The 118509-nt window shown below is 55.9% G+C and overlaps 6 protein-coding genes across 12 annotated transcripts; 4 read left to right on the top strand and 2 right to left on the bottom strand.

Annotated features, from left to right (window-relative positions):
- The first annotated feature begins 4042 nt into the window (after positions 1-4042).
- DNAJB1 (DnaJ heat shock protein family (Hsp40) member B1) lies at positions 4043-9150 on the top strand. Its single transcript, XM_037818108.1, has 3 exons — positions 4043-4312; positions 5248-5828; positions 6124-9150. Exons 1-3 carry the CDS (start codon positions 4102-4104, stop codon positions 6352-6354), a joined length of 1023 nt encoding a protein of 340 aa, XP_037674036.1. The 5' UTR covers positions 4043-4101; the 3' UTR covers positions 6355-9150.
- Positions 9151-14510: 5360 nt separating this feature from the next.
- GIPC1 (GIPC PDZ domain containing family member 1) lies at positions 14511-26024 on the top strand. Of its 2 annotated transcripts, none has more exons than XM_037818522.1 (9): positions 14511-14847; positions 18269-18323; positions 19736-19822; positions 21531-21853; positions 23578-23763; positions 23860-24040; positions 24683-24795; positions 25024-25105; positions 25228-26024. In XM_037818522.1, exons 4-9 carry the CDS (start codon positions 21566-21568, stop codon positions 25377-25379), a joined length of 1002 nt encoding a protein of 333 aa, XP_037674450.1. In that variant the 5' UTR covers positions 14511-14847; positions 18269-18323; positions 19736-19822; positions 21531-21565; the 3' UTR covers positions 25380-26024. The 2 variants fall into 2 exon arrangements, with proteins under 2 accessions (XP_037674450.1, XP_037674449.1); XM_037818521.1 differs by lacking the exon at positions 14511-14847 and adding an exon at positions 15658-16135.
- A 2180-nt stretch (positions 26025-28204) lies between these two features.
- PTGER1 (prostaglandin E receptor 1) lies at positions 28205-31299 on the top strand. Its single transcript, XM_037818291.1, has 3 exons — positions 28205-28271; positions 29357-30330; positions 30904-31299. Exons 2-3 carry the CDS (start codon positions 29374-29376, stop codon positions 31168-31170), a joined length of 1224 nt encoding a protein of 407 aa, XP_037674219.1. The 5' UTR covers positions 28205-28271; positions 29357-29373; the 3' UTR covers positions 31171-31299.
- Positions 31300-31750: 451 nt separating this feature from the next.
- Positions 31751-57655, bottom strand: PKN1 (protein kinase N1). Of its 3 annotated transcripts, none has more exons than XM_037818290.1 (22): positions 57498-57655; positions 51593-51896; positions 49647-49798; positions 47735-47870; positions 45323-45468; positions 44437-44650; positions 43567-43752; positions 41502-41611; positions 41266-41409; positions 38750-38825; positions 38513-38654; positions 38337-38424; positions 36337-36416; positions 36179-36254; positions 36001-36092; positions 34678-34854; positions 33535-33597; positions 33362-33438; positions 32992-33134; positions 32581-32688; positions 32406-32486; positions 31751-32034 (listed from the first exon to the last, which is right to left on the bottom strand). In XM_037818290.1, exons 1-22 carry the CDS (start codon positions 57516-57518, stop codon positions 31831-31833), a joined length of 2820 nt encoding a protein of 939 aa, XP_037674218.1. In that variant the 5' UTR covers positions 57519-57655; the 3' UTR covers positions 31751-31830. The 3 variants fall into 3 exon arrangements, with proteins under 3 accessions (XP_037674218.1, XP_037674215.1, XP_037674217.1); XM_037818287.1 differs by having other exon boundaries at positions 57411-57641; XM_037818289.1 differs by lacking the exon at positions 57498-57655 and adding an exon at positions 52728-52852.
- Positions 57656-66824: 9169 nt separating this feature from the next.
- Positions 66825-74104, top strand: DDX39A (DExD-box helicase 39A). 2 transcript variants are annotated; one of them, XM_037818065.1, is made up of 11 exons: positions 66825-66919; positions 70464-70675; positions 70747-70874; positions 71608-71700; positions 72001-72184; positions 72774-72892; positions 73092-73223; positions 73313-73422; positions 73500-73644; positions 73727-73874; positions 73953-74104. In XM_037818065.1, the coding sequence occupies exons 2-11, from the start codon at positions 70468-70470 to the stop codon at positions 73967-73969; spliced, it is 1284 nt and encodes a 427-aa protein (XP_037673993.1). In that variant the 5' UTR covers positions 66825-66919; positions 70464-70467; the 3' UTR covers positions 73970-74104. The 2 variants fall into 2 exon arrangements, with proteins under 2 accessions (XP_037673993.1, XP_037673992.1); XM_037818064.1 differs by lacking the exon at positions 66825-66919 and having other exon boundaries at positions 70309-70675.
- Positions 74075-90857, bottom strand: ADGRE5 (adhesion G protein-coupled receptor E5). 3 transcript variants are annotated; one of them, XM_037818062.1, is made up of 22 exons: positions 90587-90857; positions 90497-90556; positions 87025-87072; positions 86727-86846; positions 86078-86233; positions 83515-83646; positions 82877-83023; positions 82408-82554; positions 81835-81981; positions 81095-81141; positions 80914-80991; positions 79105-79282; positions 78921-79028; positions 78311-78534; positions 77124-77303; positions 76290-76481; positions 75633-75859; positions 75481-75547; positions 75293-75384; positions 75007-75175; positions 74827-74925; positions 74075-74734 (listed from the first exon to the last, which is right to left on the bottom strand). In XM_037818062.1, exons 1-22 carry the CDS (start codon positions 90840-90842, stop codon positions 74705-74707), a joined length of 2904 nt encoding a protein of 967 aa, XP_037673990.1. In that variant the 5' UTR covers positions 90843-90857; the 3' UTR covers positions 74075-74704. The 3 variants fall into 3 exon arrangements, with proteins under 3 accessions (XP_037673990.1, XP_037673989.1, XP_037673991.1); XM_037818061.1 differs by having other exon boundaries at positions 90497-90857; XM_037818063.1 differs by lacking the exon at positions 83515-83646 and having other exon boundaries at positions 90497-90857.
- Between the last annotated feature and the right edge of the window lie 27652 nt (positions 90858-118509).

The following is a 118509-nucleotide window of genomic DNA, read 5'->3' as shown; positions in this document are numbered from 1 at the left end:
TCCCTGTGTTTGACCATCACTGCAGGCTGGGGCCCCCTTGTTCTCCTCACTGGTTTCCAGTAACCAGGCTGTCTGCAGATATCAGACCCAGCCACTGAACTGGGGCTGGATGCTTTGTTCAAGCCAGCTGTACAGCGTCCGGTGGCTATATGGTAACTCTGATAGTGCCTGTGTGTAGGGACAGCTGCTTCTATGTCCTCAGCAATATGGATCAATACATTTAGTGGTTGGCAAGCCCCATAAAGCCGTTTCTAAAGGCGAGATTCCAGAGGAGGCCTGCACTGGGGAAGTTCTGAAGATTGAGCAGCACCAACCCGCCATCATTTGGATATCAAAGCGCTGATGGGTTTGTTAGTGTGTGTGCCTCACAAGTTCCTTTTGTATTTCCCAAGTGTTGGTAAAGTAGGATTTTTGATTTTCCTAAAACTCGGCGTGGCTTATGTCTGGGGTGTGTGATCCTGCTGGCTCAAAGCTGTATGAAGAAGATGAGACCTGACAAGCCAGGGCTAGTCAGCAGCTTTCTGCTGTGTCAGGAACCTGGGAGAGAGCTTTCCAAGGCCCTCTCCGTGTCTCGCCTTGTTTTTTAAGTCCATAGGATATTTGTTTTTCCCTCTCTTCCTTTTTTTTTTTTTAATTGTTTATTAGGGTAACACATATATAACACAAATTTTCCCAGTTGAACCGTTTTTAAGAGTACAATTCAGTTGCATTTATTACATTCACAAAATTGTGCTACCATCACCACTATCCATTACCAAAACCATCAGCCCAAATAAGAACTCTGCACCTATTAAACAATAACCACCACCTCCCATTTCCCATCTCCCCCAGCCTCTGCTAACTTTTCATCTACTTTGTCTCTCTACAAATCGGCTTATTCTAGAAATTTCCTGTAAGCAAAATCATATAATACCTGTCCTTTTATGTCTGGCTTATTTCACTGAATGTGACGTGTTAAAGATTTATCCCTGTCACTACATGTATCAGAACTTCATTTCTTTTAACGGCCGAACAATATCCTGTCGTATGTATACACCACATTTTGTTTATCCGTTCATCTGCAATGGACACTCGGGTTGCTTCCAGCTCTGGGCTATTATGAATAATGTTTCTTTGGTTTTTTATTGAGGTATAATTTATATACAGTAAAATTCACCACATATATAGTTGCATAACTACCACCACAACCAAGATATAGAAGAACATTTCCACCACCCCAAAGGCACCCCAATGTCCCTGTGTACACAACCCCAGCTCTGGCAAGCACTGACCTGCTTTCTGTCCCTACGGATTTGCCTTTTCCAGAAGGCCCTGTGAATGGAATCACACATTAACAGTCTTTTGAGTCTGGCTTCTTTCGTTTAACACAATGCATTTGAGGTTTGTCTGCGTTGTTTTGTGTAGCAGTAGCTGGTTCATTTTTATGGCCGCGTAGTATTCCGTTGTACAGACAGATCACATTCCGTTTATCCACTGACCCGTCGGAGGACATTCCGGTTATTTCCAGCGTTTGGTCATTACCGAGAAAGCCATGGTGAACACCCACAGAAGGTGTTTATGTGAACATAGATTTTATTTCACTCACATGTTTCTCAGCAGTGGGATTACCAGATCGTATGGCCTACTTGTTCTGAAAGTCTTTTGGATGAACCGGCGAACAGTTGACACGTGTAGCAGTGCAATTTTTTTTTATTATAGCTTTATCGTCACCTGCATCACATCCCACATGATCCGAGTGTGTTAAGCATTCTACACTTCAGCATCTTACTCACTGGGTGACCTTGGGCAAGTCATGTGACCACCTAGGGCCTCAGTTTCCCCACCTGTGAAATGGGGGCAACACTAGTCCCACCTCAGAGGGCTATTCTGAGGATTAAATCAGTTAATACAAGTCGCGCACTTAGGACAGGCCTGGCACATAGTGCAGGCATGTCAGCATCAACTGTCATTAAAATGTGTGTCAGCCAGCCAATCTCAGGTTGTCCCCTGGGAGGGACCATCCACCCTTATCCCCATTTTACAGAGGAGTAACCTGAAGCACCGAGAGATCAAGCAGGTTCTGCAAGATCATGCAGGCTGTAAGTAAGTATAAACAATAGGTCTAGGATTTGCAGAGGCAGGCTAACTCCAGACCCGCCCTCGTAGCTCCTCCAAATCAAGAGCCCAAGATTGGCGGAGGTTTCTGCAGAGTCCACTTTTCCAGTAATATTCTGACATGCCCACTCATTTGCCCAGGTCAAGGGAGGGCTTTGTTTTTTTTCTCTAAACAGTTAAAAATCTTCTGGAACATGAGTCTGGCTTACTTGAGAAGGAAGGGGGAGTTCCCAGCTTTAAGGGAGACACAAGGACACCCCTGGCCCCATGTTTTCTTGCCCTCCGGTATGACAAGAAGTGTTTGTAAAACCAGAGCCACGTTAAGACTTTTGAAGCCCAAAACATCAGCAAAAAGATGTTGCCACCATATTTGAACTCCCAATTAAATTCACACTAACAATCCTAGAGTGTAAGTGTGAGGAAGTCCACAAAGCTCTGTTTTTGTTCCCCCATGATGATGACTCGCCTGCTATTATGCTATTATTTATTTACGTAACTTTTTAAGTACAAAATTCTCTCTCCCCCACAACTGGTTCAGGACCCCTGTCACGTCCTAGTCCAAAGTTCTTGCTGACATGATTTTCCTGAGGTCAGTGAGTGGGCAGGGGAGGTCAGGCCAGCAAGGGAAGGCCACTGGACTTCTTTCTCTGGGGTCTCCGCCTGCACAAGGGTGGGTAGTCAGTCACCAGAAGTTTCGCTGTGGTGCCAATGGGGAGGGGGTGGCTCAGCAGCCCACCACTGAACAAAACAGTGACTCACCCTTCTCACAGCTTCCCTTGTGCCAGGCCTGCCCTCTGCACTTTACAAATGTCAACTTTCGTAAACTTCAAAATCCTAAAAGGAAGATACAACTGCTTTCCCCATTGTTCAGATGGGGAAACCGAGGCTGGGAACCGTCATGGAACCAGCCCAAAGTCACACAGCCGGGAAGTGCTGGAACCAGGAATCAAACCCCACCGTCTGGCTCTTGAGCCAACATCATGGGGCCCTGGCCTCCTGGGCTGCCTTCCAGGACGCCCATCCCCCTGCCCCTTCTTCCCTCTGCCCCTTTCCACATCTCCTTCCCCCATCAGACCCATCCCTGATCACGAGCACCCCAAACTCAGAGCCTCTCACAAATAAGGGAGCGGAAGCACGGAGAGCTGTGTCCATCCCCCAGATCAAAAAGGTAGTGGGGAGAGAAAAAGAGGCAGGTGCATCAAAGCAACCAGGAATATTTATGAAACGTGCCCGGCGTTCCAAACCTTGTCCCAGGCCCTGGAGACCCAGCGGGGACAGGATGGGGTCCTACAGAGGTCACGGCCTGAGGGTGTGGGGGAAGTCAGGGTGAAAACCAAGGGGCAAGATAATTTCAGATTTCAGTGGCAGGTGCTCTTAAGAAGTTGTGTAAAGTAAAAGGCACGAGCGGAGGGACTGGGAGACGTCTCCCGAGAGGTGTGCTTTGCACCTGAGAATACTGCAGTGCACGCTGCTACACACACACACGCACTCACTCAGAGGAGCAGGTCTGGGGCTTCCGACTGCATCCTCCTCACCGCCCGGAGGAACGGCCGCGTGGGTATTTCTATGCCCGTGTTACAGAAGGGGGACCTGGGGGCGGGGCGGGGCAGCCCGGGGGCGGGGCCACCTCCAGCCCCGCCCCTCCCCAGGCGGCGAGGCGCGTCGTGGCCTGCGGAGACACGCAGGGGGCGGGGCAACAGCAGGCCCCGATTGGCTCTCCCCAGGGAAAGGGTGGGCGGGGCCGCTGCGAGGCGTTGCAGAGCTCCGCGCGGAAGGGGCGGGGCCGCGCGCGGGCGGCCGTTGGCGGCGCGGCCCCGCCCCGGACGTCGCGCGTCGCGGGGCGGGCGGCGGCGATTGGCCGGCGCGGCGCGGGGGGCGGGGCGGAAGGTTCTGGAGGGGGCTGGCGGGCTCTGGAAGCTTCCGCCGGGCGGGTATATAGAGTCCGGGAGCGGGAGGCGGCGAGCCCGGGCGCGGCAGGAGCGGGGCGGCGGGCCGCAGACGGGGGCCATGGGCAAGGACTACTACCAGACGCTGGGCTTGTCCCGCGGCGCGTCGGACGAGGAGATCAAGCGGGCCTACCGCCGCCAGGCGCTGCGCTACCACCCGGACAAGAACAAGGAGCCCGGCGCCGAGGAGAAGTTCAAGGAGATCGCCGAGGCCTACGACGTGCTCAGCGACCCGCGCAAGCGCGACATCTTCGACCGCTACGGGGAGGAAGGTGAGTGTGCGCGTGCGCGCGGGGACGGGGCGCGCCCCCGCCGTTTGACAGGCGGGGAAACCGAGGCCCGACGGACGCCCCCGGCCAGCCCGGGGAGGCGCTGCCGCCCGCCCGCCGGGCCCCCGCCCTGGGGGGAGGAGCCCTGGCCGCGCCGCTCGCCCAGAAGCTTCCAGCAAGCCGGGGCGGCGCCTCCCTGGGCGCTGCCGCCCACGGCCCCGGAGGCCCCCGGCGCACCTGGGCGCACCTGGGCTTGCAGGTCTGGGGCGGCTGTGGGCACGATCCGCGTGGAGGGGGCGCCCGTCGCCGCCCGTGGGGCCTTGCGGTGCCGGAGCGAGGTCATCTTCCCGGTGCTGCCCGGTCCGGCACGTAGGGAGAGGCGGCCGGGGTGACCCTCTTCGGGGCGGGGAGAGAGGGAGAGGCGTTCTTGCCGTCCACTTGCCTGTTGATGACTCAGTCTGGTTTCTGGGCTCAAGAAACGAGCAGACTTGATGTGAGATGGTGGCACCTCATGCCCGCGCGGGGGTGGTGGCAACTGGAAAATCGCTTTCTTTTTTGCTTGCTTCTCTGCTTTTCCCACACATGCTCTTATCCCTGAGATTTCGAAAGTAAACAGGGAAGATCTACTTCGGATGGTCCTTTGTATCTGATCTCTGGTAAATTTTTGTAACACTGTGGGGAGTGTGGGCCAGCCAAAAGGTGGCCCAGAGCCTCAGTGTCCCCAAGAAATGCCTGCCCCAGGGCTTGGGCATGTCACTACTGTCATGTTGCCTGGAAGTGTCTGGAAAGTCCGTCTCTGCTGCTGCAGGAGTTTAGTGTTCTTCCCAGCAGGCCCTGTGGAATTCCTCCCTGGAGGGTTTCTGCGCTCTTTTCCCTCTTGCAAATCTCCTAGAGAAGTTCCAGCCAGCTGTCTGATGCCTTCTGGTTTTGCTTTTCAGGCCTGAAGGGCAGTGGTCCCAGTAGCGGGAGCAGCAGTGGTGCCAACGGGACCTCTTTTAGCTATACATTCCATGGAGACCCCCACGCCATGTTTGCCGAGTTTTTCGGTGGTCGCAATCCCTTTGATAACTTTTTCGGGCAGCGGAACGGAGAAGAAGGCATGGACATCGACGACCCGTTCTATGGCTTCCCCGGGAGCATGGGGGGCTTCACCAACGTGAACTTCGGCCGCTCCCGCCCTTCCCAGGAGCCTGCCCGGAAGAAGCAGGATCCCCCCGTCACCCATGATCTCCGGGTCTCACTCGAAGAGATCTACAGCGGCTGCACCAAGAAGATGAAAATCTCCCACAAGCGACTGAACCCGGACGGAAAGAGCATTCGCAACGAAGACAAGATCTTGACCATCGAAGTGAAGAGAGGGTGGAAGGAAGGGACCAAAATCACCTTCCCCAAGGAAGGAGACCAGACCTCCAACAACATTCCAGCCGACATTGTCTTTGTTTTAAAGGACAAGCCACACAACATCTTTAAGAGAGATGGCTCTGATGTCATCTACCCAGCCAGGATCAGCCTTCGGGAGGTAAGGCGCTGGGCAGCATGGTGTCTGAGGAGGACAGGGCTGCTTTCTGAAGCAGGCAGTGTTTGCTCAACAAATGCTTGGGAGGGCTTGGTGTGAGCTAGGCTGAGGGGTATGTAGCGGCAAACAGGACTGTCCAGGGCTCTGTCAGTGCTTTGTCCTGGTGACTTGGTAGATTTGGGGGCAGGGTCTCAGCTCCAGGGGCCCAATGGCTCTCACCTCTCACCAAACCACCTCTTGGCGGTAGTAGTGCTTCTTAAGGCATTCTTTGTCTAACGTCATCCCTTTGCTTTCCAAGGCTCTGTGTGGCTGTACAGTGAACGTCCCCACTTTGGATGGCAGGACCATACCCGTCGTTTTCAAAGACGTCATCAGGCCCGGCATGAGGCGAAAAGTTCCCGGAGAAGGCCTCCCCCTCCCCAAAACACCTGAGAAACGCGGGGACCTCATTATTGAGTTTGAAGTGATCTTTCCCGAAAGGATTCCCCAGACGTCAAAAACCGTACTCGAGCAGGTTCTTCCAATATAGTCACCTGCACTCCCCAAGGACTGACCAGGGACCTTTCCAGAGCGTGAGGATTTCTGGACCGTTTCACCAGTTGTGGGCCCAGGGAGGGCTTTCGTACTGCTGAATGTTTTCCAGAGAATATATTACAATCTTTCAAAGTCGCGCACTAGACTTAAGTGGTTTTTCAAGCGATAGGGTGGCAGGAGGTGAGGAGTGCAGGAGAAAGTGCCCAGTCTGCCCCACTGGGTCCTGTGGTCCTTCCAGGGTGGACCGCACCCCTCCTCAGCCTCCCCCCAGGGTGAGAAGCAGGCCTACAGCTGGACTTGACCCTCTAGTCCCTCATCCTCCAGCTGCTAGGGGGGCCTAACCTGCCACCTTAGTTACCAGCCCCATACATGCCTCCCCTTCCATTACGTGATAAGTCCATGTTTTATTCTGTATTTGTCTTTGATGTTTTGCTCTTCCTCTGGAGACTCCCGTCTTCCATTTTGCCATCTCAAATTGAGAACCCAGACTATCTCTGCAGAACTGCCTGGCCGGTGCCCACAAGCAATACCTCCTTCAAGCGGGACCAAGGGAGCCGGCCTCAGTGAGTGAGTCATGCAGCAGCCTCTCCTGCTGAGGCCTGGGAGCCCAGCTGGAGCAGGGAGGGGCCCTGGGACCCTGGCTCTGGGGAAGCTGAGAGTGCTTGCTGATGGCTCTCTCCGTTTCCTTTCCTGTCAGGCAATCTCCTGGCACACCTGCAGCGTTAACAGAAATCCTGGTTGGTTTTTTTGTTCCCTTCTGAACTAACGGACTCTAGACTCTTTCAAAGGGATCTGATCCTTTTGAATTTTGCACAGCCCTAACTATAATCCCTTTTGATAAAAGGGTCTTTGCTTCTGATTACAGGAGCACTGTGGATCGCCTGTAAATATGTTTTTATAATTCCGTGTAAAGTTGGCATGCACGCAAACGAAGCCAGTCCCCGACGGCTCCGGCTCTGTATAGGGCCAGGTTGGAATTCAGAAGAAAACTTGGGGAAAAGGGGCATTGGAACGAGTGTCCGTCCCCCGGAGGCCAGTCTGGTGCTCAGCCCTTCAGACTCATTAAGTTGCCACTGCCAACACAAGACCAAAAGGTGTGACCTGTCAATGCGCGGCGCGTCGGCATTAAAGACTGATGCTAACTCGGGAGCAGTCCTGCGACTCTGTTTGAGGGCTCTGCTGGCTTGGTGGGGGGGGGGGGTTGTCTCTGCATGGGCGTAAGTCTCCTGGGCCTGGGGTGAGAAGAAAAACCCACCCAGACTCCAGAACCAGACATCTAAAGAGACCCAAGTGCAGTGGATTCAGAGTTGCCTCTTTGTGTTTTGTTTGTTTGTTTGTTTTTTAATAAATGTTGGGGGAAGAGGGGCTGGCTCCTACTTCTGTCTTCCAGGTGCCCTGACTTCCTCCCTCTGGGGATGGTCTGGGGCCGAGGGATGGTGTGCGGTCTGCCTGCTGAGTTCCAGTCTGTTCCTTTCTTGCCAGGACAGGCTGGGTGTCAGGCAGGCCTGGCCAGACCAGAACCAGAATTCCAGCAGCCAGGGAGTCGGCCCAGGCCCCACCCCAGAGCAGATCTACTTCCTGCCCTCGCTTTATTTGCAGGCCACTGAAGGTACTTGTTCTTTGTAGCTTTATTTGATGAACTGGTTTTATTATAAAGTAAGCAGCTACCCAGACTTCAAACAGTATTGCTGCTTTGGTACAAAACGTCTCGAAGTCAACACCTAATTGGAGTAGGGATTACTTTGCCTTCCAATTGAAGCAGTTGGATCTCTGAAAACAGTCCAGGGGCACTGCTGTCCAGTAGTTTTTCTGCATTGGTGGGAATGGTTAACTATTTTATTTAAACTTCTTTAAAATTCAGTAAAACTAAAAATTGTGTTCTTTGGCTGTGCTAGCCACTGGTGGCCGGTGGCTCCTCCTGGACCGCCCAGGTCTAGGGGGATCTTTGCCCAAATACAATTCCTTAGTCTCTTAAAAAAAAAAAAAAAAGTGGCCAAGCCAGGAGGAGTCGTCTGGTCCAAAGGTGTTCCCTGGGATAGCAGAGCCAAGCGAGACCTTACTGTAAAATCTTTTATTGAGCAACCTTGGGCCTCGGTCACGTTCACGTAGAGCTGGCCTTGGCCTCAGTTGCTTCCCAGGTCCCCAGGGCTGCCATCCTACCCAGTCCCTTTCATTGCAGAGTGGGTCCCTGTGTATTTTATGTCAAAGCGCCTCTGCGAGAAAGCACAGAGCCTGAAGGTACACAGGGTCCTGGATGTTGCCACACAGCTGGCCTGGGGTGCCAGTGAAGGGGATAGGTGTATGGTACTTTGTGAAGAAAGTTCATGGTAGAAAAAACAAAACCAGCATGAAGAGAGGCTGTTCTCTGAGAAGGTTTTCTACAGGGCCAGTGGGTGTGTTTGCAGAGGTACCTTGTGCTTATGCAAGAAACCTTTTCTGTCGCTGGCTTGGCCTTCTTTTCATGTATTTTGTCTTTTCCCACGCCGCCCTCGAAGCTGGGCTCTGAACTCCTTGCATGTCAGTACACGTGGAGCTTCCTCATTCTTCAGGGACCCACCTGCAGAATAATCCTCTGTACTCAGCATTTCATCTGTACACGATCTGCACACAGTGCCGAACTAAAACTGCGTGTGCATCGAACAGGGTGGGAACGTCAGCCCCCCTTGTTGTCTCCCCCAGACCTGCAGTATTATAAGTTAAAATATAGTATTTTACATAAAATGCAGCTGAAAATACAGCCGTGTATTTTAACTTAAAAAAAAAAAAAATGGCCTTCGAGAGGAAGAGTCTGCTTACATAAGCATAACTTCTAAATTTGCAATTTCATTTTTTTGGATGTGTGATCACAGTATGAAACAAAAGGTTGCATAAAGTGAAAAATCCCCCTCATGACTCCGTTCAACAACCAGTGAGTTCTCGTCTCTCCTGTGCCTTTCCTGAGCTGCTGGACGATGCACACATTCTTCCCTGCTGGACCACTGCCCCTTTTTCTTTTCCTCCCACATGGTAATATGTTGGGGGAAGTAAAGTGCTTCCCGCGTGCTGTTAAGGCCACGCCTTTATTGTGCCCAGCCTGGGGGGTGGTGAGGATCCAGTTCAGAGTTTGGTGCCCCTGCTCCTTCCATGGCCGTTGTTCCTAATTCCAAATTCATGTCCCAACTCGGCCAATTTTACCTGTGCAACCTTAGGCAGATGACTTAACCTCCGTGTGCCTCAGTTTCTTCAGCTGTAAAATGGTCATAGTAACTGCACCTCTCTTAGAACATAGGGATTTAAAGATATGGAACTGGGCCTGGCATAGAACAAGTACTGTGTGTCACTTCTTGTCATCATCGTCACACCCCATCCTGGGTGGGGTGTGGGGACGGTGGGCACTTCTTTCTGAAGTTTAGAGAAGGCTTCTTAGCCCACAGCTTGTATGTGGGGTGGGGGCCTCTTGGATCAGTGCTCTCAGCTGAGTTCCAGGAATGGCCTTCCCAGGTGAGCTGCTGGACCCTCTGCTACCCACAGTGCCAACCCTGGCCCTCCCTCACCTGGCCTGAGGAAGCTGTACCTGAAGCAGGCTCATGCCCATGTCCGCTTTTAACGTCCTGCTCATCAGCAAGGCAGTGCTTCCTTCCGGCTGCAGAGCTGGCAGGCCTGGCTTTGAATCCTGGCTCTGCCATTCCACTGCTGGGTGCTTTTGGGCAAGTGGCTTCACCTCTCTGAGCCTCAGCAGCCTCCTTTGAAAAACAAGAAAAATGAAGGCACAGATATTGTAGCAGTGTTGCAGGAACAGGGTGAGGTCGTGCAGCAGGGAGGCAAAAGGACATGGTGGAAAAGAACTCAGCTTCCAGAGGGCGATGGTCCCGGGTTCAGGTCCTGCTCACTGCATTCCCTTGAGCGAGTAACAAACTCTTCCAACCTCAGTTTCCTCCTGTGTAAAATGGGACTGATGACAGCAGCTCTCACATCCCCAACCTTCCAGAGCTAGAGTTCAACCAGCTAGCCCGTGAGGAGAGCTTCATGCACACCCAGCACAGAGCCAGTGTACAGTAAACTGAGCTGTTATTTCCAAAGCACTTCACCAAAAACCTGCTCTCTTAAACTGTGAGCTCTTGTTTTTGTTGTTAACACACTCAGCACAGGGCCTGACACGTAATAAGCACTCATTCATTCAGTAGAAGTTTGAGCACGTACTGTGTACCTGGCCGTGTTCTAAAGGCCGGGGACATAAAGTGAACAAAACTGGCAAAAATCCCTGCCTTCGTGGAGTGATGGTCAAGTGGGGGAGAAAAGAAAGAATTGAGAATAAATATGTAAAATGCTAGATGGTGATTAAGAATGACGGAAAGATGAAAACGGGAGTGGGGAGGGTTGGGTGCAGTATTTAACACCCCAGCAGATGCCTCACTGAGGTGACATCCGAGCAGACTCAAGGAAGGTAAGAAGCTATCGATGCCAACATCCGAGAGAAGAGTGTTCCAGGCACACACACGGCCCAGCTTGTGCAAAGGTCCTGGGGCAGGAGCATGCCTGAGTGGCTTAAAGAACAGCAAAGAAGACTATGAGGCTGTAATGGAATGAGCAAGGGGGATAGTGAGGACAGGAAGGGACAGGGGTAGATAGTGCAGAGGCCGGTGGACAGCAAAGAGGACTTTGGCTTTTCCTCTGAGGGGAGGTGGGAGCTTGGGAGGGTTTTCAGGTTTTATTTTTATCTTCCTTTAGAGGAAGAGGGTGTTCACTGTATTGTCTGATAAAGTTCCCGAGATATTTCATCACTCTTTTTGTGAAATCTCAAAGCCCCAACCTTCTGTCTCAAAATAGCACAAAACACAATATTTTCTACTAAAACCCGGGCCTTAAAGGGCACACAGCTCAGAGAACGCTTGTGTGATCTACTGATTCCACCCAGGGCTGGCCTGATCCGCTGTGTCCATAATTATTAAGACACTTTTTTTTTTTTTGGAGTGGGGAGGAGAAAACCCCAGGGAAATACTCCAGAAGTCCCTACTTTGGAGTGACCCCAGGTTCCCTTGCAGTCACCAACCAAGTCCTTATAATTGTGTCACCACTCGCAGTATGGCACTCGTTCCAGAACTGGCCCTCTGAACGTTTGTCGAATGAATGGACAGATGGGCGAATGAATGAATCAGTAGTTAAATGACCAAGTGATTCAGATGAGAGGAACTGCAGCATCTGTCCTGTGGCCACTTGAATGTGTGGAGGGAGGACAACCGGCCCTGGGGTCTGCTGATAGCCTTCCCGGAAGGGGCCTCCCCTCACCCCAGGTCATCCAGCCCCTGGTAGAGAGAAGCAAATGTTCACCCTGGCCGCAGGAGAACCCCTCTCTCTCAGGGTGGAGGTGGGGAGCTGTTCCTACGTCACTATCCATGTATTTAGTGATTGAGCACCATTGCTAGAGACAAGATCTGGAAAGGGGAAACATGTCAGGCCCGTGGCACCTCCTCAACTCCCCGTCTCTTGGGAGAGACAGACTGGGGTGTCTGAGCTTCCTGGGGCTACTGTAACCAATGACCACAAACCGGGTGACTTAGACAACAGAGATGTGTTCTCTCCCCATGCAGGAAGCAAGATGTTCAAAGTCAAGGTGTGGGCAGGGTCAGATCCTTCTGGAAGCTCCTAGGGGGACAGTGGTAGGAGGTGGGGGTGCAAGTGGTACAGGGTGCGCCAGTTTGGATGTATTATGTCCCTCAAAACGCCATATTCTTTGATGCAATCTTGTGAGGGCAAACGTATTAGTGTTGATTAGGTTGGAACTTTTTCATTGTTTCCATGGAGATGTGACCCACCCAATGATGAGTGACATTTTTGATTAGCGTGTGACCTCTTGATTGAATATTTCCATGGAAATGCCCCACCCATTCAGCGTGGGTCTTGATTTAATCACTGGAGTCCTATATAAGAGCTCAGAGAGAAGGATTTTGCTGCTGCAGCTCAGAGAGACATTTTGGAGACGGCCATTGAAAGCAGACTTCTGCTGACACCTTAGAGATACTAGCCCAGAGTTGGCTCCGTAGAAGCTAAGAGAGGACAAAATGCCCAAGTGCACAGGAGCTGAGAGGGGAGCTGGGACACAACGCAGGACCAGCAGACAGCGGCTTCACACCTTCCCAGCTGGCAGAGGTGTTCTGGACGCCATCGTCACTCTTCCGTGAGGGTACTTTCTTGTTGCCTTAGTTTGGACGCTTTATGGCCTTAATGTAACCAAATAAACCTCCTTTATAACAACCAGTCCATTTCTGGTATTTTGCATAACGGCAGCATTAGCAAACCAGAACACGGGGCCTGGTGGCCCTCCCCTCCCTAAGTCTCTGTGACTTCTTTTCTCTTATAAGGACAACTGCCGTTGGATTTAGGGCTCAGATTCTTAGCTTAATTACACCTGCAGAGGCTCTTATCCCAAATAATTACAGTGTGAGTTTCTGGGTGGACATATTGTTTTTTTGGGGGGTAAGGTGGAGGGCAACCCTTCAAGCCAGTACCTGGGGCAAGTCAAGGAACAGGGATGGAGGCACCTGACAGGCCCCACATGCGTCAGGGCCTCGAGGCCCGGTGTGGCCGGGACCAGGGAGGGCAGGGTGGGGCTGGAGACGAGCCGAGCCGGAGCGTCTGGGGCCCGCTGGGACAGGCCGGGTGCTCTAGGCAGAGGAGAAGCTGGTTCAAAGGAGGGTCCCCATACAATTACACTTTCACCCAGGAGTCGGAGCTGGGCCCTGGGGACGGGGTGCGGGCTTGTGTCCGTGGGAGCCGGGCTTAGGGAAGATGAGGCCTGTTTCCAGAAGCAACGCCCTGGCTCTCAGGGAACAGTTCTCCTGGGGAGGGTCCTTGGGAGAGGAGGGACTACAGGTCCCCCTGGGGGGAGCAGATGTGGGGGGCTAAGGTGAGAGTCTGGAGACCAGGGTGGAGGCTACCACACTGGTCCAGGTGGGAGAGGACGGGGCCAAACCAAGACTGGCAGCGGAAGAGGTAGGAAACAATTCAAGACGTGTTTTGAAAGTAGAACTGATAGGATTTGCTGACAGATAAGAGGCGGGGTGGTAAGGGAAAGCCGGGTGTTATAGGTTGAACTGTATCCCCTAAAAAGACATTTTCGAGTCCTAACCACCACCACCACCCCCACCACCACCCCCAGTACCCGTGAATGTGGCCTCATTGGAAATAGGTTCATTGCAGATGGACGTGGTTAAGTTAAAATGAGGACAGGCCCTTAATCCAATACAAAGAAGAGACGTGACACAGAAATACAGAAAATACAGCCGTGGGGAGATGGAGACAGTTTGGAGGGATGGATCTACAAGCCAAGGAAAGCCAGAATGGCTGGGCAAACCCCAGGGGCCGGAAGAGGCCCGGAAGGGTTTTGGAGACGGCATGGGCCTGCAAATCCCTTGATTTCAGACTGTGGCCTCCAGAACAGTGAGAGAATAAATGGCTGGTGTTTTAAGCCCCGGTTCCCCCTCTCCACCCCCGCCCCAAGTTCATGGGCCTTTGTTACAGCCGCTACAAGAAACTATGACACCAGGCATCAGGGCTGATTCCACATTTGGGTTTGGGGCCCCGAAGGATGGAACTGCCATCGCCAAGATGGGAAAAGCAGGGCGAATGGCAGGTCTAGGGCACAGATCAGGATCTCGATTCCAGACGTGTTTGGTTTGAGGCACCACGAGACGTCCTGGTGGAAAAATCAAGTTAGAAACACCCCTCAGGGGTTTCAGGGAGAGATCCAACATGTGCCAGGGCTTTCAAGAGACCTCTGCGAGCTGCCAAAGTAATTTAAAAAAAAAAAAACTTTTATGGCAGTTAACGTTACATATACATGATGTAAAACTTCCCATTTTAACCACTTTGAAGTATACAATTCAGTGGGACTGATTACATTCGCAGTATTGTGCCACCATCACCACCATCACCCCAAAGAGAAACTCTACCCATTAAGCAGGGTGTCCCCATTCCCCCGCCCAGGCATGCTTCTTGATCTGTAAAACCGGGTGGGCGCTAGCTAACTCGTTAGTTAACAGGTAGCCTCACCCCACCCAGCCCTCTCCAGATGTGCAGGGAGCAGCTGAGATGCCAGCCTCGAGCAGGGTCGTGGGTACACGCCCACAGCGCGGGTGGCACAGGTCAGCCGAGCAGGAAGGGAGGGACAATAGCTGCGCCCCGTTGCCTGGGCAGCCCGCGTGTTTGCCAGCCGGGTGGGGCCAGCAACGCAGCCCGATGCCGCTGAGCTCAGACGGGCTCTCCCCTTTCATTCCTGCCTCCCCGGCAGGCCCCGGCAACTGGGTCCTGCAGCAGCTCACCCCGCGGGCTGCACAGACTGTCACTCAACCAGGCGCGAGCAGGATCACCGCAGCCGGAAAGCTCTAGGAACTACAATTCCCAGAATTCGCTGCGAACTATTGATCCAGCTCCAGCGGCCCAAGGAGCCAGCTTTGAACTAAAACCAGGAACTCTCACCGGGCCTGGGAACCACGCGTCCCGCGTCTGCCAGGTGCTCTGTGTGTGTGTGTGTGTGTGTGTGTGTGTGTGTGCGTGTGCGTGTGTGTCTTTGTTTCTTGGATCTGGGAAATCCCGGTCACAAACCAAACCTGGAGAGGGTGAGATTCTCTCCTCGTAAACGTTAACACAGGTTTGCCGAGATGCTGTTCTGTTCTGCCTTCAAGGAACGCAGTCAGATGGAAGAGGCAGGCCCGCCAAAGGTCACCTCCCTGAGGGCAGAGGCTTGGGCTGATTGCATTATTGTAGAAAACAGGCGCTCAATAAATACTGGCCAAGCAAGCCCACTGCAAGTCGACCGTCTCACTCGTGTCACCGTCCCGTTGCAGCTCTTCGCGCTGCTTTCCTAGCCCCTGAGTTGTTGCACTCATCCTTAAAATGTGCTCTGTAACCGGGATTTCTCTCGGCCACACCTCCGGGCCTTTGCACGGACTGGTTCCTTCCATCAGGAGCACAGTCAGTCTATCCGGTGCAGAGGTAGGGCAGCGCCTGCCACGCAGCAGGGGCATATTAAATATTTGAGGAGTGAACGAATGAATGAATGAATGCCTTGTCCATTGTAAACTTCTAGGACGCAGAGACACTCGGGGCACAACCCCCCTCCCCGACCCCATTCATCTCGCCACGCCTCCCCACCCGCTGGCTTGGAATGAATGCATCTTTTGATCCACCCCGAGGATGGCAGGGCTGGGGCTGGGGCTGGGCAGGCCGGGCGGGTGACCGGGTTGGGGGGCTGCTCTCGGCCTCCTCCCAGGCCTCCTCAGGGGCTCGCTTTTCTGGACGTCGGAAGTTCGCATCTTCTCCCCGAAATGCACCCTCGGTCACCTGACTCCCATGGCCAACACCCCTCCATGTCTGCCCCGTATCCCCCCACCCCCAGGGCACCCCAGACAGACACTCGGCGAACAGCGCGTGGTCCAGGGCCCCAGCCTCCCGTTGACCTCTTGCGTCCTTCCTCCCGCGCTGGGCCGGCCTAAGCGCGGCTTCCCCCTCCGCCGCCCTGCGGTGGTACAGCCCGCCGCGGCCCAGGCCGAGAGGAACGGTCCACTGAGCTGCGGCGCGGGGGTCGGGAAGAACCGCTCGGGGCGGAGGGATCCCTCTGGAACGTCTGAGTCGGCTCCACGGGGCGCGGGGCGGCGCGGATTGGCCGCGAGCCCCGGACGGCCGCCGCTGATTGGCCGGGCGCCGGCCCCGCCCCTCCTGGCCGTGGCTGCGGGAGCGGCCGGGGCCGGAGCCTGCGGAGGGCCGAGCCGGGGGCTCGCGAGGCGGCGGTGGCTGCGCAGGTGAGTGTCCCCCGCGGCCGGGCGCGCACGCTCGAGCTCTGTCGCGGGCACGCGGGGACCCGGCCGGTCGGGCAGCGCGCGGGGTGGGGCCGAGCCGGGTCGCGGCTAGAGGTCCGCGCTGGGCGCGGGGATGCCGGTGGCCCCTTCCCACGACCGCACCTCGCCTCCCGCTGGCGGCAGGGGGACAGCTCTCTGCGCCGCCGGGCGGGGGTCTTCGGACGCGCCTCCTGCCCCACCTTGCACAGCCCCCATCTGGGCGGGGATGGGCGCGCGTCCGGTATTTCTGCCCCCTGCCCGGGCACCTCCCCGGAGCTGGCCGCGTCTGAGCCTGTCAGGGGTTGGGGGTCTCCCGGGAGAACCGAGGTCCCGAGAATGGTAATGAAAAAGTCGAACCGGCTAGGATTCGAGTGCTTCCGTGTCAGGCAATTACCTTGCATATCACTCCCTCTAAAACACCTCGTGGGAACTGCTGATACTTCTTTTAGAGGTGAGGCTGCAGACCCAGAGAGGTGGAGCGACTTGCCCAAGGTCACACAGCTGATAAGTGGCTCCACTGAGACTCGAACCCGTGTCTCGGAGCCCAGAACCACTCGACTCCATGTCCAGAAGCTCCGCGGTTCTACCAGTTACCCCTGCCCCCCCCCCACTCTACCTTGACATCATTGGGGCCACACCTCTTGGGCTCTGCATTCTCTCTACCCTGAGGTCACCAGACACCAGCTGCTCAAACAGGAAACTGCCCCCATGTTCCTTCTCCTGTAAGCTGGAAAGGCAAAGCTCAGGGTCCTGAGAAAAGAATGACATGGGGGGAGTAGGGGGGTGGGCAGGGAGCAAGGACCCTGGGGTCCTGTGCCCACTGGTTTCCCCAGATACCCAAGGCGGTCTGGGTCAAGCCCCAGGCGGTAGGCGTTCTCCCTGGAAACACCCAGGAGCCGGTTTTTCAGGACTGAATCAGAGGCCTCCTGCCCTCCTTCTTGCCAACGCGCTACCCTGCTGGAAGGGGGAGTCTGGGCGTGGTACCCAGTCCCAGCCTTGTGTGAGCTCCCAGGAACCCCCTTGCCTACTTCCTGCTTGCCCTGCTCCTTTTCTGTGTGGCTCTGGGGTTGCTAAGTTTCAGGCCCTTCCTAGGGACGCAAAGGGTGGGGATGTGGAATCCCAGCTTTGTGGCAGAGACTGAAGCTCACCTTCTCCGTCCCTATGTTCGGGTTTGAGGGGAGACTGGGAAGGCAGGGAGCGGTGGCAGTTTCACAACCCCATATCAAGCTAATGGGGGGGTGGCTGTTGCAAGGATAAGGGTCTCAGGGCAGTCAGAACGAGGACATGAGACCATCTTTCATTCATTCCACAAATATTTATTGACCAACTACTAAGTGCCAGCCACTGTTTTTGGCACAGAGAATACAGCAGCGAACAAGGTGCAAAAATCCCTGCTCTCCGGGAGCTGACTTTCCACTGGAGGAAAGCAGGCAACACAGAAGTTAACAACTGAACAAAGAAGATAACTGCAGATGGTGACAAGTGCAATGTATAAAGGCGTGGCATGGTACAGCGTAAAGAGAAAGAAAGGCTCTCCGGAGCCCAGGCCTGAATGACAAAAAAGGAGCCAGCCCAGCAAAAATCGCAGAGGGCACAGCCCTGGGGCTGGACCGAGCTCTGATCAGTGTGCCGGGGGCACAAGATGAGTTCAGAGCAGCAATTCTGCAGCAGCCTATGGGTTGCAGTAAGGAAATGGGAGTTTTTCCTCCGTAAGGTGGGGAACAGTTGAAAGGTTGGAAGCAGGGAGTGGTGCAATCTGGTTGACATTTTAAAATAGAGACACAGAGTTAAACAGCAGCCTGAGGATGGAAGACAAAAGTTCTGTCAGTGTAGCATGTAATTAAGTGCATGGGCCGGAGTCTCTGGACCACAGGGGTGGTTCCAGCAGCCTGGAGCAAGCCAGGGAGGCTGCCTGGAGGAGGTGGCATGGAGTTAGCCTTGTCAGACCGAGAGGACTGTTCCTGGACTGGACAGGGGAGGGGAAACCAATAATAATGGGGACAATAAAAACAGCTTCCTGGATTGTACGTCAGAGCGCAAAGTTGGTTATGTGCATAATCTCCCTAAGAGATCGGAATTCTCCTGCCCGTTTTTCAGATGAGGAAACTGAGGCCCTGTGAAATGAAGTGACCTGCCCACGGCCACACAGCTGGTAAGTGGCAGGGGTGGGATTCGAACCCAGGCCATACTGCCTCTCTGGGCCTGGAAGGCAAATTCATTAAGCATCCATCCGCCTCACTACCATTATTCCCAGTTAGGTGAGGACACGGAAGCCGGCCTGAACCAAAGTGGGGTGCAGGGGTGTTGGGGAGGGAGAAAGTACTCAGAGAGGTTAAGACACCTGCTCAAGGTCACACAGCTAGTAAGTAATGAAGCCGGGTTCCAGACCCATTTTCTTAGCATCCTATCTTCTGGTAGATAGTGTGGGGCAAAGGAGAGTTAGAGGAGAAATTAGGTTTTTCTTTTTAGCATCACTGAATGTGATGAAATAACTTGAGGGAGTAGAACTGATTTATTCATTCAGAATTATTTCATGTCAGGTATTCTTTGAGTGCCTATGTGTGCCAGATCCTGTGATAGGTGCTGCGGATAGAGAGGTGAGAGAACAGATAAAAGGCTCATATCCACAATATATAAAGAGTTCCCACAAATCAATAAGAAAACAACAAAATAGACCATGCAGTTAAAAAACAGGTAAAATCAGAGGAGTCGGACTTCCTACATGATACCTCAAGGCTCTGGAATGAGTCTTCCAGGATGCAGGTCAGAGGCTGCATGATTTTTTGTGATCTAGCCTTGGAAGTCATGTAGCATTGCTTCTGCTATAGTCTATTGGTCAAAGCAGTCCAAGCGGACATAGAATCAAGGGGAGGGGACACAGACCTCTCCTTTCAAGGGGAACCTTCTCCAAGTATTTTCAGCTGTTTTTTTTTTTTGAAGAAAAAAAAAGCAAAAGGGCATTACGACAGGGCAAATCTAAATGATAAATATTTAATAAATATCTCAAAAGGTGTCCGGCATCATCGACTTCAGGAAAGTGAAAAACGGAAAGATGAAGCAGATGCTCTGCCTACCCTCAAGGAGCTGCCTGGCTAGAAAAAGCACCTACTGTGTGCCCGGCATGTTGCTGGGAAGTGAGGAGAAGGAGCAGAGAAGTGAGGCTTTGGCTTTTGTAAGGGAAACAAGACCCTCTTGAGGACAGGGGCCACACCATGTGCCCCTCTGTCTTCCCAGAGCAGGGCACAGGCACTCATTCAACAAGTATTTACTGAGCACCTACTAGGTGCTGGCACTCTTCTATGCAATAAGGATATAGGGACAGATGTGACAAATAATAAGATAGGCCTGTGGCTATCAGTGGGAACAGCACGTGCAAAGGCCCCGAGGCTGCAGCATGCCTGGGGTGTTGAACAGCGAGGAGATGAGTGGGAGAAGGTAAAGGGGTAGGTCGTAGAGGGCCCTGAGGGCCACAGGGAGGGCACTGGCTTTTCTTTCTAGTGAAGGGGTTTCCTTGGGAGCCATCAGAGCAGAGGGTGGATGCAACATTTGACTTATGTTTTATAGGATCACTCTGGCTGCTGTGCTGACAAGAGACCGTGGGGGGCAACGACAGGAGCTGGTGACCAAGAGGAAGTGACGGCATCAGTCTCGGTGAGTGATGATGGGATCAGGCCAGGATGGTATCAGAGGAGTTGCTGGGGAATGAATGAATTCATGCCTGCGTGAAGACGGGCGGTCTGAAGGAAGGGAGCAGGAAGTCCCGATCGCAGAGAAAGATAGAACTTGATGTGATTTCATCTTCACCACAAGTCTTTGCAGACCGGACAACTGAGGCCCAGGGAGAGTGAGTTGCTTAGGGGACAGATTTGGGGTTTTGAAATCGGACTTGGGAGTTGGACAGACCTGGGGCATGTGACTTAAAAATGAAAACCCAAACTCTTCACCCCAATGTATAAGGCCCCCGCACAACCTGCCCTCGCCTCCTTCCACTTGCTCCCCGGCTCGCTCTGCTCCAGCCACACTGGCCAACCTCACTGTTCCTCAAACATGCCAAGGATGGTGCCACCTCGGGGCCTTGGATTGGCTGTTCCCTCTTCCCAGAACACACTCGCCCCAGGTCCTTGCACGATTGTTTCTTCCTGTCATTCAGGTGTCAGGTCCAGCTCCAGATCCTCAGAGAGGCCCTCCCTGACCTGTTCAGCTAAAGAACTTACCTTGTCTTATTGTCTTCAGAGCACTAGTAGAAATTATGTTAGACACTTACACTTTAGCCTCTTCATTGCATGTCTCCCACTCTGGACTATACGCTTCCGGAGAGCATGGATAGAGCCCCAGCTAGCACCTGTACAGTAAACTAGAAAAAGGCACCCTTCCTCCTGGCAGACACATCCCCACCCCAGGGTGAGGCTGAATTTTGGTTCCACTTGCCGCCTTGGACTGGTGCTTTTGCACAGTGAACTACCTGTGCAGCTGCACATGGTGGCCCTAGGTAGGGACCTTGCTTGTCTTATCAAAGGCAGTATTCCCAGCATCTAAATGGTGTTTTGAATATAATAAGTGCTTAATAAATGATTGTTTGGAAGGAGGGAGGGAGAAAGAGAGAGAAAGAAAAAGGGGCCAAAGAAGGAGGAAGGAAAAAACAGAGGAAAGAAAGTGTATCAGTCAACACAGGTTTTGCTGCAGTAACAAACAACCCCAAAATCTTAGTGGCTGAGCATAACAAAGGTTTGTTGTTTTTTTCTCATTCCTGCTACATGAACATTGCAGCTCGACAGGAGATTCCATTTGTCATAGTCACTGCTCCATAGCCTAACAAATGTGGCTGGTCGCCCTGCCTGGGAAAAATAGAGTTCTCAAAGCCATTGCACCAACAATTAAATGCTTCAGCCTCGTGTCACTTCCTCTCACAATTCGTTAGCCAGAAGTAGTCATGTGCCTACCCAGGTCAAGGGGTCAGCAAATGCCATCTGCCCACAGGCTTAGAAGGAGGAGAGCCAGAAACACTGGGGAAAAAGCACAGATGACTGCAACTGACAGAAAGAAAAAGAGAAACCTCTTAACCTCTTTGAGCCTCCATTTCCTCATCTGTAAAATGGGCATAACCATGGCCCCCCATGACCTGATATGGTCCCGACATGATGTTTTGTGGAATGAGGATTACAAAAGCTAACGGAGCAGTTAACATGGGGTGGTGATAAACATCAGCTGCTGTTAGGTGGCTGTGAGTGCTGGGGTGGCGATTTGAACCAAGGCCAGTCTGCTTACCCAGCACTTCCTGGGGCTTGTCCGGAGCTGGTAGCAGGGGAGGGGAGGCCCAATGGCACTGCCTGGGTCCTGAACCCACCTTCCTGCCCCACAGATCTTCCTGGGTGCGCCCCCCGCTTCTCACTGCTAATGCCGCTGGGACTGGGGCGGCGGAAAAAGGCGCCGCCTTTGGTGGAAAATGAGGAGGCTGAGCCGGGCCGTGGTGGGCTGGGCGTGGGGGAGCCGGGGCCCCTGGGTGGGGGTGGGGCAGGGGCACCCCAAAGGGGCCTGCCCCCCCCTCCCCCGGCCCTGCGGCCTCGCCTCGTGTTCCACACCCAGCTGGCCCACGGCAGCCCCACCGGCCGCATCGAGGGCTTCACCAACGTCAAGGAGCTGTACGGCAAGATCGCCGAGGCCTTCCGCCTGCCGGCTGCCGAGGTAACCCCTGGGGAGCCTGGAGGGGGGCCGGCTACAGGCCTGGGCCTGTGTCCTGCTCTTGAGTCAGGGCGGGATGCTGAGTTCCCATCAGGCATTGGGAGCCTGAGCCCTAGTGGATTGTGGGGGGTTAATGACCGGACTGGATGCTGAGTTCCCATCAGGCATTGGAGGCTTGAGCCCCAGAGGACTGTGGGAGTTGGTAGCCACACCTGGATGCTGAATTCCCATCAGTTATTGGGAAGCCTGGACCCCAGTGGATTGTGGGAGTGGCTGGCCACAGATGGCTGCTGAGTTCCCATCAGGCACCGGGAGGCCTGGACCCCAGTGGACTGTGGGAGTTGGTAGCCACAGATGGCTGCTGAGTTCCCATCATGCACCGGGAGGCCTGGACCCCAGTGAATTGTGGGAGTGGCTGGCCACAGATGGCTGCTGAGTTCCCATCAGGCACCGGGAGGCCTGGACCCCAGTGGACTGTGGGAGTTGGTAGCCACAGATGGCTGCTGAGTTCCCATCATGCACCGGGAGGCCTGGACCCCAGTGAATTGTGGGAGTGGCTGGCCACAGATGGCTGCTGAGTTCCCATCAGGCACCGGGAGGCCTGGACCCCAGTGGACTGTGGGAGTTGGTAGCCACAGATGGCTGCTGAGTTCCCATCAGGCACTGTGAGGCCTGGGTCCCAGTAGACTGTGGGGAGTTGATGACCAGGACTGGATGCTGAGTTCCCATCAGGCATTGGAGGCCTGAGCCCCAGAGGACTATGGAAGTTGGTGGCCACAGCTGGGTGCTAAGTTCCTGTCAAACATTGGGAGACCTGAGCCCCAGTGGATTGTGGGGGGTTGATGACCAGGACTGGATGCTGAGTTCCTGTCAGGTGTTGGAGGCCTGAGCCCCAGAGGACTGTGGGAGTTGGTAGCCACAGCTGGATGCTGAATTCCCATCAGTAATTGGGAAGCCTGGACCCCAGTGAATTGTGGGAGTGGGTGGCCACAGGTGGCTGCTGAGGTCCCATCAGGCACCGGGAGGCCTGTACCCCAGTGGACTGTGGGAGTTGGTAGCCACAGATGGCTGCTGAGTTCCCATCAGGCACTGTGAGGCCTGGGTCCCAGTAGACTGTGGGGAGTTGATGACCAGGACTGGATCCTGAGTTCCCATCAGGCACTGGGAGGCCTGGACGCCAGTGGATTGTGGGAGTTGGTAGCCACAGCTGGGCACCGAATTCCCATCAGTAATTGGGAAGCCTGGACCCCAGTGAATTGTGGGAGTGGGTGGCCACAGATGGCTGCTGAGCTCCCATCCGGCCCTGGGAGGCCTGGACCCCAGTGGACTGGGGCGGGGGGGTGGTTGATGACCAGGGCTGGCTGCTCAGTTCCCATCCGGCCCTGGGAGGCCTGAGCCGCAGTGGGCTCTTGGATGGAGGTCAGCTGTGAGCTGCACCACTCCACAATGCACTGGGAGAGCTGACCCCAGGGTTTGGGGGTGATGAAGGGAGCCGCCAGGAGGGAGAGAGGGCATGCACAGGAAGTAGAAGCAGGAGCCTCTAGAGGCAGGCTGGGAATCTGCGCCCCGAATTTATTGACCAGAGCTGACCTCCTGGTGGGGCCCCTGACCCCCCGCCCCCGCCCCCGCAGGGCTTTCCCAACTCTCCCCACCCACACCAGGAGCCGGTTAGCAGAGGGGCCCCCGAGGGAGGGAGGCGAGGGCTGAGCGTGCCCCACCCCCTGCAGGTGATGTTCTGCACCCTCAACACCCACAAAGTGGACATGGACAAGCTCCTGGGGGGCCAGATCGGGCTGGAGGACTTCATCTTCGCCCACGTCAAGGGCCAGCGCAAGGAGGTGGAGGTGTTCAAGTCCGAGGAGGCGCTGGGGCTCACCATCACGGACAACGGGGCGGGCTACGCCTTCATCAAGGTGGCGCCCGCAGCGGTGCGGAGGAGGGGGCGCCCGGGGGTGCTGCGGGGGGCGGGGCCGCAGGGGCTGACCGCGCCCCCCCCCCCCCCGCCCCAGCGCATCAAGGAGGGCAGCGTGATCGACCACCTGCAGGTCGTCAGCGTGGGCGACATGATCGAGGCCATCAACGGGCAGAGCCTGCTGGGCTGCCGGCACTACGAGGTGGCCCGGCTGCTCAAGGAGCTGCCCCGCGGCCGCGCCTTCACGCTGAAGCTCACGGAGCCCCGCAAGGCCTTCGGTGAGGGGCCGCGGCGCCGGGAGCCGCCAGCGGGTGGCGCCAGAGAGCGGCCCGGGCGGGGGGGGGGTGCTGGCTCCCGGCCCAGCCTGAGGGGGGGGCGCAAGGAGGAAGCTGCCCCCGCACCCACCTCCCAGGAGCCATCAGCCCAGCCAAGCGCCCCCAACCCTGGCTGGCCCTGAGGAGCCAGGCTTGGCTGCCCTGTGCCAGCCCCCCGCTTTTCAGTCTGGCCTCACTAACTCTCAGGAATGGGCCCGAGGCCACTGCGGTGGGGGTGGGGGACTTGCAAGCACTCCCCCCTACCACCCTGGCAGCCACTGTACCCCCCCCTCCATTGCTATACCACCCCCACGCTATACCCCCCTTCAGCTAGGGACTCAGGCCCCGCCCCGAAGCGGCCCCCTCCTGCCTCCCCTGCAGCCCTTTCCATCCCCAGACCCTGGCGGCCATGCCCACACCCATGCCAAGCCCAACTTAGGAATCCTGACCTCCTGGGGTCACCTTGGCCCCCCTCCTGCCCTTGGGGGTGTGGGAGCCCGCAGGAACCCAGAGAAGGGAAGGCAGGGGAGTGGGAGCCCAGGACCCCGGAAGTGGGCTTTCCTGGCCCTTACTTACCCCACCTCCCTGCCTCCCCACTCCCCCCAGACATGATCAGCCAGCGCTCCGGGGGTGGCCGCCCTGGCTCCGGCCCCCAGCTGGGCACCGGCCGAGGGACACTGCGTCTCCGCTCCCGGGGCCCGGCCACAGTGGAGGACCTGGTGAGTGTGCCAGCCGGGCCCCAGCCTCACCTGTCGGATAGCTCTGTAACCTAGGACAAGCGGGCCTCAGTTTCCCCATCTGCAAAATGGGGTGGTTGTGCCCATCTTTTCCACTCAGGGTTTGCGGAAGATAAAACATTGGTTAAAAAGAGCCTCTGACACCAGGTAAATATAATTACTATCTTATTCATGTTTGATACGACATCACCCCTCTCCACCTTCCCCCAGCCCTCGGCCTTTGAAGAGAAGGCGATTGAGAAGGTGGACGACCTGCTGGAGAGTTACATGGGCATCAGGGACACAGAGCTGGGTGAGTGGGGGATGAGTGGGGGGCACCCGGTGGGGCTGGGGTCTGGACCCCGTGGAGGCTGGGTCTCTGCTGAGCCCCTCTGTCCCTCGGGCCATCTATGCCTCCATTCTGCCCACCCCCAGCGGCCACCATGGTGGAGTTAGGAAAAGACAAAAGGAACCCAGACGAGCTGGCGGAGGCCCTGGACGAAGGGCTCGGCGACTTTGCCTTCCCGGACGAGTTTGTCTTTGACGTCTGGGGTGCCATTGGCGATGCGAAGGTCGGCCGCTACTAGGCATCCTGCCGAGCCCGCAAGGACCAGCGCGTGGCCTGGTGGGGGGGGGGGGACCCTCCAGAGGGGGCCCCAAGCCCTGGACCCCAGCATCCGGCTTGGGCCTGGCCAGGCAGCCCGAGGGCCACGCGGAGTGGAGGTGGGCCGGGCCCTGCCCTTCTCCGATCGGTACCACCCCCTCCCCGTTTCTCAGCCTGGCTGGGATCCCCAGGCCCCCCCACATCCCACTCCCCACCTACCTCAGCCGGGTCAGGCATGGGGAGGAACCAGCCAAATTGGACGCCCCACCCCCACCCCCGCCCCCAACACTTTCCACATCAGCTGCCAAACTGGTCCCTCTGTCTCCCTGGGGCCTCGGGTTCTGTTTGGGGGTTGTGACCTCCTTAATTTCCTGCTGCAGGGAATGCAGAAGGGGGGTGTCTCCCTTTAGCAAATGCAATAATACCTTCTCCCCGTCCCCCAAAGAACCCCCCCTGGAGTCTGTTACCTCCACATTTGAAACAAATCTGCTGTGAAGCCCCCCACCCTCCCCGGCCTCTCCCTCTGCCCAGCCCCCCCGACGGACTGGAGCGGGAGGGACAATGGCGGGGTGGGTGGGGACTTTTGTATCTGAATTTGCCGTCTTGAACATAAAGAATCTATCTGCTATTGGCCGTGTGTGGCTTCAGGGTGGGAGAGGGGGAGCGCCGGGGCCGGGAAAGAATGCAGCAGCTGAAATCCATCCGCTGCGGGCTCCAAATTGAATTAGGAGCCGGCCAGGCCGCCCGCCCCCTCCCACCGTTCCGCCCCACGAGGCTCCTGGCTGCGGGCCTGGAGGCTTCCAGGCAAGGCGGGAGCTCCCTCGGCCGACTGAGGGTTCAAATCCTGCTCTCCCTCCAACAAGCCTTCCCGCAGCCCTGAGCCCGATGGGAATGCTGTGCAGGAAGCTGTCGTCTACACCCGCGATCACTCAGGACCGAGGAGGCCTGGCTCAGGAGAAGGAAGAGTGATGGATATGTTGGAGCTTTCAGGCTTGCCTGGGCCAGTGCAGACAGGAAGGAGCCCCCTGCTGGGGGGGGGACCCGGCTCATGATGCTGTCCCCACCCACACCCCCATTCCAGGGTCTGTGGCGCCAGATGCTTTGTGCTGGACGCAAACCGGCCTTGGCCTGCCTGTTTTGACGACCCCCCAGGATTGAGGGGAAATAAATGAATGGAAAGGGGGGTGGGACCCCGGCCAGACCTGTCGGGGGGGAAGGGTGAGGACTGAAAAAAGGGGTCCAGGCCAGAGGTCTCTGCTGGAATGTCTGGGGGCGAGGCCAGAGGTCGCTCCCCACTTTCACCAGGGTAGTGGGCTGCCTCCGTAAAGGGGTGCAGGGGGGGCAAGGGAGCTGGGCTGTGGGTCCCTCCACAGGCCTGCAAGTGTGGGGAGGTGCAGGGGGCCCCATTATGTTGGTCTAGCTAGACGCCTCAGGGCCGGGGGTGTGGCTGTGTGTCTCGGGAGTGTCTCTCTTTGTGGCTGTGACGGGGTGTCCCAGGGCATTCGGGGTGATCGACCGAGTATTTGGAGATACGGACTGGCAGTGCGGGCTGCATCCTGTGGTTTCTGGGGTGTTGCGGATGGCAGTTGCTGTTTCCGGGGAGCAGGTGTGACTGGCAGGGTTCAGGGCTGTGTCTGTCGTGTCTTGGGGTGTGCCTGGGGGCCGTCTTGGATGGCTAAGGAGTGCCTCCGGGAGCAGGGAGTGTGACCAGGCGGCTCTCAGTGTTAAGGGGCACACTTGTGTGTCGTGGGGTGCTGGGTGAGACTTTCCCAGCGCCAAGAGGCATGACGATTGCGGTCTCGGCGGGCTGTGTTTCAAGGTGTGGAGGGAAGCAGAGTAGCCAAGTCTTAAGTATGCCTGCATTTTGGGTGCTGGGGGTGAGACTGTTGGGGTGCCTCCAGGGGCTTCACCCCAAGGCACTGGGGAGTGTGGCTGCAGATGCACTGGGGCCAGGCGTGACTGTGGCCAAAACTTGGGCTGCTAAGGGGAATGTGTGTGTGTGTCTTAGGGTGCGCGACCCCCCTGCTCGGGGTAGGAGATGAGGTTGCAGCTGTAGCTCCAGGAGCTGGTGGCTGGGGGCTTAGGACCCTTTGTCCCAGGAGTTGTCAACACATCCTAAAGCCGCCCGAGGTGCTAGGGGAAGAGTCCCCAGTAGCCAGGCCTCCTGGTTCCTGCCCCCTCCGGCCTCCCTCCGTCCCTCCCTCCCTCCTGGGTATGACTCGCCTGGCCCTGGCCTGGGCTTAAGCCCCTGTATAAATACTGGGCGGATCCCCTGGGCCTGACCCAAGCCTGCCCCCCGCCTCCCACCAGGGCGCTGCCCACCACCACCCACCCAGACATCCATGGAGTCTCCAGCAGGGCGGGGGGCGCTGCAGTCTCTGCACAGGGTGAGCCCCCCGACCCCGCAGCCCGATGGGGGCAGCGGCACCCCTGCAGCCGCCCTGGACCGCCCCGGGGCGACGCTCACATTTTCCAGTGTTTAGATTTTATCCGCTTTATTAATGAGGCAGGCGAGAAGCCCGGACCGGGGAGGGGGAAGGGGGCTGCTCCCGCCCCGCTTTGAGGGGGAGAGGGTCACAGGGGGCTCAGGACAACACCCCTTGGCCTCCTTCCCTATGGCGGGGGGGAGGGAGCTGGGGCCCAGAGCGGCCCCCACCCACCGCCAGGAATGGGGAGATGGGGTCTCCCGCCACCCCGATCCCCCGGCGGGCGTGTGGGTTGGAGCGGTCCCTGGAGGCCGGCGGGGGCGGGCGGGAGGAGCCGGGGAGCCGCCCCTGGAGGAGGGAGGGGAGCGGCCTGCCGGAGAGCCGGGGCGCCGCGGGCAGCAGGGGCTGAGCGGCGGGCAATGGGGACCTGGGAACCCGGGCGGCACTGGGTAAGAAGGCCGGGGCGCGAGGGTCTCCGGGTTGGGGTGGGGAGCAGAAGGATGGGCTGTCACTACCCGTCTGCCCATCCTGGGTTTCTGGGCTCTCAGCCTTATCTGTCTGTCCCCGTGGCTCTTACCATCTGTCCCTCCTCCCTTTCCACCTGACGCAGCGGGCGGCTTTCCCCTCTCAGCCCCCAGTGCCAGGATAGGGGGCAACAGACAGTCCTGGGACAGCTTTGGGGCCTCCAAGGCCGGCACCTGGGGAGGGCAGGAATGGGGCCGTGGGGCTGTGGGGGACTGGGGGTTCCCGGGTGAGACAGCAGTGGTCAGGGGTAGAGCCCGGGTGACGGAGCAATGGAGCTCAGAGAGGGGGCCGTGGGGACAAGGATGGGGCTGTGGGGAACAGGACAGGGCCATGGAGGACAGGATGGGGCCATGGTAGGGGCAGGACGGGGCTGTGAGGGACAGGAAGGTGCCATGGGGGACAGGGATGAAGCTGGAGGTGACAGAGATGGGGTCAACTGGGGACAGGACGAAGCCATGAGAGACAGGACAAGGGCACGGGGAGAGGGATGAAGTTGAAGTTGATGGAGATGAGGTCATGGGGGACAGGACAGGGTCATGGGGGACAGAGGTGGGGTCATGGGGGACAGGACAGGGTCATGGACAAAAGGGATGGGGCAGTGAGGACAGAGGTCATGGGGACAGACAGGACTGTGGGGGGCAGAAAGAAGGGCACAGGGGACACAGAGAGAGAGTCATGGGGGATAGGGACCGACCATGAAAACTGAGATAGAGCCCTGAGGACAGACAAGGCTGTGGGTGTGGACAGGGGCCCTTGGGGACAGGGATGGGGCCACGGAGAGCCACCTGCCGACAGTGGCAGAGATGGGGCCGGCAGGTCTCCTGGGCCTCTGGAATGAGAAATGGGTCTGTGGGTGTCAGATGGGGCCAGCCGGCCGGGGATTTAACTGTGCTGTAAAAACCAAGAGTGGTGAGAGGAGGAGAGAGGGGTTACATGTGTCCCGCTGGGCAGGAACAGAGCCTCTGAGTGTCCCCCGCCAGCCTCACCCTGTGCTCCCCTCCTCTCCCAGCCTCCGCAGCTCCCGACATGAACCCCTACGGGCCCCTCAACGGGAGCCTGGCCAGCGAGGCCACCACGTGCGCGGCCTGCGCGGCCCCCAACGCGTCGGCCGGGGCCGCGGCAGGGGGGTCGCCGGCGCTGCCCATCTTCTCCATGACGCTGGGCGCCGCGTCCAACGTGCTGGCGCTGGCGCTGCTGGCGCAGGCCGCGGGCCGTCTGCGGCGCCGCCGCTCGGCCGCCACCTTCCTGCTGTTCGCCGCGAGCCTCCTGGGCACCGACCTGGCGGGCCACGTGATCCCGGGCGCGCTGGTGCTGCGCCTCTACGCGGCGGGGCGCGCGCCGGCCGGCGGGGCCTGCAGCTTCCTGGGGGGCTGCATGGTCTTCTTCGGCCTGTGCCCGCTGCTGCTGGGCTGCGGCATGGCCGTGGAGCGCTGCGTGGGCGTCACGCGGCCGCTGCTGCACGCGGCGCGCGTCTCGGCGGCCCGTGCGCGCCTGGCGCTGGGCGCGCTGACCGCCGTGGCCCTGGCCGTGGCGCTGCTGCCGCTGGCGCGCGTGGGCCGCTACGAGCTGCAGTACCCGGGCACCTGGTGCTTCATCGGCCTGGGCCCGGCGGGCGGCTGGCGCCAGGCCCTGCTCGCCGGCCTCTTCGCCGGCCTCGGCCTGGCCGCGCTGCTCGCCGCGCTCGTGTGCAACACGCTCAGCGGCCTGGCCCTGCTGCGCGCCCGCTGGCGGCGGCGCTCCCTCCGGCGCCCTCCGGCCCTGGGCACCGACAGCCGCCGAGGACGCCGCCGCGGCCGCGGGAGCGCCACCTCGGCTTCCGCTTCTTCCGCCTCGTCCCTGGCTTCGGCCGTCGCAGCTCCGGGCGGGTTCCCCGGCGGCGGCGGTGGCGGCTCGGTGCGCAGAACCCGCACCCACGACGTGGAGATGGTGGGCCAGCTGGTGGGCATCATGGCGGTGTCGTGCGTCTGCTGGAGCCCGCTGCTGGTGAGCGGGAGGGACCAGCGTGCGGCCGCAGACCCCGGCACCCGCGAGGTTCATCCGAGCCACGCGCTTTCCCGCATCCTCCCTGGCCCCACCCCCTTGCCAGCGTCGCACTCTCCTTCCTGGGATCCCAGGGGCCTCTCCCCGACCCGGCAAGGGCCCCGCATCCTCCAGGACGCACTCTTCCTTCCGGGGAGCCCGCCCTTTGCTCTCTCCCTCTGAAGTCCCGCTCCTCACAATCTCCTTCCTGGGGTCCTCGGGGCCCACCCCGACCCCCACCCTCCATCCACTTCCCTCTAGACACGAGTTCACCTTCCTCCCCCAGGTAACGGGAAACTCTCCCACTATCCCAGCTGCCCCGACTCAACCCCCTCAGCGGCCCTGCCCCCTTCTTTCATAGCTCCTGGCCACAGAGACCCCCATTCACGGCCCTATAGCACCCCTGCCCCGCACTCCCCCCTCACTGCTTAACCTTCCAACCACGCGCTCTCACAGCTAACTTCCCCCAGCAGCTCCCCATCCTCTCTCACGCCCGCCCCCCCCCCCAGCCTCGCCCTCACACCTGCTTCTCTGTAGGTGTTGGTGGTGCTGGCTGTGGGCGGCTGGGGCTCCAGCTCGCTGCAGCGGCCGCTGTTTCTGGCCGTGCGCCTCGCCTCCTGGAACCAGATACTGGACCCCTGGGTGTACATCCTGCTGCGCCAAGCCGTGCTGCGCCAGCTGCTTCGTTTCCTGCCCCCGAGGGCCGGCGCCAAGGGCGGCCCCGCCGGGCTGGGCCTGACCCCGAGTGTCTGGGAGGCCAGCTCCTTGCGCAGCTCCCGGCACAGTGGCCTAGGACACTTCTAGGAGCGCCCGGAGGCCCAGCAGCTAAGCCAGACATCCCGGGCTGGGCCCGGGTCCGCGGCGCGGAGCTTTTGGGGGATAAAGCCACTTTACGGATCAACCCAGGGCGGGGTGTCATTCGGGGCCGCCGCGACGACTGCGCCCTCGCGGGGGCCTGCGTGCGCCGTCGGGGCGGCTGCAGCTCCGGAACTGGCCAGGCGAGGGCGCCGGGACAGCAGGTGCTCGGGCTTCAGGGGGCGCGTGCCCCTCCCGCAGAGCCCGAGCCACAGGAGCATGCGCACAGCGCCGCCGCCCCGGGGACCTGCCCTTCCCCGACACCGCCCGACGCCTTACTCCCAAGTCCTGCCCATCACAGACTCGAAACCCCAGTGTCCCCCCCACACAGCTCCGAGCCCCCTCCCATCGCGGCCTCCCCACGCCTGCCACCACGGACCCCTCCCTAGCCCCATCAGAACCCAGGGCGCCTCCACCTCACCCCCTACACCCCCTCGCCCACTGGATTGGCGCACCCCCTTCCCAACTCCCCCCAGCTCCGTGCATACCTCCCCCCACCCCCGTTACTGCGCGCAAGAAGAGGCATGGATGCGTGGACCGGGCCAAACCCCGAAGGCCTTTTTAAAAACTAAGAGCTCGGTGGGCGGCAGGGGTGGGGCGGGGAGGGGGCTAGCAGCCCCGGGCCACGAAGTCGAAGTCCCGGAAGGCCGCCTGCTCCGTGGCGGTGAGAGGCCGCGCGTCACGGGGCGGGCTCAGCGTGGGGGCCTCCCCGGTGAACTCCTCGTCGAAGTTGCTGACATCCGTGCGGCCCGACAGCGTGGGCACGAAGGGAGGTGGAAGGCGCCGGGCCAGCAGGGCGTCCCAGCCCAGCGACTGCGGGGAGTGCGGGGCAGGAGGGGTCATTATGGGGCGCGCGATCGGCCACCCCCTAGCCCCTTCCTCCGGCCCTCAGTGTGTGGGACACCATGACGGATCACAAGATGGACGGAAAGATGGACTCCTCCACTGGGCAGTACTCCCACTAGGGCGCCTGGGGTCGGTGTGGGTGTAGGAGGGTAAGCGGGGAAGGGGCTGGACAAGGAGAGAGGGGAAGGAAATGGGCGCACCAAGGGAAAGTGACAATATTAGGAATGACAAGGCGGGGGTGGGGGGTGGGCTTGGCATGAAGCAACCAGCCTCTTGGAGAAGACATGACCAGGTCCTTGGGGGGTGGGGGGTGCCCAGGTCCGTGGGGGAGACCTCACCCTGAAGAAGGGCTGTTTTTTCACATCCTCTGCGTCCCTCTCGCTGGACCCCAGTCTCCGTTCGGGATTACGCCGTAGCAGCTGGGGAAGAAAGCAGTGTCTTGGCGTCTGCCCCCCTCCCAGGCCCCAGAGCCCCTCCGCAGGGCTGCACCCCCATGTTGGAGGGAGTCCTCACCCTGCGCATGATGCCGATGGCTTCGGCTGACAGAAAGCGGGGATAGCGGACCTCGTCGTTGACGATGCTGTCGAACACCTCCTCCTCGTCGTCTCCTGGGAAGGGGGACTGGGGACAGGGAGGGCCGAGGTAGAATCAGGCCCCCTCCTGGGGTCCCACGAAGCCCGGCCCCACCCCCAGCCCTCTGGCAGGCGGTGCCCCTCGGCACTTTGACGTGGGTGGGCTGGCTTGCATGGGAGGGGAAGTACCCCCATTTTACAGATCCAGAAACTGAGGTCAGAAAAGCCAAGCCACCTGCCTCCAATGGCACAGCACATCGGCGGAGGCAGATTTTGACCCTCACCCAGCCGGGGGCACACAGGGGTCCCAGAGCCACGCGCCAGGACGGAGGGGAGCAGCCCAAGGCCTCACCTCCCCAACCAGCATCTCGTAGAGGAGCACGCCCAGCCCCCACCAGTCCACCGCGCGCGTGTAGGACGTGTCCGTCAGCACCTCAGGCGCCAGGAACTCGGGGGTCCCGCAGAACGTGCTGGTCCGGTCCCCATAGCCCATCCCTGGGGACGGCAGAGCCATGTAAGGTTATGCGGGAGAGTCTCATCTCTAGCCTAGCCTAGAAGAGGGAGTCCAGAGCCAAGCACGGTCGGGGGCTGGGGTGAGGTAGCTGCAAGACTTCAACGGGTCCTTCCCCGCTTTGTCTAACCCCCAAGCCCCTGGGATCCCAGTCCCTGCTGGACACATCAGGTCGGGTTCCCACCCCTCCTCCAGCCTCCCGCCCCCTCACCCTCCTTGCAGAGGCCAAAGTCCGCGATCTTGACGTAGCCCTCGGTGTCCAGGAGCAAATTGTCTAATTTCAGGTCCCTGTGGAGGGATAGGGAGTGGTGGAAGGAGAGCTGAATGGGGGGGGGGGGGGGGGCTGGGAACCCCAGTGGGCACTGGGCACGCGCGCACACACACCTGTAGACAATCTTGTGTTCATGGAGAAACTGCAGGCCCAGCACCACACAAGCCGAATAAAAGCTGCCGAGAGAGGCTGAGGTGAGGGGGCCAGGCCGCCTGGCAAGGAGCGGGGCATGGGATCCTGGCCCCCCCATCTTCCAAAGTTCCCCCAGTCCCCCAAACTCTAGGACGAGGCCGGCGCCGGGGGTGCGCCAGGGCTGAAGCCTGGGCGGGGCGGGCAGGGGACGGGGAGTGGGCGGGGCCGGGCCAGGAACGGGGGCGGGGCCAGGGCTGAAGCCTGGGCGGGGCGGGGCAGGGGGCGGGGCGTGGGCGGGGCCGGGCCAGGAACGGGGGCGGGGCCAGGGGTGAAGCCTGGGCGGGGCGTGGGCGGGGGCCTGACCAGGAACGGGGGCGGGGCCAGGGCTGAAGCCTGGGCGGCGCGGGCAGGGGGCGTGGCGTGGGCGGGGCCGGGCCAGGGCTGAAGCCTGGGCGGGGCAGGGGGGCGGGGAGTGGGCGGGGCAGGGCCAGGAACAGGGGCGGGGCCAGGGCTGAAGCCTGGGCGGCGCGGGCAGGGGGCGTGGCGTGGGCGGGGCCGGGCCAGGGCTGAAGCCTGGGCGGCGCGGGCGGGGCCGGACCAGGAACGGGGGCGGGGCCAGGGCTGAAGCCTGGGCGGTGCGGGCAGGGGGCGTGGCGTGGGCGGGGCCGGGCCAGGGCTGAAGCCTGGGCGGCGCGGGCAGGGGGCGGGGAGTGGGCGGGGCCGGGCCAGGAACGGGGGCGGGGCCAGGGCTGAAGCCTGGGCGGCGCGGGCAGGGGGCGGGGAGTGGGCGGGACCGGACCAGGAACGGGGGCGGGGCCAGGGCCGAAGCCTGGGCGGTGTGGGCAGGGGGCGGGGAGTGGGCGGGGCCGGACCAAGAACGGGGGCGGGGCCAGGGCTGAAGCCTGGGCGGTGCGGACAGGGGGCGGGGAATGGGCGGGGGCCGGACAAAGAAAGGGGGCGGGGCCAGGGCTGAAGCCTTGCGGGGGCGGGGAGTGGGCGGGGCCAGACCAGGAACGGGGGCGGGGCCAGGGCTGACGCTTGGGCGGTGCTGGCAGGGGGCGGGGAGTGGGCGGGGCCGGACCAGGAACGGGGGCGGGGCAGGCAGGGGGCGGGGCCTGGCTCACATGGCGCGCGGCTCCGAGAAGACGTCGCTGTGGATGTGCAGCATGAGGTCCCCGCCCGCCGAGTATTCCATCACGAAGCACACGTGCTCGGGCGTCTGGAAACAGCCGAACAGATTGACCAGGAAGGGGTGCCCGGCGCTGGTCACCGCCGCCAGGATCCGCTTCTCACACATCAGGCTGGGCGGGGTGGGGGGCCGGGGTCAGAGGCCGCACGGCCGCCCCCTACCCGCGGCCCCTACACGCTGCAGAGTTGAGAGCCCCCCTGGTTCTGCGTTCGGATCTCACTTTGCTGCCCAGCGCTGGCCAGTTGCTTAATATCTCAATGTCAGCAGCCTCCCTTGCCAAATGGGCACCCAGAATCCATCCCTACTCCTGCTAGGGCCCCCCCCCCCCCAACATCCAGCTGGGGTACTACCAGGAGTGAACACAAGGTACAGACAGATCAGAGCACCCCATCTCTCTGGCCAAGGATTGACTCTGGGATGGACAAGCCAAGCCAACGGGGCTCAATCCCAGGATTTCCGCTGGAATTTTTGAGGAAGAAGAGCTAAAGTTGGTGGGATGAGCCTGAAGCTGCTGGGGTGGGGTAGAGTCCCCAGGAGGGGGTTGCAAGCAAAGCCACCCACACAGTGAAAAGCAGAACAGAGAGGCAACTTCATCTGAGCACCTGGATACAGCCATGCCTGAAGGCTTCCCATCCCTGGACTTTCCCAGTTCATACCAATAAATTCCTTTATTTGTTTAAGCGTGTTTGAGTCAGGTTCCTGATTAATAAAAGGATGTCGGGAGGACTGGGTATAATCTCAGCGTCTCTACCCAGTGCTTTACAGGTCCCAATGCTTTAGATGCATCCTGACATTTGATCTACCTGACAATCCTGCAAAGAGGCATAATTGCTCCCCTTTTCCAGATTGGGAAGCTGAGGCTCAGAGGGTGAAGTGATTTCCCAGTATCCCCGAGCACGCTGTTGGCAGAGGTGGGACTCCAACCCAGCCCCCCTGACCCCAAAGCAGAGGCAGTTCAGGCCCTGCTGCCTACTGGCTGTGGGATCCTGGACAAATTCCTCAACCTCTCTGTGCCATTAGCAGAAAGGGGGACAAGGACAGCATGTTTCTTATAGGGCTGCTGTGGGGAATAAGTTACTGAAAGTAATGCATTCAGAGGGCGCTTTAGAAGAGTGGTCATTATTTTAAAGACTAGCTTGATAAGGAGAGTCGATTGTTACGAGTCAGTCTCACGGCAGCTCCAAAGAGGGGGCTGTTCTGTCCCCATCTCCCACAAGAGAAGACCAAGGGCCCCAGAGGGCCTGGGCAGGGTCCCCACCTCTCCACCTCATCTCGGGCCACGATATCCCCTTTCTTCAACGCCTTGATGGCGAACAGCTCCCCGCTGGGCCGGAATTCAGAGAGCAGAACCTGGAATCACAGTGGGTAAAGTGGCCTTACCAGCCAGCCCAGGGGCCCAGGGCTCTGGACTGTCAGCCCCCCAACCCCCAGCTCACCTTCCCAAAGTGACCCCGGCCCAGCACCGCCAGGAACTTGAAGTCCTCGAGGGTCAGGGGCGACTTCCTCAGAGGGCTGTGGAGAGAGGACACTGGTGGGGACAGGGGGCAGAGGACGGGGGCTGTGGGCAGGGGAGGGCTGGGGCAGGGGGCATCACCTGCACAAGGCAGGGCCTGGGGTCTCCTGGGTCTCTGAAGACGGCTCGGGAGTGATGGGAGGTTCCCGGATCGGGGAACTCTGCAGAGAGGAAAGAAGGTCAGAGGGAGGGAAGCAAGAGGGGTGCCCTAAACACAATGTCCCCCCCCGCCAAGGCCCTGCATGAACTCCCCTGTCACCTCTCGGTCCTCAGATCTCCCCTACTCACCCCCTCACTCGCTGCCCTTCAGCTATTCTGTTCCCCTCACTGTTCCCTTGAACACACCAGGCACAGTCCTACCCCAGGGCCTTTGCAAAGGCCATTCCCGCTGCCTACAACTCTTTTCCCAGATGCACACAAGGCTCCACCCTCATCTCCCAAGGCAAGTCAGCTGGCCACCTTATTAATAACACAACTCTCTGCACACTCTCATCCCCATCCCCACTTGATTTTTCCCACGTTCTAAATATTTCCATATTCTAAATACATTTTATCATCTACCTACTTATTTTGTTAATTGGCATGTAGTACTTAATTCTCTGTAGTGCACGCATGTATAACTGAAAAGCACCAAACTATTTTTTATTGCCCGTAATTTTATTATGCGGCACACCTTATATTATTTTACAAGCCAATGTCCTTTTAAAGTAGGCTGGATGCTGGCAGGAAATGATGATATACAATTTCTTCTAAGGTGCAAACTAATCTTTCAAGTGGAAAAGAAATTACTCATTGGCCCATCTCCCTCCTCCTACAAGAAGGTACTAGAGAGAAAAAGTCAATCCAGGCAAACAGATGGGAAGCCAATCACCCTCCCCAAAGCCATTAGAGATTTTGTGGATATCTTTCTAGATTCATTTCTATATTCACATGAGCAAAAATGCTGGTACAGGCTCCATTTTTTTTCCCACCCACTATTGACGATATTCTAATCTTGCATTTCTCATATGACAGTTTATCTTGGAAATCCTTCTACACCAGCACACAAAGATCTGCTTGGTTTTTAACAGCTGTGAATTCTTCCATATTGTCATTTATTTAGCACCAGCTCCTATTGAGGGACCCTGAGAATGCTTCCACTCTTTCAGCCACACCGAGCCACTACAGTGAACATCCAGAATACATGTATTTGCACATGTGTGCAAATGTCTAGGAGAGGAATTGCTGGATCAAGAGAATGTTCACTCTTAACTCAGTCCCCATCACCAAATCACCTCTCAAGGGGATGCACTGATTCACGCACTTCTGCCAAAGTGCCTGTTTCCCCACATCTTCCCCAGCACTGGGTGTTATTAAACTTTTGATTTTTTTTTTTTTTTTTGTCAATCTCAAAGACACCTCATTTCATTTAATCCCCCAAAGCATATGTTATTATTATTTCCTTTTTTTTTTCTCAAATGGGGCATAAAATACCTTCAGCGCAGTGTGCAAGGGGGCAAGCTCTCATATATCTGTCCCCTCAGTAACCGTCAGCTAGACCAGCAGTTGGCCAATTCTAGCTCGCCGACTGTTTTTGTGCAGCTAAGAATGGGTTTTCCACTTTCCAATGGTTAAAAAGAATCACAAGGAAAACCATACTGCCCGGCACATGAAAATTTAAATGAAATTCAAACTTTGGGTATCTATCAGTAAAGTTTTGCTGGAACCCAGCCACACCCCAATTGCCAGTGGTTGCTTCTGTGCAGCAGTAGCAGAGATGGCAAGTGGGGACACAGAACCTCCTGACTGGCCAAGTTGAAAATATTGACTCTGTCTTACTTTACGGAAAACGTCTGCTGCCCCGTGACCCGGGCAGGCTCCCCTGGGCCCTATGCCATCAATATCCTCCGCTCAGAGGTTACTGCTCTCTTGACTTCTATCATTGACAGGAGTTTTCAACCAGGAGCCCGATGGACAGAGCGGCAAGGCTCTTTGCTACAGGTCACGCAAGGAGGTGGCAGTGCAGGCCGCCTGGCTCCTGAGGGCACATTTTTAACCAAGGTCAAGAGCTGGAGCCAGGGGAGAAGAAGGGGGATGCTCACCAGGCTCAACGGGCTGGAGAGAAGACCTGGGGGGCTCTTCTGGGGTGAGCTGTCGGCCCCAAGGTTCAGCTTTTCCACAGAGATGTCACTGCCAGAGGGGAAGAGGGCATGCCTGGGGAGCGATGCAGCGGTGGGGGGCGCGGCTGAGGACCCCAGGGCCCTCCCTCCCTCCTCACCCTGTGGGCCGGGTCTCGGGTCCCGGAGACACCCCGGGACTGAAGCTGCCCACGGCCGTGGCGTTGGGAATGAGCCTCCGAAGCAGCCGCACCCACGTGGCGACGTCAATGTTCATCTGCCTGGCACGCTGGAACGCCTTCCCTGGGGGCACGGGGTGGGGTGGGGAGCAGGCGTCACCCTCCGTGACCCCGACCAGGAACCCCTGGCCTCACCCCAGGCCTGGCCCACCCCCTCACCCTGCTGCTTGGAGAAGATTTTCTTCTGCCGTTGGAGCCGGGGGATTCTCTCAATGACTGGGTTCCGGAAGGTGACCTGGGGAGGGGAGAGAAAGTAAGGACCCTTTGCCTGCCTCTGGGCAGCTTGGCATGGAAGTGTTGGAAGCATAAGGGTGCATGCCCCAATATTTGGGGGTTCAGATTCCTCTGCAACGTATCTGACCCTAGAATACTATGGGATGTTATGCAAAGGTCATGAAACCAATGCATTGCTAATGGAACCGGCTTCTGGAGCGTCATCTTGGAAAGGCAAGAAGCAGGCAACCAGCCCCTCCTCCATGGGGTAGGGAGGGTGTGCTGGTTTGGATGTACTATGTCCCCCAAAACACCATTATCTTTGATGCAGTTCTTGTGTGGGCAGGAAACGTATTTGTGTTGATTGGATTGGAGACTTTTGATTGGATGTTTCCATGGAGATGTGATCACTCAGCTGTGGGTGGGATCTTTCATTGGATGGTTTCCATGGAGGTGTGGCCCCGCCCATTCAGCATGGGCCTTGATTAGTTCACTGGAGCCCTATATAAGCTCAGACAGAAGGAGCGAGCTTGCAACAGCCAAGAGGGACACTGAAGAATGCACAGGAGCTGAGAGAGGAGCTGCAGCTGAGAGACAGTTTGAGGACGGCCTTTGAAAGCAGACTTGCTCCGGAGAAGCTAAGAGAGGACAAACGTCCCAAGAGCAACTGACAGTGACATTTTAAAGAGGATCTGTGGCTTAGAGAGGAATGTTCAGGGAGAAAGCCATTTTGAAACACAACCTGGGAGCAAGCAGACGCCAGCCATGTGCCTTCCCAGCTAAGAGAGGTTTTCTGGACACCATTGGCCATCCTTCAGTGAAGGCACCCAACTGTCGATGCACTACCTTGGACACTTCATGGCCTTAAGACTGTAACTGTGTAACCAAATAAACCCCCTTTATAAAAGCCCATCCATTTCTGGTGTTTTGCAATCTGGCAGCATCAGCAAACTAAAACAGAGGGGATCTCTGATCCGTCAAGGTTTATATCCAAATCTAGCAAATGGTCCTACGTTATCTAGTGCTCTGCTTCTCCAAGTGCAGTCCCAGACCAGCATCAGCTGGGAACTTGTGGGAAATGCAGATTCTCAGGCCCCACCTCTACCCACCGAATCAGAAACGCAGGGGTTCAGGACCCAGTCCTCTGCTTCAACAAGCCCTCCAGGAGGGGTGCTAGTGCCACCCACAATTGGAAACCACTGGTCTACTCTAATTCTCGCAACTCAAATGCATCTTCCAGAAGGCGTGAAAGTTACAGAAAAGCAGTCTGAGGTGGTCGCCACTAGCCACACACGGTGACTTAAAATTAAATCAAGTAACATTAGGGAAAATTCGAACTTCGGTTTCCCAGTCCTCGCCACACTCACACACCTCGTGGCTACCATATTGGATGGCGCAGCCACAGACAGCACTCATCCACTGTAGGTTCATCCACAACAGAAACATAGAAGGTTCCGTGGGATGACGATTTGTGGAAGGCAAAAGAATAAAACAGAAGGCTGGAAGTAAACCTTGTGGGTAGGTGAGCAGGAATAATTCAGAATTTGCCCCCCTGCCCCGGGCCACCCACCACCACCCACTGCCAGCCACCACTTGGTTTTGGATAGTTTTCCTAACGGATCTCACCACCCCATCATTTGAAGTTAGCCCTTCTCTCTGCTTCTTTCTTCCTGGGATTCTTGATTATCAGATCATGTAAGAATTTCTGCATGGGGATAGGGGCATGAGGAGATATATATATATATACAAAACGGGGCACGTGTGTACATTAGGGCCAAATTTAAAGAACTGTGAAAGAGAATTTTGTTTAAAAGAGGAGGCTGGTCACTTTCTTGGTGCCTCAGTTTCCTTCTCTGTCAAAGATGACGAATAACAGGCCCTGCTTCACTGGGCTGCTGTGAGAATTGGTGAGTTGAAGTCCGTAAAGCATTTAGGACAGGTCCTGGCTGGTACAGAGGCTGACTGGGGTTCTCAACCAGGGGACGTGCGGCAACGTCTGGAGACATTTTTGGTCCTCATGACTGGGGGTGGGGAGGCCACGGATTCTGCTGAACACCCTACAGTGCACACAACAGCCCCCTCAGGGAGTGAGCCAGCCCTGAAGGTCTGTATCACCATGTGTGGGAGACCCTGACTTTGGCCTTGGCCCTGATGCCACTGCAGAAGGAACCCATCCCTCCTCAACTGTTGCTCCCACAGCAACCTCTCTGACAGGACACCCAGTTTTGCTTTCTTTTCCTTTTTCTGGTATGATAAAATTTTGTGATTTTTTTTTTTTTTTTTAATATCCTGCCTCGGAACAAAACTAATCCCAGCCTAAATTGTGTCACTGATATGGTTGATGATATTGTATTTTTCTATCAAGGTTCAGAGACCAATGAAAAAACCTATTCTAGAAAATTGAGGATGAGGGAGGCAGGACTCCTTTCTCGGGGGTCAGAGGTCAGGGGTCAGGGCCGTACCTCGGCCACCAGGCAGCCCTGGGGTTCCATGTCCAGCTGTACTTCATGCCTCTCATTGTCCAAGAAATCCTCTAACTTCAGGAATTTCAGGGCGCACAGGCCCCGCTGATCCCTCCAGAACACGGCCAGCTCCAGTTCTCGAGCCTCGAGGGAGCGGAAGGGGGACATCACTTGGGGTGCCTAAGACCCAGAACCCCCTCCCCCTCCAAGCCCCATCGTGCCCCGACCCAGCTCACCCTCTCCAGCTCCAGAGTGAAGCTCTGCTCCCAAGCGTTGGGGCCACACGGCTTCCAGGACGTCTGTCCCACCACTGTGTTATCCAGCTTGAGTACAGTGCTCACCTCACCTGGGATGGGGGAGAGATACGGAGGACAGTCAGAAATTGGGGGGGGGGGGCTGCCTCTGGTTTCTAGTTAAAGAAATCCTCCCCTAGCCACTGTGCTGGTTTGAACATATTATGTCCCCCCGAACGCCATTATCTTTGATGTAATCTTGTGTGGGCAGACGAATCAGTGTTGATCAGATTGTAATTCATTGAGTGTTTCCGTGGAGATGCGCCCCACCCAACTGTGGGTGATGACTCTGATCGGATAATTTCCATGGAGATGTTACCCCACCCATTTAGGGTGGGTCTAAAATAAATCACTGGAGCCATATAAATGAGCTGACAAACAGAAGGAATTAAGTGCAGCTGAGAGTGGCATTTTGAAGAGGAGCTACAGCCAAGAGGGACACTTTGAAGAATGCACAGAAGCTGAGAGAGTAGCTGCAGATGAGAGACAGTTTGAAGACGGCCATAGAAGGCAGGATCTTGCTCCAGAGAAGCTAAGAGAGGACAAACACCCCAAGAGCAACTGAGAGTGACATTTTTGAGGAACTGCAGCCTAGAGAGGAACGTCTTGGAAGAAAGCCATTTTGAACCCAGAACTTTGGAGCAGACGCCAGCCACGTGTCTTCCCAGCTAACAGAGGTTTTCCGTACACCACTGGCCATCCTCCAGTGAAGGCACCCGATTGCTGATGTGTTACCTTGGACACTTTATGGCCTTAAGACTGTAACCGTGTAACCAAATAAACCCCCTTTATAAAAGCCAATCCATTTCTGGTGTTTTGCATTCTGGCAGCATTAGCAAACTAGAATACCCACCCTCTCCACAAAAACATCCAGCTAGGCTATTGTGTCAAAGCTTGTTTTGCCCAATCCACCACCAAATGATTGTGTATGGTGTGAGATAAGGATTGAAATTCACTTATATTCCATATGGAAATCTCGGTAATGCACTAAGTATTTACTCTAGAAAAACATATGTAGGTGTGTATCAGAAGACACACACATGAAGCATACATAATAGCCCCAAATTAGAAAAATCCCATGTCCATTAACAGAACTCATCTATTCATTTGTGACATTGTCTTATTAGGCTGGACTATGAAATTGCAGATAATCAACTATTTTTTACCTAAAAAAAAAAACTGGCAATTTGATATGGCTTAATCTAATACAGTAGACTATTAAACCATAATGAAAATGAATGACTAGGCAAATTCATAGAGACAGAAAGCAGATTGGAGGTTATCAGCAGCCAGCAGGGAGGGGAACAGGGAGTTATTACTTAACGGGTGAGAGAATTCTCTGAGGGGTGATGCAAAAGTTTTTGAAATAGTGGCGATGGTTGCACAACAATGTGAATTTAAGTAATGCCACTCAAAAACAATTAAAACTGCAGATTTTGTGTTATATATATTCTACCACCCTACATTTTTTTAAAATGAATGAATGATATTGCTTAAGCTGATGACATGGATGACTGTCACAAACAGAGTTGAATGGAAGAAGCTAGTATCATGAAATATGTCCCATGAAATTCCAGTGATACAAAGTTCAAACACCAGACAAAATCCAACTGTATTGTTTGGAGATGCATACATGGCTCCAAAAACTATAAAGAAAAGCAAGGAAATGCAAATCCTAAAAGTCAGAAGAATGGCTACCTGTAGGACACAGAGAGGGGCTGGGATTGGGGAGGGGGCTGGGTTCACAGAGAGGGGCTGGGATTGGGGAGGGGGCTGGGTTAGGGGAGGGGGCTCCAGGGAGCCGGCAGTGTGCTATTTCTTGATCTGAGTGGCGGGAAGGCTGGTGTTTGCCGTACTGCTATTCTCTGTTCTGTGCACTCTATTCCCATATGTATGTGTTAGTTTTTATTTTTTTTTTATGTGTTTGTTTTTAAAAGGGTTATGAATGGGAAGCACCCCGAGACCCCCAGCCCACCTCATCCCTCAAGGACCCGCGAGGCCCACTCACTGGCGTTTTCGGGTTCTGCTTTGACACTGCTCCGGCCGCTGAGGCTTCCACTTCGGCTGTAAATCCCTCGGGCTGGGCGGCTCAGGAAGGCGGGGCGGCTGTCGGGGCCCCCCGCCGAGGATGAGGGGTTCCAGGGGATGGTCTCTGAGAGGTCCCTGCAGCCCACCACACGCACCTCCAGGGTCCCTGCAGGCGAAGCGAGGGTGCCCGGAAGTGACCAGTGGGCAAAGTGGGTGCAGGTGGGGGGCAGCCAGGGGAGGGGGTGAGGGCAGGGGGCCTGAGGCAGTGACGGCTGTGCCCGGAGGTGGGAAATATTATGAGAGATCTGGGGGGGCCGAGGCAGGGGTGGACAGGCTAGGGAGGGGGTCCGGATGCTGCGGATTAGGGACAGAGGAGATTAGGGGCGGAAGACTGGGCTCCGGGCAAGGGGGTGCAGCATAGGACTGGGGAAGTCCGGGGTGGCATTGGGCAGGTTGATCTGGGGTCTCGGGTGGGGCTGGGAGGTCTAAGGAGGATGGGGCTGGCTGACTTGGGGGCTCGGAGGTCCAGGGCTCCACGGGTCTGGCTGCAGTTGTGAGGGTGGGGGGCGGCGCTGGACTGGTAACAAGCACAGTCTGGGTGTGTGGGTGTGGACGGGGCGGGGCTGGGGCAGGCGGTCCAGGGTTCATGGAGCTGAACGGCCTGAGGAAACGGGGTCTGAGACTAGATGGGTGGGGTAGATGGGGTGCAGCAGGATGGGAGCCCAAAGCTGGGGAGAGAGGAGAGCTGGGGCTGTGGGGAGCAGCGATCCGGGATAAGAGGGCAGAGGCCTGGGGGCCCGGGGGCCCAGACTACCAGGGGCGGCGGCGGGTCTCCGGGCTGCAGGCCCACCTGTGAGCGGCGCCGGTTTGCACAGCGTGCTGTAGTGCGTGGCGGGGAAGGGCCCGGCCAGTCGGGCGCTGAAGGCTGCCGAGGAGGCCGCCACGAGCTCCTCGCGCAGCAGCCGCCCCTTGGGGTGGTCGGCGGGCAGCTCCCCGAGCCGCCGCTCCAGCGACTCCCGCAGCAGCCCCAGCTTCTGGTTGGACTCGGTCAGCTTCTCCTGGGCCTGAGGCGGACGGGGCGGGGCCCGGCTGCAGGTACTGACGCCCCGCCCCCAGCAGGTTCCAGGCCCCGCCCCCAGACTGGCGCAGTCCTACCCTGAACCCCCTTTTCCTGGAGGCCTGGACCCCAAATCATCTTAGGGCTCCCCCAAAACTTCGTTCCTTGTCAAGGGGTTGCCCTTGGAGCCCCACCTCACCCAGGGATTCCCCGAGGCCCCGCCCCACTGAAATCCCGCCCCCACCAAGGCCCCGCCCATCGCAGCTCTACCCCAGTGAGGCTCCGCCGCTGCAGAGACTCCTCCCCTAGAGGCCCCGCCCCCGAGGCCCCGCCCCTGGGTCCCCGCCCCCACTAAAGCCCCGCCTCTCGCAGCTCTACCCCAGCGAGGCTCCGCCGCTGCAGAGACTCCTCCCCTCTAGGCCCCACCCCCTCGAGGCCCCGCCCTGGAGCCCCGCCCCCACTAAGGCCCCGCCTCTCGCAGCTCTACCCCAGCGAGGCTCCGCCGCTGCAGAGACTCCTCCCCTCGAGGCCCCGCCCCTTGAGGCCCCGCCCGTGGAGCCCCGCCCCCGCCAAGGCCCCGCCCATCGCAGCTCTACCCCAGCGAGGCTCCGCCGCTGCAGAGACTCCTCCCCTCGAGGCCCCGCCCCCGAGGCCCCGCCCCTGGAGCCCCGCCCCTCACCTCGCTGACAGCCCGGCGGTCGGGGGCCTTGGCTGCGCTGAGCAGGCGCAGGACGTTCTTGGCGCCCTCGGCCACCGCGTGCTCCACTCGGAAGTGGTGTCGCAGCTCCTCTATGCGCAGCTCCACGGCCCCCAGGTCCGGGGCCCCTGCGGGCGTGGCACTCGGGGCAGTGAGGCACCTGGGACCCAGGCCCCCCAACCAGGTCCCAGGCCCTGCCACATGTGCCCCCGGGCAGCAGGGTGCCAAGGTAGCCAAGTGTCTACCAAGGGGCCGACGTGGTGACACAGTGACACGGTCACCACAGGCGGTTGGTGCAGGCGCCCCCCCCCACACACACACACACGGTCACTCTGATGCAAACACGATTGCCGGAGGGACAGGCCCAGGGACAGGGCTGGCAGGCACACCACCAACGCAGGTGTGTGACAGACACACATCATGGTCCCGCTCCCTCCAGGTGGCTGTCACGGGGACAGGATCAGGCATGTTGTGAGAAAGCATGTGGGCACCAACTCCCTGCCACACACGGGCACACAGTGACAGCTGGCGTGATGCCCATACCGGGAGCACTGTCGCCACGGACACAGGGGCACAGTCACACTGTCACACAGACACTGACACACTTCACTCCCCAAATGGTCACAGGGATGCCCGGGAGTGGGTGGATAGCACAGGGATGCAGACACGCTGTCAGACGAAGCTGCCAGCGTAGGGCACTGATACACAGGCAGCATCACGCTGCCACCTGCGGGGCCACAGCAACACAGTCACTGTCACCCAGAGGAACACATCACCCAGAGGGACACAGCAACACAGTCACTGTCACCCGGAGGAACACATCACCCAGAGGGACACAGTGACCCATCACTGTGTCACCCAGAGGGACACAGCAACACCATCACTTTGTCACCCAGAGGAATACATCACCCAGAGGGACACAGTGACATCCTCACTCTGTCACCCAGAGGGACACAGCAACACCATCACTTTGTCACCCAGAGAAACATAGCAACACCATCGTGTTGTAACCCAGAGGAATACAGCGACACCATCACTCTGTCACCCAGAGGGACATGTCACCCAGTGACACCATCATTCTGTCACCCAGAGGGACATGTTACCCAGAGGGACATAGCAACACCGTCACCTCTGCACAGGGACACTGTCCTGGGGTCAGTCTCCCTGTCCTCACTCAGACACAGCCCTGCCATCCCCTGGGCACACGGACACATCATAGAAGCAAAAGCTCACAGTCACAAGAACACACACCCCCTTACGCCTGAGCAAAGGGTCAAGAAGAGGGGCCCAAACCCCCGGGCCCGAACCCCATCCTCGGGAGACCCACAAGGGCACGGTCACTCTGCCACGTGGACACGCCGCAGAGAGGCTGTGAGCTCCTGGGACAGTCTCGTCCTCTCCAACGACCTAGACTCACGTTCTGGCTGTTGGTCACAGAGAGCCGTGCTCACAGGTGCGTGACCCAGAGGCCCCGGCACTCGGACAGCCAGAGGCTTCCACACACTTACAGGGGCAGAGCCACACCATCGCCACGGTTGCGGTGTCACCCGGAAGCACGGGGACAGGATCCTCCCATCACGCACAGATCCCGGGAAGCCCACGTGGATATCCGCAGCTCACGGACACGCATGCATCGCCGCCGGTTACAAAGTCCCACCAACACGGGACAGCCCCGCACCTCGCACGGTGGCACAAACCGCCACACGGTCAAGGTCACGGTTACATTGGCGCACACACCAGTGGCACGGACCCCGTCACCCCTGTCCACAGTACACCAAGACGTTGTCCCAAACTCCAGCTGGCGATCTCAGCACGTCACAGGACACCCCACACATCCATGAACACAGATGCATGCACGGACCGCACTGCGTCCCCCAAAAAGACACTCAAGGTCTGATCCCCAGTCCTGGGGAAGTGACCTTATTTGGAAATAGGGGCTTTGAAGATGTGATCTGTTAAAGCCACCTGAGGGTGGAGGCTGGGATTGGAGTGACGCAGCCACAAGGATGGCCGGGAACCCCCAGAAGCTAGGACACCTCCACTCCAAGGCAACCATCTATTCCCGGCACAGCAAACTTTTTCCATAAAGGGCCAGACAATAAATATTTTTGGTTTTGCAGGCCAGAGCATCTGTCACTGCTCCTCAACTCTATCCTTGTGGCCTGAATGCAATCGAGTACACGAATGGCCGTGGCGGTGTGCCAATAAAACTTTATTGCAAATCAAAAGTGGCAGGCAGGATTGGACCCGCGGCCGCATTCTCACCAGACTGCTGATCTAGTCTGAACACAGTATGGGACAAAATGAGAAGCCGAGGCCCAGAGAGAGTCAGGAATAGATGGCAGCAGTGCAGGGCGGAATGCAGGCTGGGCTGTCTCAGGGCGAGGGGCTCACCTGGGGTTTCATCGGCGGGGGCCTGGCTCTCCAGCTGGCCAGCCTGCAGTGCCCGGCGGAGCTGCATCCGGATGATGTCAATCTTGGTCTTACTGTCCTGCAGCATCTGCTGGGCCGTCAGTAGCAGTTTCCGGTCCTGAAGGCAGAAGTGCAGCATGAAGGGACAGCTGGGCGGCCAGGGGTTCTGACCCACCAGCCCTGCATCCATGCTGTGCAGGGCAACCATGATGGAAACGGTCAACACGTTCCCAGGTGGACGGGCGTAGCAGCCAGTGTTCAGATCCCAGCTCTGCACTTACTGCTGTGTGACCCTGGGCAAGCCGCTCGACCTCTCTGGTCCTTGGTTTCCCCATCTGCAGAATGGGGGGGTACTGACGGTGCCAAGCCCCGCCTAGCACACAGCAGGTGCTGCTTCTGCCAGGATGGCACACACATGGGTCAGTCAGTGGTTCCCATGGAGGGTACAGCCCTGCCCACAGCCATGAGGATGGGTCTCTGAGGGTGACTGGGAGGTCGGGTGTGAGACAGTCTAGTCTGCAGAAAGTGGGGGGCCAGGCATCCCCGTGGGAGGGCCATGAGCAGGCACCATCTAAGACCCCATGTGTGCACAAGTGCTGGGATTTTTCTATGCACTCTGTACTGTGTTTCCACTTGGATACAACATCACAAGACATTTATGCGGAGATCATGCATGTTCAATAGGGGGCCATGTCACCCCCAAGGGGGTGGAAATTCATCCTTGGAAGGTGAAAGCTCTTACTCTTTTCTGTGTATTAAGCACAGATAAACTACAGTCCAAGACAGACAGCTTATCTGAAGGATTACAATTTTACGGGGTGTAAGAAGCGCACGTGGTGGTATTAGGTGTTCAAGAAATGCAATGCATAAAGCCTACGCTCAAGTATTCAGAAAGCATATTGACAGACAGACAGATGGATAGATGGAGAGACAGATGAACTGACAGCTGGATGGATAGATAGAAGAGTAGGGCAAATGTGGCAAAATGTTAAAATTGGTGAATCTGGGTATCTGGGGGCAGGGATGAGTTCTCCTACTGGGTTGTTTTTGTAACTGTCCCATAGGCATTTTTTCACGGTGTGGTGGTCAAACAAAATGTGTACACGCATGTTCATAGGAGTATTATTCACAATTGCCCAAAGATGGAGAGAACCCAAGTGTCCACGAGCAGATGAACGGATAAACAAAATGGGGTCCATCTGTACAACGAAATATTCTTTGGCCATAAAAGGAATGAAGTTTTGATCCATGCTACAACACGGATGAACCTTGAAAACATTATGCTCAGATAAAGAAGCCAGACATAAAAGGCTGGAATATTTTATGATTCCATTTATATGAAATGTTTGGAATCGGCAAACCCATAGAGACAGAGAACAGATTTGAGGTTGCCAGGGGCCGGGGGTGGGGGGAACGGGAAGAGACCTCTAATGGGCCTGGGTTTCTTTTGGGGGTGATGAGAATGTTCTAGAACTAGATAGAGGAGGTGGTGGCACAATAATGTGAAAGTGTTTCAATGCCATGGAATTGTCCACTTTCAAATGGTCACAATTTTTTACAATAAAAAATCTCGGCCACAGTCTTTCTGACATCACCCCTACTGCCCATATGTGAGCTGCCTGTCTCCAAGTCACCGGGTCAGCCCCTCTGTCCGCAACCTGGAGGGTCCCAGCCTCCCCTGGGGGCAGCTATAAGTGGGCATGGGTGTGTGCAAGTGTGTGCATATATGAGTGCATGGGTGTGTGTGCGTGTGGGTGTGGATGTGTGAGTGTCGTGTGGCTTATGTATGCACACGTGGGGTGTGAGTGCATGGTGCATACAGGTGCGTGCGTGCAGGGTGTGTGCACACACGTGTGTGTGCGTGTTGGTGCGTGCGTGCACACGCGGCCCCCACCTTGGTGCTGCCGTTGCTGTACGTCTGGATCATGTTTTCGGCCCCCTGCTTCACCTTCAGCTCGATGGCCAGCTGCTTCTCCAGGCCAGCCACTCGGCTCAGGCTGGTGGCCGAGCAGGCCGGGCCGCCCGCTCCCGGGGAGTGGGGGGCATCTGGAGGGGGCGAGAAGGAGGGTGTCACCACGGCTCCCAGCCCTCCCCCGGGGCTCAGCGCCAGCAGACAGGCCGGCGGGGGACATCAGGGCCTGGAAGCTTCCAGCCACCCCCAACCCTCCCAGGGAATGCCCCCATCCCAAATGGCATGATCCAGCACGAGTAAGCACGGAGTGTCTCCGGGTGGGTGTGAGCTCCTGGGCGTGGATTTGAGTGTGTACGGGAATCCCAACAGGTGCACGAGTCCTCAGGGGTTAGCGTGACTGTGTGTGAGTGATTCTGGGTGTGAGGAGGTCTGTGTGTTTTCCTCCAAGTGCTTGTGTAACCGGGAGATGTCAGGTGATAGGACAGTTGTGAGATGCCAAGTCTCCGGAGACTGGGGGGCAGGGGGAGGTCCAGACTCGGACTGTTGGCTTTGCTCCTTCTCTATGCCTCTCAGTGCTGATGTGACACTGTCGGGCCCCGGACAGTGACGTGTTGGTGGGACGGGTGGTGGCGTCAGCGACACGGACCCTTCGGGGGTTCTCTGACTGCAAATAACTCTCTGGCTGTGGAAGGCAGGAAGTGTCGGGCGGCTGTATCACTGGGGGTTAGCTTGACCACGTGTAAGAGTTTTGGGTGTTTTCTCGGTGTTGGGATTGAATGCGGGTGAGCCTCAGGGTACAGGTGTACCTCTGGATTTCAGTGTTTGCCACAACTGTATTACAAGACTTGATGTTGGGGTGACCACGTGTGTCTCTCTGGGGCTCAGTGGACCTGGTGGTGCATGTCTGGATGTCGGGGTGACCACGTGTGTCTCTCTGGGGCTCAGTGGACCTGGTGGTGCATGTCTGGGTGTCGGGGTGACCACGTGTGTCTCTCTGGGGCTCAGTGGAGCTGGTGGTGCATGTCTGGGTGTCGGGGTGACCACGTGTGTCTCTCTGGGGGTCAGTGGAGCTGGTGGTGCATGTCTGGGTGTCGGGGTGACCACGTGTGTCTCTCTGGGGGTCAGTGGAGCTGGTGGTGCATGTCTGGGTGTCGGGGTGACCACGTGTGTCTCTCTGGGGGTCAGTGGAGCTGGTGGTGCATGTCTGGGTGTCGGGGTGACCACGTGTGTCTCTCTGGGGGTCAGTGGAGCTGGTGGTGCATGTCTGGGTGTCGGGGTGACCACGTGTGTCTCTCTGGGGGTCAGTGGAGCTGGTGGTGCATGTCTGGGTGTCGGGGTGACCACGTGTGTCTCTCTGGGGGTCAGTGGAGCTGGTGGTGCATGTCTGGGTGTCGGGGTGACCACGTGTGTCTCTCTGGGGGTCAGTGGAGCTGGTGGTGCATGTCTGGGTGTCGGGGTGACCACGTGTGTCTCTCTGGGGGTCAGTGGAGCTGGTGGTGCATGTCTGGGTGTCGGGGTGACCACGTGTGTCTCTCTGGGGGTCAGTGGAGCTGGTGGTGCATGTCTGGGTGTCGGGGTGACCACGTGTGTCTCTCTGGGGGTCAGTGGAGCTGGTGGTGCATGTCTGGGTGTCGGGGTGACCACGTGTGTCTCTCTGGGGGTCAGTGGAGCTGGTGGTGCATGTCTGGGTGTCGGGGTGACCACGTGTGTCTCTCTGGGGGTCAGTGGAGCTGGTGGTGCATGTCTGGGTGTCGGGGTGACCACGTGTGTCTCTCTGGGGGTCAGTGGAGCTGGCGGTGCATGTCTGGGTGTCGGGGTGCCCACGTGTGTCTCTCTGGGGGTCGGTGCGGCTGGCGGTGCACTTCCGGGGGTGGGCCCGGCAGTGGGGGTGACGGCATGCCCCACGCTCCCCGGCAACCCCAGCTCACCGCAGATGGTGGCCGCAGGGTCGGGCAGCACCACGTGGGCGTGCAGCTCCTGCAGCTGCTGGTGCAGCAGCTCGAGGCGGCGCGTGGAGCCCCGCAGCAGCCCCTCCACGGGCCCGAGGCTGCGGCCCAGGTCGGTGGTGGCGCGACGCAGGTTCTCGGCGCCCTCCTTCAGCTTCAGCTCCTTGCGGATCTCCCGCCGCAGGCGCTCCCGCTCCAGCTCCAGCTGCTGCTGCACCCCGGGGGCCGCCAGGTCCGCGCCCGCCAGGCCCAGCTGCTCCAGCAGCGACCAGCTGCGCGGCTCGCTCTGCGGGGGGACAGGGCGGGGTCAGGGGCCGGGAGGGCTGCCCCTGCGTCGGGCCTCCCAGAGACGGAGCCCCTCCAAAACTGCGAGGTGAGGGCAGGGCCCCGTCCCCCCAGACGACAGCCCCTGCCCTCTCCTCCCCAGAGCCCCGTTTCCTTTTCTCTGTCTCCAGGCAGCAGGACTCCGGGGGGAGGCTCCACCACCCAGCGCGACCCCTACCCCCAAAAGAAGCAGGTGCCAGGGCAGGCCTATCTCCCCTCTGCTGTCCCCCAAACTAGGAGGTCCTGAAAACAGGCTCCATCTGCCCTCAACTGTCCCCCAAACTAGGAAGTGCCGAGAGCAGACCCCGTCTCCCCTCAAGTGTCCCCCAAATTAGGAGGTGCCGAGAGCAGGCCCCATCTCCCCTCAAGTGTCCCCCAAACTAAGAAGTGCCGAGAGCAGACCCCGTCTCCCCTCAAGTGTCCCCCAAATTAGGAGGTGCCGAGAGCAGGCCCCGTCTCCCCTCAACTGTCCCCCAAACCAGGAGGTGCCGAGAGCAGGCCCCGTCTCCCCTCAAGTGTCCCCCAAACTAGGAGGTGATGAGAGCATCCCCGTTTCCCCTCCACCCGACTTCTACACCTGAGACCCTGTAGAGTGGAGCCAACCTCCTCCCCCTCTGTCTCCGCAGCCCGGGAGCCCCGAAGGGCCCCAAATCTTTTCTTCCTCCAAAATGAAGACTGTGAAGCCACGGCGCCATCCCCTCTTCTGTCCAAAACCTGGCGGTCTGGCGGGCAGGGCCCGTCTCCCACCCACCCCGGCCTGCCCCGCCAGCCCCCGCGGGGACTCGGGCCCCACCTCCAGCTCCTGGTGGGAAGGGGGCTCGGCCTCCGCCATCCTGGGTCCGAGGTGTGCACCCCGCCCTCTTCCTGAGCCCGGGCCCTGCCGGGGCCTCTCGCCCGCCACTTCCTCTTTCCTGCCAGTTCCCGGCAGCCCCCACGGCCAGCGGGCCAGCCCCAGGGCGCCAGGGCATCTCGGGGACCTTCCTCACGACCCCAGCCCAGGGCTCAGCCTGCTTTCCCGAGGCACCCCGGCGGGCACCTGTGGGCACCCCCCATGCCACTGGTGTGTACGTGACGAGAGGCTTCCCCCAGTGTGCACAGGCTCCCATGACTTGGGTGGGTGCACGCTCTCACGTACCAATAGGCAGATACACGAGAGGCTCACACGCGTGTGCATGCCCCCACATTTACAGGTGTGCACGGAACATGGACTCATGTGTCTGTGCACACTCCCACCTCTATGAGTGTGTGCATGCAACACGGACTCATACATGTGTGCATGCTCCCACCTCCACGGGTGTGTGCACGGAACACGGACTTATACGTGTGTGCACGCTCCCACATCTATGGGTGTGCATGGAACACAGATTCACACATATGTGCACGCTCCCACCTCTAGGGGTGTGTGCACAGAACACAGACTCACGCGTGTGCACGCTTCCACATCTATGGGTGTGCATGGAACACAGATTCACACATATGTGCACGCTCCCACCTCTAGGGGTGTGTGCACAGAACACAGACTCACGTGTGTGCATGCTCCTACATCTATGGGTGTGCATGGAACACAGACTCATATGTGCGTGCATGCTCCCACTTCTACAGTGTGTGCACAGAACACAGACTCATACATGTGTGCACACTTCCACATCTATGGGTGTGCATGGAACACAGATTCACACATATGTGCATGCTCCCAACTCTACGGGTGTGTGCAAAGAACACAGACTCACATGTGTGCATGCTCCTACATCTATGGGTGTGCATGGAACACAGATTCACACATATGTGCACGCTCCCACCTCTAGGGGTGTGTGCACAGAACACAGACTCACGCGTGTGCACGCTTCCACATCTATGGGTGTGCATGGAACACAGATTCACACATATGTGCACGCTCCCAACTCTACGGGTGTGTGCAGAGAACACAGACTCACGTGTGTGCATGCTCCTACATCTATGGGTGTGCATGGAACACAGATTCACACATATGTGCACGCTCCCACCTCTAGGAGTGTGTGCACAGAACACAGACTCACGTGTGTGCATGCTCCTACATCTATGGGTGTGCATGGAACACAAACTCACATGTGTGTGCATGCTCCCACTTCTACGGGTGTGTGCACAGAACACAGACTCATACATGTGTGCACGCTTCCACATCTATGGGTGTGCGTGGAACACAGACTCACATGTGTGCATGCTACCACATCCATGGGCGTTCATGGAACACGGACACACACGTATGTGCACAAAAAACAGACTCACTTCTGCGTGCATGCCCCCACACCCATGGCTGTGCACATGGGACAAAGATTTCAGGTGTGGGCCCACTCCCGCACCTCCCCTACGTACACTTCTATGCACTTGCCCGAGAATACTTTCATGGACACCCTCAAACCTGTACACACTCCCACCAGCCCATGTGGACGCCACCCACACATACACACATTCCCGCACGCTCCCCGAGGCCCCCCGGCCTGCCCACACTCCCACGGGCCTCCAGCCCTGCTGACACCTGCACGTGTCCCCGCAGCCAGACGCTCTGGCCTGCCCCTTGTCCCCAACTTCCCCTTCTGGGTCAGGACAGCAAGTGCTGCAAAGACCAGGCACTCCTCCTGCAGGCCCAGGACGTCCTGACTTCCTGCCTCTTCCCAGTCCGGCCACCCGCACCCTGCTGCTGCTGATTACAGCTCAGAGGACAGCGGGGCCACCCCGAGGCCACACAGCGAGAGGATGGCACCAGGGGCTGGGGCATGGGCTACCCAAAACCGCACACCACCGGCTGAGCACAGGCTAGTGGTCGAGTATGACTATTCCTCATAGCAGTTACTAGAAGCTTCTCCCAGATCAACTAACACTACTCCCTGAGGCAGGTGCTATCACCCCACTTTCCATATGAGGAAACTGAGGCCCAGGGAGTCATAGCACTTGCTCCAAGGGCCCACAGCCACAGGAGGCAAGGCTGGGAATTAAAACAGAGGCGTCCTGCAGCCAAGCCCCAGCCAGGGCTCAGCATAGCGCCAAGTGCCCCGTCAGCTGGGGGCACCCATTTCACAGGTGAGAAAAGCCATCAGCAGCAGCCCCTGACGAACCCTAGCAGCTGACATTCTTCTCCCCACTCTACAGGTGAGGAGACTGAGGCTCAGAGAGGTTATAGCAACACTTTGCAGCTGGGCAGGGGAAGAAAATTTCATGCCCACCCCTGGGGGTATTTGGCTACGTCTGGAGACATTTTTGGATTCCATGACTGGGGGTGGGGGCTGCTACTGGCATTTAGTGGGTCAAAGCCAGAGAGGCTGCTCGACATCCTACAATGCCCAGGACAGCCCCCGATGATGAAGAATGACCCAGCTCCAAACATCGGTGGTGCCCAGGCTGAGAAACCCGGTGTCAATTATTCAGGAAAAAAAATTGAGTTTGGTCCCTGGCTCACACCACGCGCCAGAATAAATTCTGTCTTACACAGTGAGACAGTATGAACCTCTGGGATAGACCTGCTCTGTCCCTCGCCACTCCACTTGTGTTTTTAAAGTGTACAGAATCACAGGATGTGGATAAGTCTGATACTTACGGGACGCAAGGCCTCTTGGGGGTCAATGAGATCCTCTAACCCAGAGGTTCTCTATTGGGGCAATTCTGTTCCCAGGGGACATTTGGCAGTGGCTGGAAACAGTTTGGGTTGTCACCCTGGTGGTGGTGGTGGGAGGGGGCAGGGAAGGGTGCTCAACACCTGACAGTGCTCACGACAGACCCCACCACAGAGAAAGACCTGGCCCCAAACGTCAGCAGTTTCCCCTGAGTGGGAACCCCTGGATGAGAGTGTAACGACTTGACAGCACCCCATATGCCGAGTCCTGGCCTGGTCAGCTAGCAGGCCCTTCACAAATACCCTCCTTAGCCCCATTTTCCCGATGGCAGGTCCAAGGCTCAGAGAGGCCAAGACACTGGCCCCAGGGCACACAGCGAGCAAGTGACAGCGCTGGGGTTTCAACCAGACTCCACTAATACTACCCCCTCCCCAACCAGCACCCCCATCACTCCCACCCCAGGCAGGCAGAGCAGGGGAACAGCAAGGAGCAAGGCCAGCTCAGACGGGGAAAGTCCAGGCACTGGGGAGGGACAGCCTCTCTGGGCCCCACCTCTGGGCAGCTGATGCCTGAGAAAATGCCGAGCAGGGAGGGAGAAAGTCTGGCCTCCTGGGTCCACCTCCCTTGGGTGACTCACTCCCACCCCAGGGAGAGAGGTCACCTGAGGGCCAGCAAGGAGAACCCAGGAATTTAAGGGGCCTGGCCCGGCCTCGGAGAATGCCTGCTTCCCAGAGCAGCCGGGGACCAAGACCCCTGTGTCCGGAGATTGCAATGCCTTGGGCGTTTCCGGAATGTGGACAGGACATCCGTTTGCCGGACACAGAACAGACAGGCACACGTCGGGAAAGACAGAGGGACAGGGCAGCAGGACCAAACAGCCACGGGGAAGGCAGAAATAGGAGGGGAGCACAGAGCAGGCTAGAGTTCGGAAGGAGCGGATCACAGCCTCGTCTGGTCCACACGTGGCACACACTTCACGTGCATGCACCTGGGGGGTTCCTACACAGCACCCCCACCCCGACCCTGGGCCGGGGTGGGGGGCGAGGCAGGGACCGCGTCCACCCCCACCCCCAGGTCTGACCTTGTGTGTTCTGCAACACCAGATACGCCCAGCTCCTCGGCAAGGCTGGCAGGCCATCAGCAGGACTGGGGGTGGGGGGCATGGGAGGTCACAGGGGAGACAGAGGGGACGGGGCGGGTGCAGAAGGAGACGAGAACTCAGTTACAAAGAGACCACGGAGGAGTGATCAGATGGTGGAACGCCAGTGGGGACACCAGAGGCACTCGGATCTGGGTCAAGGAATCCAAGGAAGGTGGGAGGTCACCTGCCCTGCTTGTCCAGGCACCGGTGTCAGAGAGGCCAGGGCAGTGTTAGGCTGGTGCCGGTCACAGGTATGGGAAAAGGGGAGTTTGGGGGGGTACCCCTGGCGCCCACAGGCAGGTAGGAGACCCGGGTATGGTGGATCTCTGGCCTGTACACCCCTGCCCAGCCCACTTGGGATAAGGGAGAAGCTCCCACCTGTAGCCTGGAGAGTGGGAGTGGGGGGGTCACCCGACCTAATGAGGTGACGCCGGGACTTCTGCCAACAGGTGCTAATCGGGCCGGCGTCGGGGCCATCATAAATGTCAGTCCGGAGGCGGAGGGCCGCTGGAGATTGGGCCCCGGGCCCCGCGCCAGGCACCTGCCCCAGGTGGAACCGCACCTGCCGGGAGCCGCGCGCCGGGGAGAGGAGCGGACGGGGGACAGGGGATGGGACGCGCAGCCATGCCCCTGACACCCCGCGTCGCGCCGTCGCCGCGCCCCCTCCAGTTCTAGGGAGGAGCCGGGCTCGGGGGCGCGGCGGGGGCTGCCCGGCCCTGGCTGCACCCCATCCTCCTGCCGTCCGTACCTCCACCTGCCGCGATGGGGGGGGGCCGGGCTGGCTCCGTGGTCGCGGCCGGGGGTCCCCGGGGGCGCCGGCCGCAGGTGCGCCTACCTGCACCGCGTCGCTGGCCATGTCCTCGCGCCGCCCGCCAGGGGTCCCCGCGCGGAGGGAGGGGCCGGCCGAGGAGCGCGCGTGCGCCCGGGCGCGGCGGGGAGGGGGGCGCGCGGCCCGCTCCGGCCTGCTCGGCTGCGGCCCCGCCTGGCCCGGCCGCCGCGTCCGCGCGCCGCGCCCTCCGGCCCCAGCGGCCGCCCGGGCCCGCTCACGTGACCGCGAGGTCGGCGCCCGGGGGGCGGGGCGAGGGGCGCGGCTACCGGCCTGCAGGGCACCCCCCGCCCCGCGCCCTGGCCTCCCTCTGGAGCCCCCCCGTACTGGGCCCCAAGAAACCCTCCCCCAGGCCCCAAGAAAAGAACGAGCCGCGTTACAGCGGGGAGGGGAGGAGGCCTTTGGGGATCCCGGGACCCCCCAAAACTCCACCACCCACTCTGCGCCCCGGCCTCCTACACCTCATTGGGCCCCCAAAATCTCTCCCCCCACCAGCCCCAAGAAAAGAACGAGCCGCGTTACAGCGGGGAGAGGAGGAGGCCTTTGGGGATCCCGGGACCCCCCCAAAACTCCGCCCCCCACCCCGCGCCCGGCTTGTTTCTGGATCCACCCACCCCACCCCACCCGGTGCTATTTGAACGCGCGGAAACCTCCTCCCGCCCCATCCTCCGGTCCCAAGAAAAGAATGAGCCACGTTAACGAGGGGAGGGGCGGAGGCGTCTGGGGCTCCTAGGAAGCCCTTCCCCAAAAAATAAGCCAAAACAACTCACCCCTTTCTCCAATTGCGAAGTCAGGCCTCCTGAACCCCGGATTAGGCGCGTGGGGTTCAAGGGTATCGGAACTTCCCCATTGTCTGGAGACAGAGGGGTGTTCGAAGCCCCACGCCCCAGGCCTTGGGGGACGCCCCAAACCCCCAAAAGCGCCTCAAATGTGAAACGGGAAGGAATTACCCACCCCTCTAGGGTTGTTGAAATTAATCGGGAGAGTGGAGAGCGAAAGCGCTGACAACAGTGCCGCGCACACAGCAGGCGCTCAATAAATGTTAGCAGCCGTCATTTTAAATGTCGTGGTCGTTGTTATTCTTAAAAGGGGCTCGTATCCCACCCCGGCCTCTGGCTTGCTGTGGGCCCCGTGGATTGTGGGGCAGCGCCGGGCCTCAGTTTTCCCGCTGTAGAACGGGGGACAGTCTCCTTCCGGAGCTGCTGCATACAGGGAGCGCTCCATAAATGCGGATCCGTGCCCATGCGGAGGGCGGAGGCCGCACGGGGTCTTCTCTCGGGTGGTGGGGGTCTCCCAAGCGCGCATGTTTGGCTCGCGGCCTCCCGACCCCTCATTCCCTTGGAAACACAGTGATGGAGCCAAACAGCGGTCCCCGGGGCTCCCGGCCGGGAGGGCTCCCCGGAGGCGGTGTCTGCGCATCCGGCGACCTCCCGGGACCCGCCAAAGCGCGGAGGGCTGCGGGTGCCTTGGTGACACGTGGCTCCGCTTGCTTTGCGTGGTCCCAGGGACCCGGGCGCGGTGTTTTCTCTCGCGCTCTTCTTCTTTGGGCGACTCTCTGGGGATTTAAACAGGGAGCGAGAAGGAGAATTATCCCAGGCAGGAGCTGTCCACGTCTCTCCCCTTCCACCGCCCCCACCTGGCGATGGGCTCACCTGGAGCAGCGCAGTCGCCTCCGCCCTCGTCTCCTGGCTCCCGCCCTCGCTCCTCCCAGCCTGTTTTCCCCACAGTGGCCAGAGAGGGCCCATGGATACCCGAGTCAGGTCACATCCCTTCTCTGCCCAGAACCCTCCATGGCTCCCATCTGATTCTGATTAAAGTCAGCCTCCCGACTGCCCACAAAGCCCAACATGCACTGCCCTTTTGCTTTCCCTCTTGCTCACTCTGCTCCAGCCACAGTGGCCTCCTCTGTTTGTTGACTGAATTAAAAAAAACCGACAGCTCTTCTTTTTGCTCCCCATCTACAGAGGAGGAAACAGACTCATAGAGAAGACTCTCACCTCCATGACAGTGCCTGTTGATCATGTCTGTGCCCAGAGGGAAATGGTCTCTCCCTCTAGGTCTCCAGGCGACCCATTTCACAGATGGGGTAGACAGGACTGAGCTGGCAGGAATGGCCTTTTCCAGGGACGGGCCTCTCCCGCCTGCCAGGTTCCAGGCCGCCTCCCCAGATGGAGCTGGGGAACCCTGCCAATTACTTGCTCTAACCTCCCGCTGTTCATTTACTCAGTGAACATTTATCAATACCCCCTGGGGGCTTTGATGGCGCTGGAAACAGACTGGCACTCTGGGTGTGAAACAGGGAGAGCGAGGACTAATATACAAGTCATCAAAATATGATAACTGCGCGGACCCCTCTACAGTTCTCTGTGGGGCCTTGGAATCTTAAATCACACCCCACCTCTCCTCCCTTCCGGAAAACCCTCCCTGGCTTCGCAGTGCTTAGGAAAAACTTCCCATCCTTGCTCCTTGCCCAGCCTCTGCCACCCATCCGGCCATGCTAGCCTGCCTTCTGCTCTTCAAATGTTCTAATCTGCCAGCCCCAGGGCCTTTGCACTGGCTTTTTACTCCTGGTCTTGCATACTCTTCCTCTCTTTATTCCCATCTTTGCTCAGGTGTCACTTCCTCCAAGAAGCATTCCCTGATTGCACTGCCACTTAAAAAAGCCCTCACCCCAGCCCTACCACAGTCCACCCCCTCACACACCTTGATTTTTCTTCCTTGCAAATTGTGATCAATTTAAAATTTTATTTTGTTTCTTGTCTGTCTCCCCTACAGGGATGTCTGCTCCCTGAGGATAGGGATCGTTGGCTGTCTGGCTCACTGCTGGGTCCCCCATTCCCAGCAGAACAGGGCCCGGCACTTAGTAGGTGCTCAATAAATAACTGCTGGATGAATGAATGGATAAATAAACTGGGCATCTCATAGGAGGCTGGCGTATGTGGTGCTGCTGAGTGAGGGGTGGGAGTAAGGGAGCAGGCTCCAGTTTTTTTATTATTATTATGCTAAATCTTTTAATGTTTTCACAGAAAAAATACATCTTGGAAATAAATACACCAAAATATTCAGAGTAGTTCCCTGTAAATTTCAAGAAACAAAAGAATTTTTCTTTTTCTTTTATTTTATGTATTCCCAAATGTTCAAGGATTAAATATGTATTTCTTTTATAAAACAATAAATGCTGTTTTGCATTTAGTTATACTTTGGATTTCATATTTTATTCTTCAACCCCAAATTTTTGTTAAATTTGCATATCTGTAGGATTTCTTCTTACCATCTAAAAATATTACCATTTATTTGTAGTACTTTTTTGGTATTTACAACATATTGTAAAATGTTTGGAAATACCACAGTATTTGTGTATGTTTCTAAAAGTAATCTATTTCTACTTTATTGCTTATCCTTTTACAGGCATTTGCCCAGTGGCCTGACTTATTGGCTGAACATGCAGAGAAATTTAGGGCGTTATTCACAGTGGATATGGACACTGCACTGGAGGCAAAACCACAAGACTCCTGGGACAGTTTTCCTCTTTTCCAATTGCTTAATAATTTCCTCAGAAATGAGTGCAAGCACTTGCCTTTGCTTTAGTATGTGAAACGGGGAAGCTGGGGGTGGAGTTGTGTGTGGATGTGTATTTACAGAGCCATAGCACTGGCCCAACAAGAGTCAACGTGTGACGTGAACGTTTGGTGTCTTCTCACACAGTCCAAACCGCCTGAGTAAGCTCAGCCTCCTGGATCATCCGGCCAGTGTCGGCTAGACCAGTGATCCTCCCATCTTAATCCACGGGCATGTGCATGGCTCCAATTTTCCCAGGTGGTGGGCAGGGGCTCCAGCCCCTCCAGGAATTCTGACATGACCCCCCCAGGATGGTGGGAGCTACTGATGGTTCTGAGTGAGGCACGCTAGCCTACCTTCCGCTCTTCATATATTCTAATCTGTCAGCCCCAGGGCCTTTGCACTGTCTGTTTCCTCTGCCCTCCAGAGAAGGCTCTTTGGAAACATGTCCACTAGTATGGGCCAGAGAAAGAAATGGGGATAGAAGGAGGAATGGGGAGTTACTGCTTAATGGCTGCAGAGTTTCTGTTTGAGGGGATGGAGAAGTTTGGGTGATGGATGTTGGCATGACATAGTCAGTTACAAACATCCTGAACTGTACACCTGCAAATGGTCAAAGCGGGAAATTCTGCATTGTACATACATTACCATGAATAAAAGTAAAGAAAGAAAAAAGGAAGAAAGGAAAGGAAGGAAATGAGAGCAGATTTATCTGAGGCCAGAAGAATGGAATGTATCAACAAGGCTATCTCAAAAAACAACCTTGGGGGGCTATCTGCAGAGCAAGTAGAAACAGGTTATACATTTTATAAGGAACTAGTAACAGTAGCCACAGTTTACTATGAACTACTTGAAAACAGAAAGTGAAACTACGCATCTTATTTATAAATCTGTGTGTGTGTGTGTGTGTGTGTGTGTGCGCGCGCGCGCGTACCAAGTATGACTACGAACAGCCAAATCTGGTGGCCCCACACACCAGAGTGGGACCTTGGACAAGTAGCTTCACTTCTCTGTGCCTCAGTTTCTTCATCTGTAAAAGGGGAAGATGAGAGTGGCGCCTACCTCATGGGTTTGCTGGGAAGCTTGGATTTTTGAAAAGCACAGAGCAGGGGTTCCAAAATCGTTTGGTGTCATTTTACTTGGGATGTCATCTCGGGGGTGTGGGGGGGGAATAGAGATGGGGAGGGGTGAACAAGGACGACTTCAACTTTAACTGTAACGTTTCATTTCTTTTATTTCTTTTACTTACATACTGTAAAGTCATAGATCTTCCAGGGTGCGGCTCAATGAATTTTTATATGTGTATACACCCGTGTGTTCCGGTTTGTTAACGCTGCCCTTTTGCAAAGCACCAGAAATGGATTGGCCTTTATAAAGGGGGTTTGTTTGCTTACGATGTTACAGTCTTAAGGCCATAAAGTGTCCAACGTAAGGCATCAACAACTGGGTACCTTCACTGGAGGATGGCTATTGGCGTCCAGAAAACCTCTCTTAGCTGGGAAGGCACGTGGCTGGAGTCTGCTTGCTCCCAGGTTGCGTTTCAAAATGGCGTTCTCCAAAATGTATCTCTTGGGGCATTTTGTCCTCTCTTAGCTGCAGCTCTTCTTAAAAATGTCACTCTCCATTGCTCTCCAAACTGTCACTCACAGCTGCTGTGTGTCTGGGCCTGTGTGGCTCTTTTTAAAGTACTCCAGTGATCCAATAAAGACCCACCCTGAATGGGTGGGGCAACACCTCCATAGAAAGAATCCAATGAAAGTTCTCAACCACAGTTGACTGAGTCACATCTCCAAGGAAACACTGAACCAATAGGTTTCAATCTAATCAATACTAGTACATCTGCCACCACAAGACTGCATCAAAGATCATGGTGTTTGGGGGGCCATAATACATCCAAACGAGCACAGGGTTCTCCAGGAAAAAATAACTGACAAGATGCATAACTGTAATGTAAATATTATAAGATTTATTATAGCAATTGGCTTATGCAGCCGTGGGGATGGACACGTCCGAAATCCATAGGGCAGGCTGCAAGCTGGGAACTCCAATGAAGGTTTTGATGAATTCCCCAGGAGAAGTTGGCTGGCTGAAGTAGAGATAGAAAGTGTTCTTTCTGACTGCTGAAATCCTCAGTTTCCCTTTTAAGGTCTTTGACTGATTGGATGAGACTTCTCTCCTTAATTGATTGTAGATGCAATTAGCCGTCTCCTTTGTTGGTTGTAGATGCAATTAGCCATAGATGCAGTCAACTGGCTGACAAACTAAATCCATGAAATAGTCTCCCAGTAACAATCAGGCTAGAGCTTGCTTGATCAAACAACTGGACCCCAAAACTCAGCCAAGTTGACACATGAATTTAACTGTCACAATACCCCTGCAACCACCATCACTCCAGCCTGCCCTAAGTTTCACTTGCGCATCTTCCCAGGCCACCTCCTCCTATGGATTCAATTACCAGAGATTCATCCTGCCTGTTCTTGAATGTCCTACTACATAGAATCATACAGTATGCACTCTTTACTATCTGTCTTCTTTCATTCCACATAATATTTTGTTTTCTATTGAGATATAATTCATGAACCATAAAACTCAGCCTTTGAAAGCATACATCTCAGTGATTTTTAGTGCAGTCACAAGGAATATAATGTTTTTGAGATTTAACCATAATGTTGCATGTATCAATAGTTGGTTCCTTTTTTATTATTATTTCTGAATGAAGCCAAGTTTCTATATCCATTCCCTTGTGGATGGACATCTGGGTTGTTTCCAATGTGGGGCCAATATCAGTAAAGAACGCTCATTGTTCAAGTCTTTGTTCAGGCAAAAAAAGTATTGCATTGACTGCTGAGGCTCTACCTAGGAGAATTCCTTAGACAAGATGTAGGTGTCTGTTCAATCCAGTTGTCTCATCCCAGGAGTGGTTCTGTCCCACCACTCCACCCAGGGAGCAGGGAGGGGGTGAGGACCAACGTCCAGAGACATTTTGGGTTGTCAAGACTGGGCAGGTGCTACCTGATATCTAGCAGGTCGAGATAGCCCCCCAAAACAGAGAAGGATTTAGCTCCAAATGATGGGGTGCCAAGATTGGGAAACCCTGGGCAATCTTGTGGAAAACTGCCAAACCATTTTCCATTTTTTTTTTTTTTTTTTTTTTTTGCCGTTTTTCCCACCACACCAGCAGTGGGTGATGGTTCTGGTTGCTCCGGCTCTCGGGACCATCGCTTTTTTCCCTTAAGATAATCGTCAGGTGAAACAAGCCAATATACAAAACGTTAACCTCTGTTAATCTTGGGTGGTGGATGATTTAAACTTTAAGAGGCTCTGGTCTTTTCTATATTTCAAATTTGTTGTTCTGAAATGTAGAAACTCCCCCTTACTGCATGGATGGTGGGAATCCTGGGTCGTGTTTTGTTTTGTTTCTCCCCAGACCTCTCGAATGGATTCAACTGGATTCGTTGTTTCTTCCATAACGTCATCTCAGATGATCTAATTACTCAGAGTTCACTTCCTACCTGTTTTCCTGGCACGCCTCCACTCTCCCCAGGGACAGGTTTTTCTCCCAGGTTACTTGGCTTTGGTCTTGGTTTCCTCCACCTTCAGATGATGCAAGTCAGCCAAAGGGAGGGAGACGGCCTGGGCTTGAATTCCTGCTAGCTGTGTGACCTGGGCCTCACGGCACTTACCTGCCAATGTGGACACCAACGGCCTGGGCTTGGTGTGGGAATTAAACGTGTTGATATATTTCGACTACTCACGAGAAGCTGGATCTAGGGTGAGCCGAGTGAGGCATCTGTCTCAGGTGCAAAATTTAAAGGGCTCCAAAACACTCAAGACCCACATTATTTTAATATAATATTTTTTTAAACTCAAAATTCATGCAAACAATTCAAATAAAGATGGGATGAGTTCTTGATTTTTCTTTTTGCTTTCGGCACTATTACTGATCATGTCTTAATTTAAATTTCTAATTTAAAATTTTTTTTTAAATTTTGATATTTTGATCAAATTTTTTTACATTGACTTTGATTTTAAAAGATTGTAATAAAATATTATTTATCTTGATTGTTGCATTTTGGGGCACCCTCTTAAATTTTGCCCCTGAGGTGAATACCTCACGTGCTTCACCCTCATCCTGGCCCTACTGGGCACACGGCAAGTGCTATATAAGTGAAGGGAGTAATTATGATGTAAAATGACAACCTAATATCATTTAAAGCTTTCCTCCAGTTGGCTTGGAGTGACTGGGTTCTCTTCTTTAGGCTTTTGGCCAACATCAACTCTCAGACTTTGTTGTCTGGATCTGGACCCAAAGGCAGCCTACGATAAATGAAGCTGACATACTAGAACTTCCTTGGAAGGGCTGTGGAGAAAACTGTCCAGGGGCTAGGGAGATGGGAATGCTGCCCCACTCGCTTGCCCCCAAATTGATACAAAGCTGGGGAAAGACCAACAAATACCAGGTGTGGGCGAGGACTGGGAGTAACTGGAACTTCCACAGGTTGCTAGTGGAAGTATAAAATGGAAAAAACCACTCTGATAAATGATGAGGATCTACTAAAGCTGAGCACACACATATCCATGGTCCACCCTTCCACTCCGAGGTGTCTGCCCCAGAAAATGAAAAACTCGTGTTCACAAAAAGACTTCCGCAAGGGTGTTTTTAGCAGCTTTTTAAATAATGGCCAAATGCTGGAAACAAATATCCATTGACAGGTGAATGAAGAAACTGTATTGTCTGTTTTGTAGCATAGCCACACGGTGGAATGCTACTCAGCCATAAAAAAGAAAGAACCATGAACACACGCAGTAACGTGGACAGACAACAAAAGCATTATGTTGAGTGAAAGAAGCCAGATCCAAAAGACAATCTCCTGTATGATTCCAGTTATATGAAACGAGAACAGAGAAAACTAATCTAGGGTGATAGACATCCGGATAGTCATCGTCTGGACCAGCGTGGGGGTGAAGCTGACTGGAAAGGGGCACAAGACAACTTTCTGGGGTGCTGGAAATGCTCTACATCTTCAACTAGGTGGTTGTCACTCGGGTGACAATGGTCATAAATCATTGATCCGTTCCTTTCACTCTAAGTCGTACTTCAGTACAGTACTGGAAGAAAAGAGAAAAGGTTGGGGAAAACGAATACTAGGCAATAGTAAAATAAACACACAAGCTTTATTGACCCTAAAAACAGCTGGGTTGTGTGGCCTGCACCTGCCATGGCTGGCACACTGTCCCACCCAGGACATCGCTCCCCACGACTGGGAACTGCTGCTTATGACAATTTCTCAAATTCTCAAAGCCCTGGGAGCGTTCCCCACTGTGGGCACAAAATGTCTGTCGTCTCCATGCTGAAGTCATTCCAAACTCCCGACCCTCCTCAGAGCCCTTTAGAGCGGCCATCGTGGCATTAATGCCCACTTCGAGTACCCCACTTGACGGGGTTCAGTGCCCAGAAAATTCTCCACGTTTCCTAAGGGTCGACTACCCGCTGCGGGCCAAGCGCTCCGGCTTCGTTTGCCAGTACTAAGCATGGCTGCGCCCTCCTTGGGCGAACGTCCGGTCACGTGACGGAGCGCGAGCAGGCGCCCTCCTCCACCGGCCCCCTCGGGCGCGCCTACTTTTAGATTGACCAATGAACCCGAGAGGCGGGCCACGCCCTCTTTCCGCTCTACACCAATCGCCTTCCGAGGCCTCCAGATGGTCGAATCGCCGCCGCGGCGTCCATTTGAATGACAAGGCAGCGGCCCAATGAGCGAGCCGTAGTCGGCGGCGGGAAGGCCGGAAGCGGGGCAGCTCGTGTTGTGGCGCGCGGTTGTTAAGCTGAGCGGGTCGGTTGTTCTCGTAGCACGCAGAGACGAACGGAGAACCAGGTGAGAGGCGAGGCCGGGGCGCGGGGCCGCAGTGCGGCGGCCCTGGACGTGCGGGCGAGCGAACGAGGGGGAGACGCCCGCGACCGAAGGGGGGACGAGGCGGGGGCGCGAGACAGGGGAATGTGGGGGCGGGGCGGCCGGGGCGCGCGCGCGGCAGCCGTTGGGCGCAGGGGCGCATGCGCGAGGGGTCGGTCCAGCCGTTGGCGCGCGGGTCCACTTCCGGGGGCGGCTGTCATGGCCGCGGCGGGTCGACCCCGGCCTGGAGATCGAACTTATCTTCCCGCACAGACCCCAGGGCGCTCAGGGCGGGAGATCTGGGAGCTGGGGCGGCGGTGGGAGAAGCTGAAGCTTCGCGATGGGACGGGGTTCTCCGAATCCGAGGGACTCCTCTCTCCCGCGACCCCCATTCTGTTTCTGCTCTGCTTTTGGGGGGGATTCGGGGTTTCCGATCTTTAGGACACAAGAAACATCCTTTTGGAGATAGAAGTCCCCAGTAGGGAACAAAGCTTCACAGGGGCACTTAGCGGCGAGTCTGGGTTGTCTCCATCTCCGTGTCAACTTTCAGGTTTAACCACTCCGGGGACTTTGGCCATCGCGGTCATCCCCTCCAGGCGGAACAGAACCCTGCCGTGTTCCCTGTCCTCATCTAATTTGTTTTGAGCTTGAGATCCCTGTCCAGCCTCCCCATGGAAATGTTTGTGCCTTCATCCGTCTCCATGCAAATTTATCTCCCCACCAAAACCAACATAACTTTCACTTGACCTGTTTCTTTTAAATACGCCATCTCCTTCTGGTCACCAGGTTTTGAAGCCCAGAGAAGATGATTCTGGGGCTTATGTGTCCTCAGGTCATCCAGGGGATGGCCCAGATCTGTGGATTGTTCCATCCTCTCCTTCCCTTCTCAGCATCCCCACCTTGCTTAATTCTCTTTCGTTTCCGTAACCGGTTTTTCCTGTTGTTGATGTTTCCATTCCGTCCTCGCTTTCGGATTATTCTTGGCAAATCCTGGTTGAGTCACTCAATTCCAAAACTTAATCCGTGGTTTCCTTTTTGTTAGCATGTTAAGTACAAATATCCTGGGCCTGACAAGCTCCTGTAGCTTTGTCTTCTACTGGTACTATCCTCCTAACCACAGTGTCCTACTCCCCATACCCCAAAAGGATTTGATGCTTTTTGGACTCACCTTTCTTGGCTCCTGTTCTTTTCAATGCTGCCTGAGAAAGGACGCTGTCCGGCCTCGTTGAAGAATCAGACGAGGAGACTGTTTAGCCCTGAACTCTGCCTTAAGGCCTTGATTCTAGTTCCATTCAGTCAGCTGTGATTTAGGGAGCACCCGGGTGGGGTAGATGCCACGTGCCAGGTACTGTTCTGGGCGCTGGGGGCGTTAACAGTCAACAGAACAGTTAGTCCAGTGAGAATAACAAATGTGTGAGGGGCTGGTGTGACTGGCAGGGGGCCCCTTTCCGTTGGGACTGGCAGGAAAGATGCTTTTGAAGTGAGAAAATTTAAGTGGAAGCTTGAATAGAGCGGGAAAGACATGTGCAGCTGTGGGGTGGAGAGACACTAGTCCCAGGAGTGAGGGGCATGGGGGAGATGAGGCTGCACAGTGGGGTGGGTCAGGCTGTGTAGGCTGTGTAGATGAAGGAGGCACCCCGGGAGCCTGTGGAGGTTTTGAAGAGAGGAGTGACATGACCAGGCTCAACTTCTAAACGGCTCCCTTTGGCTGCTTTGGGGAGAGTTGATTGTAGGGGGAGGGTAGAAGCAGGGAGGCTACTGGCATAAACAAAGCAGGAGTGATAGCGCTCACATGTCCATCACTGACAAATGGATAAGCTGTAGTCCATCCAGACAATGGAATATTATTTGAACACTAAAAAGAACCAAGTTATGATGTGTGCTACACGTGGATGAACCTTGAAGACATGATGCTGAGTGAAAGAACACAGTCACAAAAGATCACCTATTGTATGATTCCATTTAAACGAAGAGTCCAGAATAAGCAAATCCATAGAGACAGAAAGGAGATCAGTGGTTGTGGGGATGGAGGGAGGGAGGGATAGTGGAGTGATGGCTAAAGGGCACAGGATTTCTTTTTAAGGTGATGAAAACATTCTAAAATTCTAAAATTGACTGAACACACTAAAGAACGTGGAACTGTACACTTTAAATGGATGAGTTCTGTGGTATGTGAGTGATGTCTCAATAACCTCGTTCTAAATAAATTTTTAAAAGAGAGAGAGTAGTGATGGTGGCCGGGGTCAGTGTGGCAGGAGGGGTGAGAATTGGCTGGGTTGACCCAGCAGGACTTTCTGGAAGATTGGACTTGGAGGGAATGAGAGAGAAAAGACAGAACCATCAAGAGGATGAAGTTGCCCTTCACAAGTGGGGAAAGCAGGCTTCAGGGAGAAACGGAATTTTGTTCTGAGCATTTTGAGTTCAGCTTCTAAGGGGAGACCTGGAGAAGGCAGCTGGTGACAGAGTCTGGAGTTCAGGGGTGGGGGGTGGGGCGCCACTGGAGACCAGCCTTGGGGAGGCATCAGCATATGGGGTGTTCAAAGCCCTGGGCCTGGAGGAAGTCAGGAAGGGCATGAGTGACAGGAGGGCCAGAACCCGGGCCCAGGACCCTCAGCTTCCAGCCTCAGGGAGAAGGCCCTGCTTCAGTACTGCCCCCCACCCCTGCTGGCCTGGAGGCTGGGTGGAGTGGGCAGGACAGAGGGGGTTCTCCTCGCCTTTGGGTGGTTGGCACCCAGTAGGTCTCTACATGGAGAGAATTAAAGCTAGGATGTGGGAGTGCTCTGGATTAATCCCATTTGCCATCTCGGCTTCGCTTTCATTGGCCCAGGCCCAATGGGAGGCCTTTCCCTGAGAGCACTTAATTATTCCCTTGTGTAGACCACAAATAGCAGGAGAGCCGGGTGGGGCAGCCGTGCCCCCCTCCTCCAGGTCCCTGGGGTCCTGCGCCCTGCGGGCCCAGCGGGGGCTGGGGCGATAGGATGGGGGCACCTTAGTCTCGGTGGCCTGAGGTGCATTAGAGCTTCTTGCAAAGCCCTGGGAGCAGTGTCCAGGTGGCTGCAGTGGCAGGCTCAGGCAGGGGGAGAGGATGGCGAGTCTGAGAAGCAAAATGAGGCGGGGGGGCCACGTGGAAGGGGTGTGGGGGAGGTTAGCCGGGCCAGGAGGAGGGTTGGGAAGGCTGGGCCGAGATTCAGGGTTTCACTCTGAGAGTGGTGGGGGCTGCTGGAGTGTTGAGTGGGTGGCTGTGACCAGGCCAGTGTGTACCTGGTGGGGGCGGGGGAGTGATGGGGCAGGTTGGACGAGAGTGGTGGGGTGGAGGCATGGCGTCCATGGTGAAGGAGGAGGTGTCTCATGGGGGTGCCTGTTGGGATGTGGGGGGGCAAGGCAGTGAGGGAATGGGCTCAGAGGGTGCTGGAGTCCCGGCCTCATCTGCTAGGTGGGCCTCTTGTGGCCGCTCTGAGGACGTGCCCCCAGCCGGTGCCCTTGACCCTGGTATCACCCCCTACCCTTCCTCTCTGCCTCCTGCCCTAAGCACCATGGCTGAGCAGGATGTGGAAAACGAGCTCCTGGATTATGAAGAAGACGAAGAGCCCCAGGCTCCTCCCGAGAGCACCCCAGCGCCCCCCAAGAAAGATGTCAAGGGCTCCTACGTGTCCATCCACAGCTCTGGCTTCCGGGACTTTCTGCTGAAGCCGGAGCTCCTGAGGGCCATCGTGGACTGCGGCTTTGAGCATCCGTCTGAGGGTACGCCCCGGGAGGACTCGGGCAGGTGCGGGAGGCCCGGCTCCGGCGGCTCATGCCCTCTCTCTCCGCAGTCCAGCACGAGTGCATCCCCCAGGCCATCCTGGGCATGGACGTCCTGTGCCAGGCCAAATCTGGGATGGGCAAGACGGCAGTCTTCGTGCTGGCCACCCTGCAGCAGCTGGAGCCCGTCAATGGACAGGTGTGTGGTCCCCGCACCGTTCCCCACCTGTGTAACGCCTCTGTCCCCATGTTGTTCCTGTGGCTTTCAAAATTAGGTGCAGTAGCTGGTTTGTAACAAAATCGGGAAGGGCACTTGTAGGAAACATCGGGAACTACTGTGCCTTCCTGCCCTGTTCTTTCTTTGGGCATTTCTCGAGCCTGGCGGGGAACTGGGGGTTCTGGGACTGCGGGTGCCCACCGAGGCTGGCTTCCTCGTCCACAGTACTGTCCTGCGGTTCAGGGACACTTAGGTGAACCCCAGCATTCTGCCCCTGCGAGGAATCCTGTGATGTGCACCCCAGCAGCCGCGTATTGGCCCTTGTTCGATTTGGGTAAATCGGGAGGACAAGGACTTAGTGGAAGGCTGTGTTGAGGCCCGAAAGCTGGGCGGCCTCCCTCTCAGCTTCCTGGGCTGGCTGGGAGTGGAGTCTCTAGAAGGAGCTGAGCACAGGCATCCCCGGGCCGGGCTGGGTCTGGCAGTCACTGGGCCCTTCTCGGTTCCTGGCAGCGCCGCAGCTGCTGGGGTTGGGAGACAGAGGCCACAGCACCTCTGAGAGGGCGCCAGGGATGAGGGCAGCTGGAGGCGTGGGGTCTGGGCCTCCCCCTGGCCCGGGCTGAGGAAGAAGAGCAGTGATGGGAGGGCACGGGTGTGGGCTCCAGGCCCTGCAGACGCAGGACGCTACCCAGCGCCTGTCTTCCCCCACCCCCCCCAGGTGACAGTCCTGGTCATGTGCCACACGCGGGAGCTGGCCTTCCAGATCAGCAAGGAGTATGAGCGCTTCTCCAAGTACATGCCCAGCGTCAAGGTGAGCCCTGGCAGCCTGTTGCCCCCGTCCCCCGCCTTGCAGGCTTGGCTCTGGCCCAGGCAGCATTTACCAAGCTCGGCTGCAGCCACGGCCTTGAAGTTGGCAGTGGTTTCTGCGCCTTAAGAGGCCGATGAATTATGCACGGCCCCCAGAGGCCCGGCTGCTCCCAGCCCTGGGCCTCCTTTCCAGGGAGCCGGGGCTTGGCTCTCCTGCGGTTTCCTCTGTCCGGAGGCCCTGGGGGGGGGGGCGGGGATGTGGGCACAGAGTGGGGTGCATGCCCTCAGCCCCTCTGCCCTGCAGGTGGCCGTGTTCTTCGGAGGCCTCGCCATCAAGAAGGACGAGGAGGTGCTGAAGAAGAACTGCCCCCACGTCGTGGTGGGGACCCCGGGCCGCATCCTGGCGCTCGTGCGGAACCGGACCCTCAACCTGAGGAACGTGAAGCACTTCGTGCTGGACGAGTGTGACAAGATGCTGGAGCAGCTGGGTGAGCGTCCCCCGAGGCTGCGGGGCCGCGGGGCCCACCTGCCACAGGGCCACCCTCCTGGCCGCCCCAGACCCTGAGCCCGCTTTCCGGGGGCCTCAGCAGGCAGGCGACGGCGTCCCCCCGGTGGGTCAGGGGCGGGCAGGGCCCCCCACAGCCCCCAGAAACAACCACGGGGACAGAGGCAGTATTGGCAGAGTGTGATGCCACATCAGGGGGGACCAGAGGCGCCCGCAGCCCACTCCGGGGGGTTGCTGTGAGCCCCGACGGGGCCGTGGGAGGGGCTGGCGCCAGGGAGGCAGCTGCAGCTCTCACCCCAGTGGCCGTCTCTGCCTCAGGCTCCCCTCCCTGAAGCGTGGCCCGAGGCGCACTGGCCCGGCTGCTCCGCGCTGCCAGCGTGTAAGTGGACGGCAGCTCCTCCCGCTGCGCCCGCCCCGAGTCCAGCCCCTCAGGCGCCTGGGGACTCGCCCCTCAGCCCTCGCTCACGGACCCATCCTGGGGCCACCGGCCCGGGGGGAGGGCCGGGCTGTTCCTGGGGGCCCGCGGCCTGCTAGCGGCATGCCCACCTCCTCCCGCTCGCCCGCCCTCCCAGACATGCGGCGGGACGTGCAGGAGATCTTCCGCCTGACGCCCCACGAGAAGCAGTGCATGATGTTCAGCGCCACTTTGAGCAAGGAGATCCGGCCCGTGTGCAGGAAGTTCATGCAGGACGTGAGTAGGCTGGGCCCGCGGCCCTCGCCCACCCTCCTCTCCCGAGGCTCGGCCCCCTGGCAGCGCTGTCGGGCCCGGGCCTGAGCGCAGTCTCCTCTTGGTGGAGAAGTGTTTCCTCTGCCACTTGCCGGAAGGGTCCTGGGCCGCGAGCAGCTCAGGCGTGAGCCCGGCCCGCCCCTGCTGCCTCCTTCCCCTTCAGCCCATGGAGGTGTTTGTGGACGACGAGACCAAGCTGACACTGCACGGCCTGCAGCAGTACTACGTCAAGCTCAAGGACAGCGAGAAGAACCGCAAGCTTTTCGACCTGCTGGATGTGCTGGAGTTTAACCAGGTGAGCTCCCTCCGCCAGCCTGTCCCGGGTGGGGGTAGGCGGGGGGCTGGGGGGCTGGTGCGGGGATTCAGGCTGAGCTCGCCCCGCAGGTAGTGGTCTTCGTGAAGTCCGTGCAGCGCTGCATGGCTCTGGCCCAGCTCCTCGTAGAGCAGAACTTCCCGGCCATCGCCATCCACAGGGGCATGGCACAAGACGAGCGGTGAGCGCCACGCCGACGGGGGAGTTCGGGAGTGCCGGGAGCCCCGTGCCTGACCGCTGCCTCTTCCCACATCCCAGCCTGGCGCGCTATCAGCAGTTCAAGGACTTCCAGCGGCGGATCCTGGTGGCCACCAATCTGTTCGGCCGAGGGATGGACATCGAGCGCGTCAACATCGTCTTCAACTACGACATGCCCGAGGACTCGGACACCTACCTCCACCGGGTGAGTCGCCACCCGGTCCCCGCCTGGTGCCTCCGGGGATAGCAGGGAGGGAGGCCTGACCCCACCTGTGCACTGCCGGCAGGTGGCTCGTGCGGGTCGCTTTGGCACCAAGGGCCTGGCTGTCACTTTTGTGTCCGACGAGAACGATGCCAAAATCCTCAATGACGTCCAGGACCGGTTTGAAGTGAACGTGGCAGAGCTTCCGGAAGAAATTGACATCTCCACGTACAGTAAGCCGGTCGGCCAGGCGGGGCTGGGGGGGCTGGGGCCCTCTCTCCCCTCACCGGCTCCTCCTCTGTGTCTTGCAGTCGAGCAGAGCCGGTAACCAAGCGCCTGACAGAGCCCCGAGCTGCCGCTGCCTCCCCAAGTCTTACTTCACGCTCTTTCTAAGCCACAACGGGTCTCCCTTTTTACGTCTTAACGCTGTAGATTTGTGTAAGAATAAATTTTTATTATGGAAGCCTGGCTCCCATCCCATCTGTTCTCAGCCATGGGCCTGGCCAGTGAGCAACGCTGTCACCAGTCTATGTTGGCATGGGATTTAATTTTAAGGGTCAACATTGAAAGATTTAGACAAAAATATATTACACAACATCTATAACCTTCAAAACAGTTCGAATCTTCTGCCCCATGAGGGGGCAGAAGTGTCTGTACCGTGAGCTTGAGGCAGCAGAGCTGGGGCGGGGAGGACCTACCCCGCTGCCCTGACATCAGTCTTAGTTTCAGAGGGAAGCTGAACCCCAGCACCCAGACCCCCCACCAGTTCTGGGACGTGCACTGGGGCAGGGGGCTGCAGCCGGGGCCAGCTTCTGCCCCTTCCCCAGGTCGCAGCCAAGACAGCTGGGTGCAGCAGAAAGAGGTGGCTGGCTTGACTGTCCGCCTTGGCTGAGCTTTCTGGGGTTCAGCGACAGAACCCCAGCTGTCACCCCCTCTCCCTGGTGCCCATGGGGGCCGAGGTGGGAGGCTGGGGGGGAGCAGAGCAGTGGGAAAGAAAGAACAGTCTTCAGCCTGTGCAAAAGCTGCTGAGGCCACTGGGGCCGCTGGCCTGGCCGAGCTGCCGTCACATGCCCGATTCGGACGCCCGCAGGGCCTGGGGGAAGAGGGAGCCCGTGAGGCCCGAGCTGCAGGTGGGGTGGGGGGCGGCCCACCTTCCTGCACCACTGCCCCAGGACAGCCCCTTACCCGGGTCTGGTTGTGGCTGGTGCCGGACATGGTGGAGGCAAACTCCGAGTACTTGTTCCCCGTGACCAGGCAGGCCCACTTCCGGTACTCCTCTCTCACCTGTGGGACAGCGACTGGTGGGTGATGGGTAAGGCGGGGGAAGAGGGGACGCCGGGGTGCCGGGAACCGCCCCTGGCCCACCTTCTTGTTGAGCAGGCAGTGCAGGAGGAAGAGGAAGAGGCCCTGCAGGCAGTTGAGGACGGTGAAGGTGTAGGACAGCACCCAGCTGTGCGGGTTGAAGAGGAACAGGCCAAAGACCCACGTGCAGCCCAGCACGAAGAGCTGGGCCACGGCCGTGATGGTCAGCACCCTGCGGGGTGCGAGGAGAGCTGGCTGCAGCGGGCGGGAGGCCTGCGGGGACCCCCTCTGCCCCTGTCCCGCCCCCCATCCCGGCCCCTTCGCCCCCTCCAGCCGCTCCTCCTCTCACCTCGCCTTTTTCAATTTTTTCATGTCTGGATTGATTTCAGAAAACTTCTGAGCGAGCTTCCAGACGGTGATGACAAAGATGAGGGCATTGCACTGTGGGAAGCCGGGCACGCGGGCTGGGGTTAGGGCTGGGGCTGGGGCTAGGGGGCGTCCCAGAGCTGGCCGGGGCGGGTGGGGCTGGGCATTTACCAAAACGATGACTGTCACGGGTCCCAGGAAGCTCCAGAGGAAGCCGCGAGCCGGGTCCAGCCAGCAGCTGAGGCGGAGGGGAGGGGTCCCGTCAGCGCCCCGGACCCCCAGGTCGCAGCCGGGCCCCGCCGCCCGCCCCGCGCCGCACTCACTAGAGGACGCGGCCGTAGCCCTGGGGGTTGACGGCCGCCGACACGCCCACGATGAGGCCGGGCACGCCGTAGCCGACCAGGTAGAGCCAGCGCGTGCTCGGGCCCTGGCCCTGGAAGACGCGCACCACCAGGAAGTAGAGCTCCAGGCCCTCCAGGCTCATCCAGCAGAAGGCGGCCAGGAAGCAGTAGTGCAGCAGCCCGGCCACCAGGCGGCAGCGCAGCCCCACCTGCGGGCGGGGCGGGGCCGCGTCGGCGCGGGGCGGGGCCGTGAGGGGGCGGGGACACTGCCCCCAGGAGGGGCGGGGTCGCGTCAACACGGGGTGTAGCCACGGCGTGAGCGCTACGGGGCGGGGCGGGGACCCTGCTCCGAGGAGGGGCGGGGCCGCGTCAACACGGGGTGGAGCCACGGCGTGAGCGCGACGGGGCGGGGCGGGGTCACGCCTGCACGGGGCGGGAAGGGGGCGGAGCCACGTCAGCACGGGGTGGGGCCACGGCGTGAGCGCGACGGGGCGGGGCGGGGTCACGCCTGCACGGTGCGGGCCGGGGGGCGGGGCCACGGCGGGAGCGTGACCGGCGTGGGGCGGGGTCACGCCGGCTGGGGGCGGAGCCAGGCCCAAGCCGCACGGCCGCCGACCGCGCGCGGGGCCCGGGCCTCACCTGGCCGCCCTGGTTCTCGATGCCGGCCAGGAAGATGGCGGAGCCCACGAAGAGGCAGATGCACAGGTGCAGGTGCACGGTGGTGCGCGAGCCCTGGATGGGCCGCACCAGCAGGAAGGTGAGGATGCAGAGCAGCAAGCAGATCAGCGACAGCACCAGCCCCACCCTGGTGATCAAGGCCAGCTTCGGGTCCTGCGGGCGGGACGGACGGGCGGGCGGGGTTCGATCGCGGCCCGGAGGCCTTCCCGCCCCGCAGGCGGCTCACGCCTCCCCTGTCCTCTCCCCCTCTCTGCCTTCAACGTAGCTACCCAAGCCTGGCTGCGGAGCTCTCACCCTAAAAAATTGCCGCCCGTGGGCACAGCAGGGATCCCACTTCCCTTCCTGTCCCCTGGCCACCTGCGGCCTGGCCTCGGCCCCCACCCCCGCCCTCGACCCACCGGGACTGCCCTGGCCAAGGCCGCCAGTGAGGCCTCCAATGCCCCAGCTCTCTGGACCCAGCCCACCTCTGCCCTCATCTACCTCCTGCGCCTCCTACCTCCTGCATCAACTCGCAGTTAGCCTGGGCCAACCCGTTATCCCCCAGGGCCGGCTCTTCTATGGATCCATCCCCTGAGGCCACAGCAAAAGTTGTGCTCCCCAGAACTTTCCACGTGGGGGAACTTTTAAGGTTCTTTGACAACCGATGCGGGGCGGACAATCGGAAGGGGCGCTGGCGGGAGCAGGCCCCACAGTGCCAGGCCACCCAGTTTAGGTGCTGGGGCAGAGGGAGGTCTAGGGGGATCCGCCTGAGAACCAGCGGACTGTCTCCCCTCTGCCCACCCCCAGGCAGCTCACCTCCACGTCATAGTGGGCCATGAGGATGGCGAAGCTGCTCAGGTGGTTGCACCGGCAGGTGGTGCTGCCATTTCTGCTGCCCAGTGTCCGGCAGCCCACGGTGGCCCAGTGTCCGCCTTCGTTGCCATCTGCCTTCCAAGAGGCACAGAGCAGCTCCTGCCGCAGCCCAGGAATCTCTGGCTGTGGGCAGACGGGGTTGCTCAGAAAGGCCGGCCTGAGCCTACTCTTGGGTGTGGGGATCGGGGCAGGCTGGTTCTCATTTGGCAAGTGTTTCTTGAGTACCAGCTATACCCATTAAGCACAGCAGTGGACAGGGCAGACAAATACCTGCCCATAGAAGATGGTGGGGGAGACAGACCATAATGAACTTGATAAATAAATAAACTGCATAGTATCTTAAAGGGTGGCGAGTGCTATTAAAAAATGATGGACAAAGGTCTATCACCAGATAAACTGAATGTGGTCCACCCATAATGGAATATTAGTCAGCCATAAAAAAGGAATGAAATTCTGTGACACATGCTACAACATGAATAAACCTTGGATACATTATGCTGAGAAGAGAAGCCAGGCGCAAATGGTCAAATATATTGTATGATTCCACTTATATGGAAAATTTAGAATAAACAAGTTCACGGAGACGAAATGGATTAGAAGCTTCCAGAGGCTGGGGGGAGGGGGAAGGGAGAGCTACTGCTTAATGGGTACCCAGTTGCTGTTTGGGATGATGAAAAGTTTTGATAGTGGACATTGTTGATGGTGGCGCAGAATTATGAATGTAATTTAATGCCATGGAACTGTACACTTAAAAATGGTTAAAATGACAAATTTAGGTAATATGTTACCACGGTTTTTTAAAATGTGTAAAAAAAGAGAAAGAAAGGAAAGAAAGAAAGAAAGAACAAGCAAGCATCTGGGGAAATGGAGGGATTGCTGGTTGTTTATTAAATAGTTCAGGGAAAGCCCGGATGAGAAGGTGACATTCGAGCCAAGACTGCAAAGAGTTAGAGGAACAAGTCACCTGGGGGAAGGTGTCCCAGGCAGAGGGCCCAGCAAGTGCAAAGGCCCTGGGGCGTGTTTGAGGAAGGAGCAGCGTGAACAGAAGTGAACAGAGGGGAGCAGAGGGACCCCGAGTCCTTGGCGAGGGGGCGAGCAGCGGGACTGACTGCCTCCCACCCGGGACTCACCTCGTGGGAGAAGGCGAAGGTGACAGGGGACGTGAGCACTTCGGTGTCGTTGTTGCTAAGGAAGACGGAGTTGACGGCCGAGAGGAGCTCGAGCTGGGCGCCGCGGACAGGGCCCTCGTGGCTCTCCTCCAGCTCGGCTTTCTTCACGGGATCCAGGGTCAGGGAGGCGTTGGCCAGCAGTTTCTGCATTTTCTTGCTGGAGAAGATGCCCACCACGGTGGGGCCTGGGGACGGACAGACAGACAAGTGCGCTGTCTCCTCCAGCCTTCGCTCCTGGGACAGCGCTCACGAAAGGGGGCGGGGCCCACACCCCTCCAGCCCTGGGTGGGCGTGGTCACGAGCCCCCCCGCGCTTAGGGGCGGGGCCACACGCCTTCAGGGCCCGCCCCCGGCCTAGCCCCGGCAGTGGGCGGGGCCTCGCCGAAGTTGAGCTCAGGTGCTCAGGTGAGGTCTCCTTCCTAAGACACCTAATTCAGGGTCGACCAGCCCCCAGCCCCCGTGATGTCTGCGGCCCCCCAAATTAGTACCCAGTTGTTACAGATCCTGAACCTCAGCCTCACTACCTCCTTCCCTCTCCCACGGGGCCCCCCATCCGACCCCCGTGCTATTACCTGAGTCCCCGGCTCTGGTTGCCACGGCCCAGTCGAGTAGCATCCGCGCGTGGCTTTGGCCCACGGTGACGTTTCCAGCTCCCTGCTCCTGGACCATCAGGGACAGCTCTGAGGGGAGAGGGGCAGTGAGTGGGGGGCACCGAGAGCGGGCTGGGGGCTGGGGCGGGACCTGAGGAGGCCTCACCTGTGTCCCCGGGGCTGACGTAGGTAAGGGAGTCTTCAGACAACGTCTCCCCCAGGGTTCTAAGCATTTCTTGGAGGCCCGAGAGGAGGTGGGTGGCCAGGCGGTGGCGATCGGGCAGGGCCAGGGTCTCCAGGTCCCCAGGGACATCCAGCAACTCGTCCACTGACTTGATGAGATTCTGGGAGGGGTGATGGGGTGACAGGGTGGTTGGGTCATTGGACCACTGTGGGGGGCTGCCCGAAAGACCCTGATCTCACTGCCCACCACGGGGCAGTCTTGAGAACCACTGGGTTGCCTGGGAGACCAAGAAACAGGTACTGCGATGGGGCATGCACCTGTGTGCATACATACATATCCATAGAAGCCAGGGGCTGTTCTAAGTCTGCACTGTCCTTTAGGGCCACCAAAAGCCACATGTGGCTAACAACCTTCACGAGAGGTTGATCCCACCCAACATGTGCCCTGAGCATAAAGTGCACATCAGATTTCAAAGGCAGTACGAGAAAAAGAACGTGAGCTGTCTTACCAATTTTTATCTCTATCGATTACATGTTGAAATGGTAACACTGTAGATACATATTGTGGATACGATATTAAAATTAATTTCACTCACTTAGGTTTCCTTTTGTAAAAATGTGGCGACAAGATAGAACATCGAAAAGTACATAAACGGCTCTTGTGACATTTCTAGCAAAGAGTGCAATGGGTGAAGGGCATGCACTCATCCTTCTACGTAATGCTTCCTGGGTACCAGGCCCCGTTCTTCTAGCGTTACTTCTCCTAGTTCATTTACACACCAACTCTGCAGAGTAAGCACCATTTTCATGCCCGATAGGGAAACCAGGCTCACTTGCTTGAGTTCACATAGCAAGAAGGGGCAGAGCTGGGATTCGAACCCAGGTGGGTGGCTGCAGAGGCTGCACTCCACTCGGTAGTGGAGCCATTAACAACTCACCTGTGTATGTGTGTGAGTGTGCGAGAGCAGGGGTGCATGCTGGTTTGACTTTATTATGCCCCCCACAAAAACCATGTCCTTTAATGCAATCTTGTGGGAGCTGACTTAGTCTTTTGATTAGGTTGTTTCCATGGAGATGTGTAGGTGAGACCTCTTGATTAGATCATTTCCATAGATGTGTGGATCCTGCCCATTCCAGGTAGGTCTTAATTAGATCATTGGAGTCCTTTAAGAGAGCTCTTGGAGAGAAGGAGCTCAGAGAAGCTGAGAGACACTTAGAGAGAAACTAAAATACGTAATCCAGAATTTGCCCTGGAGAAGCTCAGAAGAGGACCCCCAGATGCTTAGCGACAAACACCTTGGGAGATCAAGCAAGGATGCACAGGAGCTGAGAGAGAGAAGCTAAGAGAGAAAGAAACCCAGAGACATTTTGGAGAAAGCCATTTTGAAACCAGAACCCAGGAGCAAAGGACCAGCAGACGCCAGCCACGTGCCTTCCCAGCCAGCAGAGGTGTTCTGGACACCATCAGCCTTTCTTCAGTGTCCGTATCCTCTTGTTCATGCCTTAGTTTGGACACTTTTATGGCCTTAAAACTGGATTTGTAACCTAGTAAATCTCCTTTATAAAAGCCAATCCATTTCTGGTATTTTGCATAACGGCAGCATTAGCAAACCGGAACAGGTTGTGTATGTGTCTGTATTTGTGCAATGGGTGTACGTATGTGGGTACATTCTGCATATGGACACGTGTGTGTCCCTGGCCAGAAGTCTTTGCTTGGGCCGAAGGTGGTCTCCACTGATACTGCAGCGTCCCCTGGCCACCCCTGCACTGTCCCCCTGGGCATCCCCCTTACCTGCATGGTATCCCGGGCTGTTGCTGGCTTGAAGTCTCTGCGGAGAGCCTGGACTTTGTCAAAAAACTGGGAGAGACTCTGGGGAGAGGGGAGGAGAGAGGAGGGGTCAGAGACCCCTCACGGGGCACAGGGGCAGGGGGCGGCATGGTGTGTGCACAGGTTACCTGCCGGGGCTGCTCACCTGGCTGCTGATTCCAGGAGGTGGGGTCCAGGGGGGCAAGGAGGTCTCTGCAGGGGGACAGGACAGAGGTGCATTAGGTGATGTGCCGGTTTGGATGTATCTTGGCCCCCAGAACACTGTTATCTTTGATGCCATCTTGTGGGGGCAGATTGATTATTCTTTTTGAGCAGAGTGTGACCTTTTGATTGGATGTTTCCATGGAGCTATGACCCACCCAACTGTGGATGATGACTTTGATTGGATAATTGCCACGGAGGTGTTGCCCCACCCATTCAGGGTGGGTCTGAATTAAATCACTGGAGCCAGATAAATGAGCTGACACAGAAGGAACGCAGAGCGGCTGTGAGTGACATTTGGAGAGCAACTGAGAGTGACATTTTGAAGAACAGCTGCAGCTAAGAGAGAACAAAATGCCCCAAGAGCAACATCTTGGAGAACGCCATTTTGAAATGCTACCTGGGAGCAAGCAGATGCCAGCCACATGCCTTCCCAGCTAACAGAGGTTTTCTGGACGCCATTGGCCTTTCTCCAGTGAAGGTACCCAATTGTTGATGCCCTACCTTGGACACTTTATGGCCTTAAGACCGTAACTTTGTTACCAAATAAACTCCCTTTATAAAAGCCAATCCATTTCTGGTGTTTTGCAAAACAGCAGCATTAGCAAATCGGAACAGGCGGGAAGAGGTGAATGTGCGTGCATTTCACTGGGGATGGCGTCTGGGGTCAGAGGAGCCACTCACCTTCACAGACGGTGTTTTTTTGGTTATTGGGGGACCCGGCTGTGGGCACCCAGCCTCGGCGGCAGCGGCACCCATACGCGCCTTCAGTGTTGACACACACAGTGGAACTGTGGCAGTGATGTGTCCCGGAGCTGCACTCGTCTACATCTGGGGACACGAAGAAGGGGGTCCAGCCCTGTCCAGCTGGGACCAGCACCCCCTACCTGCCCCGTGTCCCTTCATCCTGGCATCCGTGCCCTCTCCTGGTTGGAAGTGACACCCCTGGTGATCCCACATCCCAGAGAATGGACACAGCAGGGATTACGGGAAGCGTGGAGAACCCCGACACACATCAGGTGAGCCTCCTGCACATGCTCAGGTGGGAAAATATCAAAACACCTTCATTCCAGCTGCTCATTAGCTGCTGCCCAGGGGTCCCCAGAAAGCCCCCCTTGGCCCTCCAGCTCCTTCCCTGGGACCCTCAGCTCTTTTCCACATCTACGTGCAGCTCTCCTTGTGCTTGATCGGTGCAGGAGCTGGTGCCTAAGGGATCAGATGTTTCGATTATGGGGGAGTGGGAGCTGAGTGCCAAACCTTCACAGATAGTGGTGTTGGTGCCATTGGGGGACCCGGAGATGGGCTTCCAGCCTTGGCGGCAGTGGCACCCGTAGGCGCCTTTGGTGTTGACACAGTCCGTGGAATTGTGGCAGTGATGTGTCCCGGAGCTGCACTCGTCTACATCTGGGGACACAAAGACGAGGGTCAGGCCCTGTCCAGCAGGGACCAGCCCGACTCCCCCGCCTCTGCCTGCCCCGTGGTAGCCGTGCCCTCCCCTGGTTGGAGGCGACACCCCCTGCTGATCCCACACTCCAGAGAATGGACACAGCGGGGATTATGGGAAGCGTGGAGAACCCCGACACGCAACAGGTGAGCCTCCTGCAGATGCTCAGGTGGGAAAATATCGAAACACTTCCATTCCAGCTGCTCATTAGCTGCTGCCCAGGGGTCCCCAGAGAGCCCCCCCCCCCCCACCTTATGGGAGAGCAGGAGCTGAGCACCAGACCTTCACAGACGGTGGTGTTCGGGCCATTGGGGGACCCGGGGATGGGCTTCCAGCCCGGGCGGCAGCGGCACTGATAGCTGCCCACGACGTTCAGGCAGTGAGTGGAGCTGTGGCACGGGTTGTGCCCCGAGCTGCATTCGTTCACGTCTGAGGACAAAACCAGAGGGTCAGGCCTTCCTCCAGCTCGCTGCGCCCACTTTCCCATCTTCCCAAAGCCTGGCGCCCCAAGTCCCACTGTTGTAGCAAATGCCGCCACCTGGTGACCTTCAACTTGACTCAAAGCACCGCCCGTGGCCTCCCCCCAGGATGGAGGCGGCAGGGACTGTGGTCCCTGGTTTACAGGCGGTGAAACGGAGGCCAGGAGGGAAACTGAGTCACGGGGGCTGGATCCTGACCAGGGATTCTCGCTTGCCCCCTCCCCAGCCCTGACAGAAGCTCCCCTCCTCAGAGCCGGAGGTGGCTCATCCCTCTTCTCTGTTTGCAAGTAATAGGGGGTCAGGAGGGGTGGGGTGGCCTCGGAGGTCCTGCCGCCCCCCTGCCCTGTGCAGAGACCCTCCTGGGAGGCCCCCTGGGCACTGTGGGAAACTTCTCCCTTCTGCTCGGGCCGCGTGACCTGTCCAGCCCCTGGGGGCCTCTACCTGTGCACACCCTTGGGTCCTCCGCTTTGAACTGAAAGCCAGACGGACACTGGCAGCTATAACTTCCCAGGGTGTTGATGCAGGTGCCTCGACTCTTACAGATTCTGGGGTTCCGCTGACATTCGTCCACGTCTGCAAGGGGAAGGAGAGGGGGGTGGACACCTGCAGCTGGGGACGGCCTTCGGCGCTGGGGACGGGCCACGTTTCCTGGTGCGGAAGTCTCCGGAAGACCCCACCGTCTCCTCCCCGGCGAGGGGGCACAATTCACTCCTAATTCACACGCAGGCATCTTAGGGGCCCGATGTCGGCCAGCTCCGGCGCCCTTGGCCTCCCTGGACAGCTCATGGCCAGGGCAGGGACGTCAGGGCTGCTGCATCCCAGCCCGCAGAGACGGAGCCCCGGCCACAGTGGGCCTTCTGGAAACAGTGCAGGTGAAAAGCTGCTTTCCCCCGGGAGGGCCCGATCTTGGCTTGCTGGCCGAGTTCTGCTTGGAATCCTGGTGACCCCGTGGACTTGGCAGGAAGTGGGTACAAACCCACATCCGAGCAAGGCCAGCCGGGGGCAAGGGCTGGCTGGGTGGCTGCACAGGGAGGCCGTGGCTTGTGTGCGAGGGGTGGGAGGCAGCTCTGTCACCTCGCCCCCTTGTCCGTCTTCTGTCCTGGCTGACCTTGGGAGAGAGGTGGATCTGGTGGTGCTTTCTCTTGCTGGTCCAGATGGGGAGCCCCTTCCTTCACCCAACTCTGAGTCGGGAGATGGCAGATTTCACCTGCCCTGCCTCAGCCTCTTTCGGTGCCACTGTCATCCGGGCTGGTGAACCCAAATTATTTGGAGGTTTGGGGTGGAGCCTTGGGCAGGGAACGGGAAGGGACACAGAGCAGCAGAAAGAGGAGTCAGGATTTCAGCAGGTGTTTCCTCCAGGAGGGGCAGGGGTGGCAGAGACAGTGGGCCACCCTTGAGTCTCCCTCCTCCACTTTTCAGATGGGGTCCCTGGGTCCATCGTGATGCAGGGGGAGCAGGGCAGCTCCTAGGCATGGCTGAGCCCAGGGAAGGTCCAGCTTGGAGAGGCACATGTGGGCCCGAGCTGGGGGCTGGTGGTCTCTCGATGGCTGCCACTGACGATGGCAAATAGGAAGTGTCTTCAGGTGTGGCCAGGCCAGAGCAGGTTGAGGATGCGGCCTCCTCACCGAGCGGGCGGGAGGCTCTGCACCAAACCAGTAGGCTGCTCCCCACCCATCACACATCTCCAAGTCCACGGGACACCTCTCCAACCTCACTACCGCTCATCTCCCTCAGCCCTGGGCTGCTTCTGCAAATGGCAACGTGCCTCCTCCATAACCACCCCCCTTCCCATGCCAGGAGCTTGTGGGAGAGTCCATGACCACCATGTGCAGTTGCCCAGGTTGGTCACTGCACAAGGAGGTGAGCAGGGGCTGAAAACCAGCTGTCCCTCTGTTCCCCAAACAGAGCTGTGTCCACCTGGAGAAGAGGGGCTTGCTTCTAAGCCAGGCGAAAGTGCAGTCCTGTGGGTCGTGGATGAGGCCCTCCCGCAGGCTCCACGAAGGCTTCCTCTGTGGCCCCAGTGCACAGACCCCTTGCCCTGTCCCTCCTCCTTCCCACCAGGGAGGCTCTGCCACCCATGCCCACACGCAGGGCTTGGAGAGGAGGGCTGGTGCTGGGCAGCTTGACCCTTGCATGTCCTTACCTCCCGCCTTCATTCCCCTCCTCTCCCTGCTTGTCCAGGAACTCCCTCTCTCTGGGTGAGCCTTGGCTCCCACCTTCCCTTAGGGATGCCTAGTGCCCACTCCCCTGCCCAGCCAGCTCCCTCTGGGAAGGGGACAAAGTAGGTGATGCTGGAGGCACCAGCTCTCCCGGGCCTGAACCACGCCTTCAGGTGGGACCACAGCAGGTGCTCTCTGAGGACCCACCCTGGGGCACAGACCCCCCATGGAGGCCCGCCCTGGAGAAGGTGCATCGGATGATAATAATTAAAATAAAAAACCAACAGTCATGGCCGATATAACACATTCGATGAGCCAGGAGCTGTTGGCGCCTTTGTAATCTCATTTACGTTCCCAGCAATTCTATGAGGCAAGCACTCTTGTCCCTGCCACCTGCCCACCCTTTACAGGAGGGTAAACTGAGGCACATAGAGGCAAAGTAATTTGTCCAACATCACGCCGTTAACAAAAGGCAAAGCAACTTTCGCTTTCATCTTTAAAAGACAGGGACTCTCGCCCTCTCTTTGTTTAAAAAACAAAACCCCAGTAATATTTTCACAGCTTAAACAGTAACGGTGACTTTTGGGTAAGTAACCCGGCCAAGGTCACACAGCTATCGGGGGGAAGGGCAGGGATAGGACCCCAGGTGTCCTGGTCCCCAATTTGGTGTCCTTGACCCTGGGCCGACCCTCCGGGATGGTGGGACAGGTGCATGGCACACCTGTGTCCACTCAGCCCCAGCACTGAACGTGTAAGCACGGCTCTGGGCCCTGGGTCCCCGGAGATGGCTCCGGTGACTCCAAAGCCTGATGGAGGGAAAGAAGGGGACTGTTGGGGGTTCTTACCTTGACACGTGTTCTCACTCTCATTCTTGAACGTTTTATTCCCAGACGCAAGCTCATAACCCGGGCTGCACACGCAATAATAACTCCCCAACACGTTCTGGCAGTCCGCCAGTGACCCGCAGGACACAGCTGTGGGTTGCGCACACTCGTTGATGTCTGGAACACAACAGGGCAAAGTTCCCTCGGGGCTGCCATCTCCCAGCCCCCCACCTGTCTTTTGGAAAGAGTTAGGTTAATTAATCAGTGGCGAATTAACTCATCAGTGTCTTTTGGGCTGCACAGCCGAGGCTGGGCTGCAGCTGGAGCTAGCCATTCCTGAAGGCCACTCACTCAGCTCATCTCAGTCCGCTGGCCGACACCCCAGATTTAGACACAGTAGGCAAGTGCCACGCTGGGGGTGGGCAAGCGGGAAGCTTTGCATCCTCCTCCCCACTTATTGAAGGGCAAAGTGAGGCACAGATCCCAGTCTCCTGGGGACCCAGCGCCTCTCTCTCCAGGAAGCCAGGCTTCATCACTTCTTATCTCTCTACCTTCGTATCTTCTGCTTTCTCTTTTCTGTGACAAGGACCCTCTTGACCCTCTCCGACCAAGGGCCGAGACTCCCGGACACTCTCAGATGTGCCCGACCACTGCCCCCAAGCGTTGTTACCGTCGCAACTCTTTAAAGGGCTATCGATTTCCCCAAATGAAGCTATGAATCCCGGATTGCAGCGACAGGCGGTGGCACTGATACAGGTGGAATGTTCGGGGCACCACGGAGCGCAGGATCCTGTGGGGACAGAGGCTGAAGTCAGAAGCTGAGGCTGAAACAGAGGCTGGGGGGGCATGGGGTTCCCCAGAGGAGGGGGTGCTGGGGAAAGGGGAGGGGCCAGCCCTGGCTTCCCCCCTGTGCTGGCCCCTCCCCCCAAGCTCTGGCCGTGGACTGTGTGTGCTCCTTGCAGACTCACGTGTTGTCTGGGATTCAGCTTCTGACAGAATCAGCAAGAGGCCGAGCACTGGAAACGAGGGAGGGAAGGAAGGAATCAGGGGGGACCCCAGAGCAGAGTTCCAGGGTGACATATTTGAGGGAACAGGGAGAAAGCAGGGGGTCCCTCCTGAGCACCTGACACCCCCACAGCCCAGGGTAGAGGGTCCAACCCTCCATTGCCTTGAGGTGGGTTTCAGGAGTGATGGAGGGATGGGGCAGGAGTCTTAGCTCCAACTGCCTCCTCTCCTGCCCTGTAGACAGTTCCAGAACACAGACTGGAACCAGGCAGGCCCGATCCAAATCCCGGACCTTGGACAGCTTGCGTCGCCTCGCCGTGCCTCAGTTTCCCCTTCTGTAGAGTGGGGTGATGATGGGACCCACTTCCTAGTGTATGGTGAGAATTAACCACACAGGTACTGCCTGGTGTGTCTCCGTGTCTGCTGCTATTACCATTTCTTTATGTAAAAAGGAAGGGGTGGAGCAGGTGTGCTCTCGGAACCCCCGACTCCGTGGCCCCCCAAGGCTTGAAGGTGCTCCAGTCGCCCCCCACCACCATTTTTCTTCACAGGGATGCACAGGTGCACACACGTCACACCCACAACACCCACACACAGCGTTGGCCCCGATGCCCCATCTCAGGACCCAGAGGGGACATTTCACCCCGGACTCGACCACCTGTCAGCAGGCGTTGGGGTCCCGGTGCCCGGGCCCCTCCCCTCCTGGTGCTCCTGGTGCTAAGGGGGCCCCCGCCCTAAGGATGTGCTCCTGGAGAGTCCTCCTCAAGCCACCTGCGGCTTTGGAGATGGGGACTCCCTGCGGCCCACCAGGGAGAGACAGACAAGGGGGCAGAGATGGAGAGAGAGAGAGAGAGACAGGGGGGCTGCAGAAACAGAATGAGGGAGAGAGGAGGGAGAGAGAGAGAGAAAGACAGGGCTATAGAGACAGAGAGAAAAGGAGAGGGAGAGAGAGAAAGAGGGAGAGAGAGTGAGAAAAAGAGAGAGAACAGGGCTACAGTGAGAGAGAGAGAGAAAGAAGATAGAGAGACAAGGAAAAAGATGAAGAAAGAGACAGGAGACAAAACCAGAGTGATGGAACAGGAGACAGAGTGAGGCAGAGGTTCAGACAGTGAGAGAGAAATGGGGAGAAAAAGGGAACCCACAGGAAGAAGAGACAGGGAAGGGCAAGAACGGACAGAAAGAGAAAGAATCGGAAAGAAACAGAGAAATAGCCGAGAGAAAGAATCAGAAATAGAGTGCAGATGGGAATGGAGAAGGGAAGGGAGGGAAGGCGGGGCACCTCAGCAGCAGGAGGTAGGGGGGGATTTGGGGAGACGTCAAGTCTTTGGGGAGCGCTGGAGGCAGCGTGGACCCCAATAATATCCAGGGAAAGCTGAAGGGAGACTGTGGGTGGAGGGCTGGGGGCGGGGAGGGCAGGCGTGAGTCACTTCCTGGGCCGAGGGGAAGGACTGACTCATGGCAGGGGAGCCCCAATTTGCACCCCCCCTTTGGAGGGGGCTGCCAGGGGAATCCTGAGGTCACTCGTTGTGGGCGTGGCTTGAGGGGCTGTGGAGGGCGTGAACTGGAGGGTCCCCCGGCCACCAAGCCCCATGTCCAAACTCAGACCCCCTCTGGCTGTGGAGGGCAGAGGCCCCCTCCCAGCAGGGGTAAACCGAGGCACAAGTTGCTCCTGACAACTCCCACACCCCACATCCCCTCTCCTCTTCCTCTCCAGCCTCAGGGCTTAGCCAGTACCCCCTCAACCAGCACCCAGTTCCTCTTCGCAATGGACTTCCCCGTGGCAGAGCCTGGGCTGAGTCCTTCCCACCTCCCAAAGCCCCAGATCCCTCCTCGGCAGCTGAAAACCATCCTACGAGGCAGGGACCATTGCCAGAAGGGAAACTGAGGCACGGAGAAGGCTCAGGAAGAATCGGGTGAAAGGAGGGTGCTGGGGCAGGTGGAAATCAAGGGGTCGAGTTCCCCAGACCCTGGCAGGGATCCCTCACCCCACCCCAACCCCGTCTCCTTGGCCTGAGCTGGGCTGGGTCCTCAGCTCCCACCCTTGAGGCCGCCTCGGCCTTGGAAGTCACCCAAACAGGAGCCGGGAGGGAAGCTGCTGTTTATCTCCTTCCACATCTGTCTGGTTTGCATTCCCCGGCCTGAGCTCTGAGCCAGGAGCTGGAAAAGCCCCCTCCATTCTTCCCTGGGGCAGGGGGTGAGGATGTCACCCCCTCTTACTCCTCCCACTAAGGAGCCCCCCACCCCCTACGCTAACCCACCCCACCCCCAGTGTCTTACCCAGAAGGAAATAATCATTTTTTAAAAAAACACTGCTCTTAGATCTGTACAACACAAAGCCTGAATCCTAACACCAAAAGCGGACCTTAGCTAACAATATAATTTTTAAAATATTAGTCCATCGTTAGAACAAATGAACGGCACTAATGCAAAATGTTAATAAAAGGCAAAACTTTGAGCGTGTGGTGGGGGATATGGGAACTGTACTTTCTGCACGATTTTTCTAAAAACCTACACCAGCTCTAAAAAAATCAAGTTACAAAAAAAAAAAAAAATACTGTTTACTTAATTCTTACCCTGAATCAACCGAGAAGAGTTTGGATGTGAACCTGCTTAACTCTTAAAACTGCCTTTAGTGGAAACTCATCTTGCCCCATTTGACAGATGAGGAAAACCAACTCTGGGGGCGTCACTGTGTTGGCCCCGGTTCAGGCAGGGACCCTCACCCCGCAAGATTACCGCACGCGCCTCCCCTCCCTCGCTCCTGGGCGCTGAGCACGCGCCTCGCCGTCTCACGGCCGCGCAGGGGAACCCCACTCTGTCTGCACCCCAAATGTCATTTCTTCCCTTTCTTTGTTGGCCGGTTGCTGCGGCAACGAACTGCCCGATAACCGTTAGAGCCACCCTGGGTGGGGCGGGAAGGGAAACCCCGGGGTGGAGGGAAGTCGCAACAAAAGCCAAGTTCAGAGCCATAGCTGGGACATCTGGGAGTGGCCCTGCCCTGAGGCAATGGAGTGAGGGTGGGGTGGGCAGTTAGGGGGCGCTCCGCAGTGCAGGGGTCCCAGTCCCCAGCTCCCCAACACCTCCTCCTCATGCCCTATATTACTAAGCCGCTGCCTACTGCGCCGCGTCCGTGGCTTTTTGCCCCCTTGCTTCACCCCCCCCCGGGCCTCAGTTTCCCCAATTAGGGAGCAGCCACCAAACCGGCCCCTTCTCAGTTGACAGCCCTCGGAGAAGGGGAGCGCGTTCTTTGACGCCCCTCGGGGTTCCTGCCAGGATGCAGGGGTGCCCGGGCACTGCCAGTCCCTGTCCCCGGGCGCACGCGGGCGCCGCCAGCGGTGCACCCCCGGCCCCCCATTCCTCGGGCCCCGCAGCGGGGCTACGAGGGGACCCTCCTGGGCTTCCGCGCCGCTCCCGGAGGAGCCCCCACAGTCTCACCCAGAAGGACGCGGCGGCACGGTTCTTCCATGGTGGAGCCGCGGGCCGGGGCTGGGGCAGGGCGCGTCCCGGGCGGCGGAGCTGGGGCAGCTGCGCTGGCCGCGGGGAGGCCGCTCTTTATGCACGGGGGTGGCGTGGGGGCAGCGCTGGCCCAGGGCCCTCCCCGGAACTGGCGGGGCAGCGGGAGGGCGACAGGAAAGTGCAGCGAAAACACAGAGCCGGGGGCGCTGCGCGCGTGCGTGCGCGCGCACACACTCTCACAAACACACACAGAATGAAACGTGGACCTGTCCGACGGCTCTGAGGTGCAACCTGCTTTCGAATCCTCTGCCTGTGCCTCTGACATTTGAGCGTCTGACTGATTTTAGGCTGCATCCAGGGAAAAGCCCAGGGCCTGCTTGGCGCTTCTCCTCCCCGGGATGGGCACTGGATGGGGGGTTTTCAGGCTGGGCAGGGGCCAAGTCAGAAATAACTCCCGGGTCTCCCTCTGCACCCCCCCAACATGTACTGAAAGCCTTGGCACGCCTGAGTCGCCAGCCCCACCATCTGAACTAAAAGTTCCTTGCCGCCGCAGTGTGAGAGAAGAAGATACCGAGGTTCAGAGAAGGGCTGGGGGTCGGGGCTGCAAAAAGGCCCTTCGTGGATGCCAGCAGGTGGCAAAAAGAGGCCACCCTGTTCCCAGAGCTGGCCTTTCTAGGCCACTCCCCTCGTGGGAAACTCGTATTTCAGGGGCTCCCGGGCTCCTGGGCACACAGAATCACATGATAGGAGAATTGTTTCCTTTTTGAATAAATCACATGCCTGGCTTCTCTCTCAAGCCAGCTAGTAATAATAAAAGTTATTATTTCTAAATCTTTCAAGGACATCAGGTCCTGTTCCAAACATTTTAATCCATTTTTTTTTTAGCCCATCTACTTCCAAATCTCATGGAGGCAAATGTTGTTATGACTCCCATTTGACAGATGAAGAAACTGAGGTACAGATCACTTGCTAGGCTCATGCTGGCCCAACCAAGATTCCCTGCAAAGAGCCCAGGGTCCAAGAGAAAGTGTCTAGAGGAGACAAATACGCCTTCAACTTAGAAGAAGCCAAATCCAGCCAGATGTCAAATATCTGGTTTCATTTTCCTCATCTTCATATTTATTGTTGTTTATCTGCTCTTAGGGCAATGGGAAAGGTTTTCCTGTGAGGATGATGATACGAAGTTTCCTTTTTAAGCAAATGCACTTGAGATGCAAGAATGATAAATGGTAAAGAATATATTAAGTAAAGGGGAGGACGGTGGCCCTGGGAAAATACATCTCCAATGGCCAAAGGCACAGAATGTTATTCTGGGGGTGGTTGAACCCCCGCCCCCACTTCCCTCCCCTGGGTTAACCCCTTCCTGCCTATTCTGGCTGAATTGTGTTCCCCATCTCAAAAGATATACTGAAGCCCTAACCCCACTACCTTAGAATGGGACCTTATTTGGAAACAGGGTCGTTGCCAGTGGAATTAGCTAAGATGAGGTTATGCCAGGGTAGAGCGAGTCCTGATCCAATAGGACGGTGTCCTTATAAAAAGAGGATATTTGTACATGGGGACAGACAGACAGAAGGCAGCCACGTGTTTTCAGATGCAGAGATGGGAGTGATGTGTCCGTAAGGCAAGGAGCCCCAAGGGTTGCCTGCACCCCCCTCCCAAAACTGGGAGAGGCCACGGAGGAGTCACCCCAAAGGTTTCAGAGGGGGCACGGCCCTCCAAGAGAACCGTGAGACAAATACATCTGTGGTCCCTTACTACGGCAGCCCTAGGAAGCAAATCCACTGCCCTTTGACCTGGGCAGGGAGAATTGGGGGGTCTGAGTTTCCCTGAATGCCAAATACAGATTAAATGTCTGCCCGTTGACCTCAAAGAGCAGGGTGAGGGAAAAACAGGTCGTTGTCAGAGAAAATAGTCGCCACAATCTTGGGGAAGGAAGGGCCAGGGATATCCCCATGCCACCCCCACACTCTGGCCATCAGCAAGTCCTTGGCTCTGTCTTCAATGGCTGCCCTGAATCCGCCCACTTCTCAGCCCCTTCTCAGCCCCCACCTGGTCCAGCCCCCATCGTCTCCCATGGGGACCAGCATAGTCACCTCCCCCCTAGTCCACCCACCCCCCACCCGACCCCACAGTCTGTTCCGCACACAGCAGCCAGAGGGCGCCTGCGGACACCTAGTCAGGTCACGACCCTCCTCCCCTCAGAACCCTCCATGGCTCCCACTTCACTCGGAGCAAAAGCCAAAGACAAGACCCTGCACGACCTGCCCCATCCCTTCCCTGCCCTCACCTCCTCCCAGCCCCCACTCCTTGCCTCTGCTCCAGGTTTTCTAGAGGAAAACACCAGGCAGGGTTCCGCCCCAGGGCCTTTGCACAGGCTGTGCCCTCTGCCTGGAAGCTCTTTTCCAGGTAGCCTGATGGTTGCTTCCCTCACCCCCTTCAGGTTTCTGCTCATACATCCCCTGATACCCCCTCCCTGTCTAAAATGTGATTTTAGACACCCTGACCACTCCCACCCACTTTATTTATTCTCTGTAGCACTTCTCGCCATCTGCCCACCATGTAATTTAGCTACTTGCCGGCTTTGTTCCCTGCCCACCCCTAAAACAGCAGGCCCTGAGGGCAGGGCTCCAGTCCCGCAGGTTCACTGTCTTCTCTGGTAATTTAAGTGAATTAGCCATGGTCCCCCCTCCCCCGCTGTCCCCCACTGGCCGCCCTGCCCCGTTCCCACTACCCTGTTCCCTGGCAAACCTCCAGCGGCCCTTTCTCCAGGCTTCCTGATCTGGCCCTGGTATCAAACAAAATAATATAATGCTCTATATTCATTGCATATTTTCATATCTCTATTTATTTGATATTATTACTTATATTTTGTACTTATATATTAGTTTTTATAGCTGCAACAATAGAATGGCGATACGTGGCGACAGTAGATGATGCTCAGACAGCGCCCTCTTCTAAGCACGTCACAGCAACCGAACTCAAGTACCCTTCCAAATCCTAGGAGGCAGGCGCTATGGCTTCCACTTAACAGATGGGGAAACTGAGGCCCAGAGTGGCAAAACCACTTGCTCCAGTCACCAAGCACAGCCTGTCCCATCTCGGAGGGCCTGGGCAAATCTTACTTCCCCTGCTTTATGGCGGAGTGGTCTCGGGCAGATGAGTTGGGGGGGGATTGTCTCTGAGCCTCGGTTTCCCCATCTACAAAATGGTCAGCAACTCTCCAGACTTCAGGGCAGATCCCCAGCGAGTTACTGCATTGTGAGGGCGTGGCTCGGAAAGGACACTCAATGAACAACAGCATGGAGCGATTAGGATGACCCCAGGGCTGGGGAAGCTTCTCTCCAAGGCCCTCTGCAGCAGGGAGTTGGGGTACACCAGGGGACCCCAATATCCTGCCCCAGCTCCTAGAGCCACCAGCTCATGCCCTCAGGCAGCTGGGCAAGCCCGGGCTGGGGCAGGGGTCAGCCGGGGTCCCCGCGGAGGGGTGCAGCAGGAAGTCCCCGTGATGGAGACAATGGCAGAGGAAGGGACCGGCTCAGCCCCCGCGCGGATGAGCAGGGCTGCCGGCTCCAGGAGGGCGGCCTGGCAATTGTGATTCCAGACAGCTGTCCCCGCTCCAGGAAGCACCAGGGAAGGGGGCGGGAGGCCTCTGGCCCGCGCTGACCCCCGACCCTGGGCAGGCCTGATGATGGGCCTTTGTCTCCTCCTGCAGGGTGGACACCCGGGTTTCCCCAGCGGCAGAGCCCACCAGCTGGTGCCCTCCACAGCCCTCCTCCCCTGCCCAGCCGGGCCCGGCCTGGGAAGTCTGGAAGCAGGCACTGAGCCGGGCCATATTTATAGCTCCCTTGCACTGCTGAGCAAGCCTCCTAAATATAGAAGCCGGGCTATTTGGGGCCAGAGAGAGGCAGAGACACTGAGCCTGTGCCCCCCTGGCCAGGCCCCCAGACCCCCAGACCACCCTGCCCCTCCGTCTCCTTGAGGTTGGGGTTGGGGGCAGCGTATGAACCCCTGAGAGGGGATCCAGAGATGCCAAAATGCACCTGCCGGAGAAGCAGGAACGCTGCCAACCGCAGACTCACTAAGCAGTCACCCTCATGTTTGGGGTGTTACAGGGCCTACGGGGAGGGCGTGCATTTGCACCCCGTTCCTCTCCCTCCTTCGTCCCTCGATGCGCTGTGGTAAGAGAAGGGGTTGAGCTGTTACCCCAGTGTTCTCGGCTTCTAGGAAACAAAGCAATTCAGGAAGCTGCAGGGGCCCCCCCTGAACCCCCAACAAGCCTCAGCACCTAACAACCCACTTCCTTTTTCCCTCCAGCTGAGCTAACTGGTCGCTTGGCTGTGGGCTGGTGACGTGGGGTAGGGGGTGGGAGCTGGACTATTAATAGAGCATTTATAAGCGGCTGCCTCCGTGGTCAGGCAGTGGGTAGCTGGGGCAGAGTGGGCTTGCGGTGGACAGAAGGGCCTGCACATCCCCCCCTCAGCCCCTCCCCTGCAATGGCCAAGATTTGGGGCCATAAAGGGGAAATCGGGGTGCATGATTTGAAAGGCGTAAGACCAGTGATTCTCTAAGGCGGAAGTTAACACGATGGATGTTAAGACTTGAACGAAAACCCTAAAACCGCCTCCATCAGTGACAGGAGTGAAGAGATGGAATACTATACAGCCATGAAAAAGGACTCTGGGCGCATGCAAGCAAAGATGGCTGGGCTGACAGAACAAATTCTTGTCTTACATTTTTAACATGGAGTCAAGGGCAAATTATCTTAAATCACTTCCTGCTGCATCACATAGCAGAAGCTTGAGCGAAAAAGAAAGCAAGGCCCCGGAGCCACAAACGAAAGCCACGCTGGCCAGAAATCAGATCCAAAGATAGCTGAACATGATATGGTTTCAGCCTAGGAGCATATGAATCAAAACAACCAAACAGAAAAAGTGAATGGGGAGGGAGGGAGAGGAGGGCATATCTCGGTTATTGGTATGTGGGAAACTCAGAATTTAAAAAACACGAATAAGAGCCACGATGACAAGAATTATGTTTAACTGATTCCGCGAACCTGAGGCTTAATTTTTTTTTTTTTTTAACTTAAAAAGATTGTTTATAGTGAGAAGCGGTTAGAGGAAGTGGAGTAAAGAGAGGTGGCGAGATGGCCGGAGCAGGGGTGGCCCTGCGGGTCCAAGAGGGGAAGAGGGTAGGGGGTTGTTGGCAGGGACTGACAGGAAGCTTTGCGGGCTGAGTTGGGAACATGCTGCACTCACTGGTGATGTTTCCGCCACGTTCTCGCTGCTGTCAACCTCTTCCCCATTCTGCAAGGGCCGCTGCAGGCAGCGGGCTGGGGGCCGCCGCCACCCCCCATGGAGGCTGCGAGGGGGTCCCTGAATCCTGCCCTGGCCTTGCAAGGGTGGGGCGGGGGAGGAAGGGGGCTGAGGCTGGGTGCCTGGGTGCGCCCTCTCTCTGTGCCTCAGTTTCCCCATCTAGAGCCCCCGTATCATGGGTTTCCGGGATCCACCATCACAGCTATCAGGGACTTGAATAAAAATAAACTCATCGACCTCTGTACTTTTTGCATGAGTTTTCTGTAAACTTATAACTACTCTAAGGAAAATTTTTTTTAATTACAAAAAAAAAAAAGACCTGCCTCCAGCGGCTCTGCCCATGGGTTTGGGGTCTGGGTCCAGCTGAAAACAGGCCCCCCTCTAGCCACCTCCACACACCCAGGGTTAGTCTTCGGGGCTGCTATAAAGAAAGTCTGGGTGGGGGGAGGTTTGAAATTAAAGCTTTGGGAGAAAAGAAAGAATTCCTCAGATATAAAAATAAACGACTGAACAGGCCTCAGGCGGTGATCCCCCAAACCCTACCCTGGGCCTTTCGCCCCATGAGCTCTTTCAACAGCCTGGAGGGGGGACGGCCACAGGTCTCTTGTCATTTTACGGATTTGATGTCACGCATTCACTCAACAAGCACTGTGCCAGGCCCTGTTGTAGGTGTGTGTGGTGGGGGTTGTGCAGCCATGAATGAGCCAGAGCCAAGCCTCTGCCATGGGAGGCTGGCATGTTGGAATGGGAGGACACCTGGAGTCTGGAAAATAGTACCTTAAGAAGGAAAATATGGGCTATGTAAAAACAAAGCCGGGTAACCAAGGAGGAAGGGGTGCTGGGGGTGGGTGGAACTAAATAGGGCAGTTGCCAAGGAGGTGACATTTGAGCTAAGACCTGAAGGAGGTGGGAGAGGAGCCTCGAGGATATTTGGGGCAGCGAGAGAAGCACATGCAAAGGCCCTGAGGTTGGTGCATGGGAGAGCAAGGAAGCCCGTAAGCAGAGAGAAGTAGGAGATGAGGCTGAAGAGAGAAAACGGGAGCCAGCTGGTGGGCAGCAGGCAGCGCAGTCAGGGGAGATGTTCGAAATATTTGCACCCGGCAAAGCGTCAACGCTAATCAGCTCCAACAGCCATCGTCCACGGGCAGCTGTCCCTGGCCGTTGTGTGTTCCTGACATGGGAAAATGCAGAGGCACAGAGAGGTCAAGGGAAGGTTGGAGGGCACACAGCATGGATACTGCCAAGGGGACTCAGACCCAGCTCTCGAGGCCCCCAAGTCCGTGCAAACTGGAACCCTGCTGCTGCTCCAGGCTTGCCCAAGCTGCCCTCTCCTGTCCCCCCAATCTGTGGTGGCCACTGCTGAGCACCCAGGGGACAGGAACTTTCCACGGCTTCTCCTCCTGCTCTAGTGGAGGCACAGACACCTTCCCCCCCTCACACGGGACCCACCTTCAAGGCTGTGTCCAAGGCTGGGAAGGACTCGAGCTGGAATCAGAAGCTCTGTCCCTGAGGTCAGTTGCTTAGAATCATGCAGCAGGAAGGCCCTCAGGTCACTGGACAGCTGGGGAAACTGAGGCAAGAGCAGGGAAGAACCTCCTGGGGTTGCACACATAAGGGTGAACCTGGAACTCCTGACCTGCTTTACTATGGGGCCAGGGCCTGAAATCTGGGTGACTTCCCTGCCCACCCCCAGCCTCCCATCTTCCCTCCGTGACCCCCCTGGACACCCCGCTTCTTCTTTTGTCTCCTACCTTCTATTCCCCCCACAGAGGCCAGAGGGCGCCCATGAGCACCTGAGACAGGTCTCGTCCCTCCTCTCCCCAGAACCCTCCATGGCTCCCACTTCACTGGGGGCAGAAGCCCAAGTCCTCCCCGCGGCCCACCAGGCCCGGCCTGACCTCTTTCCCCCGCTGTCCCCCTTGCTCAGGCCTCTTCCGGGAACACTGTCCCCACCCTGACACCCTCACAGCTCCTCCCTCACCTCCTTCAAGTCTTTGCTCATGTGCCACCTCCTTACCGAGAACTTCTCTGACCCCCCTTTAAAATTGCAACCACCCCCCAACACTTTCTTGTAATCCCCTTTAACGTGCTCTGCTTTTTTCTCTTTTTCTGAAGCACTTAACCTCTTTCTAAGGCAGCGTGAAATCCCCCCCGTTCCAGGAACCCATTGTTCTCGGCCAACACCCCCCCACCCAGGGTGTGGGCCCCTCCCCTTGTACAGTGCTCTGCACACAGCTGGTGCCCAATAATGGCTGGATGAATGGATTTGAAAGTCTGAGTTTCTGGTGGTTGTATCTGACAGCTTTAAACACCTTGCTAGTATCATTCTGTTTTCATTTTGTTTCTTTCCCTTTTCGTCTTTTTCTTTTCCTTTCCTTTCCTTTCTTTCCCCTTTTCTTTCTCTCTCTCCCTCTCTTGCTCTTTCTCTCTGCCATTCTTTCTTTTTTTTAAAATTCCATTTTATTGAGATATATTCACATACCATACAATCATCCATGGTGTACAATCAACTGTTCACAGGACCATCATATAGTTGTGCATTCATCACCACAACCAATTTTTGAACATTTTCCTTTCTCCCCCCGAAACAAAAATAAGAATAAAAATAAAAGTAAAAGAGAATACCTAAAACATCCCATCCCCCATCCTTCCCTATTATTCATTTAATTCCCCCCCTTTTTTGCCACTTTCTTTCTTTTTTCTCTTGCTTCCTCTGTTTTTCTTTCTCTCTCCCTCTCTCTTTCTCTCTGCCATTCTCTCTTTATCTCTTCCTCCCTCTCTCCCCTCTTTCTTTTTCGTCTTTCTCTCTTTTCCTCTACCTTTTTCTTTTTTTATCTCTGCCCTCCTTCCTTTCTCTTCTTCTCTTTCTCTTTTTCTCTTTCTCTCATTCTTTTTCTTTCTCTTCCCTTCTCTCTTTTTCTCTTTCTCTCTCCCTCTCCCTTCTCTCTTTCTTTCAACGAAACCAGCGGTCCCCTCCAACCAGAGCAGGAGCAGGGTGAGGCTGTGTCTTTCCAGCTGGGTCCTGAGACTGAGCAGCCCCTTAAGGGACCCCCTCACCTCACCCTGGCCCCAGCTCGGAGCCTGCAGCAGGCCATGGCCTTAACAGAATTTACTATCCACCCCCATGTATTTATTCCCTTCTTGCTCTGCTTTCTGCCCATGGGAAAAGCCCTGGTTTCCTTTTGTGTCAATGATATAAAGTTTCCTTCCAAAATAAATTCATTTAAGATTAAAAAAAAAAAAAAGGAGGAGCAAATTGCTTTAGGAAAAATCTGGGGTACATGTTTTGCCCCAAATGCCTGGAGGTGGTGGGGAATGATGACGTTTGTGGGCCTTGGAGCAGGAGGTGAAGGCACAGCCCCCGGGGTAGGCTCTGTGGGCAGGTGAGACACTGACCAGTTTGCAAAGTGTCCTCCAACTGGGGACTTCCATGGGCTGCCCCGAGCCCACTGGGTCAGGCGGGACCCTGGCATTGGCAAGGATGTGGGCACCCACACCCCAAGCTCCTTTTAAAATAGAGTCGTTCAGATCCGGGCCAGGTAGTGTCCACCTGCTGGCATCTGGGAAGGGCACGCCACGGGGACACACCAATGATGCCTGAAGCCTCTTACATCTCCAGCCCCACCTGGACCACTCGCCTTCACCTTGGGGATGCCGAGATGGTCACTGGGCTGTCCACAAACTTCCCAGATCCCCCTACGAGACAGGTGGGGGGCCCTGCCCTGCCCACTCATGGTGGCCACGTGACTTGCTTTGGCCGATGAAATGTGAGCTAATGTGACCCTATGAGCTTTAGGAGCTGGTGTGAAGCCCATGGTATATTTTATTCTCCCCTGCCACAGTGGCCGGCAACATTTTAGGTGGTGGCCAAGTTAAAAAGAAATCTCTGATGTTTTCAGCCCCTGAGATTTGGGGCTGGCTTGTTACTGCAGCAGAACTGAACCTGCTCTGACTCTCCTGTGTACGCCGTGGGGTAAGAACGCCAGGGTGAGGCAAACGAGGCACTGGGCCCAGAGTGACACTTAACAGGGGCCCAAAACTCAATATTCAAGATAAATAATGTTTTAGAGCCATATTTTTAAAAATTCAGTTTTATTGATATATATTCATATACCATACAATCATCCGTGGTGTACAATCAGTTGTTCACAGGACCATCATATACTTGTGCATTCATCACCCCAATCTATTTTTTGAACATTTTCCTTGTACCAGAAAAAGTGAAAATAAGAATAAAAAATAAAAGTAAAAAAAGGACACCCAAATCATCCCCCCCATCCCACCTTATTTTTCATTTAGTTTTTTTCCCCATTTTTCTACTCATCCATCCATACACTGGCTAAAGGGAGTGCGATCCACAGGGTTTTCACAATCACGCCGTCACCCCTCGTAAGCTACATTGTTACACAATCGTCTTCAAGAGTCCAGGCTACAGGGTTGCAGTTTGATAGTTTCAGGTATTTACTTCTAGCTATTCTGATACATTAAAACCTAAAAAGGGTTATCTACATAGTGCGTAAGAATGTCCACCAGAGTGACCTCTTGACTCCATTTGGAATCTCTCAGCCACTGAAACTTTATTTCATTTCATTTCACATCCCCCTTTTGGTCAAGAACATGTTCTCAATCCCACGATGTCAGGTCCAGATTCATCCCCAGGAGTCATATCCTGCGTTGCCAGGGAGATTTACACCCCCGGGAGTCAGGTCCCATGTTGGGGGGTGGGGGTGTCAGTGAGTTCACCTGCCCAGTTAAAGCCATGTTTTAAAAAAATGAAAACATGAAAAAGAAAATAGTTTGGAGCAGTTCCTCAAAAAGTTAGACAAAGAATTGTCATCTGACTCAGCAATTCCACCTCAAGGAATAAACCCAAAAGAAATGAAATCAGGGAATCGAACAGAGATCTGCACACTGTTCATAGCAGCATTATTCACACTAGCCAAAAGGTGGAATCAGTCCAAGTGTCCGTCCACAGATGAACGGATACACAAAACATGGTCCATCTATACAGCGGAATATTATTCAGCCACGAAAAGGGATAAAGTTCTGTTCCATGCTACAACATGGATGAACCCCCAGAAATTATGAGCAGTGAAAGAAGGCAGACACAAAAGGGCATCTATTATATGACTCCATTTATATGAAATATCCAGAATTGGTAAATCCATAGAGACAGACACAGGCTGACGGGCTGGGGGAGGGAGAAATGGCAAACGACAGCTTAACGGGTTTGGGCTTTTTCTTGTTGGGTGGTGGAAACATTCCAGAATGAGACAGAGGCTGTGGTTGCCAACCTCGTGAATGTGTTAAATGCCACCGAGTTTCCCGCTTTAAAATGGTTACGTTTATATTACATGAATTTCACTGCAATAAAAAAAAATACAGAAAAGTCAAGGATGAAAAAAGTCAATGTTTTAAATAAATACGGGGGCAGTAACACTTCTGTGGGAGTCCGGGACAAAGGGAAATGTCAGTAATACTGAAAGTGTCTCTGCATCTTACCTGACTCACCCAGTCCCCAAAAATACCTGTGACGCTGGGCCTTGGGGATTTCCGGGTGCCGCCTGGTGCCCGCAGGTGGCAGGGAGCTATCGCCCCTAGGAACAACACTCCACCCCAGCTTCCTCATCCCTCATGTGGGGTAACTCCAAGGTGCATGCCCTATATTGTCTCTTGGGGGTCCCCAAAAGATTGAGCCCCAGTAGCCCAGTGCAATCTACTCATCCATCTTACCCTGTATCAGCTACCCTCCCCCCGATCTTACTTTCCCTCTTCTCTACCAGTACTTAGGATCCCATCCTCATGAAGTATCTGTTCTCACATTCTTGTCCCCACTTGCTTTTGGGGGAACCCCACCCCAAGCAGATGTGTGTTACAATGATTTTCAACATGGCAAAAAATAGAACTCTTGATTCCTCTTCTAACCTGGTGTACCAGTTATCTATAGCTGCGTAACAAACGAGCCCCCCAAAGTTGCACCATGAAACAGCAGCAAACATTTGTTATCTTGCAGCTTCTGGGGATCAGGCATTAGGTGTGGCTTGGCTTGTTTCTCTGCCTCGGGGTCTTTTAGGAGGCTGTGATCTCATCTGAAGGCCCATGAGGGAAGGATCCAATTTTCCAAGCTCACACAGTGGCTGCCTGTTAGCTGGAGGCTGCCCTTGGTTCCTTGTCGCATGGGCCCCTGTTGGAAGTTTACAACACAGCAGCCGGCTCCATCAGAGCCAGTGAGAGACAGGGCAGGAGGGAGGGAGGGAGAGAAAGAGAGAGGGGGCCATTAGCAGGACAGAAGTCACCATCTTTTGTAACCTAATTTCAAGGGTGACATCCCACCAGCTTTGCTCTATCTAGGAATTAGAAGGGGGTCTCCAGGTCCGTCCCACTTTTGAGGGGAGGGTGTTACACGAGGCATGGATGCCAAGATGTGGGGTCTTGGATTCTATAGAAGATTGAATTATGTACCCCAATTTAGACACATTCTTCGTCTTGAGCCACATTCCTGGCGATGCAATAAGGAGGACCTCTTGAAGACGTTATTTCACTTAAGGTGTGGCCCAGCCAAATGGGGATTAGCCTTCACCCAGATTACTAGAGTTCTTTATAAGCAAAAGCAATTCAGACAGGGAAAGCCGCAGGGAGAGCCGGAAGCAGGAAGTCAGCAGGAACCCTGAAGAGAAAGGAGTGTCAATTCATGCAACACCACGTGATGGGAAAGCCAAAGAACCCAAGGATCACAGGCAGCCGGCACAGAATACTGTAGACCTGGTGGAGAAAGCATTGATTTTGGACTCGTCTTGGCCTCAAAACCTCGAGCCAATAAATTACCATTGATCAAGCCAGCCCGTTGTGTCGTATTCTTCACAGCAGGTTTGGAAGGTTCAAGCCAGGCACCATCTTGGAGTGCATCCACCATACCTGTTCTCCCCTGGTTTTCCCCTTCTGGGTGAATAATGGTTCCACCACCAGCTCAGATTTCAGGCTCCACGCCCAGTGCCCTCCGGGGCTCCTCTCTTTCTGTCTCCTTGTCCCCCTAATCTGCCTCCAGCCAGCCCCTCTGGCCTCACCGTCCCTCTCCTTGCACTGGCTCTGTCAGCCATCCTTTTGTTCTTGGAAGCTCAGTCCCACCCCAGGGCCTTTGCACGGGCTGCATCCTCTGCCTGGAATTCTTTGCCACCTGAAATGTGCACCACAATAGCTTCACCTTCTTCCAACCATGGCTTCAACATCAACGCCTAAAGACGAATTCCGTGGTCCAGCAGTGAAGGTTACCTCGGCAGTCCTGGGTTGGCCAAACCCTGCACATCCCTTGACTGGCTCCTGGGAGGTCACTTCTGCACCCTTGGCGCTCCCTGCCTGGTAGTCGTCTCTTTGTGTACCTGGGGTCTCGGGCCACACTCCGTCAGCTCCAGAGGGTCTGGAGACTGAGAGATTAAGTTCAGCCCTGGGTGCTGCAGGCCTGTGTGAGGGGTCTTCAGGAACACCCCTGGACACCAGGGTTCGGTGGCAATAGCCCGCATTGCTGTCACACGTCGTCACCGGGAGATTTAAGCACTGTCCCATGACTCCCCAGGGAGAGCACAGCTGGAGGCTGTCCCCGAGCACCTTTTACTTGTGCTGATTTCAATCTGCATCTTTCCACTGTAATAATCCACAACCACGAGTTTCACGGCTTTTCTGAGCTCTGTGAGTCCTTCTAGTGCATCATCAAGCCGGAGGGTGATCTCGGATTCCTGAACGTGCCACTCCTCGACGTCCCCAGTCCACCACCGATCTGAGACCCCAGCTGCCACTAAGCCACTCTCTTTCGTGTTCTGCATCACCCAGGTTGCTGAGTAATGTGTTCTGGCTCTTTCGTTGTTTTTGTCTCCCTCCCCTGCACCCAGGGCCCCAGAGAGGTGGGACCGCGTCTGCCACAGCGAGGAGAAGCAGGAGGGGAGGGTCGTCACAGGTAAAATTCCTGCTTTGCCACTTTCTGGCAGTGTGGCCTTGGGCTCGTCTTGTGCTCGTCTTGTGGTTTTGTGCTTGTCTCTCCATCTTCCTTCCCCATGGGGCCCTTGAGGGATCAATAAGCTAATTTATTAGCAGATAGCAAAGCCTCACAAGTATTATCTTCTGAGGATTGGTCATTCCGTGTTCCCAGTAGCAGCTTAAAGCCAGCAAATGAAGGAAACCCCTTGGGGACCTTTCAAGGAGAAGGAGGAGGTGACATAAGATGCACAGAGGTGGAGAGGTGGAGGCTGGGGCCACACAAGGGCCCTGCAGGGCTAATGGGAGCTGTGGGACCCACAAAGTGTAACTGAGCCAGCTCCGGACACCCATAAAGGAAGCCCGAGGGAGCCGCAGGGCTGAACCGAGAAGCAGTGGCAGCGTGTGTGGCAGGGCGAATCCCAAAGGCTGCGCTTCAGGGAGGAAGCCTGTGGGAGGTTTGGGGGAGGCTGGGGTGGCTGGAGCCGGGGTTCTGGGAGGGGTGCACCCCCCCCCCCAAGCCCGTGCATGGCGGCAGCACGTCTGGCCAGGCCTGGGAGGTTGTCTCCCTGCCTGTTTGCTCTCCTTGAAGGAATGTACTCCCTTCCCCCCAGCCTCTAGACGCTTCCACATAAGGCTTCTGGGATGCTCAGGCGTTATGAGTTCAAGACAAAGGAATGAGAAGCACAGGGTCTGGTTTCCCCAGGGAGCAGGAGGGCTGGAATCAGGACTCGAAGATAAGAGAACGGGGCCAGAGGGGTTATTGGGACACAGGGCTGGGGGCTAGGGGGCACCAGGGAGAGATGCGTGCTTTTAGCAACCCCTACTTCTCGGGTACACAAGTCAACAGAGCAACCGAGGAGAAGCAGCCTGGACAACTGGCTGTATCTCTTGAGCTGCCGCTGGCTCACCTGTTGGCCCAGGTGCTCAGGGAAAACCTTTGAAGTCAGCCAGTACCTTCCTCTCTCTCTCTCTCTCTCTCTCTCTCTCTCTCTCTCTCTCTCTCTTCGCCACACACATCCACCAATCCTGGGGGCTCTACTTTCAAAATCTATCCAGAATCCACCCACTTTGCCTCCCCCTACTTCCCCCACCTGGTCCAGCTCCATCCTCTTCCATCTGGACCAGTGCAGTGCCTGCCCTGCTCCCGCCAGAGGGCGCCTGTGAGCACCTGCGTCAGAACACTACCCTCTGCCTAGAACCCTCCATGGCTCCCACCGCACTCAGAACAAAAGCCAACGTCCTCCCTCGCCCACTCTCTCCAGCCACACGGGCACACTCTTACCTCAGGGCCTTTGCACATGCTGTTCCCACTGCCCGGAAGGCTTCTCCCCCCAATCCCCCCTATGGCTTCCTCCTTACCTCCTTCAGTTCTTCACTCAAATGTCACTCCTCAGTGAGCCTTCCAGGACATCCTGTTTAAAACTGCACCCTCCCCTTCCCTATTTAACGCTCCTTAGCTCTCACCAACATCTGACATTCTACAGTTTTTATTTCTTGACCCCACATCCTGCCTTGTTCCCCGCAAGGACGTCAATCCCGGAGCAGCAGGGAATCTTGTCTGTTTTCTTTCCCGCTGTGTCCGTCCCTGGGGCCCAGAAAAAGAGTCTAGCACAGGAAGTGCTCATTAATTCAATCCATTGAATGGTGACAGTCCCATATGCGGCTTTTTGGGAGAATTTTTTTTTTTATAGCTTTATTGAGGTGTGATTTATATAACATGGAATTCAGCCATTGTAAGCATACAGTTCAATGATTTTTAGTAAATTTACACAGTTGCACAACCATTATTGCACTCTAGTGCTTGAGAACGCTTTCGTCACCCCAAATTTTCCCTTCCCCTCTGCCGTCCATCTCTGCTTCCAACCCCAGTTTCAGGCAACTGTTCTGCTTGACTTCTCTGTAATTTTGCATTTTTTAGAAATTTCACATACATGAAACCATATGATGTGCAGTATGTTGGGTCTGGCTTCTTTGACTCAGTATACTATTTTTAAGGATGCTGCATTTATCAATAGTTTATTCCTTTTTATTGCTGAGTACTAGTCCATTCTATGGTTGGACAACATTCATTTATCCGTTCTCCTTTTGATGGACATTGATGTGGTTTCTGGGTTTTGGGGGGCTATTACAAATAAGGCTGCTATGACCACTCATGTTCAAAGTCTTTGCATGGACATATGCTTTCGTTTCTGGATCAGATGTTAAGTGTATGTTCAGTTTTTTAAGAAACTGCCAAATTGTTTTCCAAAGTGATCTTGTCATTTTAAATTCCCACTACGGGTGGAAAAAGAGTTCCAGTCCCTCCACATTCTCACAACACTTGGTGTTGTCAGTCTTTTTTATTTTAGCCATTCTAATAGGTGTGTGTAGTAGTACACAGTTGTAGTTTTAATTTGCACTTCTCTAACAACTAATGATATTAAGCACCTTTTTGCATTCTTATTTGCCATCCTCTATCTTCTTTGGTGAAGCATCTGTTCAAATTTTTTGCCCATTAAAAAAACTGTGATAACATATATACATATATATCATAAAATTTGCCATTTTAGCCATTTTTAAGTGTACAATTCAGTGGCATTAATTAAATTTGCAGTGTTGTGCTTCCACCAAAACCATCCATTGTTAAAACCTTTCCATCACCCTAAACAGAAATTCTGAACCCATTAGACAATAACCTCCCACCCCACCCGCCAGCCCCTGGAAGCCTCTGATTTACTTTCTGTCTCTATGAATTTGCCTATCCTAGGTATTTCATATAAGTGGAATCACATGATATTTGTCTTTTTGTGTCTGGCTTCTTTCATTCAACATGATGTCTTCAAGGTTCATCCATGTTGCATGTCTCAGAACTCCGGTTCTTTTTACAGCTGAATACTATTCCACTTTGTTTATCCATTCATCCATTGAGGGATGCTTGGGTTTCTTGCCCATTTTTAAGCTGAGTTTTTACTTCTTATTATTGAGTTTTGAGAGTTCTTTATATATTATGGATACAAGTCCTTTGGCCAAAGTGTGATTTGCAAATATTTCCTCCCAGTCTGTGGCTTGTCTTTTCATTTTCCTAATGAGGTCTTTTGTAGGGCAAAAGCTTCCATTTGGAGAAAGCCCAACTTTTATTATTTTTCTTTTATGGATTATGCTTCCAGTGACTTCTCTAAGGAATCTTTGCCTAACCCAAGGGCACAGAGATTTTTCTTTTATGTTTCTCCAAGAAGTTTCATAGTTTTAGATTTTATGTGTAGGTCTGTGATCCATTTTGAGATAATAATTGTGTATGGTGTGAGATGTGGTGGGGGCTGAGTTCCTTTTTTTTTTTTTTAATGTGCTTATCTTATTGTTAGGAAAATTTAAAGGGGCATTATTTTTAGCGTCTGGTACAGAGTGAACACTTGGCTTGTGCCCTCCTGCTTGAAATTCCTTCACTTGGGTAAGAGCAGGGCTGGAGGAGAGAAAACCAGAAAAGCCTTTTCAAGCAGGATGTTGACCAAAACTCTCAGGGCTGAAACCCAGCCCTCCGGGGTCCTTGTCGGACTTCCATCAGTTGGCCTGGCCACGCTGCTGTGCCCCACCCGTGCCTCTTCCTTTTGCTTTGGGCTGGGGCAGAGGACAAGACTGTCACGAAGCAAGATCCAGTCATTCATATACAAAATCCCTCTCTCTGTACATACGATGGCTGTTTTGCTCATCCGCCCTTCTATTCTTCCCGAGTTAGGTTCCTCCTCTCTCTAGAACCCTCCGTGGCTCCCACCTCACTCTGACTAAAACTCAAGGTCCTGCACATCTGCCCCCGTCACCTCCCTGCCCTCACCTCCTCCCACTCTCCCCTTGGTTTTCTTTGCTGCAGCCACGCTGGCCTCCTGCTGTTCCCCAAACAAAACAGACAGGCCTGCCTCAGGGACTTTGCACTGGCTGTTCCCCCAGCTTGGAACACCCTTTCCCAGAAATTCTCGCTCTTTCATCTACCCCAGTGAGGCTTCCCCCAGCTTTCCCTCTATTTAAAATCTGAGCTCCCTTTCCACAGCCCTCACACTCCATTTTTCTTACATTATTTTTCTCCACAAATATCATCTTCTAATGTCACTGTAATGCCCACAGCTACCTCACATGTCAGCAACAAGCAGGCAGCTTTTTTTTTTTAATTGATTTTTACTGACATGTGATTGGATCTCTGATTTCAATTTTAAAATACATTTTTTAAACTTTTTATCGTAGTCACAAATGTAGAACTCTAAATTTCCCATTTTTGCCACATTCAAATGCATAATTCAGTAGTATTAATTACATTCCCAATATTGTGCTACCACCACTGTTATCCTTTTCCCCAGGTTTCTCATCGCCTCAAACAAAAACTCTGCACCTATTAAGCTAAAATTCTTTTTTAGCTTGTTTCTCTCTCTCCCTCCCCACCCCGTCTTTCCTCTCTCGCTCTGTTTTTGCCTGTATCATTCACTGCTGTGTCCTTAGAGCTTACAACAGGAGGGCATACAGTAGGTGCCTAATACATGTTTATTGAATGAACTGTCACCTTTTTTTCTTCCACCCTTTGTCCACTTAGGTGGAACCAGGAGTGGCCACGTGATCCAGGCCTGGCCAATAAGCACAGTCTGTCCTTTCCGGCCACAGTGATTGGTTCCTAAATGGCATGTGACCCTAGTCCATCCAATGAGAGGCAGCCCTGTGATTTTTCCTACAGCTTTGGGCAAAGAGGAGCTCTCATTTTCCTCTGGGGTTTACGGGTTGATAAAATATAATGCAGGGATTGCTGAGGTCATTTTATCCTCCATGGGAAATGGCTGCCTGAGAAAGAATCACCCCCAGAGGACAGCTTAGTCTAGAGGGGGAGAATCTTTTGTTTGAGCCCCTGGATCCAGCTGTGCCTGAAGCCAACTTCCCTTGTACTTTTCAGTTACAAGAGCCAAAAAAGTCTTTTTGTTGTTGTTGTTGTTTTAAGCCAGCTTGGGTTTGGTTTTTTACCTACAACAAACAATCTTGACCAATTCATTCTCCTTTTCTCCCTTTCTCCCTTTCTCTTCCCTCCCCCTCTTTCTTTCTTCCTCTTTCTTTCTTCCTTTCTTTCTCTTTGTTCCTTCCTTCTCTTTTTTTCTTTCTTTTTCTTTTCTTTTCTTTCCTTCTTCCTTCCTTCCTTCCTTCCTTCCTTTCTTTCTTTCTCTTTCTTTCTTTCTTTCTCTTTCTTTCTTTCTTTCCTTTTCTTTTTGTTTCTTTCTTTCTCTATGCCTTCCTCCTTCCTTCCTTCCTTCTCCTTCCATTCTTCCATTTCTAATTTAATCCTATCATATCCATCCTGAACCACCATCTGCTCCAATGCAGCCTAGTGAAAACTGGACTTTTCACTTCCCCCAAGCAACCCTCCTCCCATCACCTCCTCCCTCCTCTTCCCCAGGCTGACTGACATGTTTCCAAGGCCCTTCCCTCCTCCTGGGCCCATGGGAGTGCCCTCAGCAAGTCACTTCACCACCTCTGCCTCAGTTTCCCTATCTGTAAACACAGGCAATAATAGCCCCAATCCCTGTCCCCTGGTCTGCCCCCTCTCTAACCTGTTCTGACTTTAGCTGATCATCCAAGCCTCACTCTTGCCTGCCTGCTCCAGCTCTCTGGCTCATGGTCCTTGTGTTTTGCTCAGAATCCCACGAGTCTACCCTGTGGACTGCAAAATAAAATGTTTCTACTCTGTCACCCAGCCAGGATAAAAGAAAAGCAATTTCTCAGAGGGGTAAAAGCACGATGGTCTGGTGAATCCCCAGGAAGGAGGTGGCTCCTGGACAGATGGGGTGGTCAGGGAAGGCTTCCTGGAGGAGGTGACATTTTAGGATAAGAGCTTCTCAGACCACCAGAGGATAAGTAAGCCTGGCAGAGGGAACTGCAGGTGCAAAGGGCCTGAGGTGGGGCAACAAGTGTAGCTTGATCAGTTAGGGGGTGAGGGGAGATGGGGAAGAAAAGGACAGGGAAGCAGGAAGGAGTAATACAAATTCTCTGCCTGACTAAAGACCCAGGCAGGTGCCAGACAGAATAAGGACAGAAGAGGTGGGTGAGGTCTCACTGAACACATTCTTCTAGGTGACTTCTGCAGGGGCACAGTTCCTGGTGGGCTTTATTCCTGCCTCACTCCTTGGTATCTGGCACATCGGGGCTTTGCCCACTGACGGAAGGACCCCAATTTAACAGATGAGGGAAACAAGGCCCCAAGGAGCCCCCCAGCCCCAGATCCCTACCCACCAACTCCTCTTTTCCCAGGCCCTGCCACCTCCCAGGTGGGACATAATTTTAGGGTCCCCAAGGCCACTTGGGGGGGGGTGACTTAAGGTCTTGAGACTGGACTTTGGCCACCTCTTCTAGGAAATCTTCCCAACTAGCTCCAGTCAATCCAGGGACATCTCTCCTCTGAATTCAGCCCTTGCTTGTGTGGGACCCAGAAAGTGGGTCCCCTGAGGACAGATTGGTGGTTTCAGGGCATCCCCATCTGGCCTGGCCCAACGCTCCCCTCCTCACAGGGAAACTGGGAGCAGCAAAAGAGAATGAAAGAGACGGGCTTCTGGGAAGGGAAATATTTTGGTTCTCGGAAGGGGCGAGAATTCTCCACCGACTAGGGGTAATTAACCCTTCGCCAAGTGGTGATTAAGTCTGTGCTTCTGAAAACATAATTAGAAGCGCCAGGAGGCTCTGCCTTGTCCCCAAAAGCCAGGCGGTCTCCCAAGTGGAAGTCAGGCTGGGGGGGTCGGGTTGTGGGGCCGGTGACAATGCTTGGGGGCTTTTTCCTCTGGAGGAGGGGATCTGAGAGAGAGACCCCAGCCCCAAATGGGGGTAAGGACGCCAAAGACACAGGCGCAAAGGGGGCTGTTCAAAGGAGCCAGGGGGCCCCCCAGGCTGACAGAAGCAGGGGGACCCTTGGGCCTCGACTGTCCCTTAATGTCCAGAGTCAGGCATTTGTCCCAAGGTCTCCCAGGGAGGTGGGTAAGGGGCATGGAGGGGGCTTCACTGGGCAGAGCTGACCTCCTGCCCCCGTGTCCGTGGGGTGCCTGGTAGGGGGCAGATCTGCAGAGATCCTCCCCATGCTGTAGCCCCTCCCCATCCAGCCAGCCCCCAGCGTCCCCCAAGGAGCCATCTGGAGCCACTTCCTGGTTCCCACTGTACATGTGACTTGGCCGTGTCACTGGCGTCAATAACCTCAGAAGCGGAGGTCGGGGGAGGGGACAGGTGGGCGGGGCTTCTCCCTGGGGGAGGGGAGGTTAGGGGCACCACGCCTGGTCCAGGCTTGCACGATGGATAGGAGGGATCCGTGTGGAGCTGGAGGTAACACAGCTTTAGACTCAGCATGAGGCGTATTCTTCTCCTTTGGGGGCTCTTTGAAGACCACTCCCCAGGGGACACCATGGGGGTGTATTTGTCCTCCAAGGGGGCCTGGCCGCCCCACCCCACCTCCCTCATCTCTCAGCTCTGGCCTCCCTGCCTTCTTTCTTGTCCTCAAACACCCCCAGCCCCCTTCGGCCCCAGGGCCTTTGCACTCACGGTGCCCCCGCACCCATTGCTTTTCTCCGCCGTCTTGGCGAGCCTGGGGCTTTGCCCTTCTCTGCACCCATCCCAGAGAGGGCCTTCCCCGCTCACCCTAGCTGAAGCCGACTTCCCTCCCCAGCAGCTCTTCATGACACCCCTTTGTTTACTTCCTCCATCGGAACAGTTGTCACAACCAGCAACGTCCGCGTCTGTGTCCCCCGCCTCCCCTCCCCGAGGCCATGAGCTTCAAAAGGGGCAGGGAGTTTTGCATGTTCTGTTCCTCCAGCCGGCAAACAGCAGGTGCTCCATAAATGCTTATTGGAATAAATGGAGGGCAAGTTTACTGTGGACCGGCGGCTGGGGAAAGCGGGGCTTGGGGGAGCGGGAATTTCATAGGCGGGGGCTTCTCCGCAAGGGGAGCCCCCACCCCATTTCCCGGGAGGCGCGCGCACTTCCCCGCGGCGGCCCACAGGTGGCGCCCGCTCCCCGCGCTGCAGCCGCCGAAGCGGAGCCGGGAAGACTGGGGGTGGGGGCGGGGGCGCCTCCAGGTGGGGTCCTCGCCCCCGTCTGCAGCCTGGGGGCAGCCCTGGCCCCGGATGTGGACGCCAAGCCCGGGGACCCTGCCTCGAGTCCCAACTCCTGGCTGGGAGGCTTTTGGCTCAAGTGGAAATCTGAGAGGCTTGGGGAGACCGGGCAGAAGGAGGGGGCACGCGTGCTCTTGCCCCCCACTAAACTAGTTAAGCAGCCAGCCCATGTGGGGAGGGTAGGCGGGAGAGGGGGAGGCGCACACTATGTGCACGTCCAGCCCTAACCCTATATGGGGCTGCGGTGCTCGTTTGTGCAATGGGGAATGGACACGTCCCCGTTTTACAGACGGGGAAACTGAGGCTCAGAGCTGGGCCGTGGCGTGTGCAAGCTCACTCAGCCAGAAAGTGGGTCTCTCCCACTCTGGAGTCAGTGGGTTTTAAAAATATTTTAGTAGATAATGACAATTAAATGCCAAGGACGATCCTGGATGGGACCTGAGGATGGAGGAGCAGAGGCTCAAAGGGACACAGATGGGACATAAGGGGAAAAAAAAGGAAATATAGAATGTAAGCTTTGTATCAATGTTGAATTTCATGAACTTCTTAGCTGTGCTTCATGGCATTGCATAAAAGAATGTTCTCGTTCATGGGAAATGTATGTGTATAATATTGTTTGTTCAAGGATGTGTGCAGCTAGCTCTCATATGTTCAGAAGACAGAGCATTAGATGATGGATGATAGATAGGGAGGGAGGGAGGGAAAGAATGAAATAGTGGTGTGACAGGATGTTAAAGTTGGTGGATCAGGGTATCAGGGGAGGGGGTTCGGGGTATGCTGGAGTTCTGTGTATGGGTTTTGTATTGTTTTTGCAACTGTTCCTGTAAGTTTGAATTTATTTCAAAATAAAATTTAAAAAAAAAAGGTATTTTAGGGTTCCTCGAACAGTTAAACATAGAATTACCATATGGCCCAGCATGCCCCAGAAGAAATGGAAACGGGCTGGGACAGGGGCTTGTGCACTGATATCCTCCGCCAATTGCCAAAAGGTGGAAGCCACCCGAGTGTCTGATGACTGCTAAAGGGATTAACAAAATGTGGGCCACCATGCAGTGGGGAATCATTCAGCTGTAAAAGTAAAGGACTTCTGATCCCTGTGACAACATGGAAAAACCTCAAAAATATTACACTGAATGAAAGCAGCCAGATGTAAAAGGCCACATATTATCTGATTCCACTTACAAGAAATATCCAAAATAGGCAAATCCATGGAGACAGAGAGCAGATCCATGGCTGTCAGGAGCTAGGGCTGGCGGTGGGGGGGTGGGAATGGGGAGTGACTGCTAATGGGTAGGGGTTTCCTTTAGGGGTGCTGAGAAAGTTCTGGAAGCAGATGGAGGTGATGGTTGTACTACATCGTGTGTGTCCCCAACGCCACTGAATTTGCACACTAAAATGGTGACAATAGTAAATGCTATGGTATGTGTATTTTTACCACTATAATAATTTTTATAGACTTGTTATTTTGAAATAATTTCAAATTTACAGGACAGTGGCAAAAAATAATTTAAAGCCCACACAGAGAACGCCAACACACTCCCACCCAGATACCCAAAATAATAATTTTAAACGTTTAAATGGATTTCTTAATTACCCAAAGTGATAGAGGAACCCCTTGGGGAGGCTGACGTTTTCCCTGATCCTCCCATCTCACTCCCAAGAAGGGTGTGTGGGAGACTGTCCTTCACACGGTAAAGGACCCATTACCACAGGGGCTCTCAGTTTCTAGCTGGGTCACTGGACCTCAATTTCCCCTCTCCGAGGCTCAGTTTCCTCATCTGTAAAATGGGTCCAGTGTGCAATCAAACCACCTCTGGGCTGCTGGGAGGTTTTGCACACAAAGCCTGGGTGGCGCTCAGGACATGTGGGTCTCTCTGGGGGTATACATGTCAGGTTCCCTCTTATTTCCCCAGCACGGGGGCCTGGCACAAAGGACAAGGCTGTGGTCTGATGTCACCATTGCTTGGCCACGTCTGTGTTGGGCGTGCTTGTAGGTAATTCATTGTCCCCACATGGGGGGTGGGCGTGTCCACAGTACATCCCTGTGGGCAAAGGTGTCTCCACTTCTGCACCCCTGACACTTGGGAATGGATGATTCCTTTTGTCATGGAGGCCGTCCTGGGCATCACAGTGTGTTGGGCAGTGTCAGACGACAGCTGCGCCATCCCAAACCCAGTGGTGACAGCCAAACATTCTCCAGACCGCTGCTGTGCACACTTTAGGTATGGACACATCTGGGTCGGTGCAGACTCACGTGCTTCCCTGGCAGCAGGCCCTGATCCCAGGATCCCAGTCCCCGTGGTCTGTACGGAAGGAGATGGCAGGGGAGAAGGGAAGCACATCAGGGAAGGCAGCATGGTGCAAAGCAGTTTCCCACCACGGGCACCCACAGCCCCAGCCTGCTGGGGACCTCTGGGAAACCGGGGTACATTGCCCGCCAACTCCCTTCCGGCTGTGGTCCAGGGCTGCTCCCCGGGCTGGGATGGGGGGCTGTCAGTTCCTCTATGCACCCGTGCACAGGGTTTCTCCTTTCCTTTGTGTGGCTGTTCCCGGCGGTCCCTCTAGGTTGCCAGAGCCCACCCCGGCGTCTGGGTGTGGGCAGCCGGCTGTGTGTGTATTTGGTGTGCCAGTGTGTGTTTATCTGCCGTGCGTGTGTTTGCGTCTGTAATTATCTGGCACGAGTGTGCACGTCTTTGTTTTCCCTTCTGCTCCATCTCCGCGAATGTGGAGAGAACGTCTGTTTTTAATCAGGGACCAGGGATGTCGCTTATGGCCACGTTAGCCACGGCTTTGTTAATTAGGCGCATCGTGGATGGGTTTTCCAGTGACTTCCCTGAGGTCAGGCCCCAGGCCCCCCGCCCTGGGATCCACCTGGGTTTGTACTTTTTGGGCCCCGGACCTGATGTTCCCTGGAGGGAGCAGCAAAATCCTGCCAGCTCCTGATGTGCACAAGAGGGAAACTGAGGCACAAGGCCACAGGATTGGGCTTCTCAGACAGCAGCGAGCGGGAGGGATTTAACACCTTCTAGAAACCAATTATGTACAATGTGTTTTTTTTTTTTTAATGGCTTTATTGAGTTATAATTCACAGACCCATACAATATGCCCATTTATAAAGTACAATGCAGTATTTTTTTTTGTTTTTAGAACTTCACAGAGTTGTGAATAAACTCAGTCAATTTGAGAGCATTTTCATCACCTCAAGGAGAAACCCCTATCCTTTAGCCATCACCTTCCAACCCCCTCTTTCCCTCCAAAGCCCTAGGCAACCACTAATCTAAGAAACTTTCCATCCCTATAGATGTCCTTATTTTGGATTTTCCTGTGAGTAGAATCATATAGTATGTGCCTGGCTTCTTTCACCTAGCATATGTACAAGGGGTTTCTCATGCTTAAAAGCTTGATGAGTCCTTTCAACACACATGTTTTAAGAAGAAATTCTCATTCCCATTATACTGATGAGGAAACTGAGGCTGGGGGTGTGTGCCAGTTTGGATGTATTATGTCCCCCCAAATGCCATGTTCTTTGATGCAATCTTGTGGGGGCAGATGTATTAGTGTTGATTAGATTGAAATCCTTTGATTGAGTGTTTCCATGGCGATGTGACTCAATCAACTGTGAGTGAAATGTTTGATTGGATAATTTCCATGGAGGGTGGGTGTTAATTGGACCACTGGAGTCAGTATAAAGGAATTCACAGACAGAAGGACCTCAGAGCAGCTAAGAGTGACATTTTGGAGAGGAGCTGCATCCAAAGTAAGACACTTTGAAGAACACACAGGAGCTGAGACAGGAGCTGGAACACAACCTGAGATTAGCAGACACCAGCCACGTGCCTTCCCAGCTAACAGAGGTTTACTGGACGCCAGTGGCCTTTCTCCAGTGAAGGTACCCGATTGTTTGATGCCTTATCTTGGACACTTTATGGCCTTAAGACTGTAACTTTGTAACCAAATAAACCCCCTTATAAAAGCCATTCCATTTCTGGTGTTTTGCAAACGGCAGCATTAGCAAAATGGAGCTGGGGGATGGGAGCAAGACCCAGAGCTCGTGCAGAAGCCAGACGCTCTTGGGTCTCCAAGGCTTGAGTTCTCATTCCTTTCCAATGGCAACTGCTCTCAAGGCTTTCCAGGGCTGTGGGTCCTCGTCCGTGCCTCAGTTTCCCCTTCTGGCCACTAATGGCCCTGGGCAGAGCAACCCGTGGGCATCTCCGTAATCCACGCTGCTTGGCAGGGTGCTCAGTTTTTCACACTTTCCTCCCAGGGCTCTCCCGGCCCTGGAGCCTGGCTGGCTCTGTGAACACACATATTAATTAGCATTAATTAATAATCTCCTGCAGGGAGAGGGTGGTGTCAGCTGGTCCCCAAACTCCAAAAGAGCTGCTGGCTGATTTGGGTCCCTGGTGTGCGGCTGTGGGACCCAGGGTGGCTACGGGTGGCACCTCTTGGGCAGTCTTCACCGGTCGGGGCCTCTCCTGGGGCTGGAGCCCAAATCTGTCCCTCAACCACCGGACGAGGTCCTGAGGTCCCACCTGCTCAGAAGCAGAGGCCCAGGCCCCTCAGAGTCACATGGCCAGCAGCCGAGGGTCAAGTTGTCTTGCTGGCACTTGCTGTGCAACTTCTGCTAAGTTCACTTGCCTCTCCCGGCCTCAGTTTCTTCATCTCTACCAGGGGCATAACTTCTGCTTTGCCAGGTTTTGGAAACAATAAATGATATTAGCATCTTTATTCAGAAGAGTCAAAAGGTGGAAGCAACCCAAGTATCCATCATCAGATGAATGGATAAATAAAATGTGGCCCAGCCATGCCATGGAATATTATTCAGCTGTAAAAAATATTATCCAGCTGTAAAAAATATTATTCAGCATGAGTACTGATTCATGCTACAACACGGATGAATCTTGAAGACATTATGTTAAGTGAAATAAGTCAGACGCAAAAAGACAAAGATTGTATGATCTCACTGATATGAACCAATTATAATATGTAAACTCATAGACATAAAATGTAGAATATAGGTTACCAGGATATAGAATGAGGCTAAAGAATGGGGAGCGGTTATTTAATGTGCACAGAATGTTTAATTAGGGTGAACTTAAACGTTTGGAAATGGACAGAGGTGACGGTAGCTCGTTATTGTGAGAATAATTAACAGTGCTGAACGGTGTGTGAAGCTGGTGGAAAGGGGAAGCTTAGAGTCATGTGTGTCACCAGAAGGAAAGTTGGAGGTTAAAACACGGGAGTGTATAACACGGTAAAACTTGTTATGGAAATGTCCCTGATTAACTTTACAAACATAAAACAATTATTTCATGAACTAGAACAAGTATATGACACTATTACAGGGAGTTAATAATAGAGAGGTGTAGGAAAAAATGTACCTGTTGCAAACTATGGCCTATAGTTAACAGTAATATTTTAATACTCTTTCATCAACAGTAACAAATGTACCACGCAAATGCTATGGGTCAATAATATGGGAAGATAAGAAGTAGGGGAGGATTAGGGTTTTATTTTATTTATTTATTTATTTATCCGTTTATTTATTTATTTTCTGGAGTAACGAAAATGTTCTAACTCTGATCATGAGGCTGTATGTACAACTATGTGATGATACTGTGAATGGTGCTTGTATACTTCAGATGGTTTTTATGCTGTGTGAATGTATCTCATTAAAATTGCATTTTAAGAAAAGGGAATGGAGTTCCGAATTATGGTCCATCAAGGATGAACCTTGAAGACATCAAGTTGAGTGAAAGAAGCCAGACACAAAAGCACAAATATTGTCTGATCTCCCTTACAGGAAATAGCTGTAATGTACATATTCATGGAGACCAAAAAATAGGTAAGAGTGACCAGGGGCTGAGGGAGAGGGAAATGGGGGGCTATTGCTTCATGGTGCAGAGTTTGTTTGGGGTGATGGAAAATTTTGGAAATGGATGGTGGTGCTGGTAGCACCCCGTGTGAACGTAACTAGTATCACCGAATTGCACTCACGAAAGTGGACCAAATGGGAAATTTTGTGGCATACATCTGTCACCACAATAAAAAATGTAAAGCACTGTAACGTGTCTGTGTCAGCAACGTGTTGGTTCTGGGACTGGAATCAGGATGAGGCAAGTGAAGCACTTACCTGTGGTGCAAATTTTAAGGGGGCACCAAAACCCCCAGTCACCAAGATAAATAATATTTTAATGCAATATTTTTTTAAAAAAGCAAAAGTAATGAAAAAAAAATCCATCTGAATGAAACATCAAATTTTAAACTAAGGCCAAAATCTGACCCTGACTTGCAAGGCTTGCCCTGATCCTGGGCCTCTGTATTTGCACATGTTTACATGCAGGAGCACATGGGTGTGCATGGCTGTGCACACACACAGATTGCATGCTTCCATGCGCCTGTGTGTACATATGTGGTTAACTGCCAATGCATATGTGTGCACGAGCATTAGCACACACATAAGTGTAGGAATGTGTGCAAGGGTGTGTGCATTTGCCTGCATGCACAGAGAAGCATCCAGAAAGACGGCCTCACTGTGTTACCATTCTTCCTTCCAGAAGTTGAGAATTCAGGGATTTTCCTCTCTTTGTACTTCCCTGGCTTTTCTCCCTGGTGA

Source organism: Choloepus didactylus, chromosome 25, assembly GCF_015220235.1.
Source record: "Choloepus didactylus isolate mChoDid1 chromosome 25, mChoDid1.pri, whole genome shotgun sequence".
NCBI classification, from domain to species: domain Eukaryota; kingdom Metazoa; phylum Chordata; class Mammalia; order Pilosa; family Megalonychidae; genus Choloepus; species Choloepus didactylus.
This window is presented reverse-complemented; position numbering and strand designations above follow the sequence as displayed.

Excerpts from the sequence above, each read along its gene's own strand:
- PTGER1 (XM_037818291.1), top strand. The coding sequence starts at position 29,374 with ATGAACCCCTACGGGCCCCTCAACGGGAGCCTGGCCAGCGAGGCCACC. Across the intron at positions 30,331-30,903 it reads TCTGCTGGAGCCCGCTGCTG|GTGTTGGTGGTGCTGGCTGT; the intron begins GTGAGCGGGAGG and ends GCTTCTCTGTAG.
- ADGRE5 (XM_037818061.1), bottom strand. The coding sequence starts at position 90,842 with ATGTCAGAGGCACAGGCAGAGGATTCGAAAGCAGGTTGCACCTCAGAG. Across the intron at positions 81,142-81,834 it reads AAAAAACACCGTCTGTGAAG|AGACCTCCTTGCCCCCCTGG; the intron begins GTGAGTGGCTCC and ends GTCCCCCTGCAG. Across the intron at positions 79,283-80,913 it reads CAGCCCGGGATACCATGCAG|AATCTCATCAAGTCAGTGGA; the intron begins GTAAGGGGGATG and ends CACCCCTCCCAG.
- PKN1 (XM_037818287.1), bottom strand. The coding sequence starts at position 57,518 with ATGGCCAGCGACGCGGTGCAGGTAGGCGCACCTGCGGCCGGCGCCCCC. Across the intron at positions 45,469-47,734 it reads CCCCGCCGATGAAACCCCAG|GGGCCCCGGACCTGGGGGCC; the intron begins GTGAGCCCCTCG and ends CCACGCCCGCAG. Across the intron at positions 33,135-33,361 it reads CTTTGGCCTCTGCAAGGAGG|GGATGGGCTATGGGGACCGG; the intron begins GTGAGGGGGCGG and ends TGCCGTCCCCAG.
- DDX39A (XM_037818064.1), top strand. The coding sequence starts at position 70,327 with ATGGGCTCAGAGGGTGCTGGAGTCCCGGCCTCATCTGCTAGGTGGGCC. Across the intron at positions 70,875-71,607 it reads TGGAGCCCGTCAATGGACAG|GTGACAGTCCTGGTCATGTG; the intron begins GTGTGTGGTCCC and ends CACCCCCCCCAG. Across the intron at positions 73,423-73,499 it reads GGCATGGCACAAGACGAGCG|CCTGGCGCGCTATCAGCAGT; the intron begins GTGAGCGCCACG and ends CCCACATCCCAG.
- GIPC1 (XM_037818522.1), top strand. The coding sequence starts at position 21,566 with ATGCCGCTGGGACTGGGGCGGCGGAAAAAGGCGCCGCCTTTGGTGGAA. Across the intron at positions 21,854-23,577 it reads TCCGCCTGCCGGCTGCCGAG|GTGATGTTCTGCACCCTCAA; the intron begins GTAACCCCTGGG and ends CACCCCCTGCAG. Across the intron at positions 23,764-23,859 it reads CGGGCTACGCCTTCATCAAG|CGCATCAAGGAGGGCAGCGT; the intron begins GTGGCGCCCGCA and ends CCCCCGCCCCAG.
- DNAJB1 (XM_037818108.1), top strand. The coding sequence starts at position 4,102 with ATGGGCAAGGACTACTACCAGACGCTGGGCTTGTCCCGCGGCGCGTCG. Across the intron at positions 4,313-5,247 it reads CGACCGCTACGGGGAGGAAG|GCCTGAAGGGCAGTGGTCCC; the intron begins GTGAGTGTGCGC and ends TTTGCTTTTCAG. Across the intron at positions 5,829-6,123 it reads CCAGGATCAGCCTTCGGGAG|GCTCTGTGTGGCTGTACAGT; the intron begins GTAAGGCGCTGG and ends TTGCTTTCCAAG.